Source organism: Cervus canadensis, chromosome 10, assembly GCF_019320065.1.
Source record: "Cervus canadensis isolate Bull #8, Minnesota chromosome 10, ASM1932006v1, whole genome shotgun sequence".
Taxonomy (NCBI): Eukaryota; Metazoa; Chordata; class Mammalia; order Artiodactyla; family Cervidae; genus Cervus; species Cervus canadensis.
The window spans coordinates 52,955,060-53,089,393 of record NC_057395.1 but is presented as its reverse complement, the minus strand read 5'-3'; the positions used below and the strand labels follow the sequence as shown (position 1 = coordinate 53,089,393).

General features: G+C 56.5%; 9 protein-coding genes and 1 long non-coding RNA gene across 20 annotated transcripts in view; 6 read left to right on the top strand and 4 right to left on the bottom strand.

The window, feature by feature from the left end:
• Positions 1 to 11,645, bottom strand: part of GMEB2 (glucocorticoid modulatory element binding protein 2) — a 12,006-nt gene extending 361 nt beyond the window's left edge. Inside the window, exons 1-10 of one of the 2 annotated variants that reach the window (XM_043479349.1) lie at positions 11,547 to 11,645; positions 10,805 to 10,969; positions 10,416 to 10,513; positions 9,730 to 9,857; positions 5,901 to 6,004; positions 5,440 to 5,597; positions 3,487 to 3,558; positions 3,080 to 3,217; positions 2,660 to 2,782; positions 1 to 2,229 (exon numbers count right to left, since the gene is read on the bottom strand). The exon at positions 1 to 2,229 is cut by the window's left edge and continues 361 nt beyond it. In XM_043479349.1, the coding sequence (XP_043335284.1) occupies positions 1,571 to 2,229; positions 2,660 to 2,782; positions 3,080 to 3,217; positions 3,487 to 3,558; positions 5,440 to 5,597; positions 5,901 to 6,004; positions 9,730 to 9,857; positions 10,416 to 10,513; positions 10,805 to 10,935 (1,611 nt within the window). In that variant the 5' untranslated portion in view covers positions 10,936 to 10,969; positions 11,547 to 11,645 and the 3' untranslated portion in view covers positions 1 to 1,570. Of the gene's footprint in view, positions 2,230 to 2,659; positions 2,783 to 3,079; positions 3,218 to 3,486; positions 3,559 to 5,439; positions 5,598 to 5,900; positions 6,005 to 9,729; positions 9,929 to 10,415; positions 10,514 to 10,804; positions 10,970 to 11,546 lie in introns of those variants that run through there. The other variant, XM_043479350.1, reaches the window with a different exon arrangement.
• Positions 11,646 to 17,563: 5,918 nt separating this feature from the next.
• On the top strand, positions 17,564 to 18,734 carry LOC122448207. The gene is made up of 2 exons (XR_006271543.1): positions 17,564 to 17,702; positions 17,820 to 18,734. It is a non-coding gene; the product is annotated as an uncharacterized LOC122448207 (long non-coding RNA).
• A 4,727-nt stretch (positions 18,735 to 23,461) lies between these two features.
• On the bottom strand, positions 23,462 to 33,379 carry STMN3 (stathmin 3). Its single transcript, XM_043479351.1, has 5 exons — positions 33,155 to 33,379; positions 27,764 to 27,859; positions 27,329 to 27,504; positions 25,974 to 26,165; positions 23,462 to 25,364 (listed from the first exon to the last, which is right to left on the bottom strand). Exons 1-5 carry the CDS (start codon positions 33,171 to 33,173, stop codon positions 25,305 to 25,307), a joined length of 543 nt encoding a protein of 180 aa, XP_043335286.1. The 5' UTR covers positions 33,174 to 33,379; the 3' UTR covers positions 23,462 to 25,304.
• A 2,459-nt stretch (positions 33,380 to 35,838) lies between these two features.
• Positions 35,839 to 56,465, top strand: RTEL1 (regulator of telomere elongation helicase 1). Of its 2 annotated transcripts, none has more exons than XM_043479985.1 (36): positions 35,839 to 35,991; positions 36,696 to 36,956; positions 37,837 to 38,032; positions 38,289 to 38,382; positions 38,839 to 38,920; positions 39,119 to 39,179; positions 39,947 to 40,022; positions 40,463 to 40,547; positions 40,819 to 40,884; positions 41,524 to 41,677; positions 43,809 to 43,847; positions 43,921 to 43,999; positions 44,655 to 44,752; positions 45,157 to 45,212; positions 48,273 to 48,344; positions 48,449 to 48,530; positions 49,337 to 49,469; positions 49,596 to 49,709; positions 49,792 to 49,832; positions 49,943 to 50,028; positions 50,143 to 50,220; positions 50,572 to 50,649; positions 51,059 to 51,205; positions 51,309 to 51,424; positions 51,533 to 51,656; positions 51,744 to 51,891; positions 52,035 to 52,195; positions 52,341 to 52,436; positions 53,765 to 53,864; positions 54,051 to 54,191; positions 54,724 to 54,840; positions 54,997 to 55,230; positions 55,310 to 55,456; positions 55,581 to 55,697; positions 55,787 to 55,890; positions 56,017 to 56,465. In XM_043479985.1, exons 2-36 carry the CDS (start codon positions 36,855 to 36,857, stop codon positions 56,095 to 56,097), a joined length of 3,705 nt encoding a protein of 1,234 aa, XP_043335920.1. In that variant the 5' UTR covers positions 35,839 to 35,991; positions 36,696 to 36,854; the 3' UTR covers positions 56,098 to 56,465. The 2 variants fall into 2 exon arrangements, with proteins under 2 accessions (XP_043335920.1, XP_043335919.1); XM_043479984.1 differs by having other exon boundaries at positions 53,666 to 53,864.
• Positions 56,466 to 56,568: 103 nt separating this feature from the next.
• TNFRSF6B (TNF receptor superfamily member 6b) lies at positions 56,569 to 58,290 on the top strand. The gene is made up of 3 exons (XM_043480001.1): positions 56,569 to 57,196; positions 57,279 to 57,482; positions 57,884 to 58,290. The coding sequence occupies exons 1-3, from the start codon at positions 56,806 to 56,808 to the stop codon at positions 58,171 to 58,173; spliced, it is 885 nt and encodes a 294-aa protein (XP_043335936.1). The 5' UTR covers positions 56,569 to 56,805; the 3' UTR covers positions 58,174 to 58,290.
• Positions 58,291 to 58,985: 695 nt separating this feature from the next.
• On the bottom strand, positions 58,986 to 65,651 carry ARFRP1 (ADP ribosylation factor related protein 1). Of its 4 annotated transcripts, XM_043479999.1 has the most exons (8): positions 65,034 to 65,166; positions 64,479 to 64,572; positions 64,147 to 64,234; positions 63,863 to 63,945; positions 61,049 to 61,130; positions 60,770 to 60,840; positions 60,084 to 60,184; positions 58,986 to 60,015 (listed from the first exon to the last, which is right to left on the bottom strand). In XM_043479999.1, the coding sequence occupies exons 2-8, from the start codon at positions 64,569 to 64,571 to the stop codon at positions 59,928 to 59,930; spliced, it is 606 nt and encodes a 201-aa protein (XP_043335934.1). In that variant the 5' UTR covers position 64,572; positions 65,034 to 65,166; the 3' UTR covers positions 58,986 to 59,927. The 4 variants fall into 4 exon arrangements, with proteins under 4 accessions (XP_043335934.1, XP_043335932.1, XP_043335933.1 ...); XM_043479997.1 differs by lacking the exons at positions 63,863 to 63,945; positions 64,147 to 64,234; positions 64,479 to 64,572; positions 65,034 to 65,166 and adding an exon at positions 61,442 to 62,024; XM_043479996.1 differs by lacking the exons at positions 58,986 to 60,015; positions 60,084 to 60,184; positions 60,770 to 60,840; positions 61,049 to 61,130 and adding an exon at positions 62,060 to 62,201 and having other exon boundaries at positions 65,034 to 65,651.
• Positions 65,652 to 65,749: 98 nt separating this feature from the next.
• ZGPAT (zinc finger CCCH-type and G-patch domain containing) lies at positions 65,750 to 75,803 on the top strand. The gene is made up of 6 exons (XM_043479988.1): positions 65,750 to 66,336; positions 73,579 to 73,712; positions 73,930 to 74,085; positions 74,634 to 74,753; positions 74,843 to 75,248; positions 75,377 to 75,803. Exons 1-6 carry the CDS (start codon positions 65,750 to 65,752, stop codon positions 75,513 to 75,515), a joined length of 1,542 nt encoding a protein of 513 aa, XP_043335923.1. The 3' UTR covers positions 75,516 to 75,803.
• A 131-nt stretch (positions 75,804 to 75,934) lies between these two features.
• On the top strand, positions 75,935 to 79,413 carry LIME1 (Lck interacting transmembrane adaptor 1). Of its 5 annotated transcripts, none has more exons than XM_043479992.1 (7): positions 75,935 to 76,850; positions 77,247 to 77,372; positions 77,553 to 77,610; positions 77,697 to 77,784; positions 77,869 to 78,218; positions 78,316 to 78,394; positions 79,137 to 79,413. In XM_043479992.1, exons 1-7 carry the CDS (start codon positions 76,795 to 76,797, stop codon positions 79,259 to 79,261), a joined length of 882 nt encoding a protein of 293 aa, XP_043335927.1. In that variant the 5' UTR covers positions 75,935 to 76,794; the 3' UTR covers positions 79,262 to 79,413. The 5 variants fall into 5 exon arrangements, with proteins under 5 accessions (XP_043335927.1, XP_043335926.1, XP_043335929.1 ...); XM_043479991.1 differs by lacking the exon at positions 79,137 to 79,413 and having other exon boundaries at positions 75,935 to 76,397; positions 76,761 to 76,850; positions 78,316 to 78,819; XM_043479994.1 differs by lacking the exon at positions 79,137 to 79,413 and having other exon boundaries at positions 75,935 to 76,397; positions 77,321 to 77,372; positions 78,316 to 78,819.
• Positions 79,366 to 82,960, top strand: SLC2A4RG (SLC2A4 regulator). The gene is made up of 8 exons (XM_043479989.1): positions 79,366 to 79,639; positions 79,947 to 80,071; positions 80,993 to 81,102; positions 81,542 to 81,705; positions 81,777 to 81,877; positions 81,985 to 82,222; positions 82,310 to 82,401; positions 82,490 to 82,960. Exons 1-8 carry the CDS (start codon positions 79,529 to 79,531, stop codon positions 82,599 to 82,601), a joined length of 1,053 nt encoding a protein of 350 aa, XP_043335924.1. The 5' UTR covers positions 79,366 to 79,528; the 3' UTR covers positions 82,602 to 82,960.
• A 190-nt stretch (positions 82,961 to 83,150) lies between these two features.
• On the bottom strand, positions 83,151 to 133,855 carry ZBTB46 (zinc finger and BTB domain containing 46). 2 transcript variants are annotated; one of them, XM_043479987.1, is made up of 5 exons: positions 133,573 to 133,855; positions 113,334 to 114,302; positions 100,800 to 101,084; positions 88,243 to 88,418; positions 83,151 to 86,321 (listed from the first exon to the last, which is right to left on the bottom strand). In XM_043479987.1, exons 2-5 carry the CDS (start codon positions 114,268 to 114,270, stop codon positions 85,950 to 85,952), a joined length of 1,770 nt encoding a protein of 589 aa, XP_043335922.1. In that variant the 5' UTR covers positions 114,271 to 114,302; positions 133,573 to 133,855; the 3' UTR covers positions 83,151 to 85,949. The 2 variants fall into 2 exon arrangements, with proteins under 2 accessions (XP_043335922.1, XP_043335921.1); XM_043479986.1 differs by lacking the exon at positions 133,573 to 133,855 and adding an exon at positions 132,748 to 132,948.
• Positions 133,856 to 134,334: the final 479 nt, after the last annotated feature.

The following is a 134,334-nucleotide window of genomic DNA, read 5'->3' as shown; positions in this document are numbered from 1 at the left end:
GGCAGCTTTTCAGGGCGTAGCAGGTCTGAATGGTCAAGGTTCCAAGCACAAGATGCCCAGTTTCACTAGCAACATGTTCTGATATGATCTGAGCCGGACGTGGGACTGGCTGGGGTGCCCCGTCCATAGGCTCAACTGCGTGTATCAGAGACGCCCTTGGAAGAGGAACGTCTAACAAACAAGGAAGTGACACTGCGCTGAAACCAGCACGCCCGAAACGGCAGCCGACCAGACAGGACAGAAACAAAACAGCCTCAGTGAGGGCGCTGAGGTGGGTCCAGGGGACCTGACGGACGGAAGGACGAATGGACGGAGCCCAGTTCCCTTCAAAGTGCGAGGCGGGCAGAGGCTTCTCTCTGGGTCTCCACAGGTGTCAGATGGACAGGAGGCCCAGGGTGGCCGTGGGTATCCCCAGCTGCAGTGGCTCAAAGCCTGCAGAGCAGCCCCTCCCTGGTCTTTCCAAGTCCAAGACCAGAAAAGCAGAGGGCCGGCCAGCCCACAGACACCCCCCTCCACGAGTACCTGGGTGCCACCTCACCCATGCTGGTCCCAGATGCCTTGGGGCACCAGTGTCAGCCAGTGGGGTGCAGCCCACTTCTGGGGGGGCCCACCAGCATGGAGCTGAGCCTGGAGTTGAACATCAGACCATGAGCCCCAACCTGAGGCATGTCCCCACTGGACGTGGAGTGACCCCTCCGTGGGCCCTGGTCGTTCTCTCCATGTGTCTACCCCAGGAAAAGTCACAGTGCACACCTGCCTCTTGCCCCCAGGGCCGTCCCAACCATCCCTGTGTAGAAGACACTCCTGAAACCAGAGCAGATCAGGGAGCCCAGGCACTCTGCCTCATTTAGGTTGAAAACACGATAAACCTGACTCTTTGTTGGAGCCTACTAAGGGGTTCACCTAGAAACACCCACAGAGCATGTGCAATGGCCCCTGAGCATCTGCGGGCAGGGATGGGGGGGGTGTTCTGGCCTGTGCTGCTTGGACCCCGGGGTCCCTGTGGCCAGGTGGGTGTCCCAGGGCCTGCACCCTGACGCCTGGGGGCCCTGGAGGCCCCTGAGCCACGTGCAGACCTGCAGCACCACTGATGCTTATGCCAGAGATGGGAGAGCAGAGTGCTGGCCACACTAAACCTACAGAAAACTGTGGGAAGAAACCAAATCCATAGGATCCATGGGTTTCCACACTTGGGGACAGTTCCCAAGACACGTGTTAGTAACGGGCTCCCCAGCTATGGGCCGAGGCCCTGCCCCTGCCGCCAGCTGCATTGGGCCCCTGGCCCCCCACCTGGCTCCTCACCAAGGCCCCACGTGTAAACAGTATTAATAAGCAACAGATGGAAAAATATATTTCCCAGGAAAACAGGGGAGGAGGTTCAGAGCTCAGAGCCCCACACCCCAGGCTGCTGCCACGTCCCTTGCCTCTCCTCTCTTCTCCGTCTGTTTTGGCGTTTCCTCTCTTTGGTTCAGCAGCCCCGCGTGGCCTGTGGGCACCGGCGCTGTGCCCTGCAGCCTGAGGAGAGGCGGCCAGCCCAGTGCCCACATGGGGCCTCGCCTTCCACTGGCTGCTACTTGTGCTCATGGCCCTCCGCCATGGTGGCCACCTCGATGGTGGCTGTGTGCTCCTCAGGTCCCGGGGCAGCCACGGCACTCTCGACAGTCCCCGTGGGCACCGTCACGATGGTGCTGCCCCCGGGTGACACCTGGGCCACGTTCTGCAGGGTGGGGCCCAGGCCGGGCAGGGTGAGCAGCTGCAAGGGGCTCACCACCTTGACCACAGTGCTGCCGTCCTGCATGGCGGCCGTGCTCAGGACTGTGAGGCTGGACGCGTCCGGGTGGATCTCCACCGTGTTGGGGAAGGTGGTGCCGGAGGAGGCCAGCACCGTGTAGCCGCCAAGCAGAGGCGAGGCGGGGGAGCTGGCTGGAGCGGCCTGGGGCGCAGCTTTGCCCAGCACAGGGGAGGGCAGGGTGGACACCACTTTGCCCAGCGGCACACCAGTGAGCTGGGAGACGGGCACGCCGGGGGTCAGGGCGATCTGGGCAGACTGGGCGAGCACCTGCGAGGCGATGGCGGCCGGCCCGGACGTGGCCCTCGCGAGCCGCGGCCGCTTGACAGGGGGCGGCAGGGAGACCGGCGTGAGCGTCATAAGCACATTGCTGAGGTGTTGTGACTTGTGCTTGAGCTCTTTGGCCCGCCGGCGGTGCTCGTCACACTGCTGCTCCAGGGCTGCGGGGCAGGCACAGGGTGTCAGACCACCCACCACCGCCAGACAAGGGCCTGCACTGGCCTGGGGCCTGACCTCACGTGCTCGTGGGGATGCTGTCTGCAGGGCCTTCTCTGCAGGGGACCAGCTGCTCTGAGGAAGCAGCAGAGAGCAGCTGGCTCAAGCCGCCTGACTGGGGCAGCCTTCCCCGTTCTGTCACGTACTCTGCTCATGTTAACGTTTGCAGGCAAGCTGCCTGGTTACAGAACCAGCCTGCCTCACATACACCCACAGGCACCTCCTGGGAAGGTGCCACCTCACAGGCAAAGCGTGGGGTCGAGGGTGAATCCCTTGATTCTGGGGGAGGTCTGGCTGGGGCCATCCCAGTGTCACCCACCCCGTGCCTACCTCTGCACACCCAAGCACCTGTGGGCACAGCCGAGGCCAGTGTACCTGCCAGGTCGCGGGCATACTGCTCCCGAGAACGGTCCATCTGACACTTGTGGCTGGCCAGCACCTTCTTCACCAGGTCCAGCATGCCAAAGTTTTGTACAATGTTGTTGAGGAGGACGGCGTCTACATGGGCAGGGCAGGCAAACAGTGAGAATGGGCTGGCCTACAGCAGGTCTGGGGCACTCCATGCCACCTGCTGAGGTGTGGGACCAGGTGCAGCAGGTCTAGGGCTTGGCTTCCTCCCAGCAGCAAGGAGGGATCCAGAGGGAGCAGGCTAACTGCCCACCCCTGCCAATGCTGCTGGGCCAGCTCGGAGCCGGAAGAAGCAGGTTACACTCACCGGCATCCTGAGGCCACCCCCACCACGCCGAGTCAGAAGAGGTCTTGGGGCCCACGGACCAGGGCAGACAGACGGCTCACCTCGGAGCTGCAGGGGCGGGTCCTGTACCCGCTGCTGCAGGCCCTTCATGGTTTCCACCAGCTCCTGGTGGAACTCTTGTATGACCTCGTCCAGCAGGCCTGCGTCCTTCAGCCCCCGCCAGAAGGCGAACGTATCATCTGAGATGGAAGAAGGGGCTCAGAGATCGGGAGTCCTGCACAGGCAGCCCCTCTGGTTCTATCACAGGGAGGAGTAAAGAACTTCCAGGAGGACACAGCTCTGGGGGAGACGTGTGAGTGTTCCCCCCACCCCAACCACAAGTGGGAGTCCAATGGGTCAGCCCTGTGCATCCACCAAGACAATGCCTGGCAATCCACAAGTCCCCAGGGCGAAGCCAGCAGCAGGTGGGAGCCCCAGCCCCCAGCGAGAAGCCTAGGGAGGCCCGCACCTCCAACGGCTGTGGTCCAGTCCCCTGGGTCCTCGCAGGTCTCGATGGTGATGGTCGCAGGAGCCCCATTCACTGCAACCAAGATGAGCTTGGTGAGCCTTGCTGGCGACAGGCCAGCACCCCACCTGCCACAGTACCCCCCCTCATACCCCCCACTTTCTTTTTTGCCCCCCCCCTTTCAAAAAATTAATAAACGTGTATAAGCACAACAGACGATCCACACATTATACATTCACTGCTAAATATGGACAAAGAAGGACCTAGAAAATGTCTCCTCAAAGCTGTGCCCATGTCCTCAATACTCTGCTGTCCTTGTCAGTTATGACGAGTCTTCATGCCTACCAGCCGAGGGCCACAACCCAGCCTTCCTGCCTGGCCTGTTCTCAGCAGCCCCTCAAGTCTCTGTTTCATTGACACTATTGTCTGTCTCAACAGCTACCACGTTTCCTTCTTGTAAATCAGAAGACGTGGAACTTTGAGAGGTGTAAGCCACCCAGGCTGGTTCACCTGTCTCTAGTGCCTTCAGAGTCCTGGACACAGTCTGGATCTGGCCATTTGGGGCTTAGGAACAAGCACAGCATCCTAACTTCTGGCTGAGTTTTCTGACCTCATGCCGGCCTTTTCCACATCCGACAAAGACATCAGGCTGGGGAATGTCAGATGCATGAAATAGCTTTTTCATAGTTTGGACTGATATAGAACCTTTAACTACACAATAGGTGACTCTGGTGGTCTGAGGACTCTGGCTGAAGAAACCACCACGGAGGTAAGTTTAAATAAAGCAACAGATTGTCCAAACCATCTAGAGACAACAGAATTCTAAGAGCTAAATCCCAAACCCCATGTGGCCTTTACCGGACATGGCACTCTGACTGGAGGCTCAGTGTTCAGAGCCTTCTTGGAGACCAGCCACTGCGGCCACCTTTTATAAGGCAGAGAAGAGTGTGAACTCAATCATCCAGAGGAGGTCCTGTTCCCACAGAAGCCACCAGCCCACCAGGAGTGGTGTCCCCCTGTTTCTCCTGAGGGCAGGGGCCTTGCCATGACCCAGCCCCTCCCACACTGTGTCATGCTGTCCCAGGGCCAGGCCACCACCCAATAACTGCAAAGAGTGACCAATGGATGAGGAAGAGTCAACAAGGGCCAGTCCCAACTGCTGGCAGCCTGCACGTTCCTGGATCTCCCAGAGGACTCCCCAACTGAGCTGGCTGCCAGTCTGGGCAGGTAGGGTACAGCGACTTATTCAGGGTGAACTCCAGGAGCTCTCTATGCCCCCGAGCCTCCCCTCCAGCCTCCCAAGAGAAGGACAAGGCCTCTCGACCAACCACTGTCTGGTCAGCCGTGAGGACAGTCCCTGGCCACATGGCAGCAGGCCCAGAGTGACCAGTGGAGCAACAGCTGAGGGGCAACCTAATTCCCATCTTGGGAAAGGTAGCGCCACCAAGTTACTAGTGGGCAACATGAACAGGGAAACTGGGACCTGATTTCACTCCAACTTGTTTTAAAACGAATCTCTGTGCTCAAACATCTGGAAATAATCCCAGGGAACACGGAGGCCTTCTACCAGTTAGAGCACTATAAACACATCAGCAACTCAAGTGGCAGGGAGCACACACAAGCCCAGACCGGTGCTGACGGGAGAGGCTCCAGGGCAAGGGCAGAGGGCGCTCCCCAAAACGGGCAAAGGTGGAGGTGGGCACTGGACGCTGGCCCTGTTAATCTTCATGCTCTTCTCCACCTGTGAATCACTGTATTTTATATATAATAAGAATGGCTTAAGAAAATAAAGTCCTTCAGTCTTCCCTGTGGGTACAACAGCAATTCAGCTAGATTTCCTCGGTGAGGAAGGAGGAGGTGGGTGCAAACCACTGGGGCCCAGAAGGGACAGCCAAGTTGACTGCAGGCCCCACTCAAGCAGCCAGCAGCAGAGGGAGCCCAGCATGTGGTACCTACCATCAGCGGTGGCCGGCGTGAGCGGGATGTACTCAGTGGGCGTGGGGCTGCCCAGGGACGCGCGCGCCCCAGAGAGGTCGATCTTGGTGCTGCGGCAGGTGTTGGAGCAGACCCTGTCATGCTGGTAGAAGTCCAGCTCCCCAGAGTCCATGATCTTCCTGCATGGAGGAGGATGGGCGTCACACAGGGTGACAAGGCTGCGGAGGCTCAGGGCCTGCCTGTGCTCCACCCCAGCACCACTCTCTCAGCAGCGTGGGGATGCCTGTGTGTGGCTCTGTCCACGAGGAGTGCGACCACAGCGGCTGGTACCCAGAGGGAGGCAGCTATCCCGGAGACTTCAGTCAGCACCGAGGGCTGGCCCTCTTTGAGAGAGTGGCCACAGTACTCCCTGATGGAGGGTCCCCGGCCAGTCCTGTGCAGGCCCCACCCCCTCCACTCTGCCCCACCCCCGCCCCGCCCACCTAAGCATGATGCCGTTCATCCGGATGGCTCGCTTCCAGTCCTTCAGGGTGGACTTGCCGGCCAGGTGCACAAACTCCTTGGGGCTGATGACGTGCTCATCGTACTGTGGACAGAAGAGCAGAGTAGGGTCAAGAGCTCCTCCACGATGCCCTTCTCTCTTGCCTGACCCTCTGTCCAGGGCCAGCCTGGGAAAGATGGTGGATGGCAGGGCAGCCACCATGGAGGCAAACAGTCAGGATTTAGCCACTGGCAATCTTGACTGAGGTGGGAGGAAGAACCACCAGCTGAGCCAAGCCTGATGCTTGAGCTGCAGGGCCTGAGTGAGGTGCTGGCCCTATCCTGCTCCAGTGGATGGTCAGGTGCTGCCCCTAGCAGGGAGGGAGCTGGGAGCTCGGTGCTCTCCCTCAACCAGATACCCAGTGCCTGGGACCCGGGGAGCCCACCCAACTCTGAAACACAGGGCGCTCTCTCCCTCCGGACAAGAAGCAGCCAACTTTCTTGTACGTAACTTATTCCACAAATAACATTCACATACAGTCCATCAAGTAACAAGAGACACAATCACAGGGTCAGCTGTGAACACCCCTTCAGCCCGCCTGGCCCAGCCCTAACAGCACCCTTCATGGCACAGGAGCACATGCCCAATTCAAGTCAGGGAACTGCCTTTCCTCCTCGCGCGTCTGCTAGTTTCACCCAAATGTGGCCTGAGAAGGTGAAGTATCCAATTCAGTCTTGTAGAACAAGCATGCACTGGAACCAAAGAACCAACACACAACTGCATTTACTTAGAGCACAAGCAGGGGGTTTGGATATGTCACAGTCGCAGCAGAGGCAGAAACAAAAGCTCCAACATGGCCTAGACACATGGCTGAACCTGACCAGGGTGCCAGATGCCCCGGGGCCTCCCCTCCCCAGGGCCTCCCCTCCCAGGACAGCTGCCCTGAGGGGCCCTGCAGTCTGTGTCAGGTTGGGCCCAGGTGACCCTGCCACTGGAGCAAAACTGCCTCAGCTCAAGTACAAGCCACACCTGCTCTGTCACGCTCCACAAAGAGTACATACTCTACAAATTGAAGGCTTGCAAACACCCCGTCTCAAGCAAGCCTATCGGTGCTGTTTTTCAACAGCAGTTGCTCAATTCCAATCTCTGTGTCACATTCTGGTAATTCTCCTAATATTTCAAACATTTTCATTAGTTACGGTGATCTGTGATCAGTGATCTTCAGTGCTACTACCACGACTCCGAGAGCTCAGATGATGGTTACCATTTTTAGCAATAAAGCTAAAGACATGTACACTGTTTTTAGACACAATGGTATGACACCACTAACAGAGCACGGTCCAGTACAAATATAATTTTTATATGTGCCGGGAAAACAAAAAATGTGTGTGACTCTCTATTGCAAGGTGGCCTTCTCCAAGGCTGCCTGCAACCAGCCTGGGAAGCCCTCTTGATGGAAGCGACTATCCTGACTTCCTGAGCCTGAGCACTGTCCCTCCAAGCCAGGAAGCCACTCTATCCCTTGCCTTGGTTGGTTGGGAGCTGCCTCTGAGCCCAGGAAGGCAGGGATAGTCAGCACCCTCTCTGGCTACTCCCCGAGCATAGAAAGTCCATGCTGGACCCAAAGTGCCCCCTAACTATATGATGCCTTCTCCGGCGCTGCCCCCACCTGACACTGCAGCACCACCTGGTGGCCTGCCTCTCCCTTACATCCTGCCACCACTTTCTGTCCCGCCTCCCTCTGGGGAACCAGGTTCTCCTCTACTGGTTGGGTAGGTGTGCTCCACACTCAGGGTGGGGTAACTGGTCCCACTCACACCTGTCTGACTGTACTGACTGCCCTGACTGTCTCCTCTCCTTAATCTGCAGGAGCATCTCAGACTCACCATGCCTTCCTGATCTCAACATCTGGGAAGCATGCAGGTCTGTTTCTACAGACAGATAGCATCCCTCAGTTTGTGTCTGTCTGATATCTTCCTGAGCAGAACCAGGTTGTGCGTTTCTGTCAGGAAATGCCACAGAACCCCTGCCCACTCCATCAGGAGGCTGTGGCGGAAACTGGCCCAACACTAACGCCCAAACATCACCACTCATTTAGCGGGTGATCTGCAGGCTTTGCCCTCTGTAAGCAGCACCTTAGTGATGGGGGTACCTGGAGACCAGCTTCCCCTGACTAGATGCAGCACCTCCTCACGGCGCTCTGGCTCCAGCACCCTATCTATGTTTGCTAGTTGGCATAGTTTTAACTCTTCCTTGTTTGATGTAAATAAATTATATGAAATATACTGCAACAAATATGGGCAGATAGATTCTTATTTTTACTTGAATTATAATCCATGATGGTCCATCATTCATTATTCTGATGCTAAAATGTCCCAGAGCTAGTGCAAGGTCCTTTGCACTGGCACCTAGTGTAGATTTCGAAATGTGAAATTTTGAATGTATTTGTTCAGTCTGGGATGTGTTAAGTTTCTTGAACTGCGGGTGGCTGTCTTTGCTGGATTATGAAAGTTCTCAGACCCTCTCTCCTCTCAGAAGTCAGACAGATACGTTAGACTTTCTTGTGCTTCCATTTTCCCTTGTGACGCCTTGCTAGGTAGTTGTCTCGATAACTTCACTTCTGTCTTCCAGTTCACTGATTATCTCTTCAACTGTATCTAATCAGCTGTAAATCCACCCACTTAGTGTTCGATTTTAATTCTGTTTTTCATTTCTAGTTTTTTTCATATCTGCTTATGCTTTATTCATGTTTGAGTCTCCTTTTTATTTCTTGAAGTAATTAAACATAAATTAAACATCATTATTTTATATTTCGTGTCTCAGAATTCCAACCTGTAGTATTTGTGGGCCTTATTTTGCTGTCTGTGGATTCTGTGTGCACTCACTCAGGTGCTATGGTTTCCTTGTGTGCTCAGGGTTGTGTTCTGCGTTACTGTGAGCTGCTCCTTTTTTTGGAACTTTGTCTGCCAAAGTTACTTGAAACCTGAGATAAAGGTGAGTTCTTTGAAAAAGGATTTCTCATTTGTTTTTGTCAGATTCCTGGGGGAGTTGTGAGCCAGGAACCATCTGACAACTAAACTCTTAGCTAAAGGTACTCACACTGTACAGGCCACATGTGGCTCCTCAGGAGGGTCCCTACTCCACCTAGTGCTGATGTGGGAGGGGCGTTTTCCTTGTGCTGGGGGTAGGGGGGCTGGGAGAATGTGATCAGCATGTTTTCTAGCCCCCAACATTGAGGGTGGAGACCTCTGGAAGTAGCAGCATCACAGGGACAATCACTACCCCAACAACACACCCCAACTGGGAGCCCTGGTCTTTGGCTCATCTCCTGCCCACAAGGCTGAGAAACCACTGTCAAGCAAAAGTTAGCTGCCCTCTACAACCCACCTTTACTCAAGCCCCGGGCCTACTTCCTCCTCTTTTGCCAGCTTAAGGAGGCATCTTCGAGATGCCTTAAGTGGCATTTTTAGCTGTTTTCAGCACAAGGTGAGTAGATACCTAAGCTACCATGCTGCAGGAAAAGCAGACCTCTCGCCTGTCCACCTTACCCACGGCTGCTAATGAGTCTTTGCAAAGCAGCTCCCTTGTTTAAAGTGCCCAACAGAGTCACTCCAGGAAAGGAACTCACTGCCCTGAGGCTCTCTCATGCCCCGGTGATAGCCTGTTTGTCCCTGAAGCCTGCTCGTCTTCTGCTCTCCCAAATATGGGATTTCTGCCTCCTGAACTCCCCACCAAGGTCACAACCCTGCCATTGGGGTCTCCTTTTGTTTGCTTTGTAGCTGCAGCCCTGGGAGCCCCTCCCTGCAGCCTGACTGCACGGGAACTCTCACCTGCACACACTTCACATTGATGCCGGGGCACACAAACTTCCTCCAGATCAGGTTGGCCCTGCTGTCCCCGCAGGTGATGGGGTACACGATCTCTGCCTCCAGGCTCTCCTCTTCTTCAGCCATCTTCACTTCTCACCAGGTGTGTTGACAGGGAAAGGGGCAACACAGAAAATCAGTTACAACTTCTCCAAAGCATTTCCTGCAAAAGTACAAGGTTAACTACCTTGAAAGAGAAATCAGAATCCAGGAGAGACTGAGACAAGACCAAGCTGGGCAGAGAGCATTTCTCCTCAGGCCAAAATAAAGATCAACTGATGGAAATAAAACTTCACCCAAACACTTACAGAGAAACCTATTCTTAATATTTGGAAGAGCTCTGAGGCCTTTAATGTTAGGCTACAGAAAAAGGCCAAAGGTGGTAAGAGTCTGCATTGCTGATCACAGACAGCTACACTAACCAAGCTTTTGGACCGCAAACTGAGCTCTCCCTGCTAGCCACGGGCCAACGCCACAGCTGGGGACCCTGGAGCCAGGACCTCCGTGGCGCCTCAGGCCCACTTCTGGAGAGGAGCCCCAGGAGGGCCTCGGGAACCTTTGCCCCCTTACTGAAGGGAAGACAGTCCCCTCAGGCAAAACCACTTCTGAAGCAACCTGCGGGCGCCACTGCCAAAAGGCAGGCTCCCTACCTAACACGGCCTCCTTGAGCTGCGAGGATGCCGTGAACGCTGCTGCAGCAGCCGCTGCGGCATTTTCTGTCTCCATGTTGTCCTCCGTCAGGTCACCGCTAGGGACAAAAGGGAAGGAGACAGAGGGGACATTAGCACTTCTGCAACAGCCAGCCCCACGCTCCACTACCGTTTCTGCCCCGCTTTCCAGTCTAGCCAGAGGTCATGACCCCACACACATCTCTCCTCACCTCACCTAGAAAAACCTGGTTCCCAACTGGCCTGACCCTTCAGAGGAGAAGTTACCATGCATTTGGGGACAGGAAGCCATGACCTCGGCAGTGGGAGAAAAGACATAGCCCCAGCTCGCCTGAGCCCCTCCGCCACCACCCCCCTGAGCCTGTCCTCACCCGTGTGGGGCGAGGTTGGTGGTGACCAGCACAGTCTTCACCTCCTCCACACCACTGCCATCCGCCGCTGTGTCAGGCGTCGTCACCACCACCACCTCCTCCATGTGGACACTCACATCGGGGGTGGCCATGGCTCAGCGGATAGGAGACGCCAGGGCCCCGGGCCTGCAGGGCAACAGGGCAGGCACAGGATCTGCTTGGGGACCTTGCTACCTTCTGACAGTGGAGTGAGCACAGGGCGGAAGCCCCAGCAGAACCGTGGAGCCGCACCAGGCCCAAAAGCCCTGTGGTCACACTCGGGTGCTGGGGAGGGGCCAGGATGCAGGTGGATGCCTCTGGAGGCGGGTCCCGTCAGAATCCAGGGCTTCGCACAGAAAGCCCTTGGAGACCCCCTGTCTCTGGTCTGGGAGACCCTCCCTGGTGTTACTCTGTCTTTGCCTCTTTGCCCTCCGGTGAGCCCCAGCCCTTTAATCTCTGTGACGGTCGCGGTCAGGCAGGCACTGAAAACTCCGGGGACCTGAAGGCAACTGACTGCTCCACTGCTCTCCACCCTCTGATGCTTGGCTCAGGGCAGGCCAGGTACTGAGGTGTCACAGCACAGGGGACACGTCTGAGACCCAGCTTTTAGGCAGAGCACAAGAAAGGCGGCTCTGGGGCTTAGAGCGTGCAAGAGACTGCAGAGAGTGGGGAGGTGGAAAGGGCCTGACCCCAGCCATGTGTGAAGGCCCCAGTCACTCCTCACCTGTCTGTGTGCAGACCTGGCCCGAAATGGTCAGCCAAAGCTTTCGAGGACTAACCTCCAGGGTCGACCACTGCCCAGGTCTCAGACCAGCCTCGGATGGCACCTGAGGGACAGAGACCCCGGCACAGTCTGAAGGCTGAGCGGACTCAATACCACATCCGCCCACAGGAGGGGCTCAGACCCATAGCCCAGGTCCACTTCTTGCTATAACAAAATGCTCCATCCTCCACAGGGTCTCACAATATTCAAAGGATTCAGATGACAATCCGGAATTACCTACCACACAAAGAAGCAGGAAAGTCTGACCAAAATTAGGGCAAAAATTATCCAAAGAAGCCCAGTCTGAGGTGACCACTGGAACCCCCAGTGGCCTGAGCTGCGGGTGCTCCTACTCCATGAGTGGAGCCTGCTGTCCTGACCGGGTTGGCATAGGAACCAAAGTCACAGCCAAGTGGAAATTTGAAAATAAAAAAATATAATAACAAATAGAAACCCACCTTATGGGCTCAGTATCAGAATGGAGATGAGAGAGGAAAGAGACACAGCAGTGAAAATATACAGCAGTACAAAAGATCTAATGTGAACAACAGAAAGAAGATGGAAAAGAGAATGAACAGAGCTTCTGGGAATGCAGAACAAAAGAAGTTGGCCATCTGTATCACCGGAGTCCCAGAGGAAAGAAGACCGTGTGGTGCTGAAAAACAACTCAGAAGAAATAACAGCTGAACACTTCCCAAGGGTAGTGGAAAATATAAACTTACACACTCAAGAAGTCCAACAAACTTCAAGCAGAATAAACTCAAAAGAAATCTATGCCGAGAGCATAATCAAATTGCTGAAAACGGATGACAAAGTAAGAATGTTACAAAAACAGCAGATAAAAAGGTACGCATTTCCCACATGAGAACAGCAACCTGAAGGCCTTCGGGACTCTCCCCAGAACCACGGAACCAGAGGCAGAGACTTCCTTAACATACTGAAAGGAAAGAGCCTCAGGCCTGCATTCTGCAACAGGGAGAAGACTCTTCAGAAAGGAAGGCACAATAGAGACATTTTCAGATAAAGGATACTTAAGACAACTGGCCACAAGCAGACCTGCTCTAAAAGCAATGTTAACAGGGTCCTTCAGACAGACGGAGATTATAGCAGAGGGAAGCCTGAAGCTTCAGGAATGGAGGAAGGCAACACATGTGGTAAATATCTGGTAAAACTCGGCAAAGTTTTCCCCTTCAGTTCTTTTTACTTATATATTTAGCTGTGTCAGGTCTGCGGCATGCATGATCTTTCATTGTCACGCACAGACTCTCTAGTTGCAACATGCAGGTTTAGTTGCCCCGAGGCAGGTGGGATCTTAGTTCCCCAACCAGGGACTGAACCTGTTGCTTGCACTGCAAGATGGATTCTTAACTACTGGACCACCAGGGGAATCCCCAAAATTAAGTCTTAGTTTAAAAATATAAAAACATACAGCACCAAAAGTGACCCCAATGTAAACTACAGACTCTGCTTGATGATGAGTCACCTGGGCTTTGTGGACTGCAACAAACGTACTGCTCTGGTGAGGATGCTGACAGGGATGGAGGCTGGGGAGTGGGTATAGGGGAACTCCGGGGGTTCCTGTTCAATTGTGCTGTGAACATAAACCTACCCCAAAAATGAGATATGTACAACGGAATGGATATAGAGAGGACAGTAGAAAATGAAAAAAACAAGCTATAGGTGGAAGAAAATACTTGCAAATCACATCCGACAAAGAACTTGCCTGCAGAATACCCAAAGAACTCAACAACACAATTTATTTATTTTTAACAACACAATTTAAAAGTAGGCAGAAGATGTGAACAGACACTTCAGCAAAAGAGAAGTCCAAATGAGCACACAGAAAGCTGCTCGACATCATTAACCCACAGGAAAATGCAAACTAAAACCACAAAAATACTACTGCATGCCTATTAGAACAGCTTAAAAAGCACCAACGAAAAGCTGATGATACAAAGACCAGGAGGATGTGAAGCAACCGGAATTCTCACACACAGCTGTGTGGTGCACCCACACTAAGAAGGGTCTGGACGATTCCATAAAGTTAAATACACTCCTCCTACATGACCCTGCAAACCCACTCCTAAGTATCTGCTTCAAAGGAATGAAAACCTGTACACACGTTATGACAGCTTTATTCATGACTGTCAGAAACTGGAAACAACTCCAATGACCTTCAACAGATGGACATAGAAAGACATTCCATGGAGAACAGGGACAGTCTCTTCGAAGCACAGAGCTGGGAAAACCAGACCTCTGCAGGCAACAGAATGAGGCTGGACCTTCATTTACACCACAGACAAAAATTAACACAAGATAGATCAAAGATCCAAACATAACAGTTTATACTGTAAAACCCTCAGAAGAAAGCAGAGGCGAAAGTCCTCCTGACACAAAATTTGGTAAAGATTTCTTTCTTTCTTTTTACTTTTTGGCTGCAGCGGTACAATTTGTGGGATTTTAGTTCCCTGACCAGAGACTGAACCCAGGCACTCGGCAGTGAGAGCAGAGTTCTAGCCATTGGACTGCCAGGGGATTCCCTAGCAATATGACACCAAAAGCACAGGCAACAAAAAACAGATCAATTAGCCTCCACTGAAATTAAAAACTATTGTGCACCAAAGGACACTCTTGGGAGACTGAAAAGGCGACCTACACATTGGAAGGCGGTGTCTGCGCAGCACATGCCCACCAAGGGATTCACACCCAGGATGCAACTCAACGACAACAAAACGAACGGAACCACAGGCCAAGTATCATTTGGAGGAGACATTTCTCTGAAGGAAATCTGCAAACAGCCCGTCAGCCATGGAACAGATGCTCAACACCCTTAATCACTGGGGAAATGCACACGAAAACCACAAGGAGATACCACTTCACACCCATCAGGATGGTTATTAAAAATAAACGGAAAGTAAGTGTGGTCAGGATGTGGAGGGACTGGAACCATTCTGCACTGGTGGCAGACCAACAAAATGGTGACGCCCCTGTGGAAAGCAGTCTGGCAGGGCCTCAGAAAGTCACACATACAGGGACTTCCCTGGCGGTCCACTGGTTAGGACTCCACACTTCCACTGCAGGCAGCACGAGTTTGATCCCTGGTCTTGATCCCTGGTCAGGGAATTAATATCCCACATGTCATGAGGTTAAAAAAAAAAAAAAAAATCACTTTAAAATCACCCTTATCACCTGAAACGAACACAACCTTGTTTGTTAATCGGCTATAGCCCAATAAAAAGTTTTTAAAAAATTGCCCTGACAGTAATGTTGTTCTGTGGTACTTGGCCCTCATGGAGGCACCTCTGCTTTCAGCAGGTATGATCTGAGAAGCCCAGAAAGCCACGCTTGACCCCAAAGCTGCAGAAAGGCAAGGACCCACCCTCCAAGAGCAGCTGTCCACACCCACATCTCAAAACTGCACAGAGCACTGAACAGTGAAAACCCACAAGCTGGAATTTCTGCCTCTCCAATGGCAACTATATAAGCTCTCAAAATTCCTCTTTCCCAATTAATTTTGAGGTAAAGAAAACATGACAAAATATTTCTAAAACAGCATTTTGGGGCATAAATATATAAAAACAGGTTAAAAATGTGTGAGTGCACAGTTAGTACATCAGATTCAGATCTAGCTTTCCATGTCTTCAAAAAAATCAAATATTTTCCTTTGATAAAAATATAATCAGAAATGTAGCAGAGGGCCTAGGTCACACAGCAATGGCCCACAGACACAGTTTCTTTGATCCTCACCTTGTTTCAAAATATTTAATTAGTTGCAACTTTTTCAAAGTTTACAAGCTTCACACTTTAGAAATCCAGATTTCCAGTGTCTCTTGAGGAATGTCAGAAGCAGCCATTCCTGAAGGTGGCCCTCTAGCCCTGCTTTTCCTTGAGAATCTGGGCTTCCTCGCCCTGCCTTCCTGGGGGGTGAGGGGGGCACAAGCACTTGCTGTCCAGTCTTGACCACACCCTGCATTACACTGGCAAGGCGGCATCAGGCTCTTTAGTGAGAAACCTTTATGTGTAAGTTTCTCCCCTGTCCAGTATGTCTTCCCAAAGTCTTAAGATACTTCCTACAAAGAAGTAATTTCTGACCAGTCTGCTTAATGTATCTTGTTACATTGGGGATTTATTTAATCCACTTGGTTTTATCCTAAACAGACTGGTGCACACTGTTGTACTCAGTTGTGCATGGTTGGTGGGAATGTAAATTGTGCAGCCACTATGAAAACAGTACCAGGTTCCTCAAAAGACTAAAAATAGAACTGTCATATGATCAGCAACCCCACTTCTGGGTGTATATATGAAAGAACATAAATCAGGATCTCCAAGAGGCACCTGCACCCCTTGTTCACTGGAGCATTATTTACAACAGTCAAGATATGGGAGTAACCTCACTGTCCATGGACAGATGAATAGATAAAAGTTTGGTATACATACACAATGGAATATAACTTAACCTTTAAAAAAAAAAGGAAATTCTGCCATTTGTGACAACATGGAAGAATGTGGAGGAAATTATTCTATGTGAAATAAGCCAGACACAGGACAAAATACTGCATGATACCACTTCCTGGAAAATCCCATGTATAGAGGAGCCTGGAGTGCTACAGTCCATGGGGTTACAAAAGAATCCAACACGACTTAGCGACTAAACCACCACCACCACTTACATGAGGAGTGTAAAACAGTCAAACTTAGAGAGGCAGAGTGTGGAATGATGGCTGCAAGCATTTCCTGAAGAGGGACCAGGACATGTTGGTCAGAGTACAAAGCCTCAGATACGCAAAATGAGTAAATCCTGGAGGTCTGAGATACTGCATAGTTAACAATATTGTATACTTAAATTTTTGCTAGCTAATCGTTCCTACCACAGAGCAATAATGAGAGCAGGAAATTTTTGGTGACTGACAAGTTTAATGATATAGATCGTAGTTTCACAGGCGTACATGTAACTCATAAAGTTGTATACTGGTTATGTCAGCTTTTTAAAAAAATGAATAAAAAGAAGACTGATGTAACTGTAATTTGTATTTGAAGTGTTAGCAAAAAAAGATAACCTTGGCTATCTGAAAGAAAACTAAGTAAATCACAAAGTTAGGCAAGCATGTAACAGGTCATTACTGGCAATGGACCCCTACCAAGAGGTTCACGTGGCTCTGCTTCTCACCAAGGGGTCTGCAGGCCCCCACAGAAAGGGGCGTATCAACGTGGCCCCAAGGGTAGAGGGTTATCCATGAGGCCCTCGTGGGAAGGGGGATTATCTCCGAGACCCCCAGGAGAAAGGGATATCCACGCGGCCCCCACGGGATGAGGGGGCATCCCCGCGAGCCCCACGGGAAGGGGAGTATACACGACACCCCCACGGAAACGGGGCGATCCACGGGCCCCCACAGGAAGGCGGGGCATCCGTGCGGTACCCTCCACGCGGCCCCCGCCCGAAGCCCTCCCTAGCGCCCGCCGCCCGCCGCCTTCCGGCAAGATGGAGGCCGCGCCGCCGCCGACGCGCCTGACGCGGACCCGTGACGCCCGTGACGCCCGCCGCGCGCCGCCGCCCCTCCCCCGCTCCCCTCCCCCCGCCGTAACGTCCTGACGCTCCGCAGGGACCCCTGACTGGACGGCGGCGCGCGGCGGAGCGAGAGGCCTCGCCGCGGGGGGGCGGCGGGCGCTTACCTGAGCCGCGGCCGGGCCTGCGCGGGCGCCGGCGGGCGGGCGGGGGTGGCGGGCGGCGGCGGCGGGCGGGCGGCGGCGGCGGCCTCGGGCTCCGCTCCTTGTTGGGGATTCGGCGGCGGCGGCGGCGGCGGCAGCCCGGGCGCGCGCTTCCTAGTGACGCAGGCGGCGGGGCCGCGCACGCACGGGCAAGGGCGAGCCCGGGGATTTATTTGGCGCTCGGCGTGGAAGCGGGCGGTGCCGAGAAATAAGGCCCGGAGAGGCCGGGCGCGCGTGCGCGTGGGTGTGGGTTGGGCTGGGGGTGGATGTACCTGCCTTTTCCTGGGTCTGCGGGTCACGCTGCCCAACCCCCCCCCCTCCTCCCCGCCGGTTGGCTCACCTGCCTGGCACGGCGGAAACAAGACCCCGGAAAGGGTGCGTAGGAAGACTCGTTTAGGGTTGGAGAGAAATGTGAGTGACCTCCCCGTGTGTGAAAGGGTCTCCCCAGAGGCAGGCAGGCGAGAGGGCTGCCCTGGGGGTCGTATAGTCCGAATCCTGCGATTATCATGTTTTATTTTTGTGTTACAGTAAGCCATAAAGACGGCTTTGAACATTCTTTCTTCTGGATCGGCGCGGCGCCCCCCAGTGTTCCTGTGTCGATTCCCAACCGCGCTGTTCTATGCTGTAGTCACTGACCATGTTTGCTCATCTTAATTTGCGTTAACTGAAGTTTAAATCCAGTTCCTCCGCTATCACAGAGCCACGAAGGACACCCTGAAGTAGGGTTAGGATCGCTGTGAGAACTCTTAAAATTACAGTGACTGGCTGGAGTATAAAGACCCTAGATTTACCAGAACATGAGACGGTTAGCAGCACTCAGCTTTCATGGGGTTCCTTTGACTTGGGAGCCAGCACAACCAGGCCTTAATGTTTGCTTGAAAGGTGCACTGGGGGCCCAGGGGATGGCAAGTGGGGTTCACCTGCCCTGCCCAGGGCTGAGGCACGTGTGAAACATCCCGGCCAGTTCCTGCCGCAGGACTCTTGGAGGAAGCAGGGCAGCGGTGTGGTTGGCCGTTCCCACACCTGCTTGTGTGCCAGGCAGTTGGGGGATCCAGAGGGTTGCCGAGGCTGGCTGTTCTCAGACAAGAGCAGGCAGGTCCCAACTCTCCTCCTGTGTAGTGCTGCTGCTCTGCCTGCTGGCAGCTGCCCATGACTCAGACCCTAGATGGAAGCCTGCTGGGTCCCTGGGTGCTCCCTCTCAGAAGGCCTAGAAGTCTGAAAACAAAGGCCTTCTTTAGGACCGAGCTCTGAACGTGTGTTCATACTTGAGTAGGAAGACCACTGAAAGCCATTTCCCAGGCCGGGAAGTTTTCAGGCCACCTTCATTTTGGTGATGTTATAATCTGGAGAGTTACACTTTCATTCTATTTTCAGTCATGTAGAGTGTACTCGGGCCAGTGATGAAAAAGTCACTGTTTGTAAAGATTAAAACTGTTGAGCCTGTGTCAATGCTGTTTTATCACCTGGTAAATACAGAAGCGGGTGCTCGTAATCTGTATTTGGGTTTCCCTGTCCTCACGTTTCTAAAGTGGCTGCTAATAAAATCAGAGGGGAGGGGGTTCAGAAGATGCAAAGGGCAGGGACCAGGCCAGGTCCTGCTGCTGCATGGCCAGGTGAGCTGTGCTGCCAGCCTTGAAGTCTGTGGGCACCCCAAACTCTCCAGTCTGAATTTGCAGGGCCTCGGTGTATGTCTGCTACAGAACCTGACACCTGACATTTGAACGGAAGTGCTGGGCTCTGCTTGGCTGGCGGGATGGACTAGTTCCTCCTGGCTAGGGGTTGGGGTGGTGCTTTCTCCCCTGGACTCCCATGGGGATGGGAGCTTCCACTCTTGGTTGCCTGCAGAGGAGAATAAACCTATGAAAGAGTGATCAACAGGCCCAAGAATGCTGTGGGGTTGCCAAGCCCTGTGCTTCAGTTCAGCTCCACCATACAGCCCTTGACCAAATGGAAGTCAGGCCCATGACGGGCCGGCTAACCCAACAAGTCCTGTCCCCTCCCTCCTCCACTCGGCCAGCCTGCCAGCCCCAGTGTCCAGCACCTCCTGCCTGGGGTAGGGCAGCACTGGGTGTTACAGAACTGTGCGTGGGTGAAAGTTGTATTCAAGCTCAGTACACACCACTCTATCCAATGTAAGAGTATGAAGTTTATTGATACGGTTTCAGATTCACTCTGCAGCCAACTTTTAAGAAACTATCCCTCATTTAGTATTAAAGACCAAGATGTTAAAATATACTTTTTCCAACTGTGTGTCTATGTGAGGCTAGATTTTCTCATATGCTTCAACCATTCTCACTGATTCTTCTTTTTTTTAGGAAACTGTCATTGTTTTTCATTTTGTTTTTTTGTTTTTCATTTTAAGATGTTAATGTGTGACAGGTGTATCAGTTCAGTTCAGTCGCTCAGTCGTGTCTGACTCTTTGCGACCCCATGAACCTCAGCACGCCAGGCCTCCCTATCCATCACCAACTGCCAGAGTCTATCCAAACCCATGTCCATTGAGTCGGTGATGCCATCCAACCATCTCATCCAGGTCTTTAGTATAGTTTCTAAATTAATTACTGTTTTTTAAATTTCTCGGTTTTAATTCTCAGTGTGGTCCCCATTGACTCATAAAGCCCACATAAACAGCTCTTTGTGAGGGGGGGCCCTCTAAATTTGTAAGGTTATGAGAGTTCACTGAAGCCAAAAACTTGGGGAAGTTTTCTCAAAATTCCTAGTGCATCCATGAAATAGATGATTGGCACTTGAAGTGATATGTATGAGGACAGGAAAGGTGCAGACATCACTGTGGGCATGTCTCAGAGGTCTGAGCTGGGATTCCTTTCAACACTGCTGGCGGGGTAGTCCTCTCCAGGGTAAGGAGTTTAGGGGATCAAGATTTTTGTCTTCATACTTTGCAGTGATACAGGGAACATTATGTTTGTAACCAGAAAAAGACATTGTCATAAGATAATATCTACTCTTATTTTCCCCAAAGTGGACTTTGTGAAGATTAAAAACATGCTTTGCAAAATCATAAATTACCACCTGTATGTCAGGTTTTATTGAATAACATGTAGGTTCTTACAGGGCAGGGGCTGGGTCTTCAAATCCATCACTGTTCTGAAGTCAGACACACACAATAAACACGCACTTAACTCATGTTGAATATACAAATAAGTGCATGGATGTTTACCAGTTACATAATTACAACTGCTGTCTGGTTGAATTGTGTCCTCCACAGATGTGTTGACATCCCAGGTTTCAGGCCCTCAGAATGTGATCTCATTTGAAACTAGGGTTGTTGCAAGTGTAATTAGTTAAATAATGAGGTCATATTGAAGTCTGTGTGTGTGTGTTCCTGTCTCAGTTGTGTTTGACTCTTTGCCACTCCATGGACTATAGCCTGCCAGACTCCTTGGTCCATGGGATTCTCTAGGCAAGAATACTGGAGTGAGTTGCCATGCCCTTCTCCAGGGGATCTTCGTGACCCAGAGATCAAGCCTGGGTCTGCTGCATTAGCAAGCAGATTCTTTACCATCTGAGCCACCAGGCAAGCCCCCATCTTGGAGTGGGGGCCCCTAATTCAGTGATGTCCTGTAAGACAGACACCCAGGAAGAGGCAAAGACCTGAGTAATGTATCCATAAGCCAAGGATAGCTGGTGTCCAGCAGAGCCCCAGCTCAAGTTCCCTATCCATAGGGAGTCCCCGGCTCATTAGAGCGCCAGCCACTCGCTGGGGGTGGAAATCCAAACACTTCCTTCCCAGAGTTCAAGTCATCACGGAGAGCTCAAGGCAGCTGGGCTTCACTCAGGAAAAAAGAGGCCAGGCCAGCTGTGCAGGGGAGTTGTCTGCAAGCTGGGTCCTGCCCGCCCGCCAGCCTGCAAGCACCCCTCTTGGACCTGTCCCCTTCCCAACATGCTGAGTGCTGGGGACACAACTGTCTCACAGCAGGAGGGGCCCCCACACAGGCTCTGTGGGCCCCTGTCTGATGACAAGTGGTCCAGGCCTAGGCCTGTTCTTCAGTAGCCCTGCGGGGTTGGAGAGACTGCATTTCCCAACAGCCAAGTCTGGGAGCCGGAGGTTGGTCTTGTCCTCTCTTTCCCTCCCCTCCCTGCCAGGCAACAACTGACTTCCAACTGAGAGGAGACACTTCTGAGGCTTCAGGCCCCTGGTTGTGGCGCACTGAAGGCATCCTAGAAGACTAACACAGCTGCGAAGAGCACAGTCACTTTTCCTCAGCAGGAAGAGAAGCAGCGTGTAGGTGCCGGCACCGCCCTCTGTCCTACGCAGCTTGCTGGGCTGGGGGGATGTGTGAGGGGCTGGAGGGAGGCCCACTGGGGATGGCCTCTGCACTTCCAGCCCACGTGGCCTGCTGCACACCCTGTTCCATTGCCGCCCCCAGGCACCAGACAGCCCCCGCTGTGTCCAGAACTCACGGGGTCCTGGAGGCAGAGTGTCAGGTGGTTTAGAACCTGTCCGTGGGGTCTTTGACATTCCCACTTCCTAAAGGGGAGCCTAACCCCAACCCCCACCCCAGGGTGGGCTGTTCTTCGTGACTCATTTCTGCTTCCACAGCTAGTTCGTGCAGCTGCCCCAGGGACCAGCTGCCAAGTTGTGAGGCTGCTCAGGCAGGCCGGTGGACAGTCTCAGTGAGGTGAGGTGGCCTCCCGCCAGCACCCATGTGAGCCAGCCAACCTGGAAGTGGGTGCTCCTGCTGCAGGCAGCCTCCAGACAGCCAGGGCCTCCACCCTTGTCCTGACTGCAGCCTCCTGAGAGGCCCCACACCAGAATGACCTGGCTCCTGAATTCCTGACTTGACAAGAGACTGAGGGGATGTTTCTTGTCCTCTGCTACTGCTTGGACTCATTTGTTTCACAGCAATAGGTACTAAGTACAGCTCTAACTCCTCCCCAGAATGAATCCCACCTATGCTTCTCTGTTAAGAAGTGTGATCGCTCAGGGAACTCAAACTTGGGCTCATCCCACCTAGAGGGGTGCGATGTGGTGGGAGGTGGGAGGGAGGTTCAAGAGGGAGGGGATATATGCATACCTATAGCTGATTCATGTTGATGTGTGACAGAAACCAACATAATACTGTAAAGCAATTATCCTCCAATTAAAAATTTTAAAAGTATGATCGTTCTTCTGGGAAGGCTTCCCCATCATATCCTCATGTCAGAGGTTCCATGTGGTGACTGCCTCTCAATGCCTTACCAGAGCCCCCGAAGGGGTAAGAAACCCTGACCTGTGATCAGCTGCTTCTCTGAGAATTCCAGGGCCGTGTGCTTCTGTGTGGCAAGCATGTGCCTGTGAACTCAGATGACAGGCACGCACAACTCACGCCTCCTAAAAGTATTTTCAACATATTTCTTTCTGCTCCTGCAGATTTCTGATGTCTCCACTTTACTGGAGGCTGTGTGTCCTGGATTCCGACTTCCCCTACCTCTCCCTGGGCAGGGGATGGAGGGGAAATGGTGAGAGCTCCGTGGAGCCTGGGGAAGTAGCAGGACTGCCCCAGGAGAGGGCGGTGGGTGAGGGGAGAGGTGAATGGGTTTCTCTGGGTCCTGGGGAACAGGCATCTCTCCAGAATCTGTGTATTTGGTCCAGTGTGGACATCTACCAAACATGCCATCCCCTCAGAATTCTGAGGGGTCCCTGCCAGGCACCCCATGTGGCAGTTCAGGTCACGGAGTACACTCATGTCCACCAGTGTGAGTTAGGATATCAACTTGGTCCCTTTGTGTCACTCCAGGTCCCCACGTGAGGGCCAGATATGTGTCTGTGAACCATAAGTTGCCCAGCAGGGCCCACAGAGCCACGGGGCACACCCTGGGATTCCAGGACCACCCTCCCAGCCTGAGCAAGACCCACAGCCATGGTGAGAAGGCAACTCCGATCCCACGGTGGCAACCTAAGAGCCTGGCCCGCAGGAAGACTCAGCCCTGGGGGAGCCAGGGCAGCCTCCTCCCTCCGCCTCCACCAACTCCTGGGTCTCCAGAGGTGAAAGTTGGCGTGTGTACTGTTTCTGTGCTTCTTTCTTAAAATCGCCATTGTCACAAGAACGACTCACAGTTGTGATAATACCCAAGGTTGGGGTTTCCAGCAGGAGAGAGCTGGCTTTCTCACTGATGCACAGGCCGCGAGCAACCCCACAGCTGCAGGACACACTGGGACAGTGCAACCATTTCTTAAACACACAGATTTTTTTTTAATTATTCATTTTTAAGTTCACTTTCACTACGTGGATGAGATGGGTGTGTATGACATTAGGGCTTCTGCTACGAGAGAGCTGCGTGGCTCAGAAAAATCCCACCCTTAGTCCTCTTTCCGCTCCCCTTTCTGAGTCCACAGAAGCTGCCTGTGGGCACCGATGGGTCCCAACCTGACAGGTTCCAATCCTGCTTGTCACTCCCTCCAGGGCTGACTTGGTGGGGACAGAGGGGTGAGCACAGGTCCCAACTTTCCCCAAGCCCACTGCAGGGGTCACTACCTGCCTGTGCTCTCTGGCTTGGCTCTGGGAGGCCACCAGCAGTGACACTGTGGGTTTCTGTGGAATGAAAGCCAGGGGCACCGAGGGCTGCCATCTGGCCTCTGTGGCACTGGCTCTGGGTCCTTCCTGCGAGAAACTCCTCACACTTTCCACCAAGTAGTTAGCCAGCAGGGACTTGGCCCTCAAGCATCCAACCGTGGGGCTGGGGCTGCATGGAGAAGGGGAGGCTGCTGCCATGTCCTCAAAGGCCAGCACCGGCAGGTCTGGACCAGGCTGAGGGAGGGGAAGGAACCCAGCCAAGGAGGGTCTTGGCAGGAGAGGCCTAGAGTCAGGCCTCCAATCTGCAGGCTAGCCAGAGGGGGCCACCAGCCAGAAATGGAAGGATGGGGCAGGTGGGGAGGCAGCTTGAGGAACCCTGACCCTTGCCCTCCAACATCTGAACCTTCAGACACTGGTCCTCTATCTCCTAATATCTACTTAGGGCTCCCAGAGGGGCACTTGGGGCTGCCAGCCTTCCCGACCTGGCCACCTGAAAGCCTTGTGGCTGGAAACCGATAGGGGCATCTTTTAAACAAAGAAGAGGGCACACAGGAGGGAGCTAGGACTCTAAAGGGCTCTACAGACAGGTCCTCAAAGGGTGCAAAGCCTGGAGAAGGAGAGGAGGGACAGTGGGAGGCCGGCTGTCCCCACAGAAATGCCGTGCCAGAGAGAAGAAGGCCCTTCTGGGAGAAGGGGCCGGCAGGGGTGGCCATGCTACCCACAGCCCTCTAGACCACAGCAGTTTGCTCACGGTCCCAGTGGAGCCGGCCCACTCCCCTAAAGACTCAGGCCAAACCACACCCCGTGACTTCTCCAGCCAAGTGCAATGAATGAAGGTTCCCAGGACAGCCAAGGGTGCCAACCTCAGGCCAAGGTGTCTCTGAGGACCCTTGTGCCACCACATTACAGCACACTGCAGCTCCTACCCACCAGTTCCAGAAAGCACCGCCGCACACACAGCTCCCAAGGCTGGCCTGTGACTGGATACCCGGTCCCCACTGCCCAGAGTCCTCCTCCATTCAAGTCTTTCTTCTTCTGCCCCCTCCCACGTGCCCAGCCCCTCTTCCAGGGGAGGACGTGCAGGTGATGGTGCCTCTGCCTGCGGGCGGAGCTGGCTCAGAGGACGTGCCCTAAGTGACAAGGTGCTCATAAGGACCCGAGTGTTCCTGCCACCATCGCTGGATTTATTGAGGTCGCCACCACGTCTGCTAAGAGGGTTACCAAGAGGGGACCCAGCCACCGCCCAGCTTGGGCCTGAAATGAGGGACCGTGTGCCACGCCCTGGGGCTCCTCCAGAGAGAGCCTGTGGTCAAAGCCTTGCCACAAGGACCAGACAGCTCAGAGCGCGGAAAGAGAAGCTGAAGCTGGGAGGGCAGGAGGGGAGGGAGGAACGGGAGCAAAAGTTGCATCTAGACAAAGTCGAACAAAACAAAACCGAAACCCAGATGTGTTCCTGTCTCATCTCGGGATCCAGGCGTCGCGGAGTCCAGAAGGCCCCTTAGCCGGACATTTCCTCGCGTTGCTCCTTGTTCCTGCGCACCTCGGCCGCGTGCAGCTCCTGCCAGGACAGGCGGGGTGGGCGGGGCTCTGCAGCCGGGAGGGACGGGGTCCTGCCCCTCCCAGTCCTCCTGGGCTCTGCGTGTCCTGCCCTCACCCCAGCTCCCGGCTTGGGGACCCTAGGGTCCTTTCCTCCCTAGACTAGTTTGGTCCGAGGTGCTGCAGATGCGACCAATGAGGACACGCTTAGCGACCAGGAGCAACAGAGGACAGGGAGAGGCCTGAGACACCAACCTAAAGTGTGGCTTGAGGGTGGGGGCTGGCCCTCAGTGAGTCTGGGGTTGTGTCCAGACCAGAGCGTTATGGCTAAAGGGATTTCCCAGGTGTGCCGGCGGCGGGGCTCCCTGGCACTAACCCAGTCCCACTCGCAGGGAGGGGGCTCCGGCCTGGGCAGGGGTTCCTCTCACCCTAGCCGGCCCCAGCAGGACAGGGAATCATGGGGAGATCGGACTGTGGGAGTGCTGGTGGTGCAGTGGGCTGGCACCGCCAAAGGAAGGAGCACCTGGGGACCTCCTGCTTCGGGCCCCGCCCCCTGCCCGGATCCACCCGCCTTTCGCCCCGCCCCCTGCTCGGGCCCCACCCACTGCTCGGGCCAGGCCCGGGCGCGCACCTTCTCGCGCAGCCGTTCACGCAGTGCCGCCAGGTGCGCCTCGCGGATCTCCTTGCTGAGCTCCATCTTGTAGTTGAGCTTCTCCTCGGCCAGACGGCTGAAGTTGTTGTTCTCCTCCAGCGCCTTGTGCAGCACCTCGCGTTCGTGCTCGCGCCGCTCCGCCAGCTGCTTCAGCACCTGCGCCTCCTGTGTCTGCGCGGCGGAGGGTTGGGTGGGGGGTGCCGGGCGGGCGAGCGTGAGGGGCGGCCGGGTCCACCCTTCCAGGGTCCACTGCACCACCACCCCGCCGCGCTGCTGTCAGGGACCCGCTGCCCAGCCCGAGCCCACCGGACTCGTCCTCGGTGAGAGCTCAGGCCTACACTGTCCTGCCGTCGGCTAGGGTGATCATCTCATCCCCAGACAAGCCCTTCCTGTCCACCCTTGGCCTCAGAGCTGCCCCTTCCCCGCTGGACGCCGGGAGCCCCCTCTCCATCCCACTCCAAAGTCCGGGCTGCCCTAAGGAATACTGGAGGAGCGGAAGAAGCTCTAAGTTTGTGGGCTGTTACTGAGCTTCACCCACCCGCCACCCCACCCCGTCTCTTCTTCAAAGGTCTGCCAGCTGAGCACAAAGTAGGTGCTTAATACACACCAGGTTCTGAACTCCCTGAGGGGCTGGGGGCGGTGGAGGGGCCCTCAGGGCCGCTGGGGAAGGGAAGAGTCAGAAGGAGGAGGGTGGCGCTGCTGGCAGTCCCAGGGGGAGACCCAAGAGCCCCAGAGGTAATAGCCTCCCTCAGCCTCCTTCAGAAGGCTGCAGGGCTCCACTCAGGAGCCAGTCACTACTGGGTAACCCTGAGAAGCCTGGGCTCCCAAGTCTCACTGGCCCTGCTGTAAGGGGGTGGATAGAGCTGCTACCCCTGCCCAGCGGGCTTGGGCATCAGGACAGCACCTCTGAGAGCATAGGGTTTTCTGTGTGTGTTTCAGTCTTGAGAGAGTCTGGTGTGAGAAGGGGAGGAGGGGCCCGCTTCTACCAGGGGCACCCTGAGCTCCCCTGCTCAGGAGGGTGCCCACCCAGCCTCCTCTCCCAGAGCCCCACCTGGGGCTACCTCCTGATCTTCCCATCTGGCCAGTATGGCCGAGGGCACCCCTCCCAACAATGTTGGGTTCTTGTCTCCTTCAGTGGCTGCGACCCAGCAATCCTTCCTCCCTCCCCCGTCTCATTCTGATGGTTCAGAGGGTAGTCCAGGGATGTGAGACTCTCTCTGCTACAGGCCTGCAGCCCAGCAGATGCTTGGAGAACCCTGCACCTTGGGGACTCGGTCTGTGGCTACAAGTCCTCCTGACCATCTTCATCAGGACACAGAGGGGTGGCTCCTGACCTTCCTCCGCTCCTCAGCTGCCTCCAGCCGCTTCTGCAGCTCTTCCAGGGAGGTGTCCTTCCTCTTGGGGGGGGAGGAGAGCACGGGACTCTCCGGGGACAGGTCGGAAGGGGACTTGAGGATGACCTCAAAGCTCTGGCCGGAGGCCCTCTTGTCCAGCTGTTTCACCTCCATGTCTGCAGGGCAAGAGCAGGTGGGGGCTTCAGGAGGGCTGGGTGAGGAGGGGGGAGGCTGAGTACACATCCAAGTCAAGGGCTGAGAGAAGGGGTGAAGCTTCTCACATGGGACTCCAGGACTGGACCCCCAGAACCAGCCCCTCCCCCAGGGACCCTTCGCCAGAAGCCAGTCAACCAGAAGGGTTCACAGACGCCATGGGAGGGGGGCAGTGAAGTCGGGTGGCAGCAGACAGTGGCAGGTCAGGGGCCAGGCACTCACCCCCATACTGGTAGACGGTGTTGGGGTGCGGCTGTGAGTAGAAGCAGGAGCAGATGAGCGACAGCACTGACAGCTCCTTCATCTTCTCCTTGTATGCTGTGGGCGTGAGGCCAAGCTGAGCGGGCGCCAGCCCATCGCTCCTCTGGCCCCACCACCCTGGCAGCCCAGGCCTCCCCCCGCCCTGCCCCCATCACTCCCTTAAGGTGCCTCTCTGGGAACCCATGGATCATGATCTTTGGGTCCCACATCTCTGACTGCGCATCCCTTCCTCCCTCCTGGATGTTAGTTGTCTTTGCCTGGGCACGCCTCCCCATGGGTGCCCTGCATTGTTCTGTCTCTGAGTCCCTGCACCTCAACCCCCGTGTCTCTGTCTCCCTCTTCCTCCTTTTCTCTTTCTTGGCATTTCTGTCTGTCTCCCCTGCCTCGTCTATCTGTGTCTCTGCTTCCTTCTGTCTTTCTGGCTCTCCATCTGTCCCCACCTCTCGCTGTATCTTTGCATCTCGCCGATTCTTTGTCACTGTGTATCTTCCTGACTCTCACCTCTCTCTGCCCCTCCCTGGACTTCCTCCTTCCTCTCCTTCCCCTCTCAAGAATACTTGCCCAGTCGGTAGAGAGGTTGACCACCACACTCATGACTGGGCCAGCACAGATGTAGAGCTTCCGCAGGCAGCATTTTCTTGGTCTATGCACTTAGGTGAAGCCCTAAGACCCTCTTGTCCCCGCACCTGCCCTGTAGTTCTGCCACCCTGGGATGAAACCTGGTTCTCACTAGACACACACCGGTGCCTCTCAAAACCCAGAGTGAAGGGAGCTGTCCATTCAGCACCACGCCCCTCCCTCTACCCTTGCAAGGGTGAGTGCCCCCAGCCAATGCCCACAGTACCCAACCAGAAAAGGAGGTAAGCCTGCTGAAGCCCTGGGCCCTGTCAGGGAAGGGGAGATGCCCACTTTCAGAGTGAAAATAACTGGGTTGTTCGTGGTCTGTTCACACAAACCAGGCCCCAAAGTAGACACATGGGTGTGATGCCTCACTCACTGGTTCTCAACAATCCTTTAAGCCATACTGTCACCCCGCCCCCACTTAACCAAGAGTGAGCCCAGATAGCTAAGATGATTTGTTCAGAGCTCCTCCATGTCAACCCAGGTAGTCTGTGTTCTTTCCACCCCCACAGTAGGTCCCAAAGACTAGGGGCCTCAGACCCCCAGGCCTTCCTCCCTAGCTGGAGAAACTATTAGGGGTCTCCAGAGAGACACTCCAAGGAGAAGGACTCTGGCTCTCAAGAAAGAGCATGCATTGTTACCCACAGCATCCTTCCATGCGGCAGACAGTTTGGACAGAAAACTTTCTGATCAAATTTCATACAAGATAGTGTTTTAAAATTGAATTAACATGAAATTGGGGAAAGCGCTGGCATAGAAATAGGACTCAGGACAGAAGTGACCAGCCCCTGTCTCAGGGAATAGTATGCTGTGAGCAGGGTTTTCCACCAGCCAGTGCATAGAATGATGGCATTGGATCGAAACATCCTGATGACCCAGACTCTTCTGGAGAGAGCCCAAGGAGCCTTGAAAGGAGAATAAAGGAATCCTGGGCAAGCAGCAAGGAGGGCCTTTGGGGTCTCAGAGGGGAAACAGGGCTGAGACATGTGACTTGGTCATTGGCTCAGGAGGCTGAGAAGGAGGGCCAGGTAGAGGCAGGCCTCAAAGGGGATTTTGGCCTGACTTATCAATTTTGCTTTTTCAGAAGCAGAATCTAGTTGTGTATTACTTATGTCATTAAAAGGTAACTTTAGGACTTCCCTGGTGGTACAGTGAATAAGAATCTGCCTGCCAGTGCGGGGGATGCTGGTTTGATCCCTGGTCTGGGATGAGTCCACACACCTCAGAGCAACTAAGCCTGTGCACCTTGAGCCTGTGCTCTGCAACAAGAGAAGCCACCAGTCTGTGCACTGCAGCTAGAGAGTAGCCCCCACCTGCTGCAAATAGAGAAAGCCTGCACGCAGCAACAGAGATCCAGAAAGTCATAAATAAATAAAAAGTTGAAAAGTAGCAGCCCAGTGGGAGGGGCGCTCCCCAGGAAAGGACTTGTGTGTCTGGCTGCTGGTCAGAGGGGACTGCATGGCAGTCGGGAATGGGTAAATTTGGAGAGAATACCTGCAGGGGGAAGCCTGCACCCAGGCTGGAGATCAGGACTGAGACTAGTCATGTGCAAGATGGGAGAGGCTTCAAGTTCCTCTCATTACAGAGGGGAGAGTGGATGGAGGCTCAGGCCTCTCCACAGATGTAGCTCCAACCAGGAAACCCCTGCAGCAGGAACACTCTTCCTTTTCTGTCTTCACAAGATCCTCTCTTCCTTCCCTATCATTGACTTCAGAAAGTCATTAAAAAGCAATCTCTACTATGAACTGGATTACTTTCAGCCACCCACCCCCCCTCATACTAAATGTTAAACATGCAAAAATGCATATTGGCCTTTTGGATGACGATATCCCAGACAAGCAAGAGTTAGAAGGCACTGGGTCAGCATATAGCAGCAGCGTGATAACAGTAATAGTTGTCCAAGGGGCCCGGGGTGGGCCCCTCCCAACTGACTCTCAAGACCAGCCACCCCAGGCAGACACCCTCATCAGCCTCATTTCTACAGAGGTGAAGAAGGCTCAGAGAGGGCAAGTGGCCCTCCCAGAGTCACACAGCATGCCAAGATGGGAGCCTGTCAGGAGCCCAGGCCTCTGAACTTTCCTGTTGGGAGCCTCATGGGGGATGGGAAGGTCTCCCAGAACTATGAGGGAAGTGAGCCCATCACAGCTTCTCACTCACCCCTAGAAGGGCCTTGGAGGCTGCTGCTTGCTGCCTCTTGACAGATGGAGCTTGTTGCCACTCAGACTGTCCCTCTCTTGCTAGTCAGAGTCGGGAGCCCAACATGGCAGGTTGTATCCAGTCTGTCCCTCTCTCACTAGTCAGAGTTGGGAGCCCAACATGGCAGGAATTGCCAGCAGCATTCACCTTTTTCTGGGAAATGTGGCTACAACAGTCACACTGGCTGGCATGGACTGGGCACTCACCTCTTGGCAGGCCCAAGCCCAAGCACTGTTTCCCAAAATAGCTCATTCAACCTTCAGAACAAGCCTAGGGGAGGTGCTGGCACTATCACTGCCAGCCAGATGGGGAAATTGAGCCTCTGAGAGGCTAGGTAGCAGGTGCAAAGCCTCATAGCTTGCCAGAGTTGCATAAGGGGATGAATATGAACACGTCTGCAAAAGTGCCTGAAGAGCTGAGCACTAGGGAAGGACACCAAGAGGTGGTGTCCTCAGAGTGCAGCCCCCAGGAAGCGCAGGCCAGGGTGAAGGTGACCCTGCAAGGCCACTGAGGCATGGAAGCCTGCTCCAGTCACAGATATGTTTTCAGGACTCCATAGCTGGTTCACTTTGGCCACAGTTATTGGCAGTGTCACACAGTCACTTCTGGGCCAGACCTCCCTCCTACCAAACTTTGCTGGGAGAAGCTGTGGTGAGCACAGGCACCTGTACACATCGCCTATACTCTACAGAGGGCAGCACTGATGACAGAACAGGAAAGGCCCGGCCCCTTGTGATGTCAGCCAGGGCACTTCTCCAGTGGGCACTGCACCACATCTTTGAAGCGATGGCTAAGCTGGACAAAACTGACCAATTGCACCCATGGTCTCCTTCTGGACACCAGTGGTAACTCGGACACCCAGAAAAATCCTGGGAAGAAGTATGGGTGAGCAGTGCCCCAAAGACTGGCCAAGAAGAGGGTGTGGTGCCATAGGGTCTGAGGCTGGAGGGTCTGGACCCAGCCCTGATGGCGATCGAGGGTAAGTCTTCCTCTTCATCCCTCCCTCACCTAACCTCACTCTGCTCAAGTCCGAAAGATGAGAAGGAGGCCTGTTGAGCAGTGTTTTTGCCAACAGGGTGAAAAGCTGATAATTGCTCCCCAGGAGTGGCTGCCCATGTCCCCCAGCTCAGCACAGGTGGTGAGTGAGGCCACTCAGCTCCACCCCAGGGTGGGACTGGAGCAGCACTGGCCACCTTCATTTGCCCAGTGTCATTGGGGATGACAGGGAGAGGGCAGGGGGTGGATGAAGTCCAGATGGACAAGGCCCCCGCCAAGGAGGTTGGGGAGGGGTGTAGTCAATGACGCCGGTGGTCCCCTCCCACGCTCCTGCAGAAGTCACCGGGGGCCGGAACCCTCCGCCCTGAGGGGCGGGGTCAGCGCGTTGCACACGTGGGTGGGCGGAGCTCTGGCGCTTCCGGCCTAAGTGGTCGCTCCCGAGAGTCTAGTTAGCTGGGGAGGGGGGATTGCAGAGACTGGTCGCCAGGGGAGAGGGAAGAATGGGCAGAGTGACCGGGTGGAAGTGGTAGGCCGCCCACCCAACCATCTCCGGCACCGCGTGCAAAGATGAAGCTGGTTTTGGGGAGACTAGACTGGGCAGAGCGTTTCTAGGGAAAGCGACCCTCGCGTCCTTGCGCCGGGGGTTGCCGGGCAGCACCCTAGCGTCCAGTATTTGCCACGCGTTTCCCGCCTTGTCCGGTGCCCGCTCCTCCGCGAGATCCTCGGGCCTGCTGGGGGCGGGGGAGGAGGGGGGTCGTTGCCCTTGAGGGCGGTGGGTCTGCAGCTGGGGAGGCGGGGCGGCAGGGGAGGGAAGGAGGGGCAGACGCCCATCCTCACCGGAACCCGCAGAGTAAAGGGCGGTGGCTTTTTCAAACGGGTCGGGTGGCACCTTGTCACAGAGGGTGGTCCCGAACCCGCAGAGGCGAGGGGAGGGGGCAGCGAGGCGAAGTGCGGGCGCGGCGTTGCTCAGGTTTCCTTCCCCCATCTTCTCGCAGCGCCCCCTCCCGTCCCCCGGCCGCTCCTTTGGCGCAGGGAGGGTCCAGGCCCCGCCGGCCCCGGGCTGGGACTCCCGCAAAGGGTCCTGTGCTCCTCCCTCCGACCCCCGTGAAGGCGTAGTTCCACCAGGGTCTGCGGTCGCCGGACGCCTCCCAGGACCATGCCTACACCCCTCGAGCGCGCCCACCCAGATTCTCGGAGCCACCCCGTGGCACGGCAGTAGAGCCCGGCCTGGCACAGCGGCGCACGAAGGGGCAACGGCACCCCCAGGCCGACGCCCCCACCCCGATCGTGGTCCCTACCCAGCGGCCCAAGCCCGCTAGGCTGGCGCGGCAATCCCTGCCCTACGGGCATCGGGTCTCCCCATCCCCTGGCCCCCAACCCTGTCTCCTGCGGGTTCCACCCGGAGGTTGCCCGCGCCCTTTCAAGGCGCAGGGTCCAAGACGGGAAAACACTCCACATCCTGCCCAGCAGTAGGCGAGGCCAGACAATAGTCTGTGCTCAGACCCGCTGCCCAAGGACGCTGGAGGCCCGGGTGCCTACCGGAGATGGTGCTGGCCATGGTGCTGGCGGCGGCGGGGTTGCGAGAGGCGGGAGAGGCGCGGGCGGCGGCTGGAGCTGCAGTCGGCGAATGCTGCAGTGTCGGGGAGGGGAGGGAGCTAGGGAGGGCGGGAGGCGGGAGCGCAGGGGAGAGGGAGGGAGAGAGAAAGAGAAAGAGGGAGAGAGAGAGAGAAAGCGCCTGGCTGTGGCTTGGGCTGCAGCCGTCGGAGGGAGGGGGTGATGGGAGGGGAAGATGGGAGGGGCTGAGATCTGCCTGGGACACAGAGCCCTGCGCTGCAGCCAGAGGCCCATCCTCCCACCGCTCACTGCTAGGACTCGCTGCCCCCAACTTGGCTTTGTACACTCTCAGGGGGCCGGTGGAAACAGCACCCAATTCCCCAGGGGCTGTGCAGGAGTCAGGGTGGAGTTGGAGAGCTCTTCTGAGGCCAGTGAAGGCTGGGAGGTGCCTTTTTTGTGCCCAGGCTTGTGCTGAGGGAAAGCAAATCATGGATGGTGTGGGTGGGGGCTGGTCCGGAAGGCCTCCGGGGGCCTTATAGAGGATGAGCAACTTGAGGCAGAGAAGAGGGTAAATCATCGTGCAAAGGCCTAGAACAAAGCTTTGGAGGAAAACAGAGATAGGATCCAATCCCTGCTCTGACATCTACTTATTGTGTGACTGAGGGCAAGTTTCTGACCTCCCTGGGCCTCGATTTCTCAGGTGTGAGATGAGATAATGGTGTTAATCCCCAGTGGTGTAGGAGAAGTGTGCACACTTGGTGAGTGGTGTCCTGCCTGCTTCCTCCCCAGACTCAGAGTTCTGATTGATACCCTCAAAGGGAGGGCCTTTCCCAGAGTAAGCATCACCTCTTTGGGGATGGGAAGTCAGGCAGATAGAGTGTTGTTCCCATTTTAGGGACGGAGCCACTAGGCCAAGAGAAGGGCTGACTCCACAAGCAATGGAGTCCTGGAGCCAGAAGTAGAACTCTGGGGAAACCAGGAACATGCAGAGATGAGGAGAGCCAAGAACCTTGATGTGCACACTCAGTGAGCATAATGGGTAACCATCTGTCCTGTGGACCACAGGAAAGTGTGCCAGGTCCACATGGGGGCTGGTCCACCATGGGAGTCCCACAAAGCCAACCAGAGCAGACACTCTGCAAGTTCACTGACTTGATTGAGATCTCTGTGCTGGCCTTCTGGAGGCCTGTGTGGCCTCCATGTCCCTTTCTGCTCATCTCTCAGGGTGCAGGACCACAGCACTTACATGTCATAATTTTAGGAGGCTGGGCAGGTGGTCCTGATGCACAACGTGTGACCAGGGTCCTCAGCTCCAGTTCTGGCCCAGGGTTTGCCGAATTTCTAGGTCCTGGACTTCCCTTCCTTGGACTTCTGTGGGAGAAAATGCCACTACTCTTAGAGGGTGGGGGGTGTGGAGGGGAAGGGTAGGACTCCTGGCTCTGGGACTTGGTGCCAACTTTTCACCTGGTGGCTCAGACAGTAAAGAATCTGCCAGCAATGCAGGACACCTGGGTTTGATTCCTGGGTTGGGAAGATCTCCTGGAGAAGGGAATGGCTACCCACTCCAGTATTCTTGCCTGGAAAATCCCATGGACAGAGGAGCCTGGCAGGCTACAGTCCATGGGGTGACAAAGAATTGGACACAACTGAGCGACTAACATTTTCACTTTGGGAAATCTACTAACCGCTGCCAACAGTGTGCTTCTTTTCCTCACGTGTAAGGAGTGGGTCATAGACGCACTTATCTCAGGGATGGTTTGCTGGATGGACAAACATGTTAATGCCTGCATAGATGGCACTGGAAAGTGTGCCAGGTAAACATCCAGCAAGTGTATGCCAGGTCTCCTCATCCTCTCCAAACTCCCTGCTAAGATAGACGCTCTGCCATTCCCTTACTGAAACAGGTGGGCATGGGTGGATGCCAGCGTTTGCCAGGGGCTGAGATCATGTCCCAAGCATGATCTCAGACTAAGAGCCTAGACACACATGTGGCATTAACATGCTACCAGCAGGAAAACCTCCGGACATTAAGCGGCCCACGGGACCCTCTAAAATCAGCCTGGCCAGAGGACTGCGGCTGCCACTGCACCGTCAATTTCTTCCTGGTGCTTTCCGGGGCATACTGGGGTCACCTAGACAAACATTTCTAACCACGGAGAGCTGCGTAGACCTCTGGAACTTCCCTGTTGACTGCCAGCTGGTGCTAGGAGCTGGGGACTCAGAGGGCCCGCCCTGACCAGTTGGGGACATTGACGGAAAAGGCGGCTGAACCCAGAGGACAGTAAGGAGAGGAACGGATGAGGCTCTCAGGAGCCGAGTCACGGGCAAGGGGCAGCCATTTGCGAAATCTGAGAGTGATCAGCTCAATCAAGTCTTAAAAAGACCTCTGGGCGTTTCAAGAAAAGGTGGAAACCACAGGAAACGTGTCAGAAGGTTTGTACAGTTGTCTGGGCAGTTGTTTGAGAGGACTTGGCCCAGGCCAGGCGGGAAGTGTAACGGAGGCCCCGGTGGGGATGATTTTGAGGAAGGAGCCGTGCGGGATCCTAGGTTCGGGCCCCCGGGCGAGAAGGGGCGGGTCCTGGGCTCAGGGTCAACGGAAGGGGCTGGTGGGACCTGGCCCGCGACGCGCGAGCAGCGCGCGCACCCTCAGGGGAGCAGTTTCCGGCCGGAACACTGCCCAAGGACTGGGAATGGCGGCGGAAGTGCAGAGAGTTCAGGGAAGACGGCGCGCCTAAGCCCGTGTACTCAGACTGGCTGCCGGCTGCGGACACGGTGGTGGTGTGTGAGCCAGCCTGGGGCGAAGTCCTGGGGACCCCGCTCGTGTAAGGCTCCCCTCGGAGACCCGGGCACTGGAACCTGTGCTCCAGCAGCGACTTCCGGCACTGCAACTCCCGACAGGCCCCGCGCCGCCCTCAGGTCGCGCGCTGGCGATTCTGCCGCGCTGGATTGTGGGGCGCGTAGTGCCCAGCTCTACGCTCGCGGAGTGGGCCGGGCCGGCGGGAAGGGCAGCCGGGCGGGGTTTTGGAGCGCGGGCAGTTAGTTCCAGTGTCTAGGCGAAACCAGGCCTCGGGAGGCCGGGTGGTTTGCTGGGCGCCGCACGGATTTGCGTCCCAGGTCAGAGCAGCACACGTGTTCTTTCGCTGCCCGCCTGGGAGGGATGGAGATGGCCCAGAGAACCGAGGGTGGGAGCCGCCGGGGTGGGAGGTTCCAAGCCGCCCAGGCTGTGGGGGTGGGGGGGAGGCGCTGCTGGATACTGGGGGAGGTCAGTACAGTGTTATTGCGGGTGGAGCACGTGGAACTGCACCTGCATCTCTTCTGTTGCGTCTCCAGGAGCTCGGTGGAGCTGTGTGGGGTGGGAGAACAGGGCAGGGACGACACCTCTCCGAACCCCTTGTGATGGGATGTCACAGGCTCGCCTTTGGACCTGTCCGCCGGAGGCACTGCCTGCCTGAACTGATGAAGTGGCCTGGCACTCGGGAAAAGCTCGCTAGACACAGGCTTGTTGTCATTTCCGTCTCTGCTGTAGGATCTCGCGTGGAGAGAGGCGCCGTGTCCCCGCAGTGCAGGCTGGCATCACTTGCCTGGAGCCGCTGAGACTCTGAGATGTTCAGAGGGGGTTTTGTCTCGCAGACCCACACAGCCTGTACTTCAGCCAACCTCTGTGTCCCCCCAAGAGTAGACCAGTATGCCCAAGATAACCCTGAATGGTGTGACAGTGGACTTCCCTTTCCAGCCATACAAATGCCAAGAGGAGTACATGAGCAAGGTTTTGGAGTGTCTGCAGAAGGTGAGGCTGCAGACTGAGGGGCTTGTACCTGGGGATGGGTCAGCGTGGGTAGAGTCTCTGCAAAGACCTAACGCATCAGTACATGCACCTTCCTGTTAACTCTGGCCAGGTCCTACTTGTAATGCTGCCCTTATGGATGTGGGCCTTAGCCATAAATAGGGCTCATGTTTTAACTGGGGTAGGAGAGATGCTTAACAAATAAATCAAAAAAAGGTAATTCTGGGTGGTGATGAGTGCTGTGAAGAAAGGCATAAGGTGGTAGGCTTAAGAGCACCTGGGGGACCTCACTGAGAAGGTGGTGTGTGAACTGAGGCCCAGTGATGAGGAGCAGCCAGCCATCTGAGAATCTGAAGGATGTATTTCCACACAGAGGGGCAGCTGGTACCCAGCCCTCATCTGGGGAGGTCATTAAACCTCATGGGGTGCAGCTAGCATCCTGCTGGGTTTCTGGGCATGCCCTTTTGTCTCTGCCCAAGCCCCCAGCCCTCGAGGGCTGCATCTGCATCTGGGCACGTCATGTCTGCCCAGGCTCCCCACTCAGGCTCCCAGCTGAGAGCTATGTAGGCCATCAGATCTCATCAAGATCGTGTAAATGCTTGGATCCAGAATTATAGAATGGAACTCCTATTTTGAGGCTTGACACCTAATTAGTCATCTTCCTATTTATAGCATGTTAGAAGATACTGTGGTGTTTGGGGTAATGCTCTGCAAATTGTTTGCTAACGTGTACTGACCTAACCTCCAGCTTTTGGTTTGGGAGTGGAAAGGTCCTGTGGAATTTTATGCCCCCTGCTGGCTGCTGGGCTGGTCTCAGGTGGGCTGTGTGGCCTGCGGTGCCTGCCCCCTGCTCCCCGCTGACCCTGTTCCCCACCCCATTCAGAAAGTGAACGGCATTCTGGAGAGCCCCACAGGCACGGGGAAGACACTGTGCCTTCTCTGCAGCACGCTGGCCTGGCGAGAGCACCTTCGAGATGCGGTCTCTGCCCGCAGGATCGCCGAGAGGGCGTCAGGGGAGCTCTTCCCCGACCGCACCTTGGCGTCCTGGGGGAACGCCATCCCGGAAGGAGATGTCCCAGGTGATGCTTCCTCCGCCCCACTCCTGGCCTCCTGGCAGGGAGGTGGGGAAGGAAGGGGGGTTTGTAGGTGCCACGCCATTTCTCATCGTCCTAGCTGTAAACCTAGGGTCAGAGCCTTACAGAAAAATGAGACCCACTGCAGAGACCCACTGCTCTGCTTCCTGGTCATGAGTTCAGGCACCTGATGCTTAGCTGTCTGTGGTTGGACTTAGCTGAGTGCCTGTAGCCGTGACCTGTCCTTCCTTGTGCTGGGCAGCCTGCTACACGGACATCCCGAAGATCATCTATGCCTCCAGGACTCACTCGCAGCTCACGCAGGTCATCAGCGAGCTCCGAAACACTTCCTACCGGTGGGTCGGGGGGTGGTCTGCCAGGACTCCACCCTGGGACACCTTTACTGGGCTAGAACCCTGAGCTCCTTGTGGCCATCAGGATGTCAGCTGTAGGCGTGGGTGGGGCAGCAGAGGTGAGGCCCTGTGTCAGAGCTCCCTGCGCTTCCTGCAAGAGGGGCTGTGTCCCCTTCTTCCAGTCTCCCATGAGAGGAACGTGGAGGTGGAGGGGCCTTCCAGAGGCCTGCCCTCATTTCTCAGCCTCACCTCCTCACTCACCCTGGACCCTGACTCAGGCTGGGCTAAGCTGCAGGGAAAGCCCCTCTCAGTCCCGGGGCAGATTTCTGCCCTGCCTGCCCCCTCTGGTTGCCTGGGTGAGTGAGCCAAGCTTCCCAGTACAATTCACGGCTCTTGCCGCTGGATGGCACTGGGGCCCCCGCCCTCTGATACTTGGGCCCCCGCCCTCTCTTCTGCCAGGCCCCGAGTGTGTGTGCTGGGCTCCCGGGAGCAGCTGTGTATCCACCCTGAGGTGAAGAAGCAGGAGAGTAACCATATGCAGGTGCGTTCCTGTCCCTGCCTGTCTTCTGTGGTTCTGCTGCTGCTGCTTTGTGGGGGCTGCCCGGGCTTCAGGACCTCAGCTCTGCCCCTGGGAGAGGGGGTAGGGGAGCAGGGTGAAGAACTGGTGGGGTGCCTGACTGGTGGCAAGTGGAGGGCAGGGTGCAGTTGTCACACAAACCCAGACCTCATGTTCCCCCAGGTCCACTTGTGCCGCAGGAAGGTGGCAAGTCGTTCCTGTCACTTCTACAACAACGTGGAAGGTGAGAGGGCTCGTGGCGGCCCTTCAGTGCGCATGCTGCAGGGTGTGGAGTGTGGGTGCCTCTGAGGATCGAGCTCGGCGGCCTCCTATGTGCAGGGGCACTTGGGCTCTTCCGTGACTTTGGCGAAGGAGCTCACACGGGCTGAGAGACTGGGCTTTTCGGGAGGGTCCCCGCCATGCCCAGTAGGGGAGGCTCCCCAGGCCTAAACTCTCCCTTCTAGGAGTCTGGAATTGAGGTGCCTGCCAGGTAGGAATGCCAGTGTGAGCAGCCCCCAGGACAGGCTAGGTACTGGGTCTCTGGAGAGCATTTCTCTTGGGGTCTCAGCCGCCTTCCACAGCAGTTTGTGGGTCAGCTTGCTCCTCTGCTGGACCAGCCCTCACCTGCAGCATCCCTCACCTCACCTGGAAGAACCTTGAGGAGGGGAGGGGCCAGGAGGCCAGGGTGGGGTTGGGAGCTGGGGGGAGCTTTTGGCCTACAGAGGAGGCACCCTCGGAGCTGGTGCCTGCTGGTCCCTGGGCTGCAGACCCCGGCACTGCCCCAGGCCCGCTCCCACTGCCCTCGGCCTCCTCCCCCGGATCTCCTGTTGGTGCTCAGCCTCAGCGTGGGGCTGCCTTCTAAAGCACAGAGCAGGGCTCCCTCGGGACTTGCTTGAGGCTTGGTGCCCTCCCTGGGGGTTGCCTGGAACCATTCCATCCCGGGTGACCCCTGTGGTCCAGGGGGACTCAGTGGGCCTGAGAGCCTGTGTTCACTCCCACGCGTGTCCCCAGAGAAGAGCCTGGAGCAGGAGCTGGCCAGCCCCATCCTGGACATCGAGGACTTGGTGAGGAACGGGACCAAGCACAAGTAAGCTCTGCTCTCGGCCGCCCCAGGCTGGGCTTCCTCCACGTGCAGAGGCACATCCGTTTCTTTCCTTTTGAAATCACGAAACTAACGTTGTTCGGTATGACAGTATGTGGCAATTGTGAGGACTGTGAAGTGAGAAGTGAGGCCCTTCTTCCTGGCCCCCAGCCCCCCTCTACTCCCCAGGCATTGAGCTTGTCTTCCACCTGATGTGCCCCCCACCCCCGACATCTGCTGCGACCTCAGGGATTCAGGGCTCTGGTCGTGGGGGCACAGGCCCGCTGTCCCCTTTCCTCCCACCTCATCCACCTGCCCAGGAGTGGGCCTGGGGCTTTTGTAGATTTTACACGAGTAAGTGGTCCACTCACACGGTTGAGGACGGATGTATGAGGGGTGGCAAGCCTCCCTGCCCGTGCAGTGCTCCAGCGCCTCCTCATCTCCAGGCTGTGCCCCTACTACCTGTCTCGGAACCTGAAGCAGCAGGCGGACATAATCTTCATGCCCTACAACTACCTGTTGGATGCCAAGGTGAGGCCTCAGCCTGTGCAGCTGACAGTGCCTGATGGCAAGAAGGTCCCAGGCTCAGAGGTGCCAGCGAAGAAGCCCTTACTGGTTCTGGTTCCAGTATTAGACGCTCGCTGGGAGCCACAGGCTGGTGCCGGGGGACCAGCCTCCCTCATCAGCACAGCTGGGTGGGTGGCGGGAGTGAGGGACTGCCCGGGGTCCATGTCCTCCCACTGGACACCACCGGCAGCCCGGGCACATCAGCCCCAGCCCTGCATCCCACCTCTTGCTGTAGAGTCGTCGTGCACACAGCATTGACCTGAAGGGGACGGTCGTGATCTTTGATGAAGCTCACAATGTGGTGAGTGTCTGGGGGCCTCCTGACATTGCCTTCCTAACACAGAACAGCTGGGCCATCCTGTCCAGACCCCTGTGCCCCACTGTCAGGACCAAGCAAACTTGGGCAAGGTGGGCTTCCAGCCTGTGCCCACCATTTCCACACAAGACCCCAGACTCCTCGTGCCATCTCTTCCTTCTCTTCCCTTTGTCCCTGTTGGCTGCCTCCGTCACCTGCTTGCTCCGCCCCACCTGTTCTGTGGCCTCTGCCAGGGCCCAGGGACCGTGTCTCCAGGAGTGGTGGGCCTTGACTGGGGTGCTGGAGGAAGACCACTTGGGGAGCCTGGCACCCTGGGACAGAGGTGGTCACCCTCAGCCCCACTTGAGTCCAAGCAGTTGTTGCCATGTGGGCAGTGGGCCCAGTGGGCTGGTTTTGACTCGAGAGTAGGTAGAAGCCACAGTTTAATGGGAAATTTATTAATAATGGCAACTCAAAATAGTTTTTCAATACTGTCTGGACCAGACGTCCACCTCTGGGCCAGTTTGAGAGCTGGCCTTGAGATCACAGGGTGGGGCTTGGGGGAGCTCTCACTTCCTCTTCCCTCTGCCCCCCGCCCCACATCTGTCTCCTGGAGCCCCATGACAAGTGGACTTGGGCTCACAGGAGAAGATGTGCGAGGAGGCTGCATCCTTCGACTTGACGCCCCACGATGTGGCCTCGGGGCTGGACGTGATTGACCAGGTGTTGGAGGAGCGGACCAAGGTGGCGCAGCAGGCTGATCTCCACCCGGAGTTCAGTGCAGACTCCGCTGGGTCAGGTGAGCTCGCAGTGGGGACCACAAGTGGGACGGGGGCCAGTCTGCCCAGCTCCCTTCTTTCCATTCGGCTTCTGGAAACATCAGTTTGTCATTCTGTGTAAGTAGCTTCTCAGCTTCACAGACTAGGGGGTGGGTAGCCCAACGAGTCAGCACTTTCTCAAGTCCTTGCTACCATCTTCCTGGGGTATGGATCTACTTCTGTGTAGACATGAAAACCAGGGGTGTTAGCTATAGGGATGTTCAGTAACAACCTGGGAGCATTGTGCACATGAAATGTCCTCTTCTCTGAGCCCTCACCCCCTTTTTCTGTCTCAGCAGTGATCAGGGTGTGTGTAGGGGTCTTGGTGGACGAGATTAGTGTGTGTACACGGTTAGTGTGTGTGGTTAGTATGTGCATGGATTCTGCACGACCTTTGGTAGTTAGTGATCCACGTTTTGCTCACCCGGACCACTTGGTAGCAAGCGTTTCGCTGTTGAGTTGTTGTGGGTTTGTTGCATTCACGCCTGCCCTGTGGGCATCTTCCACATCCCGCTGTGTCCTCACACAAGCTGCAGCAGGGTGTGAATAGCCCTTGCTTCCCAAGTCCCTACAAGGGACTGGGACATGTGGACAGACTCCGGAGGGAGCAGAGGCCCCTTCTCCCACCAGGCTGCCTGCTTCTGCCCCACTCTGTGAGGGTCTCGGGTCCTTTCTTGTCACGCTCACAGGCTGTGTTGGGGGGAGAGCGGGTTTGTAAATGGCTTTATGTGTTTAACACAGAAGTTCTCAGACATGTCAGCTTTAGGACCCTTAATGTTCTTAAACTTTCAGTTCTGGAAATTTACTAAGCTTTGTTTTTGTGAGTTACATCTACAGAATGTTATTGGGTTAGAGGTGGAATCTAAGGAACTAAACGAAAAACTATTCTGTGTTTCCCCATGTTATGTGTCAGTTTCCCAGGCCTGCCCTAACGAAGTACTGTACCCAGGCAGTGCTGGGGTCAGGTGTCAGCCAGGCGGTTCCTTCTGTGATTCCTGGGGCATGTGCCCCAGCTGTGGTAGCTGCTGGCAGACCTGGGCTTGTAGACACGCCACTGCAGTCTGGCTCCATCTTCACACCGTGTCCTCCCTCCTTGGGACATCAGTCACTAGATGAAGGCCCAGCCCAGTCCACTGGGACCTCATCCTAACTGTGTCTGCAGATAAGGTCACATTCACAGGGATCAGAGTTTAGGATTTGAACATAACTTTCTGGAGGGCACAATTCAATCCAGAACATGTTAACTTAAATAGCCATTTTGAACATAAGATAATTGAATCTTGTAACGTGATAGCACACGTCACAGCTGTGTTCATTTCCCAGTGCTGCTAAAGGAAATACCCAGATGTGGCTTGAAGCGGCACATGTGTTCTTTCACGGCCCCCAGAAGCCCAGGAGGGTCTTCAGCACCGGCTCCACTGGAGGCTGTAGAGGAGGTTCCGTCTCCTGGCCTTTCCCAGCTTCTCGGGGCAGTGCCCCATCTTCTTTGACCCTTTGACGACCTGCCATCCTGCTTAGGGTCCCCAGACAATCCAGGGTGATCTCCCCATCTCCAGGTCTCAGCATCATGGTGCCTCCAAGTCCCTTTGCCTCAGAGCTGACATAGTCAATAAAGAGTAGCTCCTGCTCGCCACAACTAGAAAAAACCCACGAGCAACAAAGACACAGCACAGCACAAAAATAAATAAAAAAGAAAACAAAGATATTTCACAGAACAGGAGGAATTTTTTGCAAACAATATATCTGATGAAGGGTTTGTATCTAAAGTATGGAGGAAACTCAACAAAAAGACCACCCAACCCAGTTAAAAAGTGGGCAGAAGATATAAACAGACACAGATGGTCAATATGCTCATGAAAAATGGAGCCCATTGGTCGTCAGGGAAATGCAGATCAGAGCCGTGATTGGTGTGTGTCCCTGGGTCCCTCCGAAGGTGACCCCTTGCCCCCACCCAGCTCAGGCTGCTGCTTCCTGTCCAGTTGGGACAGCGTGGGTTTCAGGGCCATCTCTCTTCTGTGGCATCCTGCCCTCCATGCAGCATCCAAGTTCCTTAGGGCAGCCGGTGGAGCTGGAAGTAGGTAGGTTTGTGCATGTACGCTTTTCCCTCCCCAGAGCTGAACTTGGAGCTGGAAGACCTCGCCAAGCTGAAGAGTAAGTGCCTCTCTTCTCCTGCCTGTGCCCTGGACCCCCACAGCCCCAACCTGATAGCCCCCTCCCGCCACAGTGATTCTGCTTCGCCTGGAGGGGGCCATCGATGCTGTGGAGCTGCCTGGAGGCGACAGCGGTGTCACCAAACCTGGGAGGTGAGGGCCGGAGTGGGTGGGTGTGCGGGGAAGGTCTTGGGTCACAATGCAGGGAGTCTCCCCATCCCGGAGGCCCTGGAGTGGCTGCCAGCATCTAGTTTGGTCCTTGAGAAAGTTGGGACCACTCGCTTCTCTGGTCCAGCCCTCTGTCTGCGGTTGTCTTTTAGAATGAAGCGCCGCCTTCTGTTGGGAGGAAGAGCAGGTGTAACTCCTTGCGTGCTGCCAGCTGTGCTGGGATGCGGGCCCTGAGCTCCTCCTGCTCTGCTGTGCTGAGACCCTCTAAGGGCCCAGTTGCTCCCCACATGGCCCAGGCGTCTCCTAGGCTTGCGCATTCGCAGGTTTCCTCAGCAGTTTCCACTACCTACCTCCTCCCGACTCTTTTTCCAGAACTGCTCCCTGGATGCCCTGCCCAGAGCCTCCACTCCAGAGAGGCCTCCATGTGAGGCCTGAGCCCCAAACCCAGGTCTTTCTCTGGGTATGCAGGTCTTAGGCCGACTGCTTTCCTCCCCACGGGGGCTTTTGAGGGGAGAGTCCACTCCCCTCCAGCTTTGGGCCTCCCTGGAGGCTCAGAGCTTGTTTGCAAGTGAAGGAAACTTAAAATGCCTTAATGGCTGTCAGGTTCCCAAAGTGCAGCCAAGCCACCTCTTTCTCGTAGCTACATCTTCGAGCTGTTTGCTGAGGCCCAGATCACGTTTCAGACAAAGGGCTGCATCCTTGACTCCCTGGACCAGCTCATCCAACACCTGGCAGGACGTGAGTCCCAGCCACACACTGGGGCCACCCCTTCCTCTGGCCCACTGACTGCTTTCTGATTGGGAGGCTGAGTCCTTAACGTGTCTGATGGCATATGTTCCATAAAGAGCAGTCTTCCTGGTCAGCCCCTTTCAGGAAAGAGCATTGAGGGGCTGGGTGGCCAGTGAACCGTGGGCCCCCCCCCACTCTCTCCTCCAAACCTCCGTGCTGTTTCCACCCAGAGGGTTCCCCAGGACCACTCCCCATTGGTCTCCCTGTGGGCGCCCAGCCTTGCTGTGCTCTTGGCCCCTGGGCAACCCCAGCAGCCTCTGTGCTTGTCCTGCTGACCCAGAGGAGACCCCCTGGGAAGAAGGGAGAACTGTCTTCTGAGGGCATGCCCCTTGCGTTCACCACTGCCCCCCCAGGTGCCGGGCTGTTCACCAACACGGCGGGCCTGCAGAAGCTGGCGGACATCATCCAGGTAGGGACTGACTGCCGCCAGCAGGTGGCGCCTCTTCTCCCCGATGGAAGGTGGGGGCTTTCTTCTGTGGGCCTCTGGTGGTGCTAGACCAGCGGAAGGGCCAGCTGCCCCAGCACATGCTTCAGGTCAGCCCGGCAAAGCAGGGTTCCTCTCACTCTAGGCACCCGCTTCAGGCCGTCAGGATGGGATCAGGCGAACAGCGGGTCCCTCAGATTTTCGGACAGGCCTAGCCAGCTGTTGGCTCTTCTCATTTCTTGCTGACACAGCTCTTCAGAGGAAAGTTAATGATAAGTGGATCCCAGAGTGGGGGGGAGAGGGGCACAGATACTGTCCCCTGTTGTTGCTGGGCCAGCCTCACCCAGAGGGTGTCCAGACATGGATGGGGTGAGTGTGTCCAGGTGACGCCTGTGAGCACTGGTGGGGCCTAGGGCCCGTGTTGGGATCAGTGGTGGGTTGCACATCCCTGGGCCAGGCCAGCCTCTCTCTGGACTTTGGGATCTTCTTGGAGGTGCGGCAGCCGAGGCCCTCTTGGCCACGTGCAGACCCCACCTTCCCTAGGCCAGGGGATGTCACGTGCCTCTGGGTCACTGGTGTTCCCACCTCCTGCCCCTGATGTGCCATTCTCCTCGGGCTCGGTGGAGGCACTTCCTCCACTCAAGTGGACAAGCTGGGGCCTGTCTTCTGTTAGCTGGGTAGCTCAGGGCCTTTGTTCCTCCTCGCTGGGCCTTTCAGCAGAGGCCGCTCCCTGGCCATTGCTCTTTGGGACATGGGCACCAGAGGCCCTGTGTGGCATGTGTGTGGCTGCCCAGGCCGCAAGGGGTCACGGTGGGGGGGGGTCCCTGGCTGCGTATGGGCTCAGTGGGTCACCTGCCCAGCAGCACCTCTCACTGTTACCCCACCATGTCCCCCTCCCCAGCCCTTGCTGTTTCCAAGACCGCAGGCCCTCTTCCACTCCACTGCATGGGTGGCATCCGCGGGCCCCCTGGCCACACCCACAGGTGCTCGTTATATTGGGATGTAAGATGAGTAACTGCCGGGTCACACTTCCTCCAGCTGGAGGGGACAGGACATGCCAGCAAAAGAGAATGGCCTACAGGCAGCAGAGGACGCTGAGTCACCCGCGGGGGCCACTTAGAGCAGCTGCCAAAGGAGATTCCAAAGCCACGGGCTTAGTGGTGTTTGGGCTCCAGAGAGTCTGGGGCAGGGAGGAACCCGCTCCATAAATGGGTATCCGGGGAGGGGTGGGGCTGCACAGGCCTGGAACCCAGGGCCCTGCAAGGAGGGGCAGGAGGGGTGGGCAGAGAGTGCCACGAGGGAGGATCCACTTGGAAGGGCATAGCCAGGGCCCTGTAGTCAGGACTTGGGACTCCCCAGAGACCCAGCAGGCATGATGAGTCACCGCATGGATGGTGGAGGCCTTGGACGCCCGCTACCCTGGCACGGAAGTGCCATGAGGAAGCAGGCAGAGCCCAGGCCTGAAGGACCACACGCTAGAGTGTCCTCCTCTGTGAGCCTGACTGCCTTTCCAGCCCCTTTCCTGCCTCACAGACAGGACAGAGCCCCCAGGGTGGAGTGCCAAGCTGCCGGCGGGCTGGCGCCGGAGCCCAGCCAGGAGGGAGACACACCTGGCTCTCCCCCACCCACCCGTGTCTGCGTCACTCAGCACAGGGCGATGGCTCTGTGGTCTCAAACTTCTCCCATCCCTTGAAGTATAGGAGCTGCTCTGGGGCCACGGCATGGGTTTGCAAAGAAAGCCATGGCCCCAGAGTGGCCTTACCTGCCAGCGTGGCCTCCGCTCTGGGATGGAGTCGTGTGTGAGGACCTGTCCTTACAGGCAGATACTTCGGTAAATTACTAGGCCAGGTGTTTTGCCATCTGGATGATGGAAAAGCTTCTTAAAGCTCCTCTTGCCCTTGGCGCTTACTCCTCACAGGCTGCACTGTGCCCACGAGCCATGCTTCTGGGGTCTCATATAGGGTCGCAGGGTGCCTGCTGCTCCTCTTGGCCCGGGGCCCACGTCCCCTGGGCCCTGTAGGAGTTTGCCGCGAACAGGGTACTGATCCATTTGTAGGAAGGAGTGGTGGATAAAGCTTCTGCCTCCAGCTGCTGGTGGTGCTAGTCTCCTGTTCTCCTAGGTACCGGGTAGAAGTCGAGGTTCTGTGGTCAGTGTCCAGCCCGGCGTGAGGCCCCTGGGAGTGCGAGGCTATGGAACGCGCTGTTCCTTCTACACGTGTCTTGGCCTTGTCTGTGCCGGCTGGGTGTCCGTCGGCTTGTTCCTTTTCTGTGAGAGCCTTTTGAGCCTCGGCCATGACTCCTGGACCTGTGGCCTGTTTGGGGGCCAGCCGGGGCTCTGTGATGTCCAGCGGGCTTCCCGAGGCTCGGTCTCTGCTCTCCAGGGTGGCTGTACCGTCTCTTCTGGAGGAAGTGACATCTGTGTCTTAAATATTTCCAGTGTTAAATACTTTCTGTTGCTGTTGAGAAAGGGATCTTTTTAATGCACCGGTGCTTGTGTATGAGAAACCTATTGAATTGTATCTGTTGGTCTTGTGTGAAGCTGTCTCACTAAGTTTTCTTTTCACTCTAAATGTTTGTCATTCTGTTTCCTGGGTTTTCTAAGTGGACAGTCATGTTGTTTGTAATGTTTAGTGTTTTGTACTCTCTGTCCCAATGTTTATCCCTCCTGTTGTTTTTTCTTGGCTTGTTGCATTCACAAGAGTATAATTCTACTTGTTTTACTTAGGGATTAATTTCATCCTTTTAGTTCTCTGAGTAAACTGAGGTCCTTTGCCCTGGCCCTGAGCCAGCCCTGGGGGAGAGGGAGAGACGAGCTGCTGACCTGGGCCTGGTGCCCATGAGAGGTGCGGACTGGCTGCCGAGGAGGGGCCAGCAGGACTGCTGTGTCGCATGGGGCAGCTCTCTCCCCTCAGCCTGTTGGCTTGGAGGCAGTGGTGGGTGATGACCATGTCCTAAGTGCCTGTCTCTCCTGCGTGGGAGCAGCATGTCAGGAGAGGCAGTCTCGGGTGTGTCCTGCTTACCTCATCCCTCATCTCTGCCTTCCAGATTGTGTTCAGCGTGGACTCTGCCGAAGGTGACCCTGGTCCCATGGTGGGGCTGGCGTCTCAGTCCTACAAGGTGGGGCTGCCTCCAGGATGGGCTCCTGAGCGGGGCCTGGGATACATGTGCACTCCTGGGATACTTGACAACTCTTGGGACACCTGTCCACTCCGCCCCTCCAGGTGCACATCCACCTGGATGCAGGTCACCGGAGGACAGCTCAGCGATCAGACGTCTGGAACACCACAGCGGCCAGAAAGCCAGGTACAGCTCCTCAGGGGCAGGGACACGCTCCCCCTGAACTGGGGTGGCGCCTTGTCCAGCTGTGGGCTCCTGGCCGCCTGTCAGTCCAGCCTTATCTAGGTGCCATCCACCTGTCTTCTGAGAGTCTGAACAGAGAAGCCAGAGTGCCCCAAGGCTGGGCTTCTGGTCCCCTGCATCCTCCATGGTCACTCCTGTCATTGCTGGGGCAGACTCACCCAGGACAGTATGGGCCTGGGTCCGCCTCCATCCTCCTCACTGAGGGCAGGTCCCATCCTAAAGGTTGAAAGAGCCTTCTCTGGTTCACTTCTGGAAGTGTCACTGCTGGCCTGTGATGTGGCTGTGACCCCAGAGTCGCAGTGCCAGCATCCGCGTTTGCTGTTTCCATCTCGGTTTGTGGAGCATGGAGGGCAGGCAGGCATGTCTGTCCCACAGGCGTCTGTACTGGCTTGCTGCCTCCTGGGGCTGTGGGCCCGCGCCCCTCCCTTTTCTGCAGTCCTACCCGGTGTGTACGGAGGGGACTAGCTCTTCACACCCTGAGCCACAGGGACCTCTGGGGTTGGAGTGGGCTGATCTTTCTGGAAGTGACCTCAGGGCCCTCCTCCTCTGACCCCGGGGTGCTGAGGGGCTTCTCCGGTGTGCTTGCTGTTCCTGGGCTCCCGAGGAAGCACTCAGCCCCAGGCTCAGCTCCTGACTCAGGCAGGCCCCTGGGCAGACTTGTACACCCGGGCCTCAGGGCCCAGCGCCACTGGTCAGGGAGGCTGGTCGCTGTGTGGCTGGTGGCCGGGCCTCATGTGCACCCCCTGCAGGAAAGGTGCTGAGCTACTGGTGCTTCAGCCCGGGGCACAGCATGCGTGAGCTGGTCCGCCAGGGCGTCCGCACCCTCATCCTCACCAGCGGCACACTGGCCCCCGTGGCCTCCTTCAGCATGGAGATGCAGATGTAAGGGCTTGTGCCCCCGGAGAGGGGTGGGAAGGGTGTGGCACATCCTGAAGCCAGCCCCCTGCCTTGGGCCGCAGGGTGCTGGGGTTCAGGATTTCACAGGGGCCACCCCCTGCCTCCCTCCAGCCCTTTCCCAGTCTGCCTGGAGAATCCCCACGTTATCAACCAGCACCAGATCTGGGTGGGGGTCATCCCCAAAGGCCCTGATGGAGCCCAGCTGAGCTCTGCCTTCGACAGACGGTAGGGGGCCTGGTGGGCCAGCTGGGCAAGGCGGGCAGTGAGTGCCGGCCCCTCATGGCAGCAGCCCCCTGGTTCTCTGCAGGTTTTCTGATGAGTGCCTGTCTTCCCTGGGGAAGGTGCTGAGTGAGTGCCCGGGTGCCCCCCCAACTCCCGTCCTGCCTGGTCTTCTAGCGGGGTGGGTGGAGGGGCTCTGTGGACACCTCTCCCGCTGACCCAGGCCACGGCACTTACAGGCAACATCTCCCGCGTGGTCCCGCACGGGCTCCTGGTCTTCTTCCCTTCCTACCCGGTCATGGAGAAAAGCCTGGAGTTCTGGCGGGTGCGTCCTCCCTCCAGTGTTCTCTGGGACGGGGTGTGGAGGGGGAGCCCAAACAGCCAAGAGTCTACAGGAGGGCCGGGCGTGCACCTTGTCTTGAGAAGTCTCCTCCCATAGGCCCATGACTTCGCCAGGAAGCTGGAGGTCCGGAAGCCCCTGTTCGTGGAACCAAGGAGCAAAGGAGGCTTCTCAGAGGTCCGGGTCCCAGGCCCCCCACCCCAGGCTGCCCTGGACTCAGGCCACCCTCAGGCCCTGCGTGGCTGAGGTCCTGTTGGCCTTTTAGGAAGTTTGGGCTCAGGGATGACAGCAGCAGACCCCACCCCACCCCTCCCGCCCCAGCCCCAGACCCTGTGTTTTCTGGGAACGGTGAGCAGTTGCTGGGTGTCAGTCCAGGTTGGCCTGGAAGCTGTGCCATGAAGGAGCTGCTTGGGCCTACTGGCCAGCCTCCAGGCTGGGGTGCTTTGTCTTGGAGGGTGATTCCTGGGGCTTGCTCAAGGAGGTGGAGGGGTCAGGGGCTGGGCTGGGCTGACGAGCCTCCCCTTCCAGGTGATGGAGGCTTTCTACGCCAGAGTCGCTGCCCCCGAGTCCAGTGGGGCCATCTTCCTGGCTGTGTGCCGGGGGAAGGTGAGGCCTCAGAAGACTGGGTCCCACATGCCTGCCCTTCCTCCCCACCTGAACCCTGTGCCCAAGGGGGTTGAGGGGTCTTGACCTGGGGCTGTACCATGGGCAGGAAAGGCTGGTCACTTTCCTCAAGCCCCAGGTCCAGCGGATATGGGAAGCTGTGGCCCTTTTGGTCCTAGGGGGTGGGCCCTGGGGTCCTGGAGTGTGCAGGAAGGACAGAGGAGGTTCTGGGAATGAGGATGTGGTTGTGGGGTCTTGGGAGCGATGGACTCCAGATCCAGCCTGGTTCAAGGTTGGAGGGTTCTTCCACCCTGCTCTCCTGGGGGCGTGTGGCCATGAGGGTTCAGACCCAGGGGGACCTTTAGGGAAGGTCCAGGGCTTGATGGAGACAGACGTGCCTGCTGCCCTCCAGGCTAGTGAGGGGCTGGACTTCGCAGACATGAATGGCCGTGGAGTGATCGTCACAGGCCTCCCGTACCCACCCCGCATGGACCCCAGGGTTCTTCTTAAGATGCAGTTCCTGGATGAGATGAAGGCCCAGAGCGGGGCTGGGGGCCAGGTGAGATGCGGGGCTGGGTGGGGCTGTGGGCCATGTGAGGGGCAGGGCTGGGAGTGGGCTGGTAGTGCTCCAGCTGACGTGATGGAGCCCCTCCCCCCCGCAGTTCCTCTCTGGGCATGACTGGTACCGGCAGCAGGCATCCAGGGCTGTGAACCAGGCCATCGGGCGGGTGATCCGGCATCGCCACGACTATGGGGCCGTCTTTCTCTGCGACCACAGGTGCAGCCCCTCCCACCGAGCTCTGGGGCCAGAGCCCCCACCCCCGACACCAGAGGGGTGGGCAGTGGGGGTGCAGGGTTCCTAGACTGAGGCCCCATCACCCTGCAGGTTTGCCCATGCAGACACCAGAGCCCAGCTGCCCTCCTGGGTGCGCCCCCATGTCAAGGTGTATGATAGCTTTGGCCATGTCATCCGAGACGTGGCCCAGTTCTTCCGTGTGGCCCAGAAGACCGTGAGTCCCCAGCCCCAGCTGGATGAGCCCTCATGCCCACCCCGGGGAGGGGCCGGGTGTGACCCCTGACCCTCTGTGACTGTCTAGATGCCTGAGCCAGCCCCCCGGGCTGCTGCCCCAAGTCTGGGCGAAGGAGAAGGCGTTGTCTCAGTGTCTGTGTCACCGGGCCCCCTCCCCACCAGGAAGGCCATGAGTCTGGACGTGCATGTCCCCAGCCTGAGGCAGCAACACACGGGTGTGTGTGACGGTGGCACAGCCGGGTGGGGCCCACAGGGTGGAGGGCGGGCCGCCTCCAGCAGGTGGGTGACCTGCTGGGACTGATGACCCGAGTGCCTGGTGAGCATTGGTGGACTTGACTGCCCACGTGCGTTCCTGCAGGCTCGCCAGTCACCAAGGATACTGAGGGCAGTCTGTGTGTGGAGTACGAGCAGGAGCCCGTCCGTGCCCAGCGGAGGCCTGCAGGGCTGCTGGCCGCCCTGGAACACAGTGAGCAGCTGGTCGAGGGGCCTGGCGACAAGGCCCTCCCTGCGGAGGAGGAGGTGAGGGGCTGGGCTCGCTGGAGAGGGCATGAATGGCTTGACCCTTGATTCCGTGCAAGGGGGCTGAGGGTGCCCTGCTGCTCAGAGTAGTGTCCGTGCTCTAGGGCCCTGAGGCCTGGGTCGGACACAGCTGTGTCACCTTCAGGCCTGTGGCTGCTCTGCCCTGTTGGGCCCTCGTGAGAAGAGGCCAGTGGAGGAGCAGCGTGGCAGGAGGAGGAAAGTCAGGCTGGTCAGCAGCCCGGTATGTGAGCCTTTGGCAGACGCGGGGTTCTGGAGGGAGCCTCTGGCTGTATGGCTCCGAATGGTGCAAATGGTGCACTGGCCTGACTTGTCTGTCCTTGCTGGGGGGCGGGCTCTGGAGTGGCTGGGGCCCAGGGAAGGAAGCTGGGCAGGCCTGAGGGTGGGTGCAGGGGTGGATGGGGGTGACAGACCTGTGGCATGCACTGCACTCACCCCCATCCCACCTTGGCCTGCTCTGACCCTGTCCCAATTCTACTGTGAGAACATCTCAATCTGCACTCAGCTCTCTGAAGTAGCTCAGAGGCCTGTGTGCCCTTCACTGCCAGTCTCATGTCTCCTCCCAGGATCCCTGGGCAGCCCCCCACTCAGGGCACTCCCACCACACTTTGGAGCCCTACAGACTTGTCAGATTCAGGCTTTTCATTTTGCATTTGTTTTTGGTAGCGTGGTGAAGTTCACACAGGCCCGTGGGCTCCTTCCCAGAAGTTTCCGTCTTCCCAGCTGGGCAGGAGCCAGGCCTAGCCCTTTGGCAGGTTTGGGGTGGCGCCTATAATTGGGCTGTCTCCCCTGGCCTGGCACGAGCGTTCAGGCTGACGTGCCTGAGTGTGAGGAGTGTGGTGTTCCCTGCCTCGGATAAAAGCCGTTAAAGAACAGCTGAGTTAAGTCCCAGAAGCTCCGGAAAGCCCCAGATGCCACTGCCTCTGTCCATTTTCTTTGATTCTGGGAAGAGCCGGGCGGTGCCCAGGGGACTGACACTGAGGGGGTGGCCTGGGTGCCAGGAGCCTGGGACTCTGCAGGCGGAGCTAGGGGACAGCCTGGGAGCCTAGATGGTCCTGGTCGAGGGTCTGGGGTCAGGACTGGGGTGTGCGGCAGAAGTGGGGCACAGGAATGTTTGAAGTACGGCACATTGAGAAGTGTCCCTTGCTGTGAGCGGACGGTCTAAGCCAAGAGTGCCCACCGCAGCAGCCCCTGCCGTGGGTGCTGGGAGCTCTGCAGAGGAGCAGGAGCTGCCAGCCAAGAGGGTGAGCCTGTGCTGTCCCTCCGCTGTGCTCGGTAGGCCTGATCACCTCGGCTGAAGCCAACCAGGGGGTTACCTGCTGGCTCCTCCTGGTGACCACAGCTGGGCCAGGCCAGCCAGGAATCCTCCCCGGCAGCCCCAACAGCAGCTCACTGTCCCTGTGGGTGGGAAGGGTCCGCACCACCTGACAGGTGCTGGGCATGTGTGTGCAGGAGGGGCCAGCAGCCAGCATGGACACGGGCAGGGCCAAGCTGTTCATGGTGGCCGTGAAGCAGGCACTGAGCCAGGCCAGCTTCGACACCTTCACCCAGGCTCTGCGGGACTACAAGAGCTCCGATGACCTTGAGGCCCTGGTTGCTCGCCTCAGCCCCCTCTTTGCCGAGGACCCCAAGAAGCACAGCCTGCTCCAAGGTGCCTTGGCCTGCACAGGCTGCCCACTGAGGGTCCTGCCCTGGGGGTTGTGCTGCAGCTGTGGGGTGGGGGCTACCAGGGTCCACGGTTGACCTGCTCCCTGGAAGAGATGCAGGTGGCCCCCCAGTGGTGGCTGCAGCCACAGGGACCCGCAGGCCCAGAGCCCCACCCCTCCCCTCCCCACAGGCTTCTATCAGTTCGTGAGGCCCCACCACAAGCAGCAGTTTGAGGAGGTCTGCCTCCAACTGACGGGCCAAGGCTGCAGCTCCCCACATAAGCACGGCCATCCCCAGAGGCAGGGGGCACAACTGACCCTGGACTCCAGTGGTGAGCTGTCCTCTGCCTGGGTGGGACCCTCAGACCCAGGTCCGAGAGGAGGGTTGGTGCCTGGCTCTTGAGGTGGGCCCTCACATGGCCCAGCCTCCCTGTTCCTGAGGTCCAGACAGGTGACCCCACTTTGGGGGTCATGGGCCCTTGGAGCACACATGGCGCGGGCCTCATGGAGCCTGGGCCTGGGGAGTCCTGGAGACCCGCCTGCCCCATCTCTACTTGGAGAGGCCCTGCACATCCAGAGCCTAGGAGCTGCTCTCCCTGTGTAAGGAGGTGCCCACCTCTGGACGAGACTTCCCCCAGGATAGTTGTCACGGTGCTCTGGGATCAAAGATTCCAGCCTGAGTCACCCTTTGCACACCCCACCCTGTGCCTGCCCCCCAGGAAAGAAGCCCCACCCTTCCCTGCTGTTGTGGTGACCTGAGAAGAGTTTGAGGCCAGGTCTCCCCTTGGAAAGACCTCGTCCCTCCTGGGGCACCCCTGGGCCCTCAGGGACCAATGGGACAGCTGCTTGTCTCTGTTTCTTCAGGAAGGAAGGAGTCTGACCCCAAGCTGACTGTGTCCCAGGATGCAGCCAGGCGACTGAACCCTTGCGAGCAGCTGAACCAGGGCCGGCCCCACCTGGCCTCTGGGCCACTCCCCGCAGGTACTGATCTGAAGAGGTTTCAGGTTAGAGTCAGGAGCAGCAGGAAGACCCTGGGGAGGAGTTGCCGGGGGCCACTGTGGCTCTGATCTCCAGAGCAGGGCAGGTTGGTGTGAGCTCCTGGGAAGCTGCTGGACTGAGACGTCACTGTCCCATCAGGAGACTCCAGCTGCCCACTGCACAAGGGATCTAGAGCCCCTGGAGCTGAGAAGCAGCACCCATCTACTGTGAGCGCCTACCTGGCCGACGCCCGCCGTGCCCTGGGGGCTGCTGGCTACAGCCAGCTTCTGACGGCACTGACCACGTATAAGCAGGATGACGACTTTGAGAAGGTGGTGGCCGTGGTGGCTGCACTCACCACCGAGAAGCCTGAGGACCTACCCCTGCTACAGAGCAAGTGGCTGGAGTGGGGGTGGGAGGGGGCAGGCAGCAGGGCTGGCAGTGGAACCGGCCTGAGCCATGCTCTCTGCAGGGTTTGGCATGTTTGTGCGGCCACACCACAAGCAGCGCTTCCGACAGATGTGTGTGGACTTAAGTGGCCCAGGGACCCAGGCTCCAGGACCCCAGGAGGGGAGCTCTGCCATGCCTTCTGACCTTGTCCGCGAAGCTCCCAGTCCAGGTAGGGCCTCCTGTCTGGTGCTCCTGCTGCCCTGTCATCCAGTCCCCCTCAACCCTTGCAGGGTGGGCAGGTGAGCAGCAGGGAAGCGCCAGGGACCCTCAGACCTGCTTCATTCTGTCTCTAGGCCCCAAGAAGACCCAGAGCAAGATCTCATCCTTCCTTATGCAGAGGATGGCTGAGGACACAGGGGCTTCTGGCCCACCCCTCAGTTTCCCCCGAGGGCAGGCGCAGTTGGAGTGGGGTAGGTCTCCTGGGAGGAGCTATAGGGACTGTTGGGAGTGGGGGCTGGGATGCAGCAGGCCCATGGTGCTCACATCAGGCCCCTTGCAGCGGGCGTGGCATGTGCAGGCTGCAGGGCGGAGGACGTGGTCTTCTTCAAGTGCCCCTCCTGTGACTTCCTCCGCTGCCAGGCCTGTTGGCGACAGCACCTCCAGGTTGGTAGACAGGCCCCGTGGACACGGTGGTGACCCTGTGGACAGTAGGGGTTGCCCCCCATAGTGGGGCTGAAGGGTTGGGGGTAGGGGGTTCCTGGCAGTGTGTCCGGCCCTTTGTCTCCACAGGTCTCTAGGAAGTGCCCTGGCTGCCGTGCTGCCACGAGAAAGCAGACCCTTGCGCAGGTCTTCTGGCCAGAGCCCCAGTGAACAGGGAGCCCCTCTGGGCACTCTGCGGACCCTGAGGCTGCCCCTTGTGGGGCACTGCCTGGACACTTGCCTGTTGGCTGGGGGTGGGTCAAAGAGCCTGCCTGACAGGGAGGCCAGTCCAGTGTCTGTGGTGATGACCCTGAGATGGCAGTGGGATCTGGGTCCCCTGTGGGAGGCCCTGAGGTCATCTTGGGGTTTGGGGTGGGTCCACTGGAAGGTGCTTGCCCAGAACTTGAGTGGATGCCAGCCTCTGGGCAGAGCCCCCATAGGAAGAAAAGGAGCCTTGCTCCTTCTGGGGTAGGGGGGTGCCCTCGGCGGACCAGCTGTTCACCAAGGGACAGAGATGTAATAAAGCTGCTGGCACTGCTGGACGTGTCTGCATGTCCTGGGCTGGTTGGAGGGGTGAGGGTTCCAGGGGGGATGGGGGCATCTGGGCAGTCTCCCTTCCACATGCTTTGTCCAAAGGGGAAACCGCTGCCCCTTCCACCCCGCAGTTGCCAGGCCTGGTAACGGCATCAGGCCCTGCCCTTTGCCGTTTGTGCTGGGGGCCGTCACAGGACCACCCTGGCACTGGCTCTGGAAGGAGGAGTAAAAGCCTAGGTCCCTAGGTCGCCGACCCCTCCTCCTCGGCGGGCGGGGCTCCGTGGGGCGGGGCCAGACCGACCCTTATAGGACGCGGCCAGAGGCCGCCGGAGCTCCACCGAGACCATGAGAGCTCCGCCGATGACTGCCCTGCTGCTGGCGCTCGCGGCGCGCGGGGCGGTAGCAGGCGCGCCCACCTACCCGTGGCGGGACGCAGAGACGGGGGAGTGGCTGGTGTGTGACCAGTGCCCCCCAGGCACCTTTGTGCAGCGGCCTTGCGGCCGGGACAGCCCCACGACGTGCGGCGCGTGCCCGCCGCGCCACTACACGCAGTTTTGGAACTACCTGGAGCGCTGCCGCTACTGCAACGTTATCTGCGGGGAGCGCGAGGAGGAGGCGCGGCCGTGCGGGGCCACCCACAACCGCGCCTGCCGCTGTCGGTCCGGTTTCTTCGAGCACGCCGGCTTCTGCCTGGAGCACGCGCCCTGCCCGCCCGGCGCCGGCGTGGCCGCTCTCGGTGGGTGAGGGGCGGGGCGGACCCTCCGCCGAACAGGGACCACTCGGCTCTCCTGACCGCGGCCTCCCCGTCTCATCCTTAGGCACCCCTAGCCAGAACACGCAGTGCCAACCGTGCCCCCCGGGCACCTTCTCCGCCAGCAGCTCGAGCTCGGAGCGGTGTCAGCCCCACCGCAACTGCACGGCCCTGGGCCTGGCCGTCAATGTGCCTGGCTCTCCGTTCCACGACGCCCTGTGCACCAACTGCACGAGCTTCCTGCTCGGCCCGCTGGAGCCGGGGGCGCCGGGTGAGCAGGGGGCGGGGTGGGGGTGCTCAGGGCTTATTAACTGGTTCCTGGGAAGGGCTTCCGGAAGCGCGGTGGGGGCGGGCCGGGAGACTATCTGGCTGAGGGTTTCAGCACTGGCGGGTGATGCCATTTCCCGCCGGCATTGGGAAACGGGCTTCGAGGGTTTAAACGGTTTGCGGGAGGGCACGGCAGCGAGCCGTGGCGGGCCCCCTTCGCGTCGCATCCCATTCTCAGCGTCAGCCCACAAACCACACTCCTTGTCCGACACGTTTCCTGCGGTCGCCCCGGACCCTCCGGCACGGCTCTCGCCTCGCCATTCATGAGCGTGCGGAGACCCCTCCACGGTCCTGTCCTCTCGGGGCGCTGGCACCTAAGTACCTCCTCGCTCCACATTCCCGCAGGGACCGAGGAGTGTGAGCGCGCCGTGGTCGACTTCGTGGCTTTCCAGGACATCTCCCTCAAGAGACTGCAGCGGCTGCAGCAGGCGCTCGCGGATCCCGGGACGCGGAGCCTTCCGCCGCCGCTGAGGGAGGGCCGCGCGGCACTGCAACGGAGGCTGTGGCAGCAGCTCACGGAGCTCCGCGAAGCGCGGCCCGGGGCGCTGGGGGTACGGCTGCTGCGGGCGCTGCGCGTGGCCAGACTGCCTGGGCTGGAGCGCAGCATCCGCGAACACTTCCTTCGGGCACGGTGAGCACCCTTCCTGGTATTTGTTCACTGCAATCCGAGCTCCTCGTGCTGCACCGAAGGAGACTTCGGAACCGGCCCCTGCAGCGTAAGGTTATTTTTCATAAAGCCGATTGGTAACCGAGTGTCCAGTCTGCCCGTGAGCGCTCTGCACCCCGGGGAGGGACACACCTGGGCGCGCTGCCTAGCAGCAGTGCCCTGTCCACTGCCTTCCCTCCCACTGGGACTGACCCGCTCGGGTGGTAGGGTCGCGGGAGAGGACAGCGGGTGACACCCCTCTCTCAAAGTTTCGCTGAGTGATTAAGGAGGTGTGGAGGGAGGGAGGGCGAGTCAGAGTTCAAGGGCTCCACTGTGGAAAAGGCGAAGTCAGAGGAGTCAGCGCCAGTCTATGTGCCCTGAGGTGCCAGGAAGTGTCACCTTCAAGCTGCCCCTCTTTGAGGCTCCACCCTCCTCAAAGCAGCAGGGGATTTCCCAGCAAGGGACTAGCCAAGACCTCCGGGTAGGACAGTGTGTCCCACTCGCTTTCTGGGAAACGACGCTTTTCCCTTCTGGGGCAGGTTTAGATGAGGCCTTGACTCATCAACCTAGGACTCCCAGTCCCGGCAGCCCCCACCAGCCCTGGAGGCTCCTGCCTGACCTCCAGGAAGGGCCCCAGGGAGAGAGGCAAGGTCAAAGTATCCCCTCAGTGAGTCACCTCACCTGCAGCTGGTGCCCACCCCCAGCCCTGACTCATCCTTTTCCCAGCATCTCCTCCCCAGCTGCCTGGGGAACCTGACCTGCAGATAAAGCCACCCGGCCTCTGAAGAATGATGGATGGGAGCCACTCCAACTCTTTATTTTGCCCATGGCTAGGCTCAGAGGGTGTCACCAACTTCCACAAAGGGCCATGTGGGAGGGTCCTGAGGACCAGCCTTGCCTGGAGGGCCTCTGCTCCCAGACACAGGACTGGAAAAGGCCCAGACCTGAGAGCAGCCCCAGCCCTCACCACCCAGCTGGGAGCACAGGCCCAGCACACTACTAGCCTGGGCTCCTTGGGACCCTGCTGGCCTTCATCACACCCCGAATTCGTATCTAGGTTATTTTGGGTGGGTGGCAGGCAGGCTGGGGGGTGGGGAGCAGATGCCCACTACCAGCACAACCACCTAGCTTTCCCATTTTCACTGGAGATCAAAACAAGGTGGCTGGGCCAGTGGGTGGGGCTCACAGCCTCCCAGGCAGGTCTCCCTGCCTCCTCCTGAAGCTGCATCAGGACAGGGACTGCAACAAGCCCAGGTCTTCCTCAGGTGACACCAACCCCCCCACCCAACTCCAAGATCAGAGAGCAGAGGCCAAGGAGTCATAGCTGCCTCCATAGGCATGAGGCACAGAGCAGCCTTGAGGACTATGGAAGGCCCCACAGCTCTGAAAAAACCTATTTCCAAGCAGCTCCCCACCAAGGTCCCATGCAGGGCCAAACCGGCAGGCCTGCTGTGGCAGCAGCTCCAAAAGGAGAGGTGGCCCACAGGGGCCCCAACCTGGGCCTTGGGCCTGCTAAGTTCTGCTGGTGGCCGGCTGGCATCAGCCGGCCTTAGGGAAGCCCCAGCACCCCTCGCAGAAGGTTCCGGATGCCTATGCTTTTCTGGACACAGAAAAATTTGTCTTAGAGAAGAAACAAAGCAAATGGGAAAACCAAAAGGCAAAGCCGACCCAGCCCCCAGGATTGGTGGTGTGGAGCGGGCAGGAGCTCTTCAGGACAAGCGGTGGGCGCACAGGCAGGTGTGCCTATGTGATGTCCCGTTGCCGCGGCGGCCGGTGCACATTCCGCACGACGCACTTCACCATCCACTCAATGCCCTCGCGCACCCCCTTGCTGTGGAGACAATGGACATGAGGCAGGGCTGGCCGTGGCCCCCGATGCCCAGGGTGAACCCCACTCACCCCGTGAGGGCCGAGCAGGCCTGGGTCAGGCAATCCCGCCTGCCGATCTTGGAGGCACAGTCGCTGAACGCAGTCTTGATGTCAGGGATGGAGAGGCAAGTCTGGGGGAGGTGAGGCCATGAGGGGCAGGCCTGCCACCCTATTCACCCTCTACCCCTGGAGCAGTTCCCAGAGCTGTGGGGGTAGAGGGCAGGTGGGAAGCTGCATGGCACCTTTCAGGAGGTGCCTCCTGGCTACTGTCTAGGATACCTGCCTGGTGAGCAGCCCCAGGGAGACACACCCTGGCAGCACAAACCAGATGCTACAGGAACACGCCACCTGCCTGTTCAGGGCCTCCTCCACGTGGACGGCTGCCAAAATGCCACCTCTCACCAGTGGTTCATGGAGTGGGGCCAGCACAGCTACTGTGCTCAAGGGCGGCAGACAGGTTGGTGTCAGCAGACTCCCACCCTGAGGTGCTTCTGCCCTTCTTTCCAGACCTTCACCTGGGTCTGCTCACCTGGGTCTGCCCAGCAGGAGTTCCCTGGCTGCAGAGGTGCCAGCACAGCAGGAAAAACCCAGGGGGTGGGGGTGCTCTGTTCACCTGCGGCAGCCACACTCAGGGTAACTGAGGAAGGCAGCAGCCCTCCCCTGGGAGAGGTACCCCATCTGGCGGGAGCAGGAGCCCATTTGGCCTGGGGGCTCACCTCAACATCTTGCTTATTGGCCAGCACCAGGATAGGGACACCGTCCAGCGCCTCGCTTATGACCATCTTTTCTGGGGCGGGCAGAGAGGCAGCAGTGAGCGCCCTTCATCCGCCTCCACACAGGTCCCCACATCCCTGCCCACCCCACATGGACGCACTTGGCTGGCACCCTCCTGTCCTGGAGTGGCCCAACCTCCCCACAGGCCAGCTCTGGAATGGGGGCTGTGCAGACGGAACCCTCCCACTCCCCGCATCCCCAGCCTGGCTGGCTGTACCCACCAAATGCCTGTTTGGACTCAGACAGCCGCTCCTCGTCCGTGGAGTCGATGACATAGATGACACCATGACACTCTGCATAGTACTGGGCAGAAGCAAAACCAGGTGCTGAGCCTCGGGCACCCAGCCATCTCTGGGCAGCCCCCAGCTGGGAGACCCCTGCTAGGGTGCTTCCTGGAGGTGGGGCAGAGTGCAGATACACCCCAGATCTGCTGGGACAGAGTGGCCACCTTCCTCACCCACTTCCCAGGTGCTGTGCTCTGAACCCCACTTCAGGATCCACTGCTGAGACCCACCCACACCCCCTGGCCTGAGAGTGGCCAGAGGAGAAAGGATGGGGCTCTGGGTACACCTGGGTAAGGGGACCCAGTGCAGACAGCAAGGCAGTAGCTATACCAATAGGGGGCCACGGAAGGCCTCCAACATGTTCAAGGCAGCTCTGACCCCCGCGTGGGACAACAGGGCCAATGACAGAGCCATGCCGGGGAGTTCGGAGCTCTGTAGGCTGGCACCAGCAGGCCATCCGGTTCTGGGTTCCTGCAGCAGAACCACACAAGAGACGCCCACCCCCCCGACACACACACACACACATACAAGCACCAGAGCCCAGGGTACAGGGAGAGCTATGGGGAGACAACAGCAGCACGCCTGGGAAAACAGACACATGAAGCAAGGCCTGGTGCGTCCACCTTCTGTCCTGATGTCAAGAGGACAGAAACGCCCACATCGCAGGAGCAGGTGACTGCATCCTTGCCCCTTGTCTCCACCCCAGCTCCTGCCCGGCAAGAGCTCAGGAACTGGGAACACCCGCACATCCCCCAACATGGGTGGCCTCCTGGTCCACAGCCCAACCATGAACCCCAAACCTGGGGCCTCTCTGGTTGGCCTGCTTGGCTGATACGGGACCCAGGAGCTGCAGCCTAACAGTGCAGGCCTCCTAGGCAGACAGGGGCACTGTGGGGTTTACAGCGAGTCAGTGAGGGAATCACTACTGTGGGCCCCAGGCCCCTGTGGTGATGGAGAACTTCCAACTGGTGTGTGACTTGGCCCCGGCAGATGGGGGCTGGGTCCACCAGCAAGGGGTGACCAGGAAGCCATGGCAGCCATGAACCCACGGTGCCCACCAGGCCCAGATCCTGAGGCTCTCAGGTGCAACCTGGAGAGAGAGAGAGGCCACAAGTCCTCCCTGTGGCACGGTGCCAGAGGGTCCACTGGGTCCACAGACATGGCCTGAAGCCGGCACGTGCAGAGACCTATGGGTACTAGCTCGTGCCACGAGCAGAGCTGCTGGGTGCAGGTGAGGCAGTGGAGGTGGGAGTGAAGGTCTGCCAGATGGTGTCGGACTGCAAGGGGGCAGGGACAGGCCCCAGGACATGGTCTCAGAACAAGGGGAGAGCAGGAGGCCCACTTTACACCCCCCTGGTGACTCACATGGTTGGGGACATGGTCACCCCTGTGCAGCCCAGTCACCAGAGCCCAGCAAAGCGCTGGCCTGGCAGGGGCTCTTGATGCTATCAGGAGGCAGGGCACCCACTCCATCTCAGAGTCGGGGAGCATGTGAGAAACCGAGGGCCCATCCTGCCGAGATGGCAGGCTCAGTCCTCTTGAGGAAGCAGTGGCAAGACCATGGCATGAGCAGAAGTGGAAGCTGGGGGCCACCACCAACCACGAAGCTGGCTTCCCCTCAGGAAGAGCCAGTCCCCAGCCAGAGGTGCAAGGGCAGCAGAGAAACTTCACTGCCCATGTCCTGGCTGCCATGGTGGGCAATGCGCCCAGCACAGGGCCCCTTGTTAGCTCCTGGAGGACCCACTCTGACCCACCAGAGCTACCTGAGCATGTCGTAGCTGTCCACCATGGTGACCTGCCGAGGGGACGGGGTCCCAGCCAGCTTGGCCTGACATGGGGCAGCGCCCAAGATGACGCTGCCCCTGGCTAGGCCTTCATCCCCCCAAAACACTTGCCAGCTGCTAAATTCTGACACACCCTGCCCCTGCTACTCTGAGACCCTGGCCTGTAAAGAATGTCAGGTCCCCATGTGGATCTGAGATTCGAACAAACAGCCCCTGGCTTGGTCCAACTTAAATGGTCACAGAGGGCCTGTCAGTGACCTTCTGGTCATGGAATGGAAAGGGTCCTCTTGGCTGGAGGTCAGGACAGGGGGGACACTTTGGGGAGGAGGGGAAAGTGACCAAGGACCTCCTGATGGGGTCAAGCCAGAAACCAAGACTAGGGCATTAGACATCAGAAAGTGCCAGGGTCGTCAGTGCCCCTAGAGCTGGGTGAGCCTGTCTGTGCCCCCGGCAGTCCACCGGGTGGGGGAGGGGAAGAGGCTCGACCCACGCTGCTCTCTGCTGGACCCTGTGCCTGGCAGAGGCTGAGTGAAAGGCTGATTCTGATTCTGAGGTCTCAGAAATGCTTCAAACCCAGGTCTAAAGAAGAGACAGCTGCTGTGAGCCTTGGAGGACATCCTCCCCTCAGTAGGAGGAACCCAATGGGGGAGACTTGGGCCCCGGGGCTGAAGCTGAGAGCCAAACAGGCATTGTGTCTTCCCTGCTCCTCAGGCATCCTTTGTCTCATCTTGTGCTGATAAGCAACAAAATTTCTAAACCTAAAGGAACCAGTGTGTCCCTGCTCTTGGGGGTGTGACTGGGGAACTGAGATAGGGGTGAACCTCAGGAACCAAGTGGGTCACGGAAGCTGCCAAGAGTAAGGAAAGAAGAGGAATCCTAGGCCTTCTGAGAAAAGGAAGGAAGAGAACAAGGTACCACCCAGATAGAGATGGTGCCAGGGAACCGACGTGGCACCCACCCATCTTACCTTGTCCCACAGAGACTGCAGCTCCTCCTGCCCCCCCAAGTCCCAGAACATCAGGCGGGCCTTTCCCACGTCCACAGTGCCAACTGCGGAGAAGAGACAGGTGAGGCTGCGGTTTTGGTCCCTGACCCACCAGCTCCCAGCTCTCCTGGGAGAAGCAGGCTGAACCTGCACTCCACGATGCTGGAATCAACGGTAGCCAGAGCAGAGGCCTCACCCACGGCCTTTGCACACTGCAGCATCCTGAGGGTTCTGCCTCCAACCCACACCCCCCAAAGGACCCTTACTGTTTAGGCCCACGGTGGTAGTGATTTTGGACAGACTCATCCCCTTGTAGTTCTTGTTGAATCGGGTCTTTGACTGCTCCAAGAAGGTCTAAGGGCCGAGAGAAAAAGGCGTAAGACAAGAATTGCAATAGTTTTCAAACACTCCTCCTGGGGCTTATTCCTTTACAATAAGGCAAAAGAGAACAACGCTTGCCTTTTAAAGCGGCTGGTGGTAACTACCCTATGACCTTAAGCTGGGTTCAGAGCCTGTCTAGGTGGAGAACACGCAGCTAAAAAAAACACCGAAAGGACTGTGGGAGTAGGGGGTGGCGCTGACACGGAGCCGCACTCACCGTCTTCCCGGCGTTGTCCAGACCCAGGATCAGGACGCAGTACTCGTCCTTCTGGAACATGTACTTGTATAGGCCCGACAGCAGCGTGTACATCCTGCCGTGGGCACCCGAGATCGGTCACACCGCGGACAGAGGGTCCCGCTGCCCGCACGGCCGCTCACAGCTGGAGCCCAGGGCCCTCCTGACTCCGCCTCCCCTCCCCTCCTCTTCGCCCGCCTTCGCCTCCGCAACTGCTACAGAATCGGCCCGGCGCTCCTCTGGTGCCCACACTTCCACTCCGGCCCGGGCAGGGCTCTCTGCTTTTAGGCAGAGGGCAGCCCGTCCCGCCTCGCTTCTCGCCGCTCCCCCGCCCGGGCTTCCTTCAGGCTTTGCTCCCCTTGGGTCTCCCTAACCAACGCCCGCTTCGCTCCCGGCCCTCCACGAACGCCTCTCAGAGGCGGGGCGTCTGAGGGCTGGTGACTGCCCCGAGCAGCCCTGAGGCGGGCGGGCGGCGCGGACAGACTGCGGATCGGTCGCCGAGCCTGAGCCCAGCTCCGCCCACCTGTCTCGAAGTACCTGCGACCGCCTGGCCGGGCCGCCGAGCCGGGGAACCGCCTCGCGCCTGACCCACCGACCCCGCGCTAACCCCGCGCGGCGCCCGACGGGACGCGCGCAGGTCGGCCGGGGAGGGGCGGAGCCGTCCCGGCAGCCCCCGCGCCAAATACTTCCGCCGGCGGCGGCGCTCGGGCGGAAGCGCCTGTGGGCTGCAAGGGCGGAAGCGGGACACCGGACGGCTTTGGCCGGTGAGGCCGCCTGGCCGCCTGTGGCGGTAGCCGGGAGACCGCGCGGAGGAGGGCCTGGCCGGGGCGAGGGGGTCTGGGCGACGGGGCCTTGGCCCGAGGTTGCTGGCCAAGCGGAGACGGGCGGCGCGAGGCCGCAGGGGTGGGCCCGGCCGGGGACACTAGACTTGGACGCATAGACCCCGGAAGAGCTTGAAGGCAGCTCTCGGGAAGGGAATCGAGGCCGTGGGGCCAGCGGCCAAGGACCAGCTTTGGCTCCTCCTCTCGGAGCTTGAAATCTTTCCAGGTCCAAACGAAGAGACTGCTGTTCACCGTAGTTCAGGCTGTCCACCGAGGGTTGCGGTCGGCCAGCGCTCAGTGCCGGCGTTGCGGGGGCCGTCGGCCCCAGACTCATCTGGCTTCTCTTCTCCGCAGCTCTGGCTCCCACGCCTCTCCTCTGAGGACCCACGGACCCAGCCCCGCAGGCCCGGGAAATCGGCCCCTCCTGGCAGGATGGACGAGGAGAGCCTGCAGACCGCCCTCCGGACCTACGACGCGCAGCTGCAGCAGGTGGAGCTGGCCCTGGGCGCTGGCCTGGATCCCTCGGAGCTGGCTGACCTGCGCCAGCTGCAGGGGGACCTGAAGGAGCTGATCGAGCTCACTGAGGCCAGCTTGGTGTCGGTCAGGAAGAGCAAGCTGCTGGCGGCGCTGGATGGAGAGCACCTAGCCCAGGACGATGCTGAGCCTTTGGCTTTCCAGAATGCCATCGCGGAGACGGTGGAGGTGCCAGTAGCCCCCGGCGCAGAACTGGAGACTGTTCCTTCGAGAGATACTGGGCCAGGACCCACGGAGCCTGGGCAGGAGGAGGACGAGGGGGAGGACGAGGAGGGCGGGGCAGCACTGAGTGGGAGAAAGGTGAACGCCCCCTACTACAGTGCCTGGGGCACCCTGGAGTATCACAACGCCATGATCGTGGGCACCGAGGAGGCGGACGACGGCTCCCCGGGCGTGCGCGTGCTCTATCTCTACCCCACTCACAAGTCCCTGAAGCCCTGCCCGTTCTTCCTGGAGGGGAAGTGCCGCTTCCAGGAAAACTGCAGGTAAGGCCTGAGTTCCCTAGGCCCCTGGCAATGATGGGGGGAGGGGTGGGGCGGCGCGGGGACTTGCGGACAGAACCTTGGCAGTTCTTTGCAGTTTTGTTTTTCTTGGCCGAGCAAAACGCCGAGAAGAAGAGAACTTTATAGGGGCAGGGGGTTCTTCTAGCAGTATCCTTGTTTAGGGGTCTTCTTGGCTTTTCCCCAGGTATGTCAGAAGTAAGAAGGGCTTATGTTGAAAAGAATGGAGCCGCCCCCCCCCCACACACACACACCAGTGACCTGTCTTATGCTTCAACGTGAAAACTTCAACGTGAAACTTCTAAAATGTACTTATATTTTAGATATTTTATTAGAGAAGTTGTCAAACACACAGGTAACTAGGGAGAGACTGCTCACACTGTCGTGGTAGGTCGATGTTTTGCTAATCTTGTATCCTTTATTCCTCCCCCTGGAGTATTCTAAAGCAGGTTGTAGGACTTACCCGGCATTTTGCCTGTAAGTACTTCAGGATGCCCAGTTACCTAAGAGACAAGGATGTTAGATTAAAAATTACCTCTGTGTCACTGTCACACCTCACCAACTTAACAGCAAGACCTTGTTCGTATTTAATCACGAATGTTGTGATGATGTTGCATTTTCCCTATGCACATTAAGTTTAATCTTGCTTCTTTTTCCCTTCCAAGGAATATTTCCTGAGATTTCTAGTAGATGATTTTCTTCTTTAGTCAGTTCAGTTCAATTCAGTCACTCAGTCGTGTCCGACTCTTTGCGACCCCGTGAATGGCAGCATGCCAGGCCTTCCTGTCCATCACCAACTCCCAGAGTTTACTCAAACTCATGTCCATGGAGTCGGTGATGCCATCCAGCCATCTCATCCTCTGTCGTCCCCTTCTCCTGCCCCCAATCCCTCCCAGCATTAGGGTCTTTTCCAATGAGTCAGCTCTTCCCATGAGGTGGCCAAAGTATTGGAGTTTCAGCTTTAGCATCAGTCCTTCCAGTGAACACCCAGGACTGATCTCTTTTAGGATGGACTGGTTGGATCCCCTTGCAGTCCCTTGCAGTCCAAGGGACTCTCAAGAGTCTTCTCCAACACCACAGTTCAAAAGCATCAATTTTTCAGCGCTCAGCTTTCTTCATAGTCCAACTCTCACATCCATACATGACCACTGGAAAAACCATAGCATTGACTAGATGGACCTTTGTTGGCAAAGTAATGTCTCTGCTTTTTAATATGCTGTCTAGGTTGGTCATAACTTTCCTCCCAAGGAGTAAGCGTCTTTTAATTTCATGGCTGCAATCACCATCTGCAGTGATTTTGGAGCCCCCAGAAATAAAGTCTGACACTGTTTCCCCATCTATTTCCCATGAAGTGATGGTCCAGGGTAACTATTCAATATCTTCAGTTGTTTGGTCATCTTATTTATAGATTTTTGCTGGGCCCGGAGTCTTATTTGGTGTAGTTCCCCTTTTTTCCTTTTCCCCCATGAGTTTTGTGAAAAATGTAGTGTACATACAGGAAAGTGCATGAATCAGTCATAAGCCTCCTTGAGCTTCCACAGGGTGGGTGATGCCTTGTCCCCTTGCAGACAGTTAAGGAGCAGAGCAGGGAGCCCTCCATCCTTCCTGCCATGGTCCCTCTGGAGGATTCCTCCCCATCCCTGTGCCACGTCCCATGTGGGGATGAGAACTGACGTATCCATGTGCTGCTTCCTCTGGGCAGCTCTGTTCCAGGGGTTTCACGCGTATTCACTTACCTGGCAGCAAGCCCGCCAGGTCGGCCCTACAGCTGCTGTGGTTGCTGGACCCCTGAGGGGCAGCCCGGCTCTGAAATGCTGCTGCCTGCTGTCAGCTTCAGGCCTGACCCATACAGCCCACCAACCCCACCACCACCCAGGTGTCACAGTTGTTTTGTTGCGTTTACTTTGGATTTTTACTTTAAAATTTACTTAATTAAAATTTTATTGTAAAGATAAAGTAGTGTTGAAGCGCCCTGGGACCCGCCTTTCTATCCTCCCCTCCCGGGAGGCTTGTCACAACTATGATGAGCATAGAGTGTGAATCCTTTACAGGCACGTGTGTCTGTGAACAGAGTATTCTTGTGCTTTATTTTCTAGTTAAACTGTTGTACAGCCTGCTTTGTTTTGCAACTTGCTATTCTCAATGAGCATGTCTGGGAGAGACATTCACATTGATATTTATAGGACTGTTTTGTGCATTTTAACTGCTATTATTTTTCCTCATTAATATGCCATATTTTATTCTGTCTTTTGGTGCTTCCCATTTTTATTTACTAAAAAGAACACACTGTGAAAATCCTAGTACACATCTTTTGTCTCTGTTGAGACTGTCCCCAGTGTGGATGGCACCTTTTCTTTCCTTGTGCGCTGTCTGCTTCTAAGTCCCTGATCTGCTCTGTCGTAGTCACCCTAGTCACTCTTGGTCACGTTCTCTGACTTGCGGATTCGTACCCACTGGGAGTGAAGAGGTGGTCTTGATTGAACTTGTATTCCTCGATTATTAGCAAGATTGAACATTTCTTCATATGTCTGTTCTAACTTTATTGCCCTGTGTTTCAGTATCCTTATCCATAAAACGGAGAGGAGCTTGTCTTTCGCAGTTGTTGAGAGGGTGGAATGCATTAATATGCGTTAAAAAACAGTACCTGACATGCAATAAGGACACAGTGGACTTAAAATTTTTATCTTGTTGTGAAAAACGTCAAATCCAGTAAGTAAAGACAGCACGAGGGATCACTGTAACACTCGAGTACTCAGCTGAAAACTACAAAGCTGCCAGTTACCCTGGGGTCCTCTGTGCCTCAGGCCAAACAAAGCTTTCTCCCTCTTCCAAAAAGAACCACCACCCCAGCCTTTATGATAATCGCCTCCTTGTGTTCCTTGTGGCATATCACTCAGATACGGCTGAGGTGTAAATGTTGCAGTTTAATCTTGCTCACGTCTCAAGGCTGCTGTCTGAATCTGACCGTGTACCCCCACCCCTGCCTTTCCTGACCTCCCAGTTTCACTGTTGAAGGGCCAGACCCTCTGACTCTGACCATCACCCACCGCCCTGGTGCAGCCCAGCACATTCTTGCGGTGACCGAAGGCTGGCAGCTGGATCCTGGGACCTGCTCACTCTCAGGGCCCCACCTGGGCACGACTCAGCTCTCTGCCGCTTCTCGCAGCACGTGATGCTCAGTGCCTGGATCTGCTGGTATGGTGTGGATTGCAACAAGGAGCTTTCAGCTCCATCAGCTCATTTACCAGCTGGGCTGTTTCAGAGACACCTCTCCTCCTGTAGAAGCCGGCTAGGTAGTGGGACAGATTGTATAGAAAAGGCAGGATAATGCCTGATGTTTCTGTCTTGTTTGCTTAGTTTCCAAGATAACAAATTTGTTCTCTTTCACCCTGAGGTAATAAATTCACTTTAAAAAATATTTAATATCCTTGTGAACTGATGGACTTAGATGCATTTGATGAATTTCAATCCACTGAAATACTGATTTTTATTGAAACTCAAGCTGTCCCACCCTTGCCAGGTGCAGCCTTTTCATGTTGGCTCCTCACCCTCTTGACACGGTCCCGGAAATCAGGATTCCCCACCCTCGCCTGTGCTCTTCCTGCCACAGACCTGAAAGCAGCCAAGTCTCTGAGAAGCCCTGGTTTCTTTTAGTGGCAGATGCTATTTCAAGATTCACAGTGGAGGCCTTGGGATGCACTTCGCTGCAGGGGGCTCAATTCTAGGTCTCTTCAGCAGACAGAGCTAGGAAGTGCAGGTGGACACACGCTAATGTCTGTGTTAGTGCATCTGTATGTTCAAGGACAAGTGCCTAATGAGTTCATACTGATTTCTTAATCTTTTCTGGATTGCATCTGTATATCCTTCTCTCCCTCAGGACTCTGGCCCTCAAGGACCAACGTCCCATAATTAACTTGTTTTGTCCCATTCTGCATACACAGGACGCTCTCAGAACAGCATTCATTCTTTAGTTATGACGACTGAAAACTGTTTAAAGCGTTTTGATGTGTACCTCCCATTCTCCCTGCCATCTGACTGCGCTAGACCTGCACAGTTGGCTCTCATGGCTGTCGCAACCCATTGTCTCCCTTCACACTCAGCCTTAGTTCTGGAAGGAACTTAACATCTCCTGCTCCCATCTACCTGTCTGTCAGGGTCTTCTTAGTCGTGTTGGTCGTCTGAGACTCATTTTCTGGTAGGTTCTATAGGAAGGGCTCACAGGAATAACATCTGTAGAGACCTAGCATGTCTGTTAGGCTCTGGTTGTGTCTTTCGTGAAGACACAGTTCAGCAGTTTTGATGAACATGTATATGATTCTTGGTTCACGTTGCTTTCCTTGAATATTTCATATAACTTACTCGATTTTGACATAAAATATTGTTAAAGTTTTTTCTTTTTCCCTTGTAAATTACATGCTCTAATGGTATGATGTGAGGATCCAACTTTATTCATTTGCATGTGGGTATCCACGTTCCTGGGGTTTCCCAGGTGGCTCAGTGGTATAGAATCTACCTGCCAGTGCAGGAGCCATAGGAGATGCGAGCTCGATCTCTGCATTGGGAAGATCCCCATGAGGAGGAAATGGTAACCTACTCCAGTATTCTTTCCTGGGAAATGCCATAGACAGAGGAGCATGGCAGGCTACAGTCCTTGGGGGCGCAAAGAATCAGATACAACTGAGCACACCACATATGTACAATTACGTCATTGACGAACAGAGATACTTTTGCCTATTCTCTTCCAATTCGGCTGGCTTTTATTCCTTTTTCTTGTTTAACTGCCCCGCCTAAAACTTCCAGTGCTGTACTGAAGGCAAGTGGCGGGAGCACTTCCTGTCTGGTTCCTGATCTTAGGGGAAAGTACCCCTCCTCCCCTTCTTGAGTGTGATGTGAACTATGGGTTTTCCGTAGATGCTGTTTATCAGGTTGAAGTCGTTGGGTTTTTTCCAGGTGTCTTTTCTATATCAGTTGATATGCTGGTGTTCTGTTGATGTGCTATGTTTCATTGAATGGCTTTCACCTGTTGAACCACCCTTGCATTCCTGGGATAAACCACAGTTATGATGTGTGCTTATCCTAAATGCTTGTTTTCTCATTCATGTGTTTACTTATTATTCTAGAGGGTGTTATTCATAAATAATTATAATTATTCACAAATAATTATAATTATTCATAAATCATAAGCACTATTCATAAATGTTGTGAGGTAGATGATTAAGTGGGGGTGTTTCTGGGGGTTTGAGTCTGGGAAACATTTTAAATTTTTTCCTTATGAAATCTGTAGTCTGTCTTTTCCTGCCTCTTTAGTAACACCTCTGTCCTGCGTGGATTTTGTCATGTGAGAGGCTTTTCCTGGGTGCCCTTCATTGCATTGGTCAGTCTGCCTGTGCTCTTAGTTGACGCTGATTTCATGCACATGCCGTTAACTACTCCCATGGTTGGGAACTTCGGTTATTTCTGAGTCTTCCATGTTTGGTTCATACCCTTCTAGCTCAATCTTTGCATATGTCCACCATATGCAAAGTCCACCATACTTTTTTAGGGTCATTTCATAGAAGCATTTGCTGGCTTAAGGAGGACACCAAAATTTAGAGCTTCTAAGAGTACTGAAGATTCTTGCAGGGAGGTTTATTGGCGGTGTCTGGGTGTATTGAGGAGGAGTTTGGCCAAATTCCCCCTGGGTCTGGGTCTCATTCCTTGGTTGAACAGGACTCTTCAACCACCGTGCCCTCCAAAAGACATGTGGACTGGTCTTGCATCTGCTGGTGCCACTGGTCACTGGCAGTACCCTGGGTGCCTGAGGACGGGCAGGGGTGAGAAGGAACTGCTCAGAACCCCACCCAGGAAGGTGACTGAAATGCCTACTCTCCCCTCCTTTCTCCCCACAGTCTCCCCACGCGAGACTGGCTGTGTGTCGGAGCCAGGGCCTGTCTTTGCTTGCTCTTGTGGGTTAGAACGCTTCCTCCCTGAAATGGGGGCACTGCAGGAGATTTGTGTCTGGTGCCTTCATGTCTTTACTTGGCCATGTTCAAAGTTGCAGCCCTCTGTTCCCATACTTCCTGTCCCACCTCCTCTCTCCTGGTTTTCGTTTTGGTTTCACTGTTTCAGTGACACCTAGAAGACACGGCAGCACCATTACAACCAGGTCCTCCTAGTTGGTTGGGGAGGACTCAGTCCTGCAAGTGAAGCAAGCAGACCCCCTGTCTTGATGACCTGTTGTGTCCAGTGGAGAGGTGCTGGGGAACTGTTGTCACAAGTGTGTCTCCCAGCCACGTGTGCCTGTGTGTGCGTGACTCCAGCCCAGGAGGCTGGAGAGTAACCAGAAGCATTTAGTCCTTAGGGCACCCAGGTCCATCTGAAAGTGAGAGCACAAGCACAGTATGTGTGTCCATACATGTGCATGTGTACACACATGTGCATACATGTGTTTGTGTGCTTGTGTGTAGTAAGTGTGTGTGTGCCTGTGTATGGTGCATGTGTGAATGTATGTGCCTCTTTGTGTCCATGCATGTGTGTACATACATGTGTGCATGAGTGCACACATATGTTTGCCTGTGTATGTATGCATGTATAGGTATGGGTGTGTGTGCATATTTATACACGTGTTCAGTGTATACATCTGAGTGTGTGTACATGTGTGGGTGTGTTTCATGTCTATACATGTGTTCAGTGTATTTGTGTGTAGGTGTGTGTACATGTGTGTGGGTGTGATATGTGTGTATACGTGTTGAGTGTATATGTGTGGGTGTGTGTACGTATGTGTGTGGGTGTTGCATGTGTATACATGTTGTGTTCAGTGTATATGTGTGGGCCTGTGTACATGTGTGTGGGTGTTGCATGTGTCTGTATACGTTGTGTTCAGCATATATGTGTGGGCCTGTGTGTGTGGGTGTGTTGCATGTGTTTGTGTACATGTTGTGTTCAGTGTATATGTGTGGGCCTGTGTACGTGTGTGGGGGGGTGTTGCATGTGTCTGTATACGTTGTGTTCAGTGTATATGTGTGGGCCTGTGTACGTGTGTGTGGGTGTTGCATGTGTCTGTATACGTTGTGTTCAGTGCGGATGCACATGATTGTGTGTCACGTGCGTGTCTGTGGATGTCCGTGTGGACGCGTGTGTCCCTCTGCATCCGTCTCCCCACCGGGTGGTGTCCGGGCAGGTAGACTGGAGCCTCCGGGCTTGTGGGACCCTGATGGCCGTACCTGAGCTATGCGGCCCTCTCTGCAGGTTCTCGCACGGGCAGGTAGTCTCAGTGGACGAGCTGCGCCCCTTCCAGGACCCGGACCTGAGCTCCCTGCAGGCCGGCTCTGCATGTCTGGCCAAGCGGCAGGATGGTCTGTGGTACCCAGCACAGATCACTGGTGAGGCTGCCCCAGGGCCTCCCTGATGGGCCCTTCCCAGGAAGCCCTCTCCATGTGTTACATGTGTTAGTCCTGCATGACTACTCCTCTGGGTGGGTGTTGGGGTCCCACCCCACACATGAGAAGAGCAAGGCCCCCTTGGTCTTGGCCCACCCTGCTCCCACCTTCCAGAGCAGCTGCTTCCATGTGCTGCCCTGCTGCCTCTGTGCCCCTCCAGATGTAGACAGCGGCTACTACACGGTCAAGTTTGACTCTCTGCTGTTGAAAGAGGCTGTGGTGGAGGGGGACAGCATCCTGCCCCCACTGCGCACAGAGCCTGCAGGGTCCTCTGACTCAGACGGCAGCGATGCAGACGACCCCAGCTATGCTCGAGGTATGGCTGCTGCCACCCCCAAGAGGCTCTCGGCTGGCAGGGCCCACACTGTGGTCAGTACAAGGATGCACTCCTGGGGAGACGAGGGTATGTGATGGATCTGGGGCACTTCCAGAGACCCACAAACGCAGAAACCATAGTCCCACGCGAGCCACAGGAGGGAATGGGACGCACAGGAAGGGACAGCTTCCTGCAAGGTGCTGGGACATGTTGGCTGGATGAAGGATCAACTGTCAGTGTCTGGCCTCCCCCCAGGGGTGGGGGTGCCCTCATGGGGTCTGTTAGCCACATTGTCCATACTGATGGCAAGGAGGACTGCTCTCCACAAGGAAACAGAGAGAGTGGAAGGGAGCCATCCTGTGACCAGGTCATGGAGACAGCCGGGCTCTGCCTTCTGCTCGTGCCACACGTCCTGGGCAGGGAGCTGGGGATGCGGGGGGGGTGGCCATGCAGAGCTGTGCAGAGCTGAGCTCTTGGGTTAGCCTTGGCTGGAGCCCAGGATGCCCTGCATCCATCTCGGTTAAGCCACTGCCCTCTGATGCCTGCAGTGGTGGAACCTGGTGCTGCCAACCCCGGGACCTGCAGCTCCGCTTTTGCCGGCTGGGAGGTGCACACGCGGGGCATTGGCTCCAGGCTCCTCGCCAAGATGGGCTACGAGTTTGGCAAGGGTGAGTGCACGTGTGCTGCATGGGGACAGGAGGGACTCCCCATCATGGCCCAGGGGTCCAGTGGCAATGCCAGCCTGGTGTTCCCCTAGGTCTGGGCCGGCATGCAGAGGGCCGGGTGGAGCCCGTCCATGCTGTGGTGCTGCCGCGCGGGAAGTCGCTGGACCAGTGTGCAGAGATCCTGCAGAAGAGAACCCGGGGTGGCCAGGCTGGCGTCAGCAAGCCCCCAAAGTGCCGCGGCAGAGGGGGTGGAGCTGGGGGCCGCCCACCTCCTCGCAGTGTGTTCGACTTCCTGAATGAAAAGCTGAAAGGCGAGTCTCCAGGGGCCCCGGAGGTGGGGGCAGCGCCCCCCGGGAGGAGCGGCAAGGAGGTGTACCATGCCAGCAGGAGTACCAAACGGGCCCTGAGCCTGCGGCTCCTCCAGACTGAGGAGAAGATTGAGCAGACCCAGCGAGCCATCCGTGGTATCCAGGAGGCCCTTGCCCGCAACGCTGGCCGGTACGTGTGGCCCTGCCCCAGGCGCCTCACCCCTGCCCAGGTTCCCCTGAGAGAGTTCGGGGGCACTGGGCCAGGTCTGAGGAGGGGCTGGAGGGGGACAGCAGTGCTGAATGTGGGTCCCTCCCCAGGCACAGTGTGACAACGGCCCAGCTGCAGGAGAAGCTGGCAGGAGCCCAGCGGCAGCTGGGGCAGCTCCGGGCCCAGGAGGCGGGCCTGCAGCGGGAACAGAGGAAGGCCGACACCCACAAGAAGATGACTGAGTTCTAGACCCCTGCACGTGTCGCGGACGGAACTGAGGGACCTCGGCTCCTGCTACCCTCGGGCAGACAGCGGGGATGCCACCAGAAGGGCCAGCCTGCTCTGTGGCTACACAGAGGGAATGGGCCCCACAGAGGGCCTTCTTGCTGGCCTCAGGCATGTGGACACTGCTGAGCAGAGACGGGCTGCAGGGGCCCCTTCCTGATGCTTCCCTGCCCACTGAGTCCACCTGCCAGTGTCCTAGGGCATCTTGTGAGCAAAGACATTAAAGTGACTTTGTCGCACTGTCTGATTTCATCGGAGGCTTAACTGGCTGTGGGGTCCTTGGGGAGTAGGGGTCTTTGTGCCAGGTCACAGGGCTGGGCTGGAGGGGTCCTGAGTGAGCTTGCTGCCCCTGCCCAAGCTCAGAGGACCAGGAGGATGGGCCTCCTTGCTGCCCTCCCAGATGTGGGTCACAGCCTAGGATGCGCCCCCACAGTGCCTGACACCCACAAATGGGTGGAGCTGGTGCTGCAGTGGTGGGAGGAGCCCTTGGCCGTGCTGTGCCCGGGGCAGCGCTGGTAACAGGGCAGGAGGACCCAGCGAGCTGGGGGTGTCGTGCAAGTCTCCTCGCCCGCGCACCCACCACATCATGGGTGGAGGCAGTGCCAACTCGCCCCACCAAGTGCCATCTGGGCCACAGCAGGTGGGGGTGGCTGCCGTGGCGGGGAGATGAGGTGAGGCGCACAGGAAGTGAAGTGGGGAGCTGGGCTGCGGGCGACAAAGGCACTGTGCCTCAAGGTGCCCAAGCTGCCCGCCACCACAGACAGTGGAGCCGCACTACAGCCCGGTCTCGGTGAGTGCCACTCTGGCCTCCAGACGGCGGAGGAGCCACACCACGTCCTGGCCTCGGTGAGTGCCCACTCGCCTCCAGCCTGGTCAGGGCCCCATACTCCTTAGTGCCTTCCTAGGACAGCTGAGGGCTGGAGTCTGGGAGGACTGGGCCCTACCAGGTCAGGGCACTGGGACTGGGCCCTCTGGTGAGGAAAGCCCACTTGCTGGGCCTGGGCAGACTGGCCCCCACCTCCAGAGACTCCCCACCCCATAGCTCTGTGCGACTGGACACCTGCTCCCCCCTGCCCCCGAGCAGCTCTGCCAAGACTCCAGGAAGTGGACATCCAATGGCAGGGGCAGTGGGAGGGGAGAGGTAGCGAGCCAGGGGGAGAGGGGGAGTCCATGTTCAGAGCAGCACCTCCAGCCTGCTTGACCCCCCAGCTTCCCAGTCCCTGAGGGGGCCAGTCTTTAGTGGATGGCCAGGGGGCACCACCTGGACAGGAGCCATTCCTGGGCAGGACGTGGCTATAGGTGAGTCTGTGGCCTGTGGCTTGCCTTCCTGGGGGTGACCTGGGTCTCAGGTTCTGCCTCTGACCACAGGAGGTCCTTGGTCAGGTCCCAGCTGCCCTGCCCCTTCTCACTGGCCCCATGCTCAGCCATCACTTGGGTCATCCTTGCCAACTCAGGTCCTTGTGGGGGCCAGTCAGAACACACCTCACACCAGCACCCCCCAGGCAGAGATGGGAAGGTGGGCACCAAGGCTGTGTCCCCTCGGCCTCCGTAGGAGGGAGGGGCTACCGAGACTGGGGTTTCCTGTGTGCTGAGTCACAGCGCACGGCGGGGAGGGGACCTCCTGGCAGCATGAGACACAGAAGTGGGGCTGTCAGGTGGGTTCCCAGTCCCGCAGCCTCCAGCACCAGTCTTCAGCTTGCAGGCTCGTCCACATCTTCATAGAATGAGGCAACAGGGGTCCTCGGTCCCTCCTGCTCTCTGGGTCCTAGGGTGCCTCACACTGCTGCTCTGGCTGTGGGTGTTGTGCACAGCCTGCAACAGGTATGTCCATCCCTGCCTGGCCTGGGTGGGGCCTGGCTCAGCTCTACAGCCAGAGAGGGCGGGACTCAGGCAGGCCCAGCATGGCTCTGTACACATACTTCCTGACGGGCCTTGGACCGGAGGTTGACATCTCTGACCCGTGTCTCTGCCTCCCCGGGCTGATGACCCTCTGGCACCCAGGAAGCAGGCACGGAGGCAGCTGTCCAGGTTGCAGGGCAGTGCGATGCCAGCAGAAGTGGTGAGTGCCAGAGTGTCCCTGGGGCCAGGGTTCCCTGGGACCAGGGTGGGGCCATCTGGAGGCCAACCAGCCTTCCTTGCCCCCAGTCACTGCTAAGACGACCCCACCACTGCTCCCTCAGCAAGTCCGACACCAGGCTGCATGAACTGCACCGCAGCCGGCCCTGTAGCAGAGGTGAGCTGGTGGGAGGGCCAGGTCCTGGAGGTGGGCAGGCATCCCCAGATCCCCCAGTAACCTCTGCCCTCCCCCCACCCACAGCCCCACGGCCTGCCAGCATGGATCTCCTACGTCCACAGTACCTGGAGGCATCCAGAGGCATGACCAGGCCCCCGGCACCCTTCTCACACCAGGAGCTGCCCCTGGCTGTGCCCTCCACTGGCCTGGAGGCCACCTATTCCAACGTGGGCCTGGCAACAATCCCCAGGGCCAGGCTGGCAGTTAGCTCTGGGGTGTGGGCAGGGGCACGGCTGACCAGCAGCTATGCCAGGCCTGGGCCTGAGGCCAGACCTGTGGTAGCTGAGTATGCTTGTGTCCAGAAGCTCAGGGGAACAGATCGGGGCCCCCAAGGCCTGGGGCAGGGGAAGGTCGAGGCAACCCCAGCCACTCAGGTAACCCAAAGGATGTGAGATAGGGTGGGTGGGACTGGGCAGGTCCTTCACTGAGTGGATGGCACTGACCCTCCCTGGGCTGGCTTCCTTTCTCCAGGTGGACATCCTGTATTCCAGGGTCAACAAACCTAAAAGGAGGGACCCAGGACCTGCCACAGACCAGCCAGACCCCAAAGGTGGGGGAGCAATTTTGGCTCTGGGGAGTGACCCGGCCTATGAGGTCCTCCCTCTTGGGGGCCTGGGTATGGACAAGAGCCTCCTGGAAAATGTGTATGAGAGCATCCAGGATATGGGAGCAACTCTGGAGCCCCCCAGCTCCAGCTCCTATCAGGAAAGGACGTGTTCAGGGCACAGACACACTTCGCTTCCTGTCTAAGCCTGGGGAGGGGTCTTTATTGCCTCCCTGCCCTGAACATCCAATTACAGATGATCCTTCCTCCAGAGTGGGCTGCGAACCCTCGTTTCCCCCACAGTCTCTCCCCTACACGCAACTGACAACACAAATTCCAGACAGCAGCGCTGCCAGCCTGTGGGGTCCCCCGGATCCTGACTGCCATGTCCTCTGCAGGGCAGGGTCTCAATAAAGCCCCAGATCCCTATACCTCAGCCTGCTCTTCCTCACCCTGGGAGCCTTGGGGGTGGGGTTTGGTTCCGCTGGGCGTGCCAGGTACTTGGGCCAGGTCAGCTGGGACTGCCTCTGGTCGTGCTCAGAAGACCTAGTGGGGAGGGGGGCAAGCTTGGGGGGCGGTCGTCAGGCCGAAGGGGTCCTCGGAGCGGTGAGCTGGGCCGCACGGTGGCCGCCGCAGGGTGGGACCTGGACCCTGATCGCCAGGGAAGGCTCCGCCACAGTCCCTGGAGTTACATAAGGGACGGGGGAGACAGGCAGTCAGTCGTACGTTAAAGAATAACCTGTTCCAGGGAGGACCGCCCAAGTGACGAGCAGAGACTCCCCTCGAGGAAGCCGGCCAGCCCTGGGACCCGGGCGCACGGACGCGGGGGCGGGAGCCCGGCGGGCGGGCGGTGCCAGCCGGGACCCCTCCTAGACCGGCGCGGGAGGCGGCCAGCGCGGGAGCTGCCTGCCTGGGACGGGGCGTGACTGCGGAGCGGGCCAATGGGCGCGGGGCAGGGGCGGGACCTCGGGCCGCGCGGAGGGGGCGGGGCCGGTCGGCAGCCTCCGGGCGGCGCGGAGCGGGCGGTGGCCGATCCAGGGCGGGGGTCGGCGCCCCGGCCAGCCCGGCCCGGCCCGGCCCGGGGCCGCGTCCCGAGCGTCCGCCCTAGCCGCTGCAGCCTTGGTGTCCGGCTGGCCAGCTATGGAGGCCGAGCGCCCTCCGGCGTCCGGCCCGGGCTGCGGGCGTCCCCCACTCCGCACCGCCGGCCGGGACCCCGCGACCGCGCCCGTGTCGGTACCCGCGCCGCCGCAGGTACCGGGCGTGGGGCGCCGACAAAGTTCCCGCTGCGAAGATGGCGTCGGGCTGCACGAACTTTGGGCCCCCGGGCGGGGCGGGCGGGGGCGGCGCGTCGCCGCGCGTGTCCGTGGGTCCGGCGGGGCTGGGCCGGCGCCCGGAGTGCTTCCCGCCGCGACGGCCGGGGGCGGGGCCGGGGCGGGGCCACACCGGCCGCAGCCGGTTTGGGGGCGGGCACCAGTGGGTCTGGGTGGCGGTGGCGGTGGCGGTGGCTGTGGGGGTGGGGACCCGGCCGCTCCCCGCGCTGAGCCGGCGGCGTCCTCAGGGCCCTGCTGTGGAGTTCGCGCTGCCCCAGGAGCCGGAGCCGCGAGCCGCGGACCTCGGAGCCCCAGGGGCGGGGGCGGCGGGGCCCCCGACGCCGTCAGCGCACATCCCAGTGCCAGCGCATAGGTGAGACAGGGCCCGACTGCCAGGCCAATGGGGGCGTGTGCACACGTGCGCCTGTGTGCAGGGGTAGTGGATGGGCGCAGGCTGGATCCTTCTCGACCTCAATCCCGCAGGGAGGCCTCGATGGAGGGCAGGTCAGCGTCCTGAACTGGGTTTCTGTCATTGCCTCTTGGCTCCCCTGCCCTGGAGAAGTTGAGTAGAAATGACCAATGTATTAGTATGCTTTGTTCACCCCCTCCCCAAACCCCTGGGATTCAAAACGCAGATCATGGAGGGGTGCATGTCCCTGTCTGTGCAGAAGAGGCAGTGAGGCCAGTGTGAAATTGACTGTCCAGGAATCCTGGGCCCAAATGACCATCTCCCCATCCCTATCTGCAGAGAAACCCTCCCTGGTGCCTGACCCCCTGGGCTGGCTGTGGAGGCAAGGGCCTGGCCTGGCCTGGCCCCCTGGGGCCCCAGGACCCGCTTGTTCTTACAGCCCAGTCTCCCTTGGCTGCTGCTGACTGCTGGCTGCTCCCGCCCTCCCAGGCCTGGCTCTAGGCCCACAGCTGCTGTTGCACAACCCTGGTTAATGTGTGATTGGGGGGAGGGCTGGGCCTGGCCAGGCCTGGTGGCGCTGGTCGGTGGCCTCAGACCCCTGCCCAGCACCAGGGTCTGAAGAAGGCACGGTGGAACAAAGGCCAGGCTGCAGAGAAGTCAGGCTTTGGGAGGAAGACCCCAGCCCGAGCCTGTTCCTGGTGGTTCCTGGGGATTTGGGACTTGGCAACTTGAGCTGGGGGTGGGGCTGGGCATCTTGCCCAGCCGGCTCCTGGAGTGAGGGAGCCGGGTGCACACACGTGCCCAGGCCTGCACGTGTGTCGGGCCAGGGGGCGGGCCTGGAGTACTTCTTGGGCCCCACCTGCCCCCTACCCCCATCTCCTCCAGAAGCCCCCCAGGAAAAGCCCGACTGGACGAAGTCATGGCTGCCACAGCCCTCACAAGCCTGTCCACCAGCCCCCTCCTGTTGGGGGCCCCAGGTGTGACCTTCAGCACAGGTGAGCTGAGAGACCTGGCTTGGGCTGGGGGTGGTGGCGGGGCTCAGGATCCTACGAGCTGTCAAGCCCAGTGGGGCAGGCAGACTCCAGCTGGAATACCATCTTCCAAGTGCATCTCCTGAGTCCTGAAGTGGACATCAAGACATCCATTGCCCCTTCCTGCGGCCCCAGGACCTGTCTGTCTCCACCCGACAGGCCAGGCATCTCCCCACCTCAGATTCTTCTATGTTTCCTTCTCTGTGCTGGAAAGCCTTGTCCCCAGGCTGTAGCGGCCACCTTCTCCCTGCCACTGCCGCCTCAAGAGGTTCTTTGTCCTCCAAGCTCACCCAGGGACAGGTGAACAGACAGAGGCTGTGCATTCAGGAACTTGTAGCCAGCAGCATCTGCAGCATAGCCTGGGCCCCAAAGTCCTGACCCGGGAGCCTGTGTGTGTCCACAGAACCGTGCCTGGAGCCCTGGAGGGAAGCCCCGGTGCAGCCACTGGGCTGCGGCGGGGGCTGGGACCCTGCCAGTGACCAGTCCTCTCCGTCTACACCGTCGCCACCGCTGCCCCCTGAGGCAGCCCACTTCCTGTTCGGGGAGTCCACGCTGAGGAAGAGGAAGGTAAGCTGGGGTGGTCCTTGGGGCGGGGTGGATGTTGGGGGTGCCCAGCCTGACCGCCCCCTGTTGCCCAGAGCTCGCTGCAGGGGCTGTTCCAGTGCCTGTGGAAGCGCTGCGGGAAGGTGCTGAGCTCCGCGTCGGGGATGCAGAGACACATCCGCCTGGTGCACCTGGGGTGCGGCGGGGCTGGGACGGGGGAGGGGCGGGGTGCCAGGCAGGCTTCTGCTTCAACCCCACCTCCATCCCCCATTACTCCCCCCCCACCCCCCCCCGACCTTGCAGGCGGCAGGCTGAACTGGAGCAGAGTGATGGCGAGGAGGACTTCTATTACACAGAGCTGGACAGCGGCCTGGACTCGCTGACTGATGGGTTGTCTGGCCTGACCCCAGGGTCCCCCACAGCCTCGGTGCCACCCGCCTTTCCCCGCCTGGAGCTGCCGGAGCCCCTGGCCCTGCCCAGCCTTCTGCGCCTGCCTGCCCTGCCCCCACCCTCGGTGCTGAGCACCACATCCCCCTCCCAGGTGTGCCCCAGTGACCATGCCCACCAGGTGGGTGAGGCTGCGGGCGGCTCCCAAGGAGCACGAGGCCATAGCAGTACCTCCTCTCAGGGCTGCCTGGCACCCATCCATCTGGAGCCACAGCCCACTCCTGTCAGGGCCTGTGCACCAGCCCTGCTCGCCAAACCCAGTGCCAACCCAAGGTGCGTGTGTGTAGAGGGGCCAGGGTGGGCGCCAGGCAGGGAGGGGCCCAGCCCCAATAGCACCCTGTGCATCTGTGTGTTCCCCCAGGAAGCCCCGGGGTGATGCCAAGAAGTGCCGGAAAGTGTATGGCATGGACCACCGGGACCTGTGGTGCACGGCCTGCCGCTGGAAGAAGGCCTGCCAGCGTTTCCTGGACTGAGCCTGCCCAGGGCTTCTCCGAGCTGCAGGGTCTTCTTTTTAAGAGGGGAGGTCCCCACCACTCAGAAGTGCCTCTGAAGAAACCAGCCTTTGGCCTTTTGCACTAAAGCCAAACCTCACCGCTGTCCCCTCGGCCCGGGGTGGCCGCCCCTCATTTGGCCCTGGACTTGTCAGGAGTGTGACGGAGCCACGCAGGGCGTCCTCGATGCACTTTGAGGGGTGTTGGGGGGGGTGCCCCCTGCCCGCACTTCACCTGACTGAGGGCCCAGGCGCATGTCTGTGCCGTGTTTGCTCAGGTGTCTCACGTCTGGGCTGAACCAGGCGAAGAGTAAAATTAAAGATTCGGGACTTTTTCCAAAAGCTGTGTCTGTCTCCTGGGTGGGAAGGGACATGGAATTGGGACCCTGCCACAGGCAGGGGTAGCAGATGGGCAGTGAGGAGGCCAGTAGCCAGGCCACAAAGGGCTAGGGGGCAGGCGCCCTCTGGCCACCTCTACCCAGGGCAAGGCCGAAGGAGGGGACGCTGTCTGTAACACACACAAGGCGATGGCTCAAGCAGCAATTTCCCGATTTATTGAAAGTGATCGCTTTGCAAGAATATCTAACTAATCCCGTCACAGAGATGAGACCCACAGGGGTCCCAGAGCGCACCCAGCAGATAAGAAATCTCAAGACCACTAGGGAGGAGGTGCTGTTGGCATCGATGGCTCCAGGGAAACAGGCAATAGCCCTGTTGTTCCACCGACCGATTACAAAAGACCCCCCACAAATGTGAAACACATTTCCAATACAAACACAGGTTTATAGTCGTTAATATAAAGTTGATATAATATAGATTATCCCCAGAAAAAAAAAATCAACAATCTTCAAACACTGCCCTTTTTTTGTCTGTTGTTTTTGTTGACAGGTTGAAAGCATGTTGAAAAAATAAATATTTAAGAAAAGCACACACACAGCGCCCTCACTACAAGAAGTTCTAAAAAGGGCTGGGTACAAAACACAATATAGGATCTAAAAATAAAAACACCATAAAGTATGGCTTTCTTAAGAGTTGCACATGTCACAGAATGAGCGAAAATAAGATTATCTTTCATATAATATTGCAAAAAGTTCCAGTTTTTGCATTTTCTCAAGAGTTCTCTTTTCTAAAAAGGAAGATGTGCAAAGTTGGAAGCAGTAGCTGTGTCCTTTCAATCGAGGTCCCTATCCAGTCCTGGCAGTGTTGTGACTGTTCCCCAAACCCAGAGTCCAAACATACAACCCCGTCAGGATCCAGAGCTTGATACAAAATCTTGGTTCCCCGCCCCTCCCCTACCCCAAAGAACAAGCCGCCTGATGGCCCACCTTCCACGTTGGTGATGCAGACGCCGAACACAGACGCATACACGGGAAGGTACAAAAATGTGAGATGTGATCTACACGCTTTCCACTTCGTAAAAAAATATTTATTAGTTTAAACATTGCTTTGAAAAAAAAAAAAAAAAGACCACGGTAAAAAAAAAAAAATCTTCATTACATGTCTTTCCCTTCATGTTTGCCTCCATCTCTGAAATCCAGCTCACACAAGAATTAACACAGGGGCTCAGGGGTGGGAGGTGAGTATCCCAGTGAAGTATCGTTTTGAGGGAGAAAATGCCCCTGTGGCACCGAGGGCCCCAGAGGGGTCAGCCAGGGTGGTCCAGAGTGGGAGTGGGCAGGCCCTGAGAGTGGCGCAGAGGTGGCCCTGTACAAAACCCAGAGATGCTTGGTAGCAAAGGTCTGGTTTCCAAATGCATCTGATAAGAAAGTAAGTCTTGTTTACAAAAGGGGTTAGAAAGTGGGGGGAAGGTACACAATGGGGAGCCCCTCTGAATGGCTCAGGCAGGCCCCACTATGAAAGGCAGAAGGGGGCGCGGGCCCTGGAGCCCCCTCACCCTGGGCTCCTGCCCCCGCTGTCTGGCCCTTCCCTCAAGAATGCCGACAGTTGAGGATGGGAGCACAGTCCTCTTCTGAGAAAAACGTGGCTGATGGTGTTCAAAACAAAACAAAACATGAAGCTGTGACTTCTCCCCTGGGCAGGGATTCAAGGACAGCACCATCCAGGTGCCTGCAGCCAGCCCTGACTGCCTCCCGCCGCCCCCACAGCAGCCACCTGGGAGGGGTTGGTGGAATTGGCCTTTCTCCGTCTAGAAAGAGGAGAGGGAACCCGGCAGGAACACAGGGAAGCCATTTGGTGCAGGCTAAGTGGAGAGAGAAAACCCAGCCCAGCTCTCCTCCAGTCCCAGCTCAGCACCGCAGGGCCCTGACTCGGGGCCCCACAGGGGTTCCCAAGAAAGGTGGGTGCAGGGGATGGAATGCATGTGCCACGAGCCTTAAGGAAGACAGGCTGGCGCTGGACCGGCAGCCAGATGGGGACGGGCAGCGAGCAGTGTCCTCACGGCACGAGGTGGGACCCCGGCCCCTCGAGAAGGGTGGATGAGTTCGTTTACAAGACGGCGAGGCTCGGGAAGGAGCCAAAGGAAAGACAACTCTGAAGATAATGCCGAACAAAACCATTTCACGTGCCGGCCTCAGTTCCCTTAGCAACTCATGGAACTGGGGCCCAGAGCACCTGGGGAGTGGGGTGGCCCCCGCGGGCGGCGTGAGCAGCATGGGCGTCAGGGACACCCTCCGGCGTTAGCAGCAAGGAAGGCAAGCCGCCCGGGAGGGTCAGCAGGAGTGGCCTAGGCGCAGCAGGACGGCGGGGCTGAGGGGCAGGCCGGCCCGGCCCTCAGAGAAGTGCACACGGAGAAAGAGGAGGCGCCTGCAGTGGGAGCACCTGGGCCCGCCCGCCCGGCTGCCTCCGTGGGGAGATAGCACCTGGGCGCCCTGGCCGAGGTCGGCAGCTGCTGTGTGTTGAGCACCAAAGCCCAGAGGTGGGAGGGCCGCAGGCCTTTGTGGACGCCCGACCTGGATCCCACAGGCTGCCACCGCAGGCACAGCCCTCAAGCCGCCAGCAGTCCCTCTGCTGCTGACAAGGGGCGGGGGAACTCAGCCCTGGATGGCTGGGGTGGAACTCTCCTAACAGCCCCTGGACCCGGGTCTCAGGGCCACAGAGGAGGCCCTAGCCAGGGCTGACCCCTTCCTGGCCGCCAGCCTCCTGGGCTCCCCTGAGGCCCGCCACGCACCCCAGCTGGGGGAGATGCTGCAGGCTCTCTCAAGGCTCAAATCCACTCTGTGCCCCCACCCTGTGTGTGTCCCCAGCCCCGCTAGCTGGGGCGGCGGCCGCCTCAGAGCCCCAGGTTGCTGTCCACGAGGGGTGGGGGGGTAGCAGGGGAAGGGGCCCGGGGCACACACAGGTGAGGGCGGCCGCAGCCCATTGCCCGCCTGGCCTAGGAGATCCAGGTGAAGTCCTTGTCCGCACCCCCACTGGGGCTGTGGGGCCCCCGCGGCGAGTCCTCATCCTCCTTGTCCCCCAGCAGCGCGTCCTCGGGGGCTAGGCCCACGTCGTCCTCATCCTCGCCCAGCTCCTCCTCACCCTCACCGCGTGGGTCCTCGGGGTCCTCCAGGTATGGCCCGTCTCCCGAGAACAGCTCGGGGGAGCCCTCTGCGCCGCCACCATCCAGGGACCCGGCCCCGCTGCCACCTGCGCAGTCGGCACACACGCCATGGCGTCGCGAGCCGTGCTTGATGCCCACGCTGGCGGCTGACATGAACACACGGCTACATAGCTTGCACACGTACTTCTTGTCCTTGCTGTGCACCTGTGGGGGCACGGCTGTCAGTGTGGGGGGCGGTCAGTGCCGGGGGATGACGGTCAGTGTGGGAGGACAGAGGTCAGTGGGGGGTGGTGCTGGCAGTCAGTGCAGGGCTAGACGGGATGACTGGGGGCCCAGAGGGTGAGGTCTGGGTGGGGGGTGGAGACTCAGTCCACTAGGCTGCTCACACCCCTAACCCTGGCCAGGGGTCAAGGCACAAAGCCAGGACATACAGAATTGCAGGTGCCACAAAAACTTGTTTCCATTCAGAGGTGTGCTGGGCACCAGGCTGGTCATGTCCCCCAGCAGGACTGGCCCCAGGCTCAGATCTCACTGGAGGTTGTGCTGCTCCCCACACCTCCCAGCAAAAATGGCAGAGCAGTCACCTCCGCCACACCCAAGCTTTTGCCCCACAAGGGGATGGATGGGACTCCGGTGGCCCCCAGTGGCTGGGGCATGGGGGTATGGATGATGGGAGCCTCGGGACAGCAGTGACCAGGGGTGACTCGACCACCTGACTTCTGGGAAGCCATCAGGACAGCCCAGAGCTAGGCTGAATGCCCACCCACAGGGCAGGCAGGGCTGGGGGCTCGGAGGGAAACAGTGAAGCCTTTCTGAATTCTCTGACCGACAGGCCTACGGAGGGACCCGTCCATGTGCCTGGCTGAGTGCCCTGGACTTCTCAGCTAAGAGGTCCCGCAGACCACCTTGAAGATCTGCCCTACTGTGCCCTTACACTAAACCTCAACCATGAGGACCGAGGACTGCTGCCAGCCAGCCTGGGCAGGCGGGAGGCCAGACACAGCCTGAGATGGACGTCAGGAGGAACTGGGCCTCCTCACAGAATCTGATTTCAGAACAGAGCCTCAGATCATTAGATCCAGGGGCTCTTCCTGCTTCTTTTCATTTGCTACATTTTAAATCCAGGACTTATGCAACCCTCTCCCAACCAGAGAGCTAAGACTTCAGTCTGGTCACAGCAGGGTTGGGCAGTGGGGGCAGCTCCTGGGGAGTCATGGGAGCCTGTCCACCAGCACCAGATGGCCAGACACTTGTCTGAATGGATGCATGGATGGGCAAGGAAGGATGCGGGTGCTAGGGCAGTGGGCTTGGACTCACTCCCTCACTTGGCTTACTCCGTCAGGGTCATGCCTGAGATCTTGCCTTGGCCCCCCTGGATGGCCAGCCCTGTGCCAGGACGTACCTGGGCCCCTCACCACAGAGATGTGGTCCCTTTATGCCTCCTGGTGGTTTGCTCTGCTGGCCAGCCCATGCGGCCCTGAGGTCCCTTCACTCACACCACCCTACGTTCTCTCCTGCCCCCGCCCGGAGTCGCCTGACCTCCCTGTTTTCTCACCCACCCAAGGGTTCCTCACTTGCTTTTTGGTGACTCTGCCTGCCTCGTGGTTTCAAGCACGACCTTCTCTATCACTTCCTGGCCAAGCAAATACATCCACACAGCACCTGCTCCTGAGCTGCGAGCCAGGCTGTCAGACCTTCCAGGGGCCGTGGGTTCCCATGGCGACTGCAGGGCGGGAGTGGGAGGGCCACGGAAGAAGTGGCTGCGTGGTAGGAGACCCGGGTGGGGGCAGGGTCCTGGCAGGGAAGGAGGCGCCTGCAGAAGCTGGGCTGGAGTAGAGGCGGTCTCAAGGGAAACCTGAGGGGTGGGGCCGGGGCGATGTGCCCATCTGCCTTCTGCACCTGGGGCTGGGGGCAGAGCCGGTTAAGAGGGATGTGGGGGTCCCTGCTGTCCTGGTCTTGCCCACGGCAGATTGGACCCCACTTCAGGGCTTCCCTTGGCACCCTGACACCCCACATCCTCATCCTGCCTGGACAAAGCATGCCCGGGACCGACCCCTGCTCCCCACACTGACCCCATGATGACCCCACGCCGCCCTGGCGTGGCCCCGCCCCCAGAGCCGCTCACCAGCGTGTGCCGCTTCATGTGCTCGCGCCTAGTGAACTTCTTCCCGCAGATCTCGCAGGGGTAGGGCCGCTCGCCAGTGTGCGAGCGCATGTGCCGCTTGAGGATGCACTGGTGCATGGCCGAGAAGCTGCAGTAGGGGCAGCGGAACTTCTTCCTGATGACCGTGAACTCGTTCACTGAAAGACAGACAAGACAGACGACTGCCGGTCAGCCCCAAGTCCTGCCCAGCCCGCCCGCCAGGCCTGGGCCCGGGCCAGAGGGGGCTGTGTCCATGCTCTGAGAAAGTGTGCTTCTCAGATCAGCCGGTACCTCCTACATCACCCCTGAAACACACGAGTCCACACGCGCGGCATCAACAGACCCATCTCCACACGGTCCACACCTCCACATGGCCGCAACAGGGTATGGGTGCTGCCTGGTGGATGCAGCCTAGTGAGAGGCCGCCAGCCCCCGACACACAGCAAGCAGCCAGCCCCTAGCAGGCCCCAAAGCAAGCGGTCCAGGGCACGCTTTGTCCAGGCAGGATGGGGATGTGGGCTGTCAGGGTGCCCACATTTCAGGGAGTGACACTGTGGGCCCCAGGCTGGGGCCACATTCTTGGGGGCTCATGGGGGACAGTACCACTGTGTGAGGCCCACCAGGCACTAGGGCAGCTCATCCTGAGTGATGCCCCCTGTGCTGGGCAGTCACGGACACCACAGTCACCTCGCTGAGCCAAGGGAGGAACGAGGGGCACCCCGTACCCAGACCCATGGCTCCTGGGTCGGTCACCCGAGCTCACGAGGGTTGCTGGGAGGCCCTCCCAAGTGCTTGGTGGCACTTCCTCCCAGGAGGGGAGCCCAGGATGGACATCTGTCTTAGGCGTCTGGAATCAGCCCCCGGCCCTCATGCCACCCACAACACTCACCGACTGTACCCCAGCACCCACACCCAAGGGACAGAACAAGTTTCCTGACCATCAGGCCAAAGGCAGGCAGGTGGAATGAATACCAGCAGCAGGAGGACCCCTTGTCAGACCCCGCCAAACATCCGCACCCAGCAGGGCCCAGCTGTGGTCACGGCTGCCCCTGGAGGCACCAGAGGGAAGCAGACAAGAAACCAGTGGCCACAGCATGACACAGCTAGCAGGGCGAGGAGAAGCTGGGGAAACTACGGTGACTGAAGCTGGCCTCTCTCACCCAAGAGAGCCGGCCAGGCTGCTGGACATGTGACAGGATGGCTCCGTCCAGCCCAGTTTCCCCAACCCCAGGCCACCTAGCATATCACATGGATCAGGGCCCTTGCCACCCATCCATTCTGCTTCTCAGGCCCCAGCCCCAGGCAGGGTCCATAGAAATGACGCCCAGGGGATGGTGCAGTACGTCAACACTGAGTCCAGAGGCCCTGGACACGCCTATGTCTCCACAAGCATAGAGAAGTGGGTGTTCACTCTGCACCTCTGACCCTGAAACACACCAGGCAACAGGGAGCAAGACATTTTATTTTGCTTCTTAAACAAGCTGTTACTTTGCTGACAAAGGTCTGTATAGTCAAAGCTATGGTTTTTCCAGTAGTCATGTATAGATGTAAGAGACGGACCATAAAGAAGGCCGAGCACAGAAGAACTGATGCTTTCAAACTGTAGTGTTGGAGAAGACTCTTGAGAGTTCCTTGGACTGCAAGGAGACCAAACCAGTCAATCCTAAAGGAAATCAATCCTGAATATCATTAGAAGGGCTGATGCTGAAGCTGAAGCTCCAATACTTTGGCCACCTGATGCAAAGAGCCAACTCATTGGAAAAGACCCTGATGCTGGGAAAGATTGAAGGCAGGAGGAGAAGGGGACGACAGAGGATGAGATGGTTGGATGGCATTGCTGATTCAATGGACATGAGTTTGAACAAGCTCCGGAAGATGGTGAAGGACAGGGAAGCCTGGTGTGCTGCAGTTCATGGGGTTGCAAAGAGTCGGACACGACTGAGCAACTGAACAACAACAAAAATCAAGCCATAGTTTTCTCCTGAGACATCTTAAAGGGCATCTAAATAATCAAGCGGCCAGATCCTTTTATTTCCCAGAACACTGTCAATGAGACTGTCCACAGGGCCTGCCGGGAGCCTGGCTGACCTCATGGACCCGCACTCTCCCTCTGTCATCTCCCGCACCCCATGGAGTCAGACACCAGGGACACACTGCCCAGGATGACCCCTATCCACGCACAGGCCAATGGCTTCACCAGGGAAGGCCATCACAGCCCCAAGATGGGCTGTGTGGACGTCATCACAGCTCAGAATCCATGCCACCCCCAGGCCCGCCGCCTGCCCATGTCTGTACACACAGAGGGGCTCCATGTCCCCACTAAACCTGGGCATGGCCACCAGGCCTCTCTCAGCATCCAAGCCTGTCCTAAGAAGTAAGGCATTTTCTCACATCTAGAAACTTCCGACATGCGTGTGGCTGGGAGCCAGGGTGGGCGGGAAGGTGCCGGGAGGGAAGTGGGTGAGACCAGGTGGTGAGAGGCGTGAACAGTCACCATTCACTGTCCCTTCACACAGGGGGCCACAATAACATCTGTGAACTACATTTTCACAGTATGATTCTTAAATGTAAGTTCTTAAGTGTGCGGCTACATCACTATTTATTCAACAAACATGGAAGTTGTTTCCATTTTTTTTTTACCCTCACAAACAGTGCCTCAATAAGATGCCTACTAGAGAACCTTTGCCCCTGGAGAGAAATCCTGAGACGCGGCCGTGCTGGCTGTCGGGTCCTGCGTGCACCAAGGGCCAAGGCCATGGTCTCTACTGGTTCACAGGGCCAAGGCTACCCTCTGTATGTGGGACACAGACTGTGGTTACCACTGTGAGCAGGACTGCTCCCTGCAAAGCTGTAGGCCCGGGTCTCAGATGCAGGCACAGCTACAGCATTCGGCAGCTCTTGGACCCTAGAGGAAGCAGCCCTTCCTGAGCAGGGCTCCAGCCCCCCACTGAGGGCCATTGGACAGGTGGGTCCAGGTGAGGGTCCAAGTCAGGACAGAGGGGAGGGCACCCAGCCTGGCACATCTGGACAGGCCACACCTGGCAGCTCCCAAGGAGGAAAACCTCCCCTCCATATCTCTCTTCCCATCTGAGCACCAGGCCCAGCCTAACCCAGCCTTCGATGAGGCAGTAGCAACACAGCCACCCACACCGGCCTCCGGGCTGTTCCCCCAGCACCAACCCAGTTTTTACATCGCACGGAACACAGAAAGTGTGCCACCTGCTCTGAGATGGAAAAGCAGCGCAAGGAGACAGCTTTTAGGTTGTTTTATTTCAAATAACCTTTCTGAGTTATTTTAGACTTTCTATTCTGCTTCTGTAAACATAAAAATTAAAATTTGAATTATTTATTCTAGCTTGCATTTAACAATCCAGACCTACATGTTAGAAATACTTATCTCTGTACACAAGTGTTGTATTTTTCCCCAAGAAAACAATTTAGTTGCACAAACCTGAGTGTGACCCCCATCCCCAGGCACACTGAGCCTACCCACAATGATGCATTTTGTGTTTTCTTTACCTATTAGTTTCCTGCTAATATAAATGTCAACAATCTGGGCATCTTAAAGCATCACACACCTGTCATCTCTATCTTGGAGGACAGACACCTGAGGTCAGGGTGCTGCTGGGCTGCAGTCCCTCCCAAGGCTCCAGGGGAGGGCCCTTCCTGCCTCTTCTAGCTTCTGGGGCTCCAGGAGGTCCCTGGGCTTGCAGCACCTCCCTCCCGTCTCTGCCTCCATCTTCTTGTGGCAGCTCCTCTTTGTCTGTCTTCTCATCTGTCTCTTATAAGGACACTGGTCACTGGATTTAGGACCAACTGGATATTCCACGGAGAGCTTATCTTAAGATCCTTAATTAGGTCTGGAAGACCTTTTCCCAAATAGGATCACATTCACAGATCTCAGGAATTAGGACATGCATGTGTCTTTGGGAGGGGGCACCATGCAACTACTTTCATGAACAGTTTTGAGGAAAGTTTTCATTGACTGCTGTAATTAAAAGAACTTTGAAAAAAAAAAAAAAGAACTTTGTCAGGGAAAGAAGCTAACACTTCCATAACTTGTGGTTTACAGTCTATATATCTTAGGACACCTTTATACATCATGCAGTTTGAGTCTCATAAATACCAATAAAGTCTTAAAAATCCAACCAGTGAAAAAGTAATCAAAATAAATGAAAAAGCACAGATAGCATCAAATTGAAACAGACATTCTCTACCAATCCACCCTGAAAACAGAGCCCTTTTGCCTGGAATTAAGCGGACAAGATGAATGGCAAGCTTGAAAATGAGGAAGCGAGGTCAGAACTTGGCACCAGATTATCTGAAGTATGAAGTTCAGTAACACAGACCTACAGTTTTGCAGGAATGTATCTACAAGAGTACCACTCAGTGAAGCACTGTTAGAGGAAGCAACGTCTCCGCCCAGCCCTGCAGAGAATCAGATTTACAGTAAGCTCACTGACCAGGGAACATCCAGAACCATTTCAGATATCAAACTCGCGACCCCTGCATTGGAAGTGCAGTCTTAACCACTGGACCACCAGGGAAGTGCCCAGAACCACATATTGAGAACTCCACCCACCTCAGCATCCCCATCATAGTCTGCTCAGACCCTCGTCCACGGCCTCCTTGCCTATCCCTCTTGGCTGCTGCCAGGCTGGGCATCTGCTGTCTCCTCCTCTGATCTCCACTGTCTGTGTTAATCCCGCCCCCAGTTTCTGTATTCTGCAGCATCTGGGGCCCTGTGACTTGGCCAGGGCTGCCCTCCTCATGAGGGAAGGATTTCAAGAGAAGGTAAATAGCATGCCTGTGAGCACAGCTTTCATACCAACCACCCCAGAGCCACCCCGTTCTCCTCTATCAGCTCTCACATCTGGGTCATGGTCCCCTCCATGTTCACCCCATGGCCAGACCAGGGCCAGCCCTGTGGCCCAGCATCTCTGATTCGGTTCAGAGCAGCCCGCATAAGCCTGCTTCCTCCACCCACCGACGGCCCTGGAGCATCCTAAAATGCTCCGTTTGATATACTGTGTTTTTTCAGGAAATTTGCCCATTTCCTCCAATTTGTCAAATGTATTAGCACAAAATTGTTCACGATGTTCCCTTATTATCATTCTAACATCTATAGTATCTTTGTAATGATTTTTATATACCTATTATTGACAATCAGCTTTCCTGTCCTCTCTTCTTACTGATAACTGTGATAGGAGTTTGTTTTACTAATCTTTCAATGTATCGGTGTTTGATTTTGTTCATTTTTCTGTTGTCCATCTGCTTTTTATTTCATTGACATCTGCTCTCTGTTTCACTCCCCCTGTCTTCTGTGGGTTTAATTTGCTATTCTCTTCTCACTTCTTGACTTCTCAAATTAAACTTACCTTCTTTTCTAATAAGTGCAAGAGCTATAGATTTCCCTTAAATAGGATTTTAGATGTAACCTACAAGTTTTGATGTGTCATATTTTCATTATCATTCAGTTCAAAATATTTTGTAATTTCCATTGTGACTTACTCTACATATCTTTCTGTTGCTGATTTTTAAAATTTAACTTCACAGAGATTAGAGGACACACTCTGTATGAGTTCACTGTTTGACATTTGCTTAGATCTCCATTACATTCCTGCTTGGTCTATCTGTAAATGTTTCCTGTGCACTTGGAATGTTTATGCATTTGTTTGGTGTGATGTATGACTTGGTTGACCATGTGTTACAACAATACTTCTCTGAACAAAGATGCAAAAATCCTAAACAAAATAGCAAGCTGAGTCCAACATATAGGAAAAGAGCAGCATCTTGTGACTCAGTGGGTTTATTCCAGGTTAATATTTGAAAATTGTGTTCAAATCTTCTCCATCCTTGCAGATATTCTGTCTGCCGATCTATCAGTTACCAAGGAAATCTGTTAAAAATCCCTAACTTTAACTGTGGACTTCTTTCTTCCTCCTTTCAATGCTGTCAGCTTTCACTCCATATATCTAAAATCCCAGCCTGTGCATCTAGTATTTGCATTTCCCTCTGAACTCTCTTGTCCTGTGTAGCAGCCTCCGGAGCAACACTCCTCCACGGTTCACTTTGTCTGATACTGATGAGCCTTTTTAGGCTGGTGTTTCCTTGGTTTCTCTTTTTTATCTTTTTGTTGTTCAGTCACTCAGTTATGTTCAACTCTTTTCGACACCATGGACTCCAGCAAGCCAGGCTCCTCTGTCCTCTCTATCTCCTGGAGTTTGCTCAAACTCATGTCCATTGAGTTGGTGATGCCATTCAACCATCTCATCCTGTCTCTCTCGTCCCCTCCTGCCCTCAATCTTGCCCAGCATCAGGGTCTTTTCCAATGAATAGGCTCTTCACATCAGGTGGCCAAAGTATTGGAGCTTCAGCTTCAGTATCAGTCCTTCCAATGAATACTCAGGACTAATTTCCTTTAGGATTGACTGGTCTGATCTCCTTGCAGTCCAAGGGACTCTCAGGAGTCTCCTCCAGCACCATAATTCGAAAGCATCAATTCTTCAGTGCTCAGCCTTCTTTAAATTCTTTGCTTTAAACCTTTCTGTGTTCTTATCTATAATACATGTTATCTACAAACAATAGATTGTCTTTGAAAAGTAGGCTGATAACCCTTTCTTTTTCCTGTAGTGTTCAGTATGTTGGTAATAACAGGACTATTGGTATATCTGGGTGCTGTCTGCTATCTTGCTACATGTGTTCTATTTGTCCTTTCATGCTTTTTGTTCCTTTAACATTCCCTCCTTGCCTTCTTTTGAAATTAATCAAGTACCATCCCACTTTTCTCTTCATAAGTCTTTGAGCTGTACATGATGATTTTTGTCACTGTTAGTTGTGACTTCGTAGAGAAGGTGAGACCCATTCAATCCCCACACTTGCCTACCCTCCCACCCTTTGAGCTGTTTGTGCCACGTGTTACTCTCCTACTGGAGTCAAAAACCCCACAAAAAGCCATAAACTTTGCTTTAAATGCTCACAATCTTCCTACAGAGGCTGTTTTCCAGTCTTTCCTGTTGGGTGACAGTGCAGCCCCCCCTTTCTGTTTCTCTGGCAGACGTCTTCACGTGGCCCTGGTCCGTAAGGGGTACTTCTGCTGGCTATAGGATTCTGGTCTCAGAGTTTCTGCAGTGCCCTAGAGACTAGCAGCATTGTTTCTGTTGCAAAGCCGGACATCAATCTTGATGTTGTTCCTTTTAATGTCTCTTTTCTCAGGTTGCTTCCAAGGTTTCTATTTTTGTCTTTGGTTTTCAATAGTTTGACAGCAATGTGCCCAGTTTGGGTGTTTGGTGGTTGTTTTATTTTGGTTCACTGAGCTTCCTGAATCTGTGCAAGAATGTCTTCCATCAGTTTGGGAACACTCTCTGTTGCTGTCTCTCCTGACACTGCTCCACTCTATTTTCTCTCCTCTGGACCCCAGCGCACAAGCACTGGACATTCTTACTGTTCCTCAGTGTGTCTTTGCTTGTCCCGATGCCTTTTTTCCGAGTTTCAGCTGGATCTTCTCCATCACTCTCTTCCAGTTCTCGTGCCCTGTCTCGAGTGGTACCCAGGCTGCTCTACACTACTTAGTGCATCCTCAGCCTCACACTTTGTATTTTCAGTTCCAGCAGATTCACTGCATTCTTTTCTACAGATTTTTCTGTCCCTCAAGGACTGCAGCCTTCAAGTCCCACCTGCGCCGATGGCTCCCCAGGATGTGTGTGTATGTGTGTGAATGTGTGTCTATGTGTGGCTCTGCCATCACTGCTGGCCACCTGGACCCAATGCCAGGCTGCCTGCATCAGAGAGGCCCATACCCAGGTCCACCCCCATGTACCAAATGCCCATTCTGGTTTCGCAGCCTCAAAAACCATCGTCCACAGGTGTCCACCTCTTGGGGCTCCTTATCTGACTTCAGGGTGGAGCCCTGGGCAAGTCCATCCAGACCGTGAAAGTGCTCCTGGCCATACAACGAGCCAAAAGGACACCCTGGTCACCCTGGCCAGGCCGGCAGAGTTCGTGGAAACCCCAGGACCCAGCTGGAGTCACCTCCGGAGAGGCCAGTCTCTCAGCCCAGGCCTCCAGGTCCAGGGGTGTCGGCCTAGGAGAGACAGACGAGTTATGGGCCGTGAGGATGCGACCGACTCAGGGAGACGGTAGCACAGAGGTATGTATCTACTCACTGGGTCCCCAACCAGCCACCATGGGATGACCGTCACACCTCCAGAAAGGAAGCCTGAGCGGACACGTGAAAAATCCACATCAGCACAGCACAGCCCCTCCCACTGAAACACCCCGGTTTCAAACGCACGGAAATAGCATTTGATTTATTTCAAATTACAAAACATGTGCTCAAACTCTCCCTCCTTGAAGATTTTTTTCTTCAGGGAAATAATGGAACCTAACAGACCTGTCTTTAAATAACTACCTGAGACACAGGAAGTGGATCTCAGATGCCTGGTAACAAACACACAGCCGCCAGCACCGCAGCAAAACCCGCTTGAGAACGACCAGCACTGTTCAGGGCTTTTAACCCACTGCTGTAGGAGTCTCTACACTGGGAAAATTGCCCCTTAGGAGCATTGTAATTTAAATATCAAAGCTGATTTAACGTCATGGATGTTGCAACTATTACTGCAAAGCCGACACCTGCATCACCCTGAGTGACACGGGGCCAAGGGGATTGTGGGGCAGAGGGTGGATGGAAAGCAGCCACGACCACACAGGCTCACCCAGGACACGCTGAGCATGTGGGTTCTGGGCACTGGGCCCGTGGGGATGTGCCCAGTGGACAGGCGTCTGGCCGGCAGCCCTCGCGTCTTACCTGGGCTGGGGAGGCGGCCGGCTCCCTGGGCTCCGTCTGGCCGGTCACCAGAGCGGGCATCCGGGGCTCTGAGTGCAGGAGGGCGAAGGGGCCGGAGGGAGGTGACTTGGGCTGGTGCCAGGTCCTGGGGACACAGGAAACGAGTCTCACCCGCGTGAATGGACGCCAGCTGGCGGGCTGTGGAGAGTTCGGGGAGCGTTGTCCTTGGCCATCCTGCAGTGAACCGCACGCTGCCATGTCATGAGGCCTGAGTCTCGCTGGACGAGGTTTCTATCTGCTTGCCACTCCCAAGCATCTGGGTCTCCGCATGTGCCTTGTCTGGGGGGTGGTCTGGCTACGACGGGGTAGTTTACCCAGAAAGTCAGAACCCATGGCAAGGATACAGCACATGCCCAACCATGCCTGGAGGAAGGATCTTCTAGAAAGTCCTTCTAGGTGTGTCAACCTGGCTATTTACCTGTAAGGGTTGTAATACCTAAGTCAAATGCCCTTTCATAGGAGAGTGTTTAAGGTCCCATATCAAGCCTGACTCAAGTGAAGGTCCTTAATTCATGTAAACACCAGAAGGAAATATTCTTTAAACCACAATCAGAACAAAACCCATCTGCTTCCCTGACAGACATTGGGGGCAGTGCACAGAGAAATGTGGGCAGGGGGGCCTGTGACTGGCGGCCCCATCCAGGGCAGACCCCGCCTGCTGCCAACCCAGGTCTGCGTTCTCTCCTGTAGGAGCACATCCTTCCACAGAGACAGGACAGCACTGCCACTGCTGTGAGATAGATCCTCGTGTGTTCCCAGCAGCCACGACGGCGACACGCACAGGACGTCGGGGTTTCTGGGAGGTTGGGGACACACTGCCCTCAGGCCTTGGCCTCCAGTGACCAGGGCAACCGCTTCATCTCCAGTTCGTTCCCAAGAAATAAAGGTTACTTGTATTCTCATGGCATTTTTCAAAGTCCCTCCCGGATCAACACACACCCACAAACATGGCTCGGGAAACAGCACGTTTGGCACCACAGAGGTGCTTGCCATGGTTTCTATTCAGTGAACAGAGACTTTTAACCAGTGGGATGTCAGCCTCCTACTGCAAATGTAATAAAAGCAAAAAAAAACTTAAACTGAAGCAAAACGAAAAGTACGCAAGTCCTCTCACGGAGAAATCAGTTAAACACTGGAGATCCACCAACAAAACCATCTGTGAAGCTTAACTGCCAAGCCAGACGTGATCAGACCTGGGAGAACAACTGAACATGGTTTTCTTGGAGGCTCCAGAACTGTCCAGAAAGGACCTTCAGTTACTGCTAGGCACTGTCTGCAGATCTGATGGTTCTCTTAATTAAATATGTGCCGATACCACCCCTTGCTTCTGCAACACTGCGTGCCCAGCCGGCCACGCTGACCACAGAGCTCTCCTCTGGAGACTGGGATGACCTGACAGGGCCCAGGAGTCCCACTCAGCACACCGCACACCATGGAGCCACCCTCGTCAGACACCATGATGAAGAGTGCCCTTCCCCCGCTGCTCCAGCCACGAGCTATGGCTGCTGGGATGTCAGCCCAACAAATCCCCCAACATCACAAAAGGCTTAGGCCCAGAAAAATCTCATCAACAAGCACCTCAAGGAACCTGGGGGTTAGAGTCGGGAAAGAGACCCTACAGCCCCCTCATACCAGACCAGGAGTGAGGGACTCCCAGCACCGCGGCACAGGGCCCCACTTTCCTTCTGGGTCTCCCTGGAGGAAGCGTGGCAGCCTCTGTGCCCATGAGCTTGGAGGGGTCTCCACCTGGGACCTCGGGTGGCAGAGCCTCTGCATTGCTATCAGTGGTGCCCAGTGTGAAGCCATGCTTCCCTTCCAATGTGTTTTTAGGTCCTCAGCTCATACTCCATCCCATGCTCCCCAGGATGGTGAGCTCTCTGGGGGTGCAGGCCCATGCTGGGCGGCACCCAGGAGGGACTCCCCATCCGCACAGAGGACGGGACCATCACTCCTGTGACCACATGGTTCAGTACAGAAGGGCTGCCCCCACCTCCTGGGGCCTCTGACACACAAGGTTCACGCACCAACTAGGAGAACCCCAAAAAAAGCCAGAACAACTGTTCTGCTCTGCAGGGGATGCCCCCACCTCCCCACACCCTACCCTAAGCTGCTCCTGCCACGACACCCACAAAGCTGCCCAGCTGTCCCTTCAGCTCCTGTGGACTTGCCAACTCTAAACCCCAGATGCTGCAGACGCCCTGGGACCACTTCCTTAATGTGTTTTTGCGAACACGTTCAGGGTTTGATCTGAGTGGGAAACGGAATGACATTGGGGAGCGTTTGTCAAATGGACTTGGCTTACACGTCCACATTTTATACTCACAACAGCTGTGTAAACGACACTGTTCCCATTTCTCAGATGCAAAGAAGTGAGACCTAAACATGTTTTCAAAAGTGTGTTCATCAGCCTTGAGGGATTCAGCCCTGGGTCTGACTTCACAGCCAGGTTCTTCCACAGCCCCAACGGCCACCTTCCTCGGACTCTGGTAGGAGAAGCAATGAGAACGGGCACGCTGCTCTCCACGTTGGTCTTTATTAGCCACAAGCAATTTCCATCACAGACACTCAGGATATTTTAGTGCTCGTGAAAGCAAAGTTGTGAAGATATTGTTTTTAAGATTAGAGTGAAAATTAAAGACACTCTTCCCAGATGCCCAAAACCGGCTGCAGCTTTCCCTTTGTTTCCTTCAGTGGTGCTCAGGGACCACACAAAGCCCTGCCAGCCACACACGCTGGACTGTAGAACCCTGGACCAGCCCATTCCCCACACCCTCTGCACTCAGCACTGCCCTTTCTGGGGTGTGTCATCCTGCCCCGAAAAGGGAAACGGGGCCACACCTGGCTCTTCCTTACGGACACCAACCTGCCAGGGTGTCTGGAGACAGTCACGACGGTCCCCTGCGCACCCAGGACATGGGATGTACAGAACACCTGAGCCTAGGGGGAGCAGCTCCCGCCCAGCGTGGCCCCCCCGGGGACTCAGCCAGCACCGCTGTACCTTATGGGCTTCTTGGGTCACTCCGTCATTTGCTTCCGAGCAACTGGAACTCAGCAGGAGACATTTAAGGTGTAAGCACAACACCCAAATCCTTTCCACATCTGAGGCGGGGGCAGCAGCACTGCCCGGTAAGGGCGGATCCGCACGCTGGCCACGCCCCAGGCAGGACGAGGCGGTACCGGCGGGGCGTGGCCAGCAGAGGGAGCCCGAGTTCGGCCGTCCGGAGGCCGCCCCGGCGCCAGTCCTCCGCAAGGCACAGAGGTGCACTCGTCAGCTGATCAGGGCTTAGGGTTAGATGCATGATTTCAGGGCTTCCCAGGCGGCGCAAGTGGTAAAGAACCTGCTTGCCAATTCAGGAGACATAAGAGACGCGGGTTCAATCTCTGCCATGGCAACTCACTGCGGTATCCTTGCCTGGAGAATCCCATGGACAGAGGCGCCGGGCAGGCTACGGTCCACGGGGTCGCCAAGAGTCGGACACGACTGAAGCAACTTAGCAAGCACGAACGCACGCCTCGACTTCAAGTATGAAACATTCGGATAAGCACACGGCTGCTTCCCTCCCAGTGCCCCCGACAGCCCCCCATCACAGGCCCCGCGACCCATCGCGACCCCCACGTTCGCACAGCACCCTCAGCACCGCATCATGGGCTGAGGCTCCTCCCTCCCGCCGACAGTGGGCGCCGCGGCACTTACGGGACAGGGAATGGGCACCCTTGGGCAGGTACTCCAGCAGCAGGGAGCTGTCTTCCCCGAGCACGTCCGCCTTCAGAGCCAGCAGGCTGTTCTTACTCATGAGCGCCGCCCGCAGGTTGGCCACGGCGGTGGCCTGATGCAACGCGTCGTCCTTCTCGGGGGTGAGGGGCGCGCCTAGGTAGCTGCCTTCTCCTCCCAGGAGCCCCTCGTCCACATGCGCGAGGAACTCTGGCCTCTCCCCTCGGCTGTCCGAGCTGCTGGCTTCAGCAATGGTCAAGTCCGCGTCTGGGGAGGAAAACACACGTTAGAGATGTTGCAGGCGACTCGAGAACCTTCTGAACAGCCAGCAGGCAAAGCTGGAGCCAGGAGCTTCCCGGCCCCCAGCTGCTTGTCATCAAGCCTGATCCCGTCCTGCCATGAGGTCTCAGGACAGCAGTGATGTCACAGCCAAGACTTCGGATGGGGTTCAACCCACAACACGGCGGGTGGGGGAGAGGGGAGCCCACCCAGGATAAGGGGTGTGCTCTGAGTATCTGGGTAATTTCATCTCTCAGAGAAGGGGTGACAGTCAGAATGGATCAAAGAGCCTAAAGGACACAACCCTTAGGAAAGCTCCAGCCTCAGACTGGGCCACAGTCTCAGTGGTGACAACAAGGTGAGCACTGAAACAGATTAAACTGAACTTTGTCAAAACCAAACCTTCAGAGGCCTCCAAGGACACCGTCAAGCAAAACACGAGGACAGATCAGGAATAAATCCCTGCAAACTGTGCCCGGACATGAGATTCCACCCAGACTCCGCAAAGGAACCTCAGAGCTCAGTAAGAAGAGAGACACCCCAGTTTCAAAGATATTTGAACAGATACTTGTCCAGAGAAAATGCATAAATGGCCAATGGGGGTGCTCAATGTCATCTGTCATCAAGGAAATACAGCTTGGCATCAGGAGGCCCTTCACTCCTACCAGTGCCCACCAGGCGTGGGGTCCTGGAGCCCCCCAGGCTGCTGTAAGAATATAAAGTGATGTAGCCTCAGTGTAGGAGCTCAGGTCCTCAAAAGGCTGGATATGGAGTGGCCTCACGGCCGGCATTCCCATTGGTAGGAGGATGTTCATGCTCAGAGTGACAGCACCCGTCAGGGTCAGAGGTAGAGCAGCCCGAGTGCCCGCCTACAGGTGAGGGACAAACAGGGTGTGGTCCATCTATGCAGTGGAATGTGATTGAGCATAAACAGGAATGACACTCTGGCACAGGCCACAAGGCGGATGAATCTCGACATGTTATATTCAGTGAAAGCGAAACAAACACTGTCCTCTGATTCTGTTCATGTGAAATACTCACAGAGAGAAACCCATGGAGAATGAAGAAGACTGGGAGTTGCCAGGGGCTGGGGGAGATGGGGGGATCTTGGGTGACTGCAGATGCCCGAAGATGGGCCGGTGCCAGACGGACCCCAGGGAGAGCTGCTGCCTGGCCAGGGCTCCCCAGGAACAAGTGGCCACTGGAGAAATCAAAATAGAAACAGGAAAGCAAGCTCCTTCCCGAGACAGAGGCAAGAAGGGGAGGAGGGATGGGCCGGGTTCTCCCACCCCTGCACTGTCCTGGGGGGTGGCGCTGGTGGTTGGAGGGAGACCGGGTCACCTCAAATGTGAAGTCGTGGGACAGAAACACAAGCTGGTCCCTGAAATGACAGGTCCCTCCTCAGACCTGGGAAGCAGGGGCCGAGTGGAAATCAGAGACTTGGACCAACTTAAGCATCATGCCCCTGATATGGACACGGCCTCACACACCTGGGAAGTGGGGGCAGCAGGCACCAGGCTGTACCACAGGGGACCTCCACCTGGACAGGTCTAGCCCAGGGATCCAGACGCTCAGAGCCACGATCCAGGGACCCTTCCAGCTACTGCCAACAGAGGTTTCTGAAGGATATTTTATTTTTTTCAAACTATAAACCTTTTTAATATTTTTTTTTGCCAGTTCTTCAATTTTATATCAGCACTGACTTTGCACTGCTAGCCACTAACTGTAGGGATTAAGTAAATTGAAATGAAGGCTTTGCCTCTCTTGGCCTGGCTCCTGGAAGAGACTTAGGTGGTTCTGATTCCCGGGGCTGGAAGGGCCAGGATCCAGGACTGACAGGGTGGTGGGAGCCTGCTTCCAGCTTGCAGACAGCCTCCTCCCCACTCTCCTTGCCCCAGCCAGTGTGTGGAGGGCCTCTGATTACCCCAAGGACTTGCTTGCTGGCCCCACCTCCAAACACAAGGATTCAAGATATGGATTCTGGGGACAGAAACATTCAGCCCACAACAGGCTGAAAACTAAAAAAACACCAGATTTAAAAAACAAAATTTATTGAAATTATATTAACAATTTAAGTTCAAAAGCTTGTCAAAGAAATCAAGATAAGCTGAGAGATTCCTGCCACATGTGAAAAGCTAAAGGCTGGGTTTTGGGGAAGGATATCTGGCAAGTGAGAACTGCAATGAAACAGTGAACCGGCTTCCAGCTGCAGTGCAGTGGTTGGTGGGGGGCAGGGCGGGAGGGGCTGTTGAGCTCTAGCCAGACACACCCCCAGGGTGACCACCCTAGGTGCTTGCAGGGAGCGGTGAGGGTCCACAGGGTGTAGGGTGACAGTGAAGGAGATTAAAGCCATCAATGGAGGATTTCTCTCACGAATGCTTAAGACTCAGAAAAGGCACCACAAGGCCAGGAACGCAGTCAGCCCACCTGTGGCGGCTCTATGACCTCACCTAGAGTCCTTGCAGGAACACTAAGGAACCCACAGCCCCCAGCAGTGTGACTGGTTGAGCAGAAATGCCTACCTCCCAAGTCCTCCAGTCTTTCTGCCGGGCACCTACCCGGGACATCTCCTAATATAAGGACCAGGTGGCGCTAGTGGTAAAGAACCCACCTGTCAATGCATAAGAGACATGGGTTTGATCCCTGGTTTGGGAAGATCCCCTGGAGGAGGGCATGGCAACCCATTCCAGTATTCTTACCTGGAGAATCCCATGGACAGAGGAGCCTGGTGGGTTATAGTCCATGGGGTCATAAAGAATTGAACACGACGGAGCAGCTTAACACGCATGCAAGTACCATACAGTGAAACATGGAAGGAATGGGTCTACTATGAAGACGGGAGTCATGAAGGAGACCAGGGAGGACCAAGGGTCCCTAACTGTCCAACATCACCTCGACGGTCAAGGCTCACGGACAGCACGGCCTAGGATGTATTGTTCAAGTGAGAAAGCAGAGCAAAGTGCCCAGAAGGCAGCATGTGAGGCCTACCCTAGGTCCGGATCCTGAGCCTCCTGCTGGACAGATGGGCCAGGAGCCTGGCAAGGGGACAGGGGGCCGGAGGTGGAGGCTCAGGCCCGAGGGCAACGCGCTTATGCCTACAGGGCTGAGCCAGACACCAGGAGGGAGGGCAGAGCCCCTTCCAAGGCCCTTCTAGACCACAGCTGGATTTCAAAAAGAGAGCTTTAAGATGAGGTCAAAGTGAAATTCTACAAACAGAACAGGAAGTTGAAAGCAGTGTTTACATTGCAACAAATCCTTTCATAGATAAAGAGTCTGTCTGATGTCACTTAAACCCACTGAAGCAGGCTCTTACTGTTATCAAAAAGCTAAAATCATCCCCAGTGTCCCGGGGGGTGGAGGGTGGGGACCTGTGAGGAGCGGCATGGCTTCTATGGTAACTTGATATTCACGGGTTAGACTCAGAACGTGTTTCATGCTGCTCTGAGGAGGATCCCAGCCGGAGCCAGGAGAGCTGGGGCACCAGGCTCGGACCCGAGCTTCAGGGAAGGCCTCCAGCCCAAGCCACTAGCCACCATGCATGACAGGACTGTCTCCAAGTGCCCTCCGGGCAGGGACATCTCCTGAGCGAGGACCTGAGGACCCTGGGGGTCCTTCCTTCAGCTGCTGGAGCTCATCCACCAAGTGATGGCCCTGGAAACCCCTCACCTCACATTTCTCCTCTGAAGAGTCTTTTGTGGCAAACTTAGACTTGGTGACTCAGAAAAAAGCCTTAAATGGTGACGTTAAAAAACTGACAAGCCAGGAGCCAGACATGGGATGACCGCCTAGGCTTGGCTGTTAGTCGTGGGCAGTGGACCCCATCCGGGCCGCCTGGAGACACTGCAGCACCATTCTTGGATACAGCAGACCACAGCAGTACTGCCCGGAGCTGGACAGGGAGACCAGCCGCCTAGACAAGCGCCAGAGTATGTCCAGCCTTTTCACACACCTGTGATGGCAGGAAATGTCCCCATGCCAACCTCCAGGCCAGCAGAAAGCCACTCAGGGCTTCTTCCCCAGCCAACCTCTCTCTGATAAACAAGGCAACCAGAAGAGAAAATATCAACGTTTACTGTAAAAGGACAAGTGTTAAATGTAAAGATGAATTCAAGAGCAGAAAACAGGGGCAGGGTTGTTCCTTCCTATAAGTGATACACTGTAAACATTGGAAATTTTCACTCAATCTTTAGCTGAAACAGAAAAGAGATCATAATTAAAACAAGCAGAATTTCTAGACAATTAAACTAGATGATGCAGTATGAACTGCAAAGGACCTCTACATATATATCTATATGCATAGACACATATAAACATATATACATATATATGTGTAAAGTGTTGTCACCACCAACTACCTCTCATTGGTGTGTGGTTTAACTTCCCACATAATGGAATACTGTAACCTGTTTTAAAAAAGATAAGGAAGGCTTCTGTGCACTGATGCTGCAAATCTAGCAATAATAAAATAAGTACAATGGTGTGTACAATATGCTACTTCCAATGTAAACAGGAAAAAATAATATATTAGTTTCTTTTCATTCACAAATTCTTGAAAAACCCAAGAATAACTAACAGTGATTTTTGATCTGATAGGTTGGCCTCCAGGCAGATGAATGTCAAGGACAGCTGGAAGATACTCATGATATACATTTTTATACTTTTTGGTTTTTGAATCACTCCATTAAATTAGAAAATAAGAAACATCTTTTGAAAGACAGTGCTGAAAATGTATGGACATAATACCAATAAAGATACCTCTCAAAAAAAAAAAAACAAACAGATGATGAAGTAGAGGGCACATGTCCAGGGCCTGGGGTGGGGGCAGGGCCGCCCTGCCACTGGGGCCTGGGCACGCAGGAGGCATTCGGTTGCTAAGATTTCCCCAAATCTCACACTTCACAATTCTCAGGGCTGCTCCCCCGCTGCCTGTCACAGTCCTTCTGCAGATGCCCAGCCCCACCCAGCCCAACCTGCCACCTCTTGTCCAGGGAACAGGCGCCTGCGTCCGCAGCTGTGCACACAGCAAAACACAGCAGAACCTTCAGGATAAGTGAAAACGGCCAAGACCAGGCCCTGGGAGACTCCACCCCCGACTTACAGCTCAAACCAGACCTCAGTCCTAACACTCGCTAGATCTCACAAACAATGTAAAAACAAAGTTCAAAAAATGAATTATGCACCTTGTCCAAAATTTACATTCTTACTTTATGTGTCTAAGGTGTATTATTTCTCGAGTGTCATGCTTTTTATCCATGTTAAAATCAAGTTATTTCATTTTCTATTACTAACCAAAAGTTTTCACTTCATAAAAGAAACTCTCTTTAATTAAGAAAAAAAAAAAAAACCTATATAGTCAGCAAGGTAGTTCCACAGGCAGATGATATCAGAACAGCTGGACACCACATAGAGAAGGTGACTGTGAAGGCTAACCCATCACATGCAAAGAATAGTGTACGCCCCACGCCAGTGGTCACACTCAATCCTCTGGGAAAACCACAGGAGAAATCTTTGTGACCTAAGGCAGAGGTTCCTTGGAGTAGACCCAAATAGCATGAACCACAAAAAACAACAACAAAAAAATTCACACACCAGACTTCAACAAAATTTAAAATGTGTGCCTGTGTGCTCAGTTGCTAAGTCACGTTGGACCTTGAAACATGGTGGCCTTCCAGGCTCCTCTGTCCATGGGATTCTCCAGGCAAGAATACTATAGTGGGTAGCCATTCCCTTCTCCAGGGGATCTTCCTGACCCAGGGGTCAAACCCAAGTCTTATGTTCTCCTGCATTGCAGGCAGGTTCTTTACCACTAGCGTCACCTGGGAAGCCCCTTTCCAAATGTGTATGCTTTTCAAAAGACACTGTTACGGGAAAACACGAGTCAGAGACTGAGAGAATGTTTTCAGAACACATGCCTGGCAGGCGAACAGACACCTGGAGGACGGTCCGCTCAGCCAAAACGCTTCCCCAGGAGGAGAGTTGATGTCAACTCGGATGCTCATCTTTGGGGTGGGACCCCGGCCAGTGGGATCCCTGGAGTGCAGGGTGCCGGATGGCCCAGCACTCAGACCTGCCACCGGGCACAGCCCTGAGCAGATGCCACTCAAAGGCAGATGGGGAGGCTAGTAGACCCTGAGAAGACGCTCACTGAAACCATGAGGAGACCCCCACCCCCACGCCCTCCAGAATGGCTAAGGTTTAAACATGAACCCAAACCACTGTCTGCGTGACACTGGCACAAGTGTGCCTCACACCACCACCTGGTTCCTCGCACACACCGCCTGACAGCCCAGTCCGGGAGGCATCAAGGCAAATCACACCAAGACTCTTCTGGGACGTTCAAGGCAGCTTGACCATCACAGCTGGAAACCACACAAACTACGTGTCCATCAACAGCTGTGTTACAGCTGAGAACAGAATACCACTTGGCAGTGAAGGAATGATCTGAGGTCTCATGGTGGCTGGAGCAACTCCGAGAGCAGGTTAGCAACCACCTGGACAGACAGAGGTTCCCTAGGCTGTGGAGGGAAGCAGCCCAGGGTCCTCTGGTGGTGACTGAGCGGGACCAGGTCAGTGAACATGTCACTGTGTGACATGCTCGCTTGTAGCTCCCAAGTTGGCATGAGATGGGTGGAAGGGTCCAGAGACTGAGGGGATGTTTTGTCATCAAAAGGCACATGAAAGGTGTGGGTCCCAGCCTCAGAAATGCGGGCTCTAGTAAGAAGCTGGCCGCGCTGAGTTGGGGCCCTGCTGTCTGCTGCTCCCTCTGAAATGCGCAAACGAGGTGAGATTGGATGATCAGACAGATAAACATGTAAACACAGCAAAACATTAGCAGGTAGAGAATCTCAGGTGGCAGGTGGGCTCACGGTCCATTTTTTTCAACTTTTCTCTGAGTGTGAGTATCTCCCCAATAAAATGGCCAGGAGAGAGACAATAAATTATTCAAACCTTACAGTTAGAATCTGTGCAGCTTACTGAATGTATACCATCACTAAAACAATAGGAAAGGGGTGGTGGTTTTCTTCAAACACCTTGTTATTGTTTGTCCCCCAACTGTCCCCAGGTGTCTGGGGCCTCACCTCCGAGACCATTAATGTGTCGCCTCATATGGCAAAAGGGACTCATCAGGTCCTTGAGATGGGAGATCACCCTGACCCTCCCTGTCCACACAAGCATCCATCTCAGAGGAAGAGGGAGGCGGGGAGGCCAGAGCCAGCGAAGGGGACACAGCACCAGAGCTGAGATCTGAGGGATGTGGGGCCCCCAGCCAGGGGTCGAGGAACCTTTGGAAGCTGGAAAAGGCTGGGATTCTCCCCTGAGCCCAGAAGGTCCAGCCCTGGGGACCCACGGCTGCTGTCTGAGGGCGAGAGAGGCTATGGCAGGGCTGCCTCCACCACTAAGTTCGTGGTCAGCTGTCACAGCAGCAGCAGGGAGCAGCCCCCAGAAACACCTCGAGGTCGGCTTCAAACACACAGGCACCAGCACCGAGGGTGGCAGCGGAGGGTCCCTCACGTCCCCCTGGTCAGGACAGGGCCCACGGCTCAGGAAGGGGCCCCCCACGGGCTCCACCAACAGCAGACTGATTGGGAGAAACCAGCACCCGGAGGCTGAGTCAGGACGCACAATCCGGGGAGGGGTCCCCAGGACAGGTGTGGGGGTGGGCATGGGGGTGTCTGGGGGTGGGTGTGGGGATGTCTGAGGCTGTGGGGGGTGTATAGGGGGTGGTGTAGGGGTGTCTAAGGGGGTGTAGGGGTATCTGGGTGTGAGTGTGGGGGTGTCTTGGGGCCTAGGTGTGGGGATGTCTGGGACTGTGGGGGGTGTCTGGGGGATGGTGTAAGGATGTCTAAGGGGGTGTGGAAGTGTCTGGATGTGAGTGTGGAGGTGTCTGCGGGCTGGGTGTGGGTGTGTCTAGGGCTGTGGGGGGTGTCTGCGGGGTGGTGTAGGGGTGTCTGGGGGTGGTATGGGGTGTCTGCAGAGGTGTGGGGGTCTCTGGGAGTGGGTATGGGGGTGTCTGAGGGTGGGGGTGTCTGGGGGAGGTCAGGCCTCTGCCAGCTGAATAGCTGTGATATGGCCTTTCTGGTGTGTATGTTCTGCCTCTGTTTTTAAAAAATTTTTTAAATGCAGTAGCATGAAAGTTTTCAAATGAACAGTTAAAAAAAATAACACTCACAACTCCTTTTAAAACCTTCGTTTAAATGTAAGCTTCCAAGCTGTGCTTTTAAGTGCGTATATATAAATGCACATATACACCACTGGGCATTTCAACACAACCAGAGCCCCTTTGTCTCCGGGGGGCGAGGGCAGTGGGCTCAAGCCCCACCCTTGTTGGCACCTAGGGGCGTCACTGTCACAGTGTCCAAATACCAGAAGAAAACACACATATGGTAAAAAGGACAAAACGCCTCAAGTTCAAATCAAAACAGGACTCACTGAGGCAGCAGAAAAGGCAGGTGGCCTTCCTATCAGGCCAGCGGTGGTGCTGCCCGAGGGTGAGGTGACCTGAGAGCAGGGAGAGCAGAAATGCACCCTTGGAAGCTCCCAGCCAGCGCTGGCCATGGAGGGGCCCCAGCCCAACCCCCGCACGTCTGTCCCGAGTGGAACCCCATGGGTCCCGAGAGGGACCACTGGCCTTGCTCACCTGTCACCCCCAGGGGCCCTGCCATGTCCTGACCACCCAGATCCAGACCCTGCAGCTCAGCTCTTCACAGGGGCAGGGGCCCTGGGAGGACCAGCCTCCACTTCCACGTCTGGAAAGATGAGAAGCCTCAGGGCCTCTGGCTTCATGAACTGAATCTTCTAGAAAGTCCAGGAACTTCCATTTTGGCAGAAACGAAGCTTTGTTGGCCTCTCAGTAAAGCCATGCCCATGGTGATGAAGGCTTAAGTCCAGGTGGTAACTCAGAAGTGTGGCCTTGGGCCAGGGTGAGGCAGCAAGTGGGGCACAAGCCAGGGGTCTCAGGGCTGAGCCCTGCCCCCCTCAGGCCCCTTCCACAGTGCCCCCGCTCTGCTGGGTCAGCATTGGATCCCTCACCTCCCTTCTCAACAGCATATCTTCCCCCACGTTCCCAACTGAATGACCTGACGAAGCCCACTGCTGAGGTGTCCAGGCACTGGCAGCCCCCTGACCACAACTCTGAGGTCAAACAGACGGATTCCAAGCAATTCTGCTCATTCCTGCCGGGAAAACGTCTGGGGGCCCAGCCGAGGGAGAGGCCACCAGCTTGGAGTTCCGAGGGGCTAAGAAGCGACCCCTCTGACCTGGTCAGGGCAGGCTGGGCCCTGGTCCCAAGCATCTGCTCCCACCCTGAGCTGGACAGCAGCCCTGGGCTCAGAGCAGCCACAACAACCTTGGGAGGCCACCTGCACCCCTGTACCTGCTCTGCAGTTCTGACACACCCTTCACAATCCCGGGATGCCACGTCCACCCTTACCAAGGTCCAGACATGAAGAAGTCCCTCACGAGACACACACACTTTACTTCAGCTCAGAAATTTGTATCTGCAGATCCTCTTGGGAATCAGTGTGGGATGTTGGGATGGGCTGGCCAGGCTCTCCTGCCTGGCACAACCTTTGAACTAGCAGCTACAAAACCACCACACTGAAGGCTTACAACCTGGGGATCGCAGACAAAGGGGTGAGGCAGGAGCCTGTCCTGTACACATTGTACTAGCACGTTTAAACGCTGCTCCCCACGAGCCATCACACAGACAGGCTGTGACCCGGAGGCACATTTCAATGGATGTTTTCTTGGAAGCTGCTGGGTTACAAAGCCTGCTTGGAAAAATCACGCTTAAACGCTAACAGGCCCCAGGGTCCCCAAAGCCGAGGGGGGACACACAGAGGACAAGGTGGTGGCCCTGCTGCAGGGCTGGGCATCCGAGCATCTTCATCAAGGGCCTTGAACCATCAGCAGGAACCTCCTGACACGTTCCTTGGAAAAGGCCTGTTCTCCTATAAATGGGGTGAGAATAAACAAAAATACTCTCTTCTAAGATGTAATAAATCTTTAATGAAAGCAAACCCTCCTCCATCAGGGATCGTGATTTAGACTTCCAAGCCCCAGCCCAGGGAGGGCGGAGGAATAAATGGCCACCATGATGGGCAGAGCCGTCCCACGCAGCCCACACCTCAGGTCCTCGTCTTAGCAACTCGGGGGAAATCTGGCAGTTGCCTTGGTAACCCGAGGGATTTCAGACAGCAGCAAGAGTACATGAGCCGAAATCACTTGTTGGATTCCAAAAACACCTTCTGCTCGACAACTGCTTTTAAAACATCAAACCCACGGGCTCATAGAGCGCCCTCATTCTTAACTTGTTGAGGGACTCTTCGATCTAGAGGCCTCCATCCCTGCTGCCCACCAGTGTAGGACCAGGAGGGGAAGGCGCTTCAGCCCTGACCCCAACAAGGTTCCCTAAGTCAGTCCCTGTGGACGCTCCTCTCAAGGCTTCAGTCAGAGCTAAGGGACATTTACTTGTCACCGAGGGAGCCAACACAACCGCCAGCAGGACGATAGGTGGCCTTTCCAGCAGCTCAGAAACTTAACCTTCTTTTGATTTAGTTCAGGTAAACTCCAGCAGTTCTGGAGGGCTGCCCATCATGGACACAACCAGGGGGTGGGCACTGCTGGCATCCTACAGACCCCAGGACGCCACCTCGCATGGAGCCAACCCTCTGAGGTTGCAACAGGCTGAACCTGCAGATGCCTGGCCCAGCACTCAGGGCTGTAAGAGAATGAGAACCAGGGAGACAGGCCACAGTGTGTCCAGGGGTGATGAGAAAGTTCTGGAGACAATACTAGTGATGTATTTAATGCCAATATACTTAAAAGTGTTAAAGGGGTAACATCTATGATACATGTGTTTTACCACAATAACAAAGCCAGTGTATCAGGAGCTCCAAGGGTTGCCCTTCTGCTGGGGTGGCAGCAACTAGCTCCCCCAGGATGCCCCTACCCCCCTGCCCCCAGCACAGGCCTAGCATTGGTGACATCATTCAGGGCTTATGTCCACATTTTTCTGCTTTCAGTCCACCTCTGTCCAGTCATGAGGCCCCTTCCTGGAGGGGCCTCCCCAGTTGAGAAGCCTCCATCCTGCCCTGCTCCACCAGGGCCCCTCCGCACCCTGAACACAGCCCTCGTGGCCTAATGTGCCACTCGGGAAAACTCAGTGAAGCTGTAGTTATCATGAGCTCCACACCAGGAAGAGCACCCGGCATCTAGTAAACATTTAATTTGTTTACTAGCCTGTCCATGCTAAGTCACTTCAATCGTGTCTGATTCTTTGTGACCCCATGGACTGTATCCTGCCAGGCTCCTTTGTCCATGCGATTCTCCAGGCAAGAATACTGGAGTGGGTTGCCATGCTCTCCTCCAGCGGATGTTCGTGACCCAGGAAATTGAACACATGTCTCTTAAGGCTCCTGCATTGGCAGGAGGGGTCTTTACCACTAGCACCAACTGGGAAGCAGGTGGGAGACACCTAGCCTGGAAGACAAATAAAACCACCCTCCAGAGGGTGAGGACAGTGTGAAGAGAGCTAAGCTATGAGCCCTCACCACTGATGGACTGGGGTCCAGGAGAGCCCCACCCCCAATGCAGTAACATCCCGCCCCCACTGCTCTGAGTGTGGACCACCAAGCCCACACTTTTTTTTTTTTTTAAGCCCACACTTGTTAGCAAAGAGGAAATACCCTTCGTTGGGATGGGAGCTGGTGGCCTCAAGCTGTCACATCCTCCAGTACAAAACTCATGCATGTGGGTTACAGCCCACAAGCCTGGCCTGGCCTTTCCTTCCACCTATGCCACTTCACTTCAAGGACTTTTTCATCTCTTTAATGCTGTAATGTTTCCATCTTTAAAAATTAAGGTATCCCAGCCACTGCTTATGAGGGTCCCCGTGTGAGGAAAGCAGCCCCACACCCCACAGTGGGCTCCTAGGTGTCACCCCACTTCTCCAGCTCCAGACCCCCTGCTTCAGAGAAGCCCCACCCCAGCTCCCTCTGTGTGTAGGTGGCCCGGGCGCGGCACTGATGGAGACACCAGGAGGTCATCACGGCCGTATTCTTGCTCTCATACTGATTGACTGCAGTAATTGGGGAAGCCACCTGTGTGAGCCTGGAAAAGTGCCACTTTGTGGACAAAACGAGTGGCCCCAGGGTCACCGACATGGCCAGCACATGTCTTTGTGCCGCCATGGCCCCAGGGTGCCTGAGCCCCACCTGTAACAAAGGAAAGGCTTACTTGAGTCGCGGCTGCTGAATGGCCACCCGGACGTCGGGAGGAAAGACGGCAGTGGGGAGCCGGCCTGGCTGTCCTCCTCTACCTGCTGTGTGATGTGTCGGACTGTGTCTTTGTTTTTCCGATTCTTCCTCCGGCCCGTGGGCTGCCAGCCATCCCCAGCAGTCTGCTCCGAGAAGGAGTTCTGGATGGTGCCGTCTGCAGCAGAAGGCGGCTCGCTGCCCCCGTAGTGGGCCGGTGAGAGCGGCTCCTCCTTGACATGCAGGGGCCCGCAGCCCACGTCGCCAGGCCACAGTGGCTGCGAGGCAAGGTCGTCAGGGCCGTCAGCCTTGGGCTCCTGATCCTCCTTCCCATAGCTGCTCCCACCCTCGTGGCAGCTGGCGATGGCTGAGTCCCCGGAGGAGTTGGCGGGGCTCGTGCGCCGGGCCAGCCAAGGGGAGATGCTCCTCCCAGCCATCACAGCGGAGATGAGGGCGTCCGCGCCACCACCGGGCGGGGCGCCCACCTCAAACGCCTCGAGCTCATCTGAGGCGTCTGGCTTGATGCTGATGTCCAGCGCGGCCTTGATGAAGTCATGGCAGGCCTGCACGATGTCTGTCATCTGTAGGAAGCTGGCCGCGGACATCACCTCGATGACGTTCCTGCTGGTGAGGGCCAGGTGGGCAGAGTACATGAAGTCGATGATGGCCTTGAAGCCCTGGGCTGTGACGATGTCCAGGTGCGTGACCGTGGCCTGCTCAGAAGTCTTCTGCACCTGGCAGTAGAGCGTCTTGAAGTAGCGGCTGCTGCCAAGCAGAACGTTCTTGTGGGCCTTGAAAACCTTGCCCTCCACCACCACACACACGTCACACAGCACTCCGTGCTGTCTCTGCTCATTCAGCTCACGCAGCAGGTGTCGGTAGTGGGACGCGATTTCCATATCTTCCTTCCGGTTGTTCATCTGGGATTCTGGGGTGGCCTCCTCTATGGACTCTGTAGGGTGAGAACGGAAGGGTTACCCACACAGTCACACATGCACCAAGGGCTGAAGAGTGCAGAGGGAGGCCGCTGGGCACAGGGCACCCAAGGGCGGCACCTGAGCCAGCTCCATCCTCCTGCACACAGCGCCCTAGATAGAACCCTACATCCTGCAGCCGACCCTCCAACCAAGCAAATATTCCAGAAAGGACCAGAAGGCCCATCTGCAGTCGAAGAGACTTCTTTACCCAAACAGAAAGTCTAGGTGAAGAGAACCAGGTGCACCTTCACCCCCACCCTTGAAGAAGCGTCTTTAATGGCAAAACAACAGCAATATCCTACACAGTCCAGCCCGTGGGGCAGGAAGGGCCAAGGCTGGATGCCCACAGTCCAGTCCAAACCAGTCCAAACCATGCTGCTTCCCCCAGGCTCTGTTTCCCAGCTCTCTGCTGCCCCCAAAGTTTCTGGGGCCACCAGACCACATGGCCAAGGTAAGAGCACTTCAGTGCTGCCGTGTCAGGAGGCCACAGCCCAAGGCTGCGGCGTGGGCAGGGCTCCCTCTGAATACCGCGCAGGGGATGTGTCCCGGCCGTTGCTGCTGACCAGCAACCCTCGGTGTCCTTGGCCCGTGTGGCATCATCCCCCAGCCTGCGCAGTGTCACTGTGCATGTCGGTCCCAACACCCCCCACGAGGACATGGTCATACTGGACGAGGCCCCTCCCACTTCAGTACAAGTCCCAGCCCAACCAGGTCAGGTTCTGAGATGCTGGGGGTGAGGACCTCAATACACGAATTCTGGGGCCACCGTCACCACATGAAACCCCCCGAGGAAGACAGATCTTCCTTTTAAACTCATCCTTTCCCAGGGGTCAGAGGTGGGGTCATCGTCCACCTTCCCCACGGGGAGCAGACAGAGGGCAGGCAAGGGAGGGGAGGACGCAGGACACCTCATGGTGGAACAGCTTTCCCTGGACTTCCAACACATTTCCCAATGTCACTTGGGCTCACCTGCAGATGGCTGCAGTCCTCAGGCTGGGAGAACAAGGCCGGGGAGAGTCCAAGTCTTTCGTTCCCTCCTATCTCTCAACAGCCCACTGGGCACTGTCCCCGCCAGACCCCACCCCACCCCAAGACCAGAAGTAAACAGGCTACTTCGATCGTGAGACCAGTGGGACCTGACCCCAAGGATGGACCCTGAGGAGGAGGGGGAGTGGTCAGAACTGGCCATGGCAGGGGGGTCCCCACACTCACAGCTGATACTGGGGTGCTCAATCCTGGGTGCATGGGGGCCCCCCAAGGGCAGTCATCACCCAATGTGCTCTTCCTCCAGGGCATGCGAGGAGGGTAGGAGGACAGACAGACCATCCAGGTTGGCTTCACCCCACAGCTGGCATCACACTCAGGTTAACCAGACACTGAGGGAGGAACTGGAACACGTGTCAAGTCAGGAAATCAACCATCTGAGTGCAAAACATCAGCTTCGTGCCTGAGTCCACGAGGAGCTCCTGGCCATGTGCAGGGGATGGGGGTGGGGTGGAGGGAGGTACTCAGGTACCTAAGGACCCTGTATTCAAATTAGGAAGATGCAGGTTTCATTACCTGACTTCCTGTATGAATAATAAATCTCTTTATTCACCAGTGAAGCAGATCCTCTAAGAATCAGGAAGAAAACTGAAAAGGGGGAAACAACACAGCCGTTTACAGAAGCAGCAACTACCTCACAGGGTTTGCATTTCTAAAATAATTTCAACTCATATGGGAAGTTCTAAAATAAATTATTATTCAATCAGCGCAGCTTAAAAATCAGTTATGTATTTCACAGAAAATCTGTTGTAAGAAAATACAATTTTCATTAGGGAAAAAAGCTACCTGTATGCTAAAAAGAAGAGGAATCTAAAGAATGATAATCAAAAATAGATTAGTCAGGGTCTTCCCTGGGGGGGGCCAGTGGTTAGGACTCCACCCTCCCACTGCAGGGAGCATGGGTTCAATCCCCGGTCAGGGAATTAAAACCCCGAGGGCCACGTGGTACAGCCAAAAACAAACAAACAAATTAGTCTGCTATGGAAACCTTAGGCATACACCTAATTTATCCAAGCCTACTGAAACTTTAGGGGAATGACTGAATTTGCATTACAAAGTTGCTAATGTCTGAACATCAGTGAGACATTCATGGGGGTCCTGCCCACCTGACGGCAGCAGAAGAGCTGCTGCCCAGTGGCCATGACCCTAAAAACCGAAGCATCCTAGTAGTCACATCACACAGCAGTCTGACCAGAAAGACGCAGGCTTCACACTCAAGTATGCTCACAGAGGTTTTTCTTTGAGGGCTAGGGCAGCAAAGCATCTGCCCTGCCCCAAAGGCGGGTACTGCCTAGTGGAGATGCACCTGGCCATGGGACACACACCAGTGGACCCACACTTGTTCATAGGACACACATGCTAAGTTGCTTCAGCCCTGTCCAACTCTTTGCACCCCTATGGACTGTAGCCCACCAGGCTCCTCTGTCCAGATTCTCCAAGCAAGAATACTAGAGAGGGTTGCCATGCCCTCCTCCAGGGGATCTTCCTGACCCGGAACTAAAACTGTGTCTCTTATGTCCCCTGCATTGGCAGGCATGTTCTTTACCACCAGAGTCACCTAGGAAGCCCCACAGCACACACACCTGTGGACAGGTAACCTGACTGTCATTCTGAATTACCTGTGCTGCTGCATGGACCACAGGGCGCTGTCATGCATTCCAAGGTCCACATGGGCAGTCCTGGGAGGAAGGGACCTTCAAAGAGGACCCTGCGGCCCTGAAGGGTCCCAGATGCCACTCTGTCAAGAGAAGCTCAGGCTGGTGAGAACAAGGGGCAGACAGGTTACCTGCTGCCATAACCAGCACCTGCAAATTTGTTAAAGTAACCCACGTGCCACCTGGAAGCCACTCCATCTCTACGTGGGTTTCATGTCTCCTGGGGTCACTACTCTCTGTTTTATTTATAGCTCGCTAATCTCAAAACACTTCAGCCTCAGACAGAATCACTTATGACCACCTTGGTGCAAATACAAGTTGAATCCATGTTCCAGACTAGACTCCAAAAGTGTGCCGATCTGCACCATGCAGATTTCAGAGCCACCCCCACAGACATAACCCAGGACACAGGGACCATGCAGGTGGTGGCACTGCAAGTGATGGAGGGGGCAGCCAAGGCCCCGTCCTGCCTGGTGGGAAACTTGCCTGATGCTGCCAGAGCCATTTCTGATACCGATGCCTCTGGGAAAGGTGGAGGTGGTCTCCAAGCTACCTGGTAGGGAAACTGAGTCCAGCCATCCAGAGCCACTGAGCTTGTGTTGGGTGCCACAGACCTGCCCTGCCCTGAGTCTCGCAGTCCCGAGCCAGCTCCCACGACACAAGAGACCCAAGTCTTGACTCTTCAGTATGGTAACCTGGAGTCAAGGCGGGGTTGAGGTCTCCCCTAAACAAGTTGCACTCAGACGTGAGCACAGACCTGCTGTGCCAACCTCCTCTCTGAGCATCAGGGGCAGATGTGGTGTCAGGGGCACCCCCGTCTGTCACTTCCGGGGTACAGAGCCCACAGTACTCCAACCCCAGGGCACCTCACAAACCTTCTCCCCACAGCATCTGAAGGTAAGGAGGTTGCAACCAAGAACCATCTTCACAAATTACCAGCAGGAGGCCCATCTCTTATTCATCCAGCTTGCCCACAAAACCATGGATGCTTCACTGGTAAAAGCCAAATAGATTCCCAAGTCTCAAAAATCACAAGAAACATGAAACATGAAGACTGCTCTTCTGAGTTTATTTCATTTGCTGCACTGTAGGTTCAGATTAGTAATTCTGTGAGCAGGAGGGGGTATTCATGTTTTTTCTCTGGTCCCTAAAGAGCTCCACCTTTAAGACAATTAATTCTAATAATAAGGATGCAAAATAGTGAATGCATTTGGACTTTATATCCGGCTGCACTCAAAGAAACTCCGGGTGTGGGCAAGGATCAGGAGCCCTGGCTGACTGGTCCCTCCCCAGGGCGGGTCACCAAGTCCCAGTACAGAAAAGCCCAACACTAACAGGTTAGCACCTCAAACACCCATGGAGCCTCCTCACCAATCCGACTTCACCTCTTCTCACTGTGTTTCCACTATGCTCCATTTACACTCTCTTGAAATTTTCCTGGAAATGTGACCTAACAGGTGAATACTGTTTTAAGGTGGAAGCAACGTACTTTTAGTGCTAGAACCAGACCACCCACTCCTGGTCTGCAGAGGCCAAGCTGCTGCCTGCAGGCCCCATGAAGCCCCACCTCTGCCTTTGCCCGGCTGGCCGAGCGCGTCTAAAAGGCTCTTCCAGATGGATCGCTAGACCACACAGGTGAATCTCTAGATAATTACACTGCGTGAAAGCAACTGGACAAAGGAGACAGTGCAGGAATCCCTCCCATGAAACGAACCTGCACAGAGACCTACACGGGAAGGGACAGGGGCTGCCTGGCCTGGGGACAGCAAGGGACAGAGACACAGCTGTGTGCAAACCCACCCATTTACCCTCTTCCAGTGAGCAGCTTGTTGTACGCGAATTATGACAATGTCGACTACAAAACTACTTTTATGGAAATATCCTTGCTCGACAACAAACCAGTGCGTACCCATCACCATTTGCCTTGGGTTGAACCATGTCCCAGACTCACTTGTTGCACGTGACCTTTTTTGGAAATGGGGTCTCTGTAGATGGAACTGGTTAAAACAAGGTCGCTAGGGTGAGCCCTGCTCCAACGTGACTGGTGTCCTTAGGGAAGGGGACCCTGGGACACAGACCTTCATGGGGAGACAGCTATGTGACAGAAGAGATGAGGCCATGGCCAAGGAAGCACCAGAAGCTGGAGGGATGCCTGGGACAGGTCCTCCATCCTGCCCAGCACCTTCAGAGCAGGTGTGGCCCTTGTTCTCTGACCTCTGCCCTCCAGGGCTTCGATGGGATGAATCTCAGTCATTTAAGACACTCAGCCCAGGGTTCTGCTAGGAGCCCGGGACACAGATGTCTCTTATCTACCAAAGAACCCACCAACACCAGTGGGTGATACAGTCCATATGGGAAGTGCTTGGCTTCTTCCCACCGAGGCCTCTGCCTGACGTCCCATGGGCAGAACCCAGCCAGCCCCGGGCCCCTCCCTGTGTGGACACCACGTCCCACATCCCAGGGTTCTGAAAAACCCAAGATCCAAGACACTGACAACAGGAAACCATTTTATAACCCACACTTTATACACATTGTTTTCTCAGGGTTCCTTGTTGCCTTTTAAAATTTAAAACTGGGCTCCTGACTAGGAAGAAATACTCCACATATAATAACAGAAACCATCTTTAGGTGCCCGGCGGGGTCAGCTCTGCCTGAAGTTTCTCCAATGACTCATAGCCTGACCCTTGGGTGCTGCAGACCAGGGTGATCTCAGAATGCAAACCCGTGTGGGCCAGGGTGGGTCCCCTCTCCGGGCCCCACCCCACCACCACCCTCTTCCCTGTCACGGCCTCTTTCGGTTCCCTCACCTCCACAGTACCAAGAGCCTCCTCTGCCCCCCCCGCCCCCAGACTCTCCTACCTGTCTAGATGTCACTTCCTCTCAGGATGCACACACCCTGACCACACAGGGCCAGATGCGCCCTGTCCCCGCCTGCCTGGCTCTGGCTCTCAGTGTGGAATGACCCACAGAATTCCAAGGTCTTAGCTGTGGCCCAGACTTAGTCCCAGTGCAATTCCATATCAGCCCCTGAGGGTGTCCAGGAGCCTGGAGCTGTGCCGGGCACTGGGCTCAGGCTGAGGATAAGCACCCCTCGCCAAGTCCAGAGCCAGAGCAGCACAGAGGTGCTATGAGGGCTCTCAGGGAGAGTCCAGGGTGGGGGCACAAACAGCAAGACTGAGTGAGTCGGGGCTGGGCATGGCCACCCCAGAGACCTGGCCGAGGCTGACCCTCGAGGTTCCAAAGCACAGAGCCACCCGCGCTGGCGTCCCAGCCCAGCCTGGAGGACTGCGGCCCAACCAGCATCACGTGGACAGAAGAACCACAGAAGTTGGCCCAGCACCTTGGGACACAAGAGGCCTGTGTTTCAGGACGGTGGAGGGCATCAAGCTATGGCCAACACACAGGCGGCCCAGGGAAGACATAGCACCTCGGCGTCTGACAGGAGAGCTTGTGGGACACAGACGGGGCGGGGCCAGCGAGAGAACCACAAGCAGCCGGGGTGGTGCCAGCCCGGACCTCAGGTGGTTGGGGCACCAGCCACCAAGATGGGGAAGCCAGGGGCTAGTACGTCAAGGGGAGACACGGGCTCCCAAGGGAGAGCAACCCCCCGGGGGTCCCAGATGTCCTGATTGGTAGGGTGCCCAGAGCCCCGGAAACAATTGCAGGGGCGAGGAGAGAACAGAAGAGACCAGGCAGGGTCTCCTACAAAGCCGAAGCAGCATCGTGGCCCCAGCCAGGCATCCACCCAAGAGCTCCATTGCTTCTGCTGGTGAGAAGCAGGTCCACAAATTTGCTTTGTGGGGTTGGGGAGAGCAAGGGGAAGAGGTTACAGCTTTACCAGTGCCCCCAGGCACCTCCTGCTACACTCGACCCTCACTGCGGCTCTTTCCTCTCTAAACCATGCAGCTACCAGCTCCCATAGGCTGTGATAAGTCACTGGGCAATACAAACGTGCTCTTTTTAACAGGTGGATCGAAAGGCAAATCCTGCTGTGGATGCAATCCCCTCAGCTGCTGACAAACTGCCTCTTCCTGGAAGCCTCCAGGGGCTCCTCCTACGATAGCACGCGTGGTGCCTCTGTCAAACAAGAGATACTGTTTAAATGTCCCAGCTTAGCTCCTGGTAGAAGTAGCAGTGGACAGCACCTTCCTGATCCTGGGTGGGCCTGAAGGTCCCACCTTTACCTCACTGAAGGACATGACAGTGAGGCCATAGACAAAGAGCCTCTGACCAGCCCCACGACATCCCAGGACCACAATTCAGAGCTGACACCACAAGTGTGGCTGAGAGGTGGGCTCTGATGTTCTGCATCAGTCACAGTTCACAGCAAAGGTGGAGGATGGATACAGAGTTACTTGCTTTTGTGGGGTGAATTGTGTCCCCAGAAGATAGTACCTATGAATGCGACCTTATTTAGAAACAGGATCCTGGTAGATTTAACCAACTTAAGATGAGGTCATAACCCAGTGGGATGGGTGTGTCACAAAAAGGGGAAATCTGGACACAGACACACAGAGGGGGATGGAGGCAGAGGTGGAGGTACGTGGCCACAGCCCAGAGGTGCCTGGGTCACAAGAGCTGAAGAGGTGGGAAGGACCCTCTCCCAGAGCCTTGGAGGGAGCATAGCCCCACGACCCCTGCTGCGGGAACATGTTTCTGTCCTGTTTCTGCTGTGTTTGCCACTAGTCTGTGGCACTTTGTTACAAAAGCCACAGGAAAAAGCCACACATCCACTTAAAATTTTTGTTTTTCTTAAAAAGAAAACTGATGAGCTTAACAAGGCAGAAAAATTATATCCAAGGGTTTTAAATCTGAGTTATACTGTGACTTGAAATGTTAACTCTTAACACTTGTACTCCCTCTCCCTCTGCCAAGGAAAAACATCAAATCTAAACAGGAAAGGGAAAAAAAGCAGCACCTAGTTCTCAAGCAACCTGATGGAATCCTCTGTAGTCTTTCAACTTTTGACTTTGAAACATTTTCCAACAGAAGGAAAAGTTGCAAGAATGATTCTTGAGAGAACTCCCACCTAACCCTTAACCAGATACACCAGTTCTTTAATATTTTGTAACATTTCTTCACATCAAGCAACTGCTGGAATCTTCAATCACCATCTTTTCTATTCAAAGTTGCATTTCTTGAAAACAAAAGGATCCAGCCAACAATCTAACAATCATCTACCTAGGAAACCCCATCGTACAGGTCACTGGGCTTGGACTGGGGCAGAAACGTGGTGCATGACTCCCCGGCTGGTGGTGGGAGAGCCCCACACAGGCTCAGACCAGCACAAACGTTTGTTCTGGCATCTGACACAATTTTAGCTGCTAATCGGACGTTTCAAGTCCCCACTGTCATTCTGCACAGGTCTTGCAGACGGTAAACACTCATTAGATGCTGAATAAATGCAGGCTGGGTGGACGGTTGCCGAGTGAATGAAGAGTGTGTGTCTGCAGTGGCAGACGGGCACACACCTGAGAGAGACTCTCACCTTCTCAGGATGCAGAAACCAGGAGACAGTGAAGAGAGAATCCCTCACCAGCTCGGCCAGAGTCCCAGTGTTCTCCTCAAGGGAATCAAGCCCCCTGACCCTCAGCCATGCACCTATTTCATCAGCTGCCATTGGAACAGAGGGGCACACACTCCAGACCCTGGGTTGGCTGTGGATGAAAACAACTTACCTAGAAAAGAACTAAGTAAAAATAGCTCATGGCTCCAAACAAACACTAAAATATTCGAAAGAAATGTCCTTGCCAAAAAATTATGCTTAAAAAATTCCAAGATGATACTATGCTTTATTAAATCCAGAATTTTTCAAATAAAACTTACATAGGTGATAATCATTTGGAACATTTTATGTACAGATCCTTAATAGAAGGTACAAGTATCTTTAAAAGCAGGCACAAAATATAAAAACAATTCATTGTATAAGTCAGAAATTCCGATGCAGACATCACTGTCACACTGCGGACACTGAGTACCAGACACACAGTCCCGGCTGCCCGGTCCTCGAAACAGGGTGGGGCTCCTGACAGTCAGAGAATGCCACCAGTCAGACCACCGTGTGGGACCAACAGGTCCGACTTTTTTTTTTTCCCCCTTCCCCAAGGTCTGACTTTTTAATGAACAGCCCAAAACAGAATAAAGCAGATTTCAGAACCACCACCCCAAGCGCAACTTCTCCAAGTGCAACTCCTGGGTCTGTCCCGACTGCAGCTCAAATCAACCAGTAGTAAAAACTTGGACGATGCCATCCCCAAGCCTGAGCCCCAATTGGGGGCCCCAGGAGGTACTCACGGACACCCACATGAAGGAAAGCACGGGACAGTGAGATAAAATGTCTGTGATTTGTCTTAAAATAGTTCAGAGCAAAAACAGAGGAACTCAAATGTGAGAAGAAAAGGGAATTACTAAAGCTGGTGAAGGAAACACACTCGCTAATTCTGTGTGTGTTTGAAAACTTCCAAAGTAGGGATCTGAAAATGCAATGAGGTTACCAAAGAACAAGATCACTTTTACAGAATCAAGGGAGTTTGTGATTAAGGGAGGCGGGTGCTAAGAGACAAGGCTTCTCAGGTGGCGCTAGTTGTTAAAGAACCCGCCTGCCAGTGCAGGAGATGGGAGTTTGATTCCTGGGTTGGGAAGATCTGGAGGAAGGCATGGCAACCCACTCCAGTATTCTTGCCTGGAGAATGCCAAGGACAGAGAAGCCTGGCAGGCTACAAGCAACTTAGCACACACACACACACACACACACACACACACACACACGCTAAGAGACAAGGCTGGTGCCTGGCCTGCAGACCTGAGTCCAGGACTATGCAAGCCAACACAGTGGTGGGGGGTGGTGGTGTGTGTGGCACAGCCTGTCTGCTACAAGAGTCACAAGGGTGTGCACAGGGACCCGGCCCCTCCCACCCCGGCAGGGGAGGGTACTTATTCAGGAGGTGACCGTGGGAGGGAATCAAAGTGACAGTCGTGACCTTGGCCTCCAGAGGGTTTGAGTCCCATGGATCAACAACAGGGGGACTTCACCTGTGAACATGGATGACATGTCAGGCATACAACAGCCCTGTCCATACCCACAGCCTTTACAACCACCATGGGACACTTCCACACTGGTCACTGTAAGAATTATGACTTTCAGACCAGTCACTCAATGGATGTTATGTGAGGCTCCTCATGTTTCTCTTGCATGAAAGGTTTTCTAAATTTTGAAGGCTACATTTTGTTTTCCTGCATCTCCTACAAGAAGTAACAAAAATGCTGTCTAGAAAAGGGGCCCCTCCAGCTGCCCAGGGGCAAGAAAGGCCTGGGTCTACCTGGGGGGCAGACGGGCACATGGGTACCCAGTCCTGCAGGGGCGCCAAAGGAGGGGCCGTGTCCTGCTATAGAGCAACGGCACTAAATACCCACCCCAATGGCCCTACCGGACACCCTGGGCTCTGCCTCTGCCCCCACTACAACCTCCCTCCAGACCCAGCTGCATCTCCTCTCCTCCGCAGGCATCGACGTCTGTCTGCTCTGTCACTTCCCCTCTGGGGACATGGGAACCAACACAGCCAGGACCTTGTTGGCGCCTGCGTCCCTGGACCAAGAGCCCCCCCACCCCCCCGCCACCTCACGGAGAGCGTGGGGCTGAGTGAAGGTCTGTGGGGCAAACTCACTAACACTGTGGTCACTGGCCTCATTCACTCAACCATCAAGGGAAGGGTAGGTATGAGCGGTGATTGCTGGAGGTGAATGGGGAGGCCTCAGGAAACCCTCGCATTGAGAAATAAATGAGGCAACATGTCAGGAGAACACAAGCTGTGACGGTGGAGAGGGTTGAATCCTTTCCCCCAAAATGATCTGCTCACGTCTTAACCACAGGGGAATATAGCCTCACTTAGAAACAGGGCCTCTGCAGGTATAATTGAGTTAAGATTAGATCATCATGGTGGACACTAATTCAAGGTGACTGGCATCCTAATAAGTAGAGGCAAATCTGACATCGGGGTGACAGCCATAACGGCAGGACAGGAGGCAGGAGGGACATGTCTTGGCTGTGAGCACCCAGGACTTCCAGCAGCCACCAGAGACTCAAAGAGGCAGGAAGTGTGTCCTTCCCTGGAGCCTCTGGAGAGAGGGTGGCCCTGCCCACACCTTGATTTAGGACTTCTGGCCTCCAGGTTGTGAGAGAATAAACCTCTGTTGTTTTAGGCTCCCAGATTAGTGGTCCTTTGCTCTGACAGCCCCAGAGAACTCACACAAACAGCAGGCTAACTTACACAGATTGCTCCATAGTCAGACGGTAGGAAGGCCCTCTGAGATGGGCCATGAAGGGTTCCCAACCAGGATCCACACAGTCCAGTCCACTAACTTCCCCCATACCCGACTCAGCAGCTTGTGGTGGGGCTGGAAGTTGTATCTGGATGAAGCTCACCTCATCAAGCCAGAAACACAGTCCACCCCTTCCTCCAAGGAAGCCATGTGGCAAAGCCGCTCATGTCCAGAGTCTGGAACACGGACAGGTTTCACAGCAGCTCAGCCTCACCCCTGCACCCTGGGCCTGGTGCTGGCCCCCTCCCAGCAGGTGGCAGAGGGGTATGTGGGGAGTGCCCTCAAGACAAAGGGAGAATCACTGTCTGCCCTAATAGTCACATATTCACTTCAGTGAGTATCAAGAAAAACATAACTGAGATGCCTGACTCATGACTTCATGGATATTCTTGCTTCTTAAGATGAGGCAAAACAAAGGTAAGTAGATGTGAGGTCGGTGTGACCCTCAGGCAGTGGCATGGGCAGCATCGAGTTGTGCTTGCCCTGCGTGCTCCTCCAAGGCTCAGCACATCTGCTGAGCTCAGAGGAAGACACTCTGTCTTTGAGGGACCACCTGAGCCTCAGTGAAGCAGATCTGCTGGACGCAGTGCATGTGGGTCCCCTGGCACTGACCCTTCTGACCCTCTTCTCAGGCTCTCAAGGGCACAGGTACACCTGGAAGTGCTCCCGGCTCCCTGGCCTCCTGAGTGCCCTGCTCATCACAGAGGAACCACAGTCACTGCAGCCACGTGGTGGCTGATTGAAACTTCTGCCTTCTCTCTGCTCCCAAGTCCGGGCGCTGGGATTTCCACACCACAACCGAGTCAAAAGCAGCAGATGACAGAGAAGCCAGAAGAGAAGAGGTTTAAAAGACCCCCACCCACACCCCAGTGTTTTTCACATCGTCCAGTGGAGCTCAGTGACTTTAATGGAAAGGCGGTCCAACGACAGTGTCACCTTATCACTCCCTGTTCTGATCTCATTCTGTCAACAATGTAAGAAAGAATAGGAGGACTTCCCCAGTTGTCCAGTAGTTAGGACTCTGATTTCATTGTCGAGGGTGCACGTTTAATCCTAGTTGGGGAACTAAGATCCTGCAAGCCACATGGTGCACCCAGAAAAAAAGAAAAATAGGAAAAGTCAACGTACCCAATATTAAAGACCTCTTTTCTCAAGTGCCCAGCAGGCCGGTCATGATACATGGTCACTGCCCCCTTGAAGGGTGTGTCTGCTACTAACTTATGAAAAGTTCTTCAAAACACTCTGAAGTTGAGGGGGTAAGTCTTCATATAAAATAATAGCAATGAAATAACAATGTCTCTATATTACCAGAGGCAATGGAAAAACACCATGTCTTCATGGAAAAACCTGGAAACTTCCTGCTTATGGAGTTATCCATATATAACCAAAAACGAAAGCAAAAGTGACAACACATGGTAACACACACACTTTAATAACATAATCCTGAACAGAACTCTGAAAGTGCCAGGAGGGAGCTGACCAGAGAGGTTCCACTCGCCCCAGACGAGATGCTCAGTTCTTGGCCAGTTAGTGCCCAAGTGGTGTTAAATGTCCTGCCTCCTTTAGTCTCCATTTGGAAATTAAACATTACTCATGGACATAGCATCAGCAGCAATCGCCTCTCATCAGAGGAATGAGACCCTGTGAGACATTGCTGAGAATATTCAGAAGGTAAGGCGACCGCAGCCAGAAGCTCGGGTCTCTTCCTCATCAGCAGGGACACATGTCCTCAGCTTTCTCTCACCTGAGGAGCTTTGTAAGGGGAATTGCCACTTTTAACTTTCCCCTCATTGCCAGTTCTTACTAGTAACACTTTAGAGGCAGATGGAGACTGCTGGTCAGCGGAGAGGGATCTGAGACAGGCAGTGGAGGCTGCAGTCAGACCACTAGCCACAGAAGTCATGCTAAGGTGGTTTTCCTGGGACAGGACAGGGACAAAAAGAATAGCTCTGTCCACTCTTCTTAAACAACGCCCTGGCCCTGCCAGTGGGGCCTCACCTTGTCTAATTGACAGGCCCCAAATGAGACCATGTTGGAAGCTCTGGGACCCTCCCCCCAGGGATGACGAGCCTTCCCCAGTGTCCAGGGGTCCCAGGGTTCTTGGCCCCAGAGAGGAGAACGCAGAAGGCTTCCTGCACTTTGATCACAGGAGTTCCTAGGCCAGCCACCGACATGGGGCCCCGTCCCACTGGACCGGCAGCCTCCCAACCCTGGTCTGGATGCGAAGACCCACTGGCAAGTCAAGGGCTGCTGTTTAGGAGAAGCCAGAGTGGCGAGGACGCACACAAGCCGGGCATGGCCCCCTGCTGAGAAGTGTGAGCCGGTGCGGGGACAGCTGGGGGGGGGGGGTGGTCACAGACTCCGGGTCACGGCCCCGAAGCTCTGCCACCTGAGGCCGCTCCGCGCTCATCCCAGATCAAGCATTTCACTCTGCGTCCCGCTTCCCCATGTGACCTTTCCCCTGGGGACCTGGGACGTGTGGCCCGCCAGCCTGCTCCACTTTGCGTGTGAGAGGATGTGGGCCACGGCGCTGGCAGCCACGGGGCTGGCAGGAAGGACGGGGTTTCAAGTGCAGATGAACAGCTTCTTCAGAGACCAGGGGTCAGGGTGGGGCCTAGGCCAAGGGGCCCGATTCCCTGGAAAAGGTGATGGCCACCTGTGTGCGAGACTCTGAGCATCAGGCATCTGTGACTCAACCTCATCTGGAGCACAGGGGACGTCGCTGGTTCGGGAACTGAATGTAGAGGACCTGGCCTGAGCAGTCAGCCGGCTCTGCAATTCTGAGAATGTTCCCCACAGGGTCAGCCCTCTCCTGCCCCTGAAGGAAACAGTCGTGTCTGAGCCATCTTCAAACTTCCTAAAGAAGGGGAAACTCCAGCCCTGAAGCTGCACTGCTTAGAATGGAATGGGATGAGAAAACAAAACACACCTGTTCCGGACACGAAGGCCCATTTGAGGCTCCCGCCCGACTCGCTCACATGGGCAGCCCATTTGCCCACAGCCCTGAGCTCCTCCAGTGACCTGGCCCCTCCCCTGGGTCTACAACATACCTGAACCCGACACCCAGACGTCATCCTGCCCGCCCCACCCTGGGCTTCTGGGCCACCCTCCTGATGGTGTTTTCCATCACCCTGTCCACCCTCTCACTGAAATCAACAATCCAGTGCACCGGTGCTGCCCCTCTGACCAGCGGGCCCCGCCGGGAGTCCCTGAGTGGGCTTCAAGAAGGCCATCTCTGTGCACCCTTCCGCAGTTCCTGTGAACCTCGGCACCACCACCTCTAACTGAGGGCAAATCAGCACCAGGATGTCAGCCTGGAGAATAGCGAACCCAACCTTTAGACAGGTGAGGGGTGAGTGGCCAGCCTGAGGGTCCTTGCTCCCCAAGCTGAGTCCTTGCTGGGCTCTCCGGCCCCAGGTTCAGCAGAGGGACAGTGTTCAGAGTGACAAAAAAAAAACCCTGGGTCAGACCCTCTGCGTGCCAGGTGACCCACAGAGAGTGTGATGTGCCCAAAGCCACCTGGCCCCACCCACCACTCGTCCATCTTCACAGCAGCTCTGGTTGCTTCAGGTTTTCAAATCCTCTCTCGAAGACAGAGGCATCTTCTTTCTGCTCCACAAAGAAGGGGTCCGACCCCAGGTCCACTCAGACAAGCAGGGCTGGGCTGCCACTTGGGGGCCAGGAAAAGGACAGCTTCCCTGAGACTTTCCCCCTGTAAGTGTGACATTTAGGAAGGGATTTATGTGCTGAAACGCAGGCTTTGAAAGGCATCATTTGAAACTACATCACCTCTCACCCCCAACCCCACAGCCAATCAGCCCCCAAAGCTACCTGGCCCCAAAGTTTCTGCCCTCTCCTTGGCTATCCACTCTCTGTGAAGTGGAAGTTAGAAAATAATTTGCCACATAGGTACTGGAACCAGGGGCTGGCACCAAAGGCCCAACCTAGGCCAGGGGAGGGGTCTGCATGGACACCCTTTCCTCCAATAGTCTTCAGAAAGCCCACCAGGTGGGCCACACCCATCCTTCTCTGTGCTCTCACTAGCATCTGTCACTCACATCGGTGGTTCCTGTAGGGCCCCCACCCTGACCCATCCCAACAGGTCAACAGCCCCACTGCAGGAATTCTGTCTCCAATCTGGCCCACAGCAAGCTCTCAATACAGTCAAAAATCATCGTGAGTAAGAAACTCTGGGAATGTCTCTTTAATGAGACTCAAAAAACACACCAGTCAAAACACAGAACCTCTATAATGCTGTTGAAAAACACACTAACACTGTTTCTCAACTTTCTAAAGTACCTAAATCGCTAGTTTTTAAAATCCAAATAATGACATTTAAAGACTTAGTCATTTCACAATCTAAATAAGAGTTAAACGGCAGTGTTGAGAGACACTAAACGGAAAACTTTGCATCAATCACCCTAAGGTCAGACCTGACTGGTTGAGTTTGTCCTTATCCTTCACTAGAACAACTTTTCAGCTTGTTAGAAGAAGTTATTTTTCTTTTCCATGACTTCTCCATCTACAAGCATCTGTCATCACCAGAAAACCAGAACCCAGAGCCCAAGTACACATGTGTCAGGCACATACCATACCAAAGCTCGAAAGGCAGAAAAGAGGGAAAACGCTGGTGAACCCAGGGCTGAAGACCCCAGCTGTACTGGCCATTCCAAAGTCAGAGGCAATGGCAGAGGACACAGGGGCCGGGGTAGGACAAGACAACTGCATTGCAAAGACTGAAATGAGTCTTGTGGTCTCAACAGAGATTTTCAAGCATTGCTTATTCTCAGGAGTTGGGCCATTCAAGCACACTTGTAGCAAAAAGAAGAATCTTTTTTGTTCAGGGAAGCAGGCAGGTTCACAAGGGAATTCTTGATAGCCTACCATCACTCAACAGATTTTAAAGTAGAATATGTTCTACCAGAGAGAAGGAAAAGCCTCTGTTTTTATGAGGACACGAAACCCCCAGAACAGGGCAAAAGAACACTCCGCCCATATTAACACAGCAGTCAACAGGGCACCTGGGCACAGGAAGCACCAGCAAAGTGAGGCACAAATTCAAGTTCAAGTTCACAGCTCCAGGCTCCCGGAAGATGTTCTGTGGGGCCTTCGCCGCTGGTCCGAGACCTCTGGTAGAGCAGAGCAGGCACACAGCTGCCCCAGAAACACAGACCACAGGGACACAGTGGCCCAATTTCGCTTAATTTGAAAAACCCCACATAAGGACAATGTTGAAAAGTTTGTAATATTCAGTTTAACATGTTTGCAAATAACACATCGTCTGACTGTAAAAGAGTCCTTCCAGGCCTCCAGTGGAGTCTCACCCATCCTCAGTGTTGGCCTCACCTTCCAAGTGCTCACGTGTGACTGAGGAGTGGGGCAGCCCCCTCCCGCTGGATGATCCAGTGGGGACACAGAGCACCCAAGAGGGTTGGCGCCCCTGCAGCCGACACTCCACCAGTTCTGAACACCAGAAACTGGACGTGGAAAAACAGCTCATTTTCAAATCCTAAACAGCTAGATCTGAACAAAACTCATCTCATCCAAACAAAATTCTTTCATCTAGGGTAATGTCAATGAGGCCTGATGAGATCCTGTCCTGAGGCTGACCTCCAAGAAAGGCTGACCTTGGGGCTTAGCCTAGAGGTGAGGCTGGCCTCCCATAAAGGTTGATCTTGGGGTTTAGCCTAGAGGTATCCATTCCATACCCCCTAAACAGAACTCTCCCCATAAACACCCACATACACCTCCTTCCCTTCAGTAAAGGAGATAAAAATAATTACTAGTCTTCTAGGGGAACATAGTGTCTAAGTCAGACTTACACCTAGTAACTTCTGCCTCAGCAACCTCTCACTTAGTCCTTTCTGAAACAGCAAGGAGTCTCAAAGTTTCAGTTCAGAGTATTTATCATGAAACACACCAACTAGAAGGAGTGCACTATAATAAAATTCTATTGTTTACTTCATCATTCATGTGAAAAACCCTTCCATAAGTTTCCCTTTGGGGAACAAACTATTTCCCCCTCCCGATGAGTGAAAACACTGCCTTCACAGGCAACACGCAGGCCAGCGATAGACCGAATCTACAGTCTGCTACCCAAAGGGAAGTTAGCTTTGATGATAAATCCAGTATGAAAGATTCTACAACTGATACAATTAAAACGCACTCAAGGACTCCGCACAGGTGTCTGAGCCCAGCGGCTCGCCAATGTGTTGCCTAATTAGCATTTCTTTAAACAATGCTGATAACAATCTTGCCTCCGCAATCCACGACAAACGCTTCGCTGAGATTGGAGCAAGGAAAGCGTAAGGAAATTCACGGAGAATCTCAGTCAAACTTTCTTTTGTTTGTATTTCCTCGGTATCAGAAAATACCAGTTCTTCGCCCCTTTGGGTTGTACCCAGGCTCCTCGGTCCAGCCCTATTGTGCGTGGTTCGTTAAACCTACAAATAATGAATTTGTCAGCAGGGCGAGAGGAACCCCAACTAGCCTGAGCCCTCCTCCTGGTGCAGAAAATCGCCCATTTGCCATCCAGATTGAGTTGTCAGACATTGACTCGTGCTACCCTGCGAAACTGACATGTCTATTTACAGAGAAACAAAGACGCGGCTCGCGGCGGACCCCTCTCCCTCCGCGCGCCCCGTCCGCTCCGCGCGCCCCTCGTCGCTCTGCGCGCCCCGTCTCCTCCGCGCTCCTCTAGTTGCCCGGCCTCGAGGCCCCTGCGCCCTGGTTTAGCCAGTAATTAAAATGGAGACGAGGCCAGTGCTGGGCTTCAGGGGGAGACAATGACCCCCAAGGCCCGGGGGAGAGCCGGGACCCGCCGCGCCCACCTCCCGCAGTTCCGACTCTTGGCAAACTCGGCGCGGGCGGGTCCGGGTGCGGCTCGGAGGCGCGGGCGGGGGGCGCGCGGGGCGGTGCGGGCGGGGGGCGCCAGGACGCCCCCGGGCTGCCTCCTGGGGCCGGGCGTTGACGCAGCAGAAATTACCAGCTGGAAAATTCCCCTTTCGGAGGTAACGGGGGAGGGACCGCGGCGGCGGCGGCAGGAGGCGCCGAGGACTAGGGGCGCGGGGCAACCCCGTCGCCGCCTCCGCCTCCGCGCGCAGCCCCGCGGGGACCCCGCGTCGCCCTAGCCCGCCCCGCCCCGCCCGCGCCACCGGAGCTCAGGGACCTGCGGGGACCGGGCGGGGGTCTCTATCGCCGCCCCCAGAGCTGCAGTCGGGCGCGCCGATCGCCGCCGGGAGGGCGCCCCCGCGGGGCGGGGCGCGGCGGGGCGCGAGGGGCAGGCGGCGGGGGCGCGCCCCGACTCGGAGCGGCTCCGGCCCGGAGCGGTCCGGCCGGCCTGAGCCCCGGCCCGGCCGCGATGCGCCGGCCCGGCCGCGGACAATGAGCCGGCGCCGCTTACCTGTGACCCCATGGGGCGCAGGCGAGGGCGGGCGCCGCGGCCGCCGGACCAGCGCCGGTGATCGCCGCGGCCGCCGGGCGAGCGCTTCGTCCGGGCGGGTCCGAGCTGCGCGCTCGCCTTGGCCGCTGTGTCCGTCTGTCCGTCCGTCTGTCCGTCAGGCCGGCGCGCGCCCCCGCGCCGCTCCAACCCCGCGGCCCCCGCCGCCCGCGCGCGCGCCCCGCCTGCGGACCCTGACCCCGCCCCCCGGCGCGCGCCCGGCCGCTGCTGATTGGCCCGCGCCCCGGCCCCGGCCCCGGCCACCGCCCCGGGCCCCGCCCCGCCGGCCCGGCCGCCGCCCCGCCCCTCTGTCGGCCGGCTCCGCTAGCCGGGCGGAGGGGGCCGCGGCGAGGGTCGGTGCGCCTCCGCCCCCCCGTGGGCGGCTGGACAGCGGAAGTGCGGGCTGGAGCTCGCTGGGCATTGTGGGAAGCCCCCTCCGCGGGGCTGGCGGGGGGCGGGGGTGGCGCGGCGTGGGGTCTCCGGGTGCCCGCGCCCCTTCCCACGGGGACCCAGCACCCGGCAGACCATCCGGTCGGACACGCGGGTCTGGACGAGAGCACCCCAACTCTTGCCCGACCGCGCACCTGGCGCTGCCCACGCGCCTGTCCCCCGGGCTACAGGCTGTCCGCGTCCCCCGACGCGCAGTCGCACCGCACGGGTCTCGCAAACTTCGCGCCTTCCAGGCGGTTTGTGCGGCCGCGCGCGGTGAAGCGAAACAGCGCTCCCACAGTGCCCAGGACCTCGGGGCCGCGCCGTCGGGGACCTCGGCGTCCCCGGGGAGAGGCGCACCTCAGGGCGGGGGCCACGGGACAGTGCGTGCCACAGGGGCTTGGATTTGGCCAATGGAGCCATCGGCGGCCGCGCGCGCGTCGGTCCTTCCAGCCGCGTGGTATGCCCAGGGCTTTGCCGCGCTTCCCCCGCAAGCGATCTCGAGTCCCGCTGCCCGAGAGCAGCCCAGTGCGTCCCTTCTCGCCCCCGCTGTCCTTGAGTCCTCGGGCAGACGGGATGGGAAGCGTGGCCCCGCATTCCTGGCTGGCCTATGCAGGGGCAAAGGCCACCTCGCTTCCTCTCCCGGCCGCGACAGTGGGAAGGGAGGTGAGCCTGTGGCTGGCCAGCCGCGCAGGGGAGTTGAGCACGACCTGGCCATCCAATGGGAAGGCGCCGCGGGCCGTCTGCGCCCTACCTCCCTGCGGGCCCAGCGCCGCGGAATTCCTCGGGAGGTGGGAGGCGGCGGGCCATTATGGATGCTTTCTCAGGATGTGTAAGGAGGCATTCACTGGGCTGCTGAGGGAGGGCAGCCTGGGGTTGGGGGGGCGGGGGGAGGCGGGAATTCTCCTTGAGTGAACAAGGGCGGCCGCGGTCTGGCAGCCAGCGATGAAAAGGCTGGGACACTCCCTCGCTGCAGCCGGCGCCTGAAAATGGCTGCAGACACCCGCACCCCACTCCCTTCCCGCTGCCTGCGCAGGAGCAACCCCCTTCCCCGCAAGACTTACTCCTGGAGGACCCAGGCCTGGAACCACAGGCCCAAGTTTCCTGGGCCCTCTCAGATGG

What these genes read in the sequence shown, in the direction of transcription:
- TNFRSF6B (XM_043480001.1), top strand. Translation starts at nt 56,806, where the DNA reads ATGAGAGCTCCGCCGATGACTGCCCTGCTGCTGGCGCTCGCGGCGCGC. An exon ending in CGCCGGCGTGGCCGCTCTCG is followed by an intron (nt 57,197 to 57,278) that starts GTGGGTGAGGGG and finishes TCTCATCCTTAG; the next exon opens with GCACCCCTAGCCAGAACACG. An exon ending in GCTGGAGCCGGGGGCGCCGG is followed by an intron (nt 57,483 to 57,883) that starts GTGAGCAGGGGG and finishes ACATTCCCGCAG; the next exon opens with GGACCGAGGAGTGTGAGCGC.
- SLC2A4RG (XM_043479989.1), top strand. Translation starts at nt 79,529, where the DNA reads ATGGAGGCCGAGCGCCCTCCGGCGTCCGGCCCGGGCTGCGGGCGTCCC. An exon ending in ATCCCAGTGCCAGCGCATAG is followed by an intron (nt 80,072 to 80,992) that starts GTGAGACAGGGC and finishes CATCTCCTCCAG; the next exon opens with AAGCCCCCCAGGAAAAGCCC. An exon ending in CCACGCTGAGGAAGAGGAAG is followed by an intron (nt 81,706 to 81,776) that starts GTAAGCTGGGGT and finishes CCTGTTGCCCAG; the next exon opens with AGCTCGCTGCAGGGGCTGTT.
- RTEL1 (XM_043479984.1), top strand. Translation starts at nt 36,855, where the DNA reads ATGCCCAAGATAACCCTGAATGGTGTGACAGTGGACTTCCCTTTCCAG. An exon ending in CTTCTACAACAACGTGGAAG is followed by an intron (nt 39,180 to 39,946) that starts GTGAGAGGGCTC and finishes GCGTGTCCCCAG; the next exon opens with AGAAGAGCCTGGAGCAGGAG. An exon ending in GGACCTACCCCTGCTACAGA is followed by an intron (nt 55,231 to 55,309) that starts GCAAGTGGCTGG and finishes TGCTCTCTGCAG; the next exon opens with GGTTTGGCATGTTTGTGCGG.
- STMN3 (XM_043479351.1), bottom strand. An exon ending in CACCGTCTACCAGTATGGGG is followed by an intron (nt 27,505 to 27,763) that starts GTGAGTGCCTGG and finishes CTTGCCCTGCAG; the next exon opens with ACATGGAGGTGAAACAGCTG. An exon ending in CAGCTGAGGAGCGGAGGAAG is followed by an intron (nt 26,166 to 27,328) that starts GTCAGGAGCCAC and finishes TCCGCCGCGCAG; the next exon opens with ACACAGGAGGCGCAGGTGCT.
- ZBTB46 (XM_043479987.1), bottom strand. Translation starts at nt 114,270, where the DNA reads ATGAACAACCGGAAGGAAGATATGGAAATCGCGTCCCACTACCGACAC. An exon ending in ATTCAGCAGCCGCGACTCAA is followed by an intron (nt 101,085 to 113,333) that starts GTAAGCCTTTCC and finishes TTTCCTCCCCAG; the next exon opens with ACGCGGACTTGACCATTGCT. An exon ending in GGGTGCCCATTCCCTGTCCC is followed by an intron (nt 88,419 to 100,799) that starts GTAAGTGCCGCG and finishes TCTGTCTTTCAG; the next exon opens with TGAACGAGTTCACGGTCATC.
- ZGPAT (XM_043479988.1), top strand. Translation starts at nt 65,750, where the DNA reads ATGGACGAGGAGAGCCTGCAGACCGCCCTCCGGACCTACGACGCGCAG. An exon ending in GTACCCAGCACAGATCACTG is followed by an intron (nt 73,713 to 73,929) that starts GTGAGGCTGCCC and finishes GTGCCCCTCCAG; the next exon opens with ATGTAGACAGCGGCTACTAC. An exon ending in CTTGCCCGCAACGCTGGCCG is followed by an intron (nt 75,249 to 75,376) that starts GTACGTGTGGCC and finishes GTCCCTCCCCAG; the next exon opens with GCACAGTGTGACAACGGCCC.
- LIME1 (XM_043479991.1), top strand. Translation starts at nt 76,795, where the DNA reads ATGGCCAGGGGGCACCACCTGGACAGGAGCCATTCCTGGGCAGGACGT. An exon ending in TTGTGCACAGCCTGCAACAG is followed by an intron (nt 77,373 to 77,552) that starts GTATGTCCATCC and finishes TCTGGCACCCAG; the next exon opens with GAAGCAGGCACGGAGGCAGC. An exon ending in CAGCCGGCCCTGTAGCAGAG is followed by an intron (nt 77,785 to 77,868) that starts GTGAGCTGGTGG and finishes CCCCACCCACAG; the next exon opens with CCCCACGGCCTGCCAGCATG.
- ARFRP1 (XM_043479996.1), bottom strand. Translation starts at nt 65,651, where the DNA reads ATGAGTCTGGGGCCGACGGCCCCCGCAACGCCGGCACTGAGCGCTGGC. An exon ending in GCCCGGCCAGGCGGTCGCAG is followed by an intron (nt 64,573 to 65,033) that starts GTACTTCGAGAC and finishes TGCCCACGGCAG; the next exon opens with GATGTACACGCTGCTGTCGG. An exon ending in TGGACAACGCCGGGAAGACG is followed by an intron (nt 64,235 to 64,478) that starts GTGAGTGCGGCT and finishes CTCGGCCCTTAG; the next exon opens with ACCTTCTTGGAGCAGTCAAA.